We start from the raw sequence: 144,179 nt of genomic DNA, 5'->3' as shown, positions 1-144,179 counted from the left end.
ATCGTGGAGACTTCTGCTGTGGGTTCTTACACTGTTGTTTGGCGGGTAGAGCACCAGCTTCGAAGAACAGCTACAGCTTAATGGCACCCATTAGGAAATTGACCATCTTTCCTTCACTTATGTTAGGATTGGCACGTCGGAACAGGAGCTTCATTTTTCCGCATGTCGAGTCATTGTTTCGTCACTGTGGGGATTATGTTATTGTGACAGATGCCGTCCTGTTTCTTTAGGCACGACGCTTTTGAATGTATGCAGCTCTCCGCGCTTCAACCGATCGCACATGGCAAGGCACGTTTCGTTGTTTTAATAGCAAATTCGTGCCGTGCCTTCAGCGGCTAATAATACATGTCTGATTTTCAGCGCATCTTCACAGGTTTGACCGATGCTACGAGCTTATATTGGAGCAACCATTCAAAAGGATCACTGACTGGGCAGCCTTTGAAACCTGGCGGCACCAGGTGTTTCTGCAGAGTGATCGGGGTCGATGTAGATGGCTCATGGTAAGCGTTGAAACTTCTTACCGTCGGGTGCGCTTCAGTAGCGTGACGAGCTAAGGTAGCAGCGTTTGCAGACGCCGCCGGTCTGGATTGTCTGGTGACCAACCCTCCTGGGAGAAACTGCCTGCACGGTTTTCAGGTGGTGTCATTAATATCAACTGTCACTCAGTGCTTCCAACAGATCTAACAAGGGATTGAGAACTTCGCTGTCAATAGACGAACAACACACTGACGTAGAATAAAAGGTTGTTTTACAGCGACAGCTGGTAAAGTCGCGTCTGTGGGTTTTGCGTCGTATTAGTATGCCTTTGTCTGTCGTAGCCGTTGCCGTAACAGATGAGTGTTTTGCCTAGGAACACTTGGAGTGGGGTTACCGCGCTGAGCTGCTACGTGAGCGGAGAAATGCGTAACTGGTGGGTGTTCACCAGAGAAATCATTCAAAGGATGCTTACCATGGAACCAGGAGGGCTGGACGAGAGTAACAATGCGCCACCGGTAGACGGTAGCCGCTGAAACCATGAGGAGGGTAGTTACCGTATAAGGACGAGGAGGGTTGCCATGGAAGGAGCCTATGGCAAAAGCGTTGGCAGGCGTAATCAGTGAAGGGTTACATCGGTAACCGTCTGGAAAATGGTCGCCGTGCAAGGAGGAGAATGTGACAAGACAGGAGAAATCTGCCGCCGGAGGATGATTAGTGTGGAAGACGGAGGCTTTGACGAGGGTGTAAGAAGGCGCTCTTAGTGCATGGTGGCCATTGAAACTAACAGGACATTAGTTGCCCTAAACAGAGAGGGGGCTTCATTGAAAGAGAGCAGGGCGAGAGAGGGAGATTATGGCGAGTGTAGGAAGTCGTAGCACTGTAACCATCGGGAACGTGGCAGCTGCCAAAGGAGAAGGGGAGATATGACGAGCCGGTAGGAATGTAGCACGGACCATCTGCGAGAGCTGCTGCGAAACGCGCCACGTCAGGATGGGATCATTGAGGGCGCTGCGCTTCTAGAATGTCGAACTGGAGAGCCAACATCGAAGAAAAAAAATATGTGTGAAAAAGTAAAAATTGCGGCCCAAATAGTCGCGAGGTCGTTCTCATATTCTCCTTAAGCAACATATCATGATGTAGAAATACCTTAACAGCCGTCCTTAAATCTCGCGTTAACCAGTGGTAACCGTCCATTCAATTTTTGCACTGATTTCTCTGTAGGCCTCAGCCTTTGAAGTAGGGCGAAGTGTCCGTTGCCCTTTAAGAAATAGTACTGTGCCGCCCGTTCTGTTTTAATAGTTCACTATCTTTGTTCTTGTTAATATACTGTAATTACCTTTATTATTATAGGTGAACTGCAGGAATCAATGAATTTTAATAAATAATGGAACTCTAAAGATATCACGTACTCTTCTCTAGAACTTTTGCAAAATATTAATCCTTTAGCTTGTCGAACCAGCAATTCACGCTAGTTTCTAGTGTGGAAAGGAAAGAGAAAACCGGTGGCGTGATACCGGACAATCTCGCTTGAAAAAATTCAGTAAACGGGCAGAGTTGATTTGAGATACTGCTGTGCTGGCAGCAATTTAGGTTTTATCACATGTCCAGGATCTAACCACGGCACCATAGCTATATTAGAAAAGGGAGATGACAATGCTGTCGTTCAAAAAAATTGCAGCTTTGGTCTGGTGAACTGCATAGCAAATAGGAACAAATGTGTTTAAAGAAACAGATGCATGCAGTTAAACGAGGTGTCCAAAAGGCATGAAAAGCGACTGAGAGATGACAGCAAGCAATAGAGCCAAGTTTATTTCACTCTATTGAGAATAGGTATGCTATGACGCATTCGTAACGTTAAAGAGCATATCAATGAATATTAAAAAAAGTGCGGCAACCCTCATTGTAGACAGAGTTCTACAAAAAAGAGGGAGAATTTCGGTAAGCTCCTTGGAAACAGGAGTTGCTTCTGTCACTGACACAGCTGTTAATCCCAAGTACACCCATTATTGTAACCAAAAGGCCAGGAGTTTGCCTTAATGTTTTTGAACTGCTTCATATTCTAAAAAAATTTTTTCATCATTTGACAAATCGTTTGACCAAAACTGCAGAAAAATAGCGGTTTTGCGAATGAATAGAATAATTATTGAACAGCTGAAGATTATTTCTCATGCGTTCTCATTTATTGACATGCATTGGAAACATGGGTGTTCAAGATCATTCAGATTACGCAAGCATACATTCTGGGTGTCTTTCAACGCTGAGTACTATTTCAACTTACACGCATGATCACTTGCATAAGGTACTTAGCCCGCATTTGCTCCCTGCGGAATTTCCAAGGACAATACTTGAGAAAGCGGTTCTAATATTTGATAATCTGCTATCGTTTGCTTGCAGTAAATGGCGCATCAAATAATTCTTTTTTTGGCTCGTGAAAAACAACTCAACAAATTCACACCAGGCTGTGGCCTTCAACAGCTTGCCTGCTGTAGCGTCCGGCATGCAATTTGCAAAACTTCCCTCGACCACCTGACGTGCAACTGACGTCTCACAGCCACCACCATATCATTCGTTGGCTATACCAATCCATTTATTATAATACAATCCATGCTTGCTTTTGGGCATTGGATAAATAGGTTTTCCAACAAACCAGAACAGCATAAGTAGCTATAACATTCAGCTGCTGAGCTCTTAGCCGTGGGTAAAATCTCTGCGGCGACGGAAGGATTTTAATGAATCTGACATGCGAACTTGCAGGTGTGCAGCTCGACGTGAAGGTTCTGTGAAGAATCTTGTGCCTTCAAAGGGAACTGAGAGAATTCACCTATAGTGCCTCCACTGCTGGAATTCAGCATTAGGACATTAATCCTAACCCATTAACTACGACACTCTCGCTATCAAGTGAAATTGCATGCACTTAACTATGTAAATGCCAACAAAGAAAAGAAGAAAGTGAAGATTATGTGGCATGAAACCTTCAGAATGGAACACGAATGGAGCATCTTTGTGAAGAAGTGCACGTAGACTGAATCCAAGGCCATGCAAAACGATAAAGTGAAAGCAAAGTAAAGGAAAATAACAAGAATGTTTTCCATGAAATCCCAACTTCAGAGGGAAAACTGAAAGTACGAAATAATGAGGACAGGTGGCGGTATGGACGTGACCAAAACACATTAGTTCTGATTTGGACATAATTATGCCGAAAGTCATTTCATCAGCGTATGACCGAAGAGTGGGTGCGGGGTGAAAGCATTTATGTCACCGCATGAAAGCTGGGAACGAACTGCAATATGCAGTTTGCTGCAGAGGGTTGGCGAGGGGCACTAGAAGAGCTAGAAATTGACCTAAGTTTCCCCCATTAAACATGCTTTATTCATGTTTAGTCATTCAACATGCTTGATACTGCCTTTGCACTAAAAATAGGTAGTGATGGAAAACGTAAATGTCACGCTGTTCGAAACTGAATATATAGTTGGGTAAACTGAATGAGACTGGGATCAAAACATGTTAAATGTGATCTGAGCAGGTGAGAGACCGATCATAAAACCCTGGCAGAAACGCATACTTTCGAGAAGGAAACATTATACGGAAGGATAAGCACAGCACGGAAGACTTTATAACTTCTAAATTTGCTAATTTGTGTCTCTCCTCTGCATTTCTTCCCGGTAATCAAAAACAAATGATGCTTCGTTGTTGTGATATTCATTCAACACATGATTTCCGCCAATTGGTTCTTTCCCAATGATAGAAGAAATACTGAAAATGGAGTCCAAGGCCTTTTACATGTACTCGGCGTATTGTGTGGTGTATCGCTGCGAAGTATGTGCTTTTTTTTGTCTGGGTAATATATCCCAGTTATCCAAATAACGCATTTATTGTGTACCATGCCAGCAGATCACACGAGTGTCTCTGACACGTTTTGCTACCTGCTTATTTTCTCTTGTTAGAAAGTGCACCTCTTTAACGTGATTAATCTCTTTCTTTGCGTTTTAGAGCTTGTTTTGGAGAAACGGTTCCGAACGGATGTAGCTGCAGTGGTATTTTAATGTCTGGTTTCATTTCAACTTACATGAGCCCGTCTAGATAAGATGTTGTTTTTTGTTGCAAAATATCATTGTTATTGCTCCAGAATATTTACGGAGCACCAATCTGTTATAATTCAACGAAGCTTTAAAAGAGTTGCTGGAGCACTAGCGTGAAATTGCAGTGTTTTGCAACTTCGCACTCAGAGGGTTAGTACTGAAACTGTTACAAACTTCCCTTCCCGGGCCTTGTTAAGGTTCTGAAGGTTTAACTTAACCTATCAACATTTTCAAAGCAGAAACGATTTAACACAGAGGAACGGCAGTGACTGGCCGCAAGTAAAAAGCTTGTCCAGAGCGGTATCGCCCCTTATCGCAAGAATTTATTCGGTCCGAATAGCGCGTCCTTTGCCAAAAATGCGCTTGTCTAACACTGAAATATTGGCCTCCGGTTTGCTCAGTGAAAAATATGAAATATTTCACTGGTTAGCTTTTAAGGTTTTTAATAAACACTGTGCGCTGCGTTTTTAAACACTCTGAAACAGTCGGCCAATGACTCTTAGGGAAAAAATGAAGCGTTGCACATTTGGACCATCGATCATCGCAATGACGTCAATGGTCCTGTCAACAACAATTTTCTACAGACTCAAGTAACAATTTCTAATCTTTTTTCATGACTTCACGCTAGGAAATATGCGTCCACGAACATACACGCGATGATAGAATGTGGCTGGAAGTGCGCGAAAATTCTTGCACCTACAAAACAGCTGCTCTTCTTTGTGCAGAGCTACTCACCGGACAAACGTCGCTCCCGACTCGAACGGACCTTTTCATCGTGCGCTGTCTTAATATTTAAATGCACAAATGCTTATCTCTATGTACATTGATGCGAAAAAAAGGAAACGTTAGAATTAATAATCTTCGACTTTTGCTCATGTTTACAGCGACCAATGAACTGACTCATTTTTCAACCCGTTTATACTGCACCTCTTTTCATTTGGATCTTCATGGCTTCACGAGCATTAAAAATCTACTTTTAATGCCACACTGTTGCAGTTGTCACATCTAAATCCCGCCAATGTTCGGTGCCATGAAAAATCGCTGTTTGCAGAAAGAGAGGTCACATAACCTTGTGACGTCATCACGAATGTCCGTGATTGGTCGAGAAGGGTCGCATGACCTCATCGCAAATTGCCCACCGGTGTTGCGAGCGTCTGGTTTTGAGACAGCAACTTAGATATAGATTCTAAATAAAAATAAGAAAAAAGTTGAAAATGCAAATGCACGACAGCGTAGCGGTTACCTGCTGCTACAGCTAGCAGTCCGAATATGGCGCTGACGAGCCGACAATTGGAAAACAACGGACGAAAGCGTGCACAGAAGTTTGAGCACGAGATGCGACATATGTAAAATCTAATGCTGTCATAATAAACAAAGCTTAATTAGGCATCTCTGTAGTGTGAACCCTTTGTTCTAAAAAGCGCATAAATGATACGTATAGTCAATTATCTGTCGTGCGCTACAACCTTGGGAATGAGCCTTCTAGAACAGCGAAGTCTCCACCCTCGAGTCTGAGTGTATAGTGTGAGCCACGTTAAAGTGGAAAGACGGGTTAGTTGGTCTTAATACGAAGAATGCATTTTTCCCGTGACATACACAGGACAAAGAAAGGAGATGCACGCAGGACGAGCCACGTGCGCGTGTCTTTATTTCTCTTAGAACGCACATGGCGCTCTTCCACGTATGGCCAGCAGTCCTCCGCTTCTCTAGGTTGAGGGTTCAAGAAAATTAAGGCGGTTATAGACTTTAGTTTATAGATGTTCTATTCACCGTATATAGAGAAAGGAAAATTATTGATGTTATAGATTTTAACATATATATTGTTATGAGCGATTCGAAGGAGAATCTCCGGAGAAGAGACGCAAGACTGCGGCGGTCTCCAAGTGGTCCGAGCGCGCGAACGAGAGAGAACCATCTTCTTTCTCTACGAATGCAGGTGCTCCTACTTCTTCTACAGTGGCACGTATCACTATAATCTATGGACCGATAGATAGATAGATAGATAGATAGATAGATAGATAGATAGATAGATAGATAGATAGATAGATAGATAGATAGATAGATAGATAGACAGACAGACAGACAGACAGACAGACAGATAGATAGATAGATAGATAGATAGATAGATAGATAGATAGATAGATAGATAGATAGATAGATAGATAGATAGATAGATAGATAGATAGATAGATAGATAGATAGATAGATAGATAGATAGATAGATAGATAGATAGATAGATAGATAGATAGATAGATAGATAGATAGATAGATAGATAGATAGATAGATAGATAGATAGATAGATAGATAGATAGATAGATAGATAGATAGATAGATAGATAGATAGATAGATAGATAGATAGATAGATAGATAGATAGATAGATAGATAGATAGATAGATAGATAGGTAGATAGATAGATAGATAGATAGATAGATAGATAGATAGATAGATAGATAGATAGATAGATAGATAGATAGATAGATAGATAGATAGATAGATAGATAGATAGATAGATAGATAGATAGATAGATAGATAGATAGATAGATAGATAGATAGATAGATAGATAGATAGATAGATAGATAGATAGATAGATAGATAGATAGATAGATAGATAGATAGATAGATAGATAGATAGATAGATAGATAGATAGATAGATAGATAGATAGATAGATAGATAGATAGATAGATAGATAGATAAAGAGGAGGAGGGAAAGGCAGGGATGGTAACCAGAGAGGGGTTCCGGTTGGTTACCCTGCACTGGGGAAGAGGGATTAGGGGGCTAAAAGGAGGAAGAGAGAAGGGAAAAAAGGCATAACACACACAGACACGCACAACGCTGTCACAATTTGTCATTCAATCCAGTCGCTCTCAAGTAGGCAAAGAGTGCCTTGTATGCCTTGAGGGCAGTCGACTGCTGTGGCCACGGACCGAGGATCTTTTGGTCTGTTAATGGGCGAGGATCGAGGCGGTCCAGGGCACAACACAGTGCATGTCTTGCACTCGCAAAAGCAGGGCACTCACAGAGAAGATGAGCGATGGCCGCCTCACAACCGCAGCTTTCACAGGCAGGACTGTCGGCCATCCCCATCCGGGAAGCATAGTGGTTGGTAAAAGCAACGCCGATCCATAAACGGCATGACAATGTTGCGTCGCGACGTGCTAAGTTACGTGGAAGACGAAGGCGCAGCCCAGAGTCCAGTGCCTTGAGGCGGAGGTTGTAAAACTCTCCCGTGTTCCACGCTAAAAGTGTGAGCTCCAGCGCCAAAGGGCGAAGCCCACTCGCTGCGTCAGGTCTTGATATTGGGATCCTCACTGGAAGTCCGTCGTTGTGAGCCGAACGCGCAGCCGCATCGGCCTGGTGATTACCGTTAATACTACAGTATCCTGGCAGCCATTGAAAAATGATGTCATGACCTTTGGAAACGGTGCAGTGGTGCAGTAGACGGATCTCAGCAACAAGTTGTTCCTGCGACCCGCGGCGTAGCGCAGCTTGCAGGGCTTGAAGGGCTGATTTAGAGTAGGTGAAAACCGTCCAGTCATGTGGAGGTACCTGACTGATGAACTCTACCGCAGCCCGTAATGCTGCGAGTTCCGCACCAGTTGAAGATGTTGGATAGGTCGTCTTCACTTTCATGAAGATGGATCTGGCCGGTATCACCACCGACCCCGCAGAACTGGTCGAGTGAACTGATCCATCTGTGTAAACATGTATGCGGTGACTGTGGTAAGAATGCAGGTGATTCAATGTCAGTTGTTTGAGAGCGGGTAGTGATACACCAGCTTTCTTCGTAATTCCAGGAATATAGAGGTGAACCCGAGGTTCATGAAGACTCCTTAAGGGTGAGCACGGTCTTGACGCAGGGGTGAACTCCGATGGAAGATATGCGCGATGAGCTTCAATGACTTTGGCGAATGCAGTACGCGGCCTAATTATTGGTAGTGTTGCGAGGTGATGACAGGGAACCCGTGTGAGGTGCCGTATATGTGTTCTCATGGTGTCAACAGCAATGTATGTAGTAACAGAATGTTCCCAGACAACAAGAACAGTTGCTGCTGTTGATGCACATTTAGGCAGTACAAGGCAGATACGGAGAGCTTGCGCTTGCACACTTTGATGAGTCTTGATATTTGTCTTTCTGATGGAACTGAATATTGGAAGACTGTACCGCATGTAGCCCAGAAATAGGGAACGGTACAGTTGCAGCATAGAGCGCACTGATGCGCCCCAGGACTTTCCCCCGAGGAAGGAGAGGACGTGGACAATCGCAATTAGTCTCTTTCTCATGTCGTAGACATGTGGACTCCACGAGAGGTTCCTGTCAATGACAACACCAAGGAATCTGTGGATTCTCTCATAGGGAATGGCTTCACCATTAATGCGAATGGTGTAGTGTGACATTATTTTGCGTGTGAACGCCACAACTGAAAACTTTTCGGTCGAAATGTTCAGGCCCTGCAATCGAAGATAAGATGTCAATATCGAAGCCGCCTTTTGAAGTCTTGCACGAACTTGAGGACGGGTCACCCCTGATGCCCAAATACTGATGTCGTCTGCATATACCGAGATCTGAGCAGATTGTGGCAATACGTCGACCAGGCCGATGAGAGCAAGGTTGAAGAGAACTGGGCTCATTACTACACCCTGAGGGACTCCGCGCGAATTTCGGTGTAAGGACGTTGGTCCGTCCGCAGTCAGGACAAAAAACGACCTCTCTGATAAATAGCTGCGTATCCAACTGAACGTGCGGCCTCCGATCTCAGCAGCTTCCATTGCGTCCAAAATGGTCTGATGCGTTACGTTGTCGTACGCGCCCTTGATATCCAAAAACAATGCCACGGTCAATCTTTTCAAACTTTCGCTGTGGTGCACCGACGTTACAAGGTCAACAACGTTGTCGATAGAAGAGCGGCCCCGCCGGAACCCAGACATGAAGGTTGGATAAATCTGATATCGCTCCAAGTACCATTCCACGCGTGTGAGCAGCATTTTTTCCATGACTGCCGACGCAGCTGGCGAGTGCAATTGGTTGGTATGATGAAAGGTCGAGCGTTGATTTCCACGGCTTAAGAAGTGGAACCAGACGACTGGTCTTCCAATCATTAGGAACTATGCCAGCAGTCCATGACTTGTTATAAGTGTCCAAAAGAGCCCGTCGAGCTTCTTTGCCAAGGTTGGAAAGTGCGGTGTACGTCACGCCATCAGGCCCTGGTGATGATGACCTTCTACAACAAGCCAGCGCAGCATCAAGTTCTTCCATGGAGAATAGTTCATCCATCCGAGAATCCCGTGAGGGTGGAACATTGTTGCAGTGCAGCGTTGCGCCAGGATTCGGAGGGCCTGTTATTTTTGCGCAGAAATCTTCAGCTACCTCAACCACACTGCGCCTTTGGTGGAGCGCTACGGATTTGAGCGGGTAGCGCTGTTGAGGGTACGTGCGAAGACCCCGAATTACACTCCAAACGCGTGACAAAGGCTTCCGTGGATCAAGTGTTTGGCAAAATGTCCTCCACCGTTGTGTTTGCATGAGAGTTGCATTATTTGCCGCTTGGGAGATGTTTAAGCAAGAAATTCTTCGTTTAGTATTAGAGATCGGCTCCATAAGGGCATATGTTTAAGCACTGGGAAGGAGAAATGGTTGCTTAAGAAACTTTATAATTTTCACAAATTTTAATGCGAGGCTCCAGGCTTGTAAACTGAGAAGATTGCATCTGTTAAGTGTCACCTTCAAAATTTCGATGCGGAATGCTTTCGGCCGGCTTGTGTACGATGCCGCAGCAATCGTGCTTTGCACTCTGAGCAGCAAACAAGACAGGCTTTGCTTGATGAGCATCGAAACGTGGCTGCCAAAGGAGTCTCTGAGCTCTACTGCGGTGTTGTTCTGGTCACAAGTACAGATACTATAGTTAATGAGTTTGCAAATCACTACGCTTGTCTTTCTGCTGCCACTTCAATTAAGGTTGATGATGATCATGTTGCGCGCTGGCGGTATATGATGTTTCGTTTTTTGAAGATGAGTGCGCGGCAATGAGTAATCCTTTAACCTTTGATGAATTAGAAGATGGAATTGATCGAGTGCGTCTTTCGAAAACACCGGGACCTGACGGCCTCTGTGGGGAATTTCACAAGAAGTTTAATCTGTTTTATCTCCTGTCCTCTTCCAATTTTTTGCGAAAAGTATTGATGTGGGGTTTTTGCCGCCGTCATTTACCAAAAGCCATAATGTCTTATTACACAAAACTGATGATAAAGAAAAACTACGGTTTGTAGATGGCTGCAGACCAATAACATTTTCTAATGATGATTATAATATTTTTGCTAAAGTAATCTCGAATTGGATACAACTTGCAACGTCAATACAACCTTGTGACGGTCGATACAATCTAATCTACATGTTTCGCGCATGGTGTTGCAGCATTACAGTGATACTCATGAACAACTAGCACTGCTGCAGATTGACCTCGCAAAGGCGTTCGATCGGACAATGCTATCACCGCAACCGATCTCGCCTCGTAAGGCTTAACACCTTATGAACATGTTTTGCACAAGTGGCTTTCTCCGAACAGAGAGAAATTTCTGCACACATACAGGAAGTGATGGGTAGAGTTTCATAGTGCACACCTAACTAAAGCGTTCTAAATTTTTTAAAAAAATAAATAGGATTTCTAGCTGTCCAAGAAACATCCGGTGACTTAAGAAAGGCGATGCAACTTTGATATTTGTTGAATTTTGATGCTATTGAATTAGTCGTTTATTTGTATAGAATATCTTTGTGGTTTCGATGGTACACTTTTTATTATTAATCATTAGACGCCCCACACGCCTTCCGGTTGCAAGTTCATACCTTTTGACATACTTGAAAACAGAGTTGGGGCGCACTCAGCATAACTCTATACTATTTTGCTCATAGCAAAAACTGATTCTCTGGCTTTTTCTGGCTACCATCAGAAAAAGAATTGAAATATTGCAGAGGGAAATGCATTCGAAAACTTTTCCGCCACTAGATTCAAACATCTTTTAGACTATACAAAAGGTGCTCCTGGGTTGAGGTTCCTTACTAAAAAATTATATCGAAACAACGTAGGTAAAGGACCATGAAATGATTTCGATGGGCACATTCTAGTGAAACAGGTCAGTAGAGGTGGTATTTTTGAGTATTCCAGTCAAACTTTAATGCTCTTCATGCTTCGTATAATTTAAAAATAATTTTTAAATATCGCCGCTCGCCGCAGCTTGCAACCGATTGAAGCCACACACCTCGCCGGGCGTCCCCGTCCCCGATGACGTCAATGGGCAGACAAGGCAAGCTTGAAGGGTGCTCTCCTGCCCACTGACGACACCGTGGAAGGGGACGCGTAGTGAGGTGTCTCGCCCGAATCGGTTGCGAGCTACTGCGGTGAGCGTTTTTTTAAATGTATTTCTAAATTGTAGGGTGCACACAGAGCTTTCAAATTTTATTTGGATAGCAACAAAGACCACCCCTACAGATCTCTTGTACTATAATATGCTCATCGAAATCATTTCAGGGTCTCTTTAACATGCGACATTGAAGGCTGAAGGCAACGGCTATATTCCATTTTTTTTTACCGTATAGAGCCGAATACAGCACCGCTTTCAGAAAAATGGCGTATTTTTCTTCATGATACATTAACAAAGCTGTTAATGCTAACTTCACTTTACCTTCAGTATCCCAAGAAGAAATAATATTTTACCCTGGTTTCTTAGCTGCGGTGAGAATTTAGCACGTACATTCCTAGTTTCTTTCCTGGATCTGTGCCGTGGTATATTCGAAATGATGTGAATCACTGATAAATAACTACTCAGTTTAAATCGTTTTAAATAACTTTTACTGTGCTCAGATTCATCGGTTGGTTTAGATTATTTAAGAAAATCAGCGTAGCGACTCATATCCTAATTTAAAACTTGAATACTACAGCAGAGCAGCCTGTAGTGCGCCCGTGGTGTCGTCTTCTTTCTGTGTGTGGTGTGTGTTAGGCGCAAAATCTTTCTTTCAGTATGCAACACCAACTAGCCCAGCAGTTAACTCTCCTAAAGCCTGTAGTCCGGTGCTCAAAAAAACCTCTTTTCTGAGGCCTTTCCACAAAGGTCTCACATGTCCATCAATGAGTCGGAGTTTTCAAATATTGCTCACCATAGACGCAAATAATTTATGTACTGGTGCGATAAAACGCACATGGAAGCTTACTGTGTCGAAAAGAATTAATTTTTTGAATTCAATGAATAATGCACAAGACTTGTTGGTGCACTATGTAGTTCGCAGATTTGTCATTATTTTGCAAAACAGCTTTGAAGAATTTGCGAAACGATTGCTATGAAATTATTTTGGTAATATTTTCTTCAATTTACTTTGAGAGCAACTGTACATAGGCACAGATTTATTTTTGTTCAAGAAGGCATGGTGCATTGTGCACTTCGTATGAAGATAGTTGTTATTCACAAACAATGCTTGGGGATTTTATGGCGGTGTAATGCCGAAGTAAAATTCTCTGGCCACCTACTACAACCTATCCCACAAATAAATCTATGCATACTTTTGACGCCAAAGTGGCGCCGAATATCTAGTCAGAGAGATTGTAAGCCCAAATATCTGCGCGACATAATGAGAGGTCAAGAGTCAAAAACTGTTGAAAATGTAGATCGAAACCCAAATACCAAACAATCCTTAGGTTATATTTTCGTACGGGTACAGTGTCGTAAGGCTGCAGAAATCGCCCGAGTGGGGTGTTGTGGTCGGGGACAGTTTTGTCTTATAGGCTTCACCCTAGAGGACCGTTACGAAGAAAACGGCACGAACATTCCTGGCTTTTTCATGCGCCGTATATTGGGAGCCCGCACAAAGCTTATACCGTGAAGTCGCAAAGAGTAGGACACCTTTTCGGCATATCTTTGGTGGCTAATAATGTTCAGAATGTGCGCCCTGAGGCAAAGGGCCATTCGTCACAATAAGTAGAGATCTGGAACCGAAAAGGCGCTAAAATGGATACTCGATGCATGAATTAAGACAAAACTTTTTTTAACGCATGTGCTTGTACGGCTCACTTCAAACTTCAAATTTCGGGAAGCTATTAGGGTAGGGGAATTATGAAGTTATAGCGAACATGACAATTTACTACTTTCGATGCATTCGAAATTTTTGCATACAAACGGCACATGGAGAGAACAAACTAAACTTAGTGGTGCCAAAAATTGTGGCAGGGGCAATAACGCGTTAACGTAATGGGATAATTCCCATATATGCAGCAAGTCATTCTATACTTTACATTCATAGATCCGTAGGAAACCACGTACCTCTCCTGGCGCAGTGGTGCAGCGGGTATGCAATGCATGCTGTCCTGTAATGGAAAACGCTCCCAGTGGTGGGCCTTGTGGGGCCTAGGTTGCTCTTCCCGAGCGAGCAATCATTAATTTAAACTGCCACCTGCCACAGTGAGCAGCTTGTCCACTATCCGGTGGGCAGGTTGTGATGGCGCCGCAAGGTCACCTGACCTGGATGGCCCACCTGCCTTCTAGGTTGACATTCCCTGCGGAAAACCTGCCAGATCCATGCTGATGATACTCCGCTAAGAAACGGATTGTCAAGTGAACGTGCCTTTTAGCGCGTTTCTTTAAGTTCCTGCATAAAGTACTATTAGTAATCGTATGCTGTTCTTTGAGCGTGTAGTACTTTTTGGAGCTTAGTTCAAAAATGAATGTGAAGCACAGATCATAAACCATGGAAAAATTATAAAACTAAGGTTTCGAGCAGTTTCAGTTTTTTCGTACTGCTAGGTAGTATGTTGAGTTTTGAAGTTCCTGGGAAATCTTTTCGGTTTCCTGCCTGATTGTTTGGCATTTATTTAAAGATATTGGTGTTGTCTGCGAAGGGCAGCTGGTAACATTTGGGCTCCAGAGATATATTTGTAGAGATAGTGTTTTAACATAATATGTGTACGGATGTCTGCTCTAAGTGGAAAAAGTATCAAAACGAAATGCAAAAGGTGCAAACAAATTTATGCAGTTTGTAGGTCTGAGCAGCAAATCCCTTATTTTTTTTTGTCCACTCCAACAGTTGTCGGTGTAGTTTGCTAACCTGGAGCCTGTTTCTGAGCTGATTTTCTCATTTAGGTTCAAGATATATGTGTTAAAAATGGTAAACAGTATTTGGGTGAAATAAAAAGTGTTTCGAATTTTTTGGCACTTTCAGCCGCCACGGTGGCTCAGTGGTTATGATGCTCGGCTGCCGACCCCAAAAACTCGGGTTCGATCCCGGCCGCTGCGGTGGAATTTCGATGGAGACCAAATGCTAGATGATGGTGTGCTGTGCGATGTCAGTGCCCATTAAAAAACCCCGCTGATTGAAATCATCCGCACCCTCTACTGCGGCGTCCCTCAAAGTCCAGCTTCTCAGGGACGAAAAATCTCATATACTATAAACTGTTTTTGCCACTTTGATGAAGTGATTGTTTTAAAAAGGTGAAAATCGTAAAACTGATCAAAAAGAACATTTCTTGTTTAGATCTAACGTTGGTGTAGGTAATATTTGCTATGCAACATGTCTTCTTAAGTATTTTGGAATAAAATCGGTAATATTGTTCAGCTAAGCTTTCGGTCATTCTGCATTTGTGAAATGGAAGTGGAAGTGAGCATGCTTTAAAAATGTATTAAGGGGGCACCGGCAGCTCCCGGAATGATTACTTGTCATTTTTTTCTAAATAGGGTTCATTTAGAGCTAGTGAAGAGAAGCATTGACGGGGAACACTTTTTATCTGTGAATTCGCTTTCTTTAGCGATTGGTACTCGAACATTACGTATAATAATAAGTATTAAATCTCAGGTGGGCGTTTCTTCCGATTACATGATGCAGAAAGTCACTGCAGCTGGAAATGCAGCTAGAGAAGTGCTTTTCCAGCCATAATAGGCATCCATGACAAAAGTCTGCCACGCTTCTATTTGCGTGGGGGAGGCTAAGTGCTCCGCGCCCTGGCTGCGAAAAACCAAATGCAAAAACGGTGCAAGTTTTGAAGCTACGTTTGTATTTCTCATTCCCAAGCGCTAAGTCCTCTTGTTTTCGGCGCGGCAGTGCCATCAGCTGACAGCGCGACCGCCCAAAGCCCTCGCTAATTGTTTGAATGCGGTTTGAGAGTGCAGTATCAGGTCTATATCGTCCTTAGAAAAATGATGAAAATCTAACAGAAGAAGACAGAGTGTGTGGTCATTCCGGCATTTTTTGGCTAATAAGCTCTTGTTTGTCTAGGTCCAGGTGGCGCATGTTCGTAACAAATGCACAGCGTTAAAGTCGCCATGTAATATTGAATCTCTAGAACTGCGCAGGGCAAATATCCAGTTATTTAGTTGAAGCATCAACAATGATTTCCTGTCAGTCGGCTATCAATTCAGTTGAAATCACGACCACCATTTACTAGCACAGCCAAAGAAATCAATGTTTTCAGTAAACTACCTTGGTACTGTGACGACCCCCCATAATGCGCAGCTCCACACGGGACAGAGAGGCAAAGAGACACCGTATGGCCCAGTTTAAACAAACAAATATATTCAATAATTATACATGATTACGATTCAGAGGTTGGGGTGTCCGAGCTTACGTGCCGACGAATTCATGGGGACGATGGAGGGGCTCCGGAGTTGAGCTCGAACGGTTGCTGGCAGAAGCTGCACGCCGTCGGCCTTCGCCGCTGAAGGCCCCCTTGGCTAACGATGTCGTCCTGAGCGTTGCCTCTTCCGTACTCCTTGTCGATTTTTATATCCTCTTATCCCCACACTCCCTAGGGTGAGGACGCCCACGCCGGAGTGGGAAGGGCCTAGGGCTTTCACTTGGGCGCACAAACACACCACCGCACTTATGGTCTCGCCCCACTCACGTGTTGAGTCCGAGGGAAAGAAGGTTGTCGTCGAGGTAGCGTCGGCTGTGGTAGACGGTCTATGGCCCGCTGACGGTTCCCGCGGGTCACCGACCTCCGTTCTCCATCAAATGACACTCGCCACTCAAGGCCGGAACGCGAGGTCACCAAAAGGCCGGGAAAGTGGTCCCTTGTCCTGGGATGTGCTCGGGAGGGTTGATTGATGATGCCCGCCGTCTTGCCACGGGGCCAGGCCCGCCGAAACGAGGCCCTTTGTTCCTGGCACGGCCACGGCAATTGGGGAAGATAATGCCCGTCTCCCCGCGGCGGCGGCGGCGGCGTTCGACACGTGCCGACACTATGGAAAGGGGGTCCGGTTGTGCTTAAACCCCTTCGTTTTGGTCGTTCACTCTCAACGAGTATGGCTCGGTAATTGATGATGCCCGCCGTCTTGTCACGGGGCCAGGCCCGCCGAAACGAGGCCCTTCGTAGCACACACAAGGAACGTCACACTCGCTCACCCTCCAGAAGAATGTTCTCCGAACATTTGAGTCCATGCAGCCCCCCTTCGCTTTCTGAATCGCCTCGCACAGTGCGTCCGACAAAACACTTTTCGCTGCACTCAACACCACTGCACAACACCATATGCCTCAGCTGTCATAATTGGCGTCTCCAGGGGCAGCACTGATCTTCTTTTACAGATAAACATGAAACTCAGCACCCAAGCCTCTCCTTTCTAGTCCAAACTGGACGAAATAAATTTACCACAGTTACAAAGGAGCTCCCACTTCAAGCACGATCACGGCACAGACAAAATTATAGATAACGAAAGGAAGTAGGGCAGGTTCTGCATGCGCTCCGCATGCTCTCCTGTGAAGGTGTTACTTAATGACAGAAAGGTTTAACTACCAACTCCGCTCTGTTTACGCCATTAGTCCGACTTAGCTTTCCGATTTTGCAGCGGATATCGGCCTTCATGAGTCATACCAAGTAAGTCTGTGACCCTTTGTCTGCTTTGAGACTTGCGAGGGCTCGTGGCAGGAGCCTCTCCTGGCGTTATCTGCGCGGCAACCTCGCGCGCTTCTTCTTCTTCTAGCAATGCATGAAGTAAATCCGGTGGCATTTCGGCCATCACCTCTGGCGCCTGCCGAACAAATGCAGGAGAGGGCGTTTCTTGCGAACTATCTGCGCGCTCTGCTTCACTTCTGTCCCCATCAAAATCCGCGCTTTCCCTTTCCTCATTTCGTGAATACTGAACCGGTGCCGACTTGAGGCGATTTGTGTGTATCTTTATCAAGCGCCGGTTCACGTCTCGGACTCTGAAGTTTACCGGAGAAAGCTTCTCGACAACCTCGCACGGTCCTCTCCACTTCTTCTGGAACTTACGAGCTAGCCCAATCTGCCTTTGGCAGTTTTCAATGTACACGCTGGCTGTCCCCCACATCAAACGGCGCGTCTCTAGCACTGCGATCGTTAACCTCCTTCCTGCGCTTCGCCGCTTTATTTAGGGCCTCCTTTGCGATGTCCCTCGCCACTTGCAAGCGCGATTCTAGCTCAACCTTATAGTCGTCCAGTGAAGCGTATAGGACACGACGGGGGCCCTCTGGCACTTCACTAGGCTGGTCCGGGTCTCGGCCATAGAGAAGAAAGAATGGCGATTCGCCCGTGCTCTCGTGTGCTGCGGAATTGTAGGCAAACATTGCATACGGGAGCCACAAGTCCCAGTCCCGCTGGTCGCGCGAAACAAAATGCGACAGGAACCCGGCCACGGTTTGGTTCAGTCGCTCCACTGCGCCGTTGCAAGCCGGATAGTACGGTGTTGTCTGCTTCTTAGCGATCTTAAGCAGCTCGCAAACTCTCCTCATTAGCTGCGACACGAAGTTCGTTCCCCGATCTGTCAAGAGTTGCCCCGGGGGTACATGTCGGAGCACGATCTGTTCGACAAATGCTCTTGCAACCGTGTCTGCTTTCTGACCTGGGAGTGCTACCGTTTCCGTGTATTTTGAAAGGTGATCGACAAATACTAAAATGTACCTGTTTCCGGAAGGGGTCGTGGGCAATGGGCCCATTATGTCCATACCTGTCCGCTCGAAGGGAGCCGAAACCTCAGGGAACGGCTGGATTGGAGCTGGTCTTCGTCCCTTGGGTGTTTTTCTTTCGAGACAGGAATGACACTTCGCACAGTAGTCTCTAACATCCTGTCGCATGCCACTCCAAACGTACAAACGCTCCACACACCTGCGTGTCCTCGCTACGCCAAAATAACCGGCGCATGGCGCATCGTGAAACGCGCGAAGAACCCTTTCTGTCCACGACCGAGGTATGACGACTCTCTCCCAGGCGGTTTTCTCTGGTCTCCCTTTCCTGATTGGCCTCGTGCGCCGACACAGGGTGCCGTCTTTGCCAATGAAATAACCTAGCTGTTCGGGGTGAGACGGTGCGCCCTCTAAGCTTTCGATTATTCGCTTCAGGTCAGGATCTTTGCACTGCTCTGTGCGTAATTCGGCGGGGTCGACTACGGGGACAAACTCATCTATAGCTGCCACGGCAGCTGTGCGGCTGAGTGCATCAGCATTCAGAGGTGTCTTTCCTGACTTGTGCTCCACTTCAAAGCAGTATTCCTGCAGGTGTAGATTCCATCTAGCGAGTCGCGAGCTAGGGTCCCTGACACTCATCACCCATTTCAGAGGATGGCAGTCTGTGACTAGCTTGAATTTGCGGCCGTAAAGGTAGCATCAGAAGTGCTTTACTGCCCAGACAACGGCGAGGCACTCCCTTTCCATAGCTCCGTACTTTTGCTCTGTGGGGCTCAGCTGTCGGCTAGCAAAAGCAATGGGATGTTCTTTGCCCTCGATAACCTGAGATAGCACGGCACCAACTGCGAACTTTGACGCATCTGTGGCCATAACGAAGGGCAAATTAAAATCCGGGTGGCGCAACAGCGGTGCACTCATTAGCTTCCTTTTCAGGGCCCCAAAAGCATCCTCCGCGTTTTCGTACCAGCGAAAGGCGACATTTTTGGCTGTTAAGGCGGTGAGCGGCTTAGCGAGCTTGGCGAACTCCTCTATGTGCCTTCGGTAGTAACCGATCAGGCCGAGAAACTGCCGGACCTGGCAGACGCGAGTCGGGGAGGGAAAATCCGAGACACACCTAGTTTCTCAGGGTCCGGTCGCACGCCGTCAGCTGAAACAACGTGCCCGAGGTATTTCACCTCGTTTTTGAGGAATTGCCACTTAGAGGGCTTCAGCTTGAGACCCGCTCCTCTTAGTCGCACCAAAACCTGCTCAATATCGCGCAAATGGTTCTCAAAACTGTCACTGTATATGATTATGTCATCCATATACACGAAGTACAGCCTCCCCAGAAGACCTGCCAGGATAACATCAGCGGTTCTCTGCCAGACAGCAGGCCTGTTGGCCAGACCCATCGGCATTCGTTTCCATTCATAGTGCGCTGAAGGCGTGTTGAATGCCGTTTTCTCGGCATCTGCCGGATCCATTGCTATCTGCCAGAATCCCGTCGCCATGTCCACTACCGTGAAGTACCTTGCAGAGCTCAGCTGAGAAAGCGTCTCCTGTATAATGGGGATGGGGTATGGATCGATGCGAGTTACGGCATTTAGTTTGCGGTACTCCACTACCAATCGATACGAGCCATCTGGCTTTTCCACCAATAGTGCTGGTGCTCCCCAGGGTGACTTTGAGTGTTCGACAATGCCGCGATCAATCAGGTCCTGCACCTGCCGCTCCATCTCCTCACGTTGGGAATAAGGCATGCTGTACGCACGCTGGTAAACGGGCGATGAAGTGCCGGTTTCTATCCTGTGCTTTATAACGCCACAGCAGCCCAAATCCAGGTTGGACGCGGCGAATACCTCCGAGTAGTCGTTCAGCAAACCAGCCAGAGCCTCCCTCTCCCTGGTTTTTACGTGAGAAAGATCGAACGACGCCTTTGGAGCAGCCGAAGGACTAGCATGCTCTACAGTTGCGAGTACCGTATCGGTGGGCTAACGTTTCTCTATCGCAGAGGTGAAGAAAGCCAATGTTTTGTTCTTGGGAAGGATCAGTGGCTGCTGGCTACAGTTAACCACCCGTAGGGGCACTCTGTGGGCGTCATTAACTGTCACGAGGCACGCGGCTGCCTTCAGGCCATTGCTGAGAGAGTCGACCGGCTCATGCACTCCCACGGCGCCGCTCTCTACATCTGAAGGCACACACGCGTACAAATTGTGCTCCGACCAAGGAAGGACGACCACCTAACCGACCAGCCTGACGGCAACCCGCGAATATACCTTCTGCAATGATCCCACTGTTTGACGGGTGTCAATATCGGTAATGCGAATCTCAGCCCCTCTCCTGTTCAAAAACGGAACTTTTGAGCCGCCAGCATTAACCTCTTGCTCAGAGAATGAGACTACTACCTTCCCTTTTCTCAAAAAGTCTTGCCCTAATATACCTGACACTCCGTTTGGCAGAGACACCGTGTCCGGGCATACGTAGCAGGGTGCTCCAATGCAATTCCGCCGAGAGACAAGTGTAACCGGTAGAGTCCACTTATGCCAAGAGGATCCCCCGTTATGCCTACAAATTTGGTTGCCATACCACCAGACGCTTCCAACACCTCGCGGTCCCCCTTCCTTCGAAGCGTGTTAAAACTGCTCTCCTTAAGCAATGTCACCTTTGACCCCGTGTCTATCAACAATTCCATGCAGCAACCATTTAACTTTCAACGCACAACAGAGCATGCCTCGTCGGCCACACAGACCACCACCACCTCATCATCCACTGCTCCCTCCCCACGCTCCTCAGGATGGGGAGGACTATCTAGTTTTTTGTCTCGGTATCTGGAGCCCCGCTGTAGGCTTGCTTGGGGCGTGCCTCGCCTACTGCTCTCTGTGGCTCCCCACGGCGCACGCTTTGGCAGAACCTGGCGATGTGTCCGCGACCCTGGCAAGCGAAGCATACGATTTCTTCAAAATCTCGCATACCGCGCCTGTAACTTTGTGGCGGTCTCCGGTTTCCAGCGAATGGGCGCTGTTGAGCGCGCGCTTCAACCTGGCGTTCCACCTGCTGAGATAGCAGCTGTTCTAAGCGATCTAACCGCTCTGTCAAGAGAGCAACCTCAGGGTTGAGCACCGCTCTCTCTATGACGCGTACTCTCGCTGCGGCTGTCGTTAACGCCTCATTTCGTTCCTCAACCAATGCGGCCGCCACGGCTTGGTCGAAATTGCTCGGCTTGCGCGAGAGCACGAACCGGCACACGGGGTCTTGCAGACCAGCCAAGAACAAAGCGGTCATTTCCTCTTTAAGTAGATCCTCCGCGTATTTCTTCTTTAGCTGGTCTCCTTCCTCCTCCCTGCTTAACGTATCGCGTGCTAGGCGCTGAAGCCGCGACGCAAACGTTTGCACGTCCTCCCCTACCATCTGTCCGGCGTCACGGAACCTCTGTCACGGCGTCACGGAACCCGCACGTGACGTGGTTCGGTGTCGAAATGCTCAAACGCGAGCTTCTTAAATTCCGTAATTGATTTTGTGGATTTTACTTTTTCGTCTCGCCATGCAAAATCATGAGCAGCTCCTGCCATCTTACACCTCGCCATTCCCAGCATTTGAGCATCGGACCATCCCCCCATTTTCCCAATCTCTTCTAGCATGGGAAAGAAATCGCAGATTGGAACCCCTGTCTTATCTCCCGTAAACGTCGGAATGACGCTTCCTAATGCCAGCATGCTTGCTCCGAGCGACGGCTGTGGAGTGGGACCTCCCTCAGATACAGACATTTTTTTTTTCGCTCTAGCCCTCCGGTGCCTCAAGCCTCTCAAATGGGGATAAAAGTCCCACAATCAGTCGCGTGATTCCCTTTTGATTACAATTTTGAAGTCATGAATGTCGCAGCATTCAGAGGACATTTGCTTTTGAGACCCCACCTCTGACACCAGTGTGACGACCCCTCATAATGCGCAGGTCCACACGGTACGGAGAGGCAAAGAGACACCGTATGGCCTAGTTTAAACAAACAAATATATTCATTAATTATACATGATTATGATTCAGAAGCTGGGGCGTCCGAGCTTACGTGCCGACGACTTCATGGGGACGATGGAGGGGCTACGGAGTTGAGCTCGAACGGTTGCTGGCAGAAGCTGCACGCCGTCGGGCTTCGGCGCTGAAGGCCCCCTTGGCGAACGATGTCGTCCTGAGCATTGCCTCTTCCGTACTCCTTGTCGATTTTTATATCCTCTTATCCCCACACTCCCTAGGGTGAGGCGCCCACGCCGGAGTGGGAGGGGCCTAGGGCTTTCACTTGGGGCACAAACACACCACCGCACTTATGGTCTCGCCCCCGTCACGTGTTGAGTCCGAGGGAAAGAAGGTTGTCGTCGAGGTAGCGTCGGCTGTGGTAGACGGTCTCTGGCCCGCTGACGGTTCCCGCGGGTCACCGACCTCCGTTCTTCATCTAATGACACTCGCCACTCAAGGCCGGACGCGAGGTCACCAAAAGGCCGGGAAAGTGGTCCCTTGTCCTGGGATGTGCTCGGGAGAGTTGATTGATGATGTCCGCCGTCTTGCCATGGGGCCAGGCCCGCCGAAACGAGGCCCTTTGTCCCTGGCACGGCCACGGCAATTGGGGAAGATAACGCCCGTCTTCCCGCGGCGGCGGCGGCGGCGTTCGACACGTGCCGACACAATGGAAAGGGGGTCCGCTTGTGCTTAAACCCCTTCGTTTTGGTCGTTCACTCTCAACGAGTATGGCTCGGTAATTGATGATGCCCGCCGTCTTGTCACGGGGCCAGGCACGCCGAAACGAGGCCCTTCGTAGCACACACAAGGAACGTCACAGTACAATAGACAAGACCACAAACACCATGCCGATTTTTATACTTTTTGGCAGCCACCACAGGCACGAAGACTTGAACCATGTACACAGAAATTCGCAAAGCGCGTGACACTATAAGTGGCCAGCATAGTATGTATTATGACCTGTGTTGTTTAGTATCATGATCAAATGTGTTGAGCCTAGTGCGGCCACGATTGAAACCTTGGCCATCACGTTTTGTACTATCGCCACCAATTTTTTCGCGCTTATTTTATGGTGCAATTTATGATATGATTAAAAGTTCGCACAAAGAAAAAGATTCACAGTCGTCCTCGTTTAATACTGAATTTGGAGTATGCCATTCTGTTGCGGTCGAACATGTTAATGAGTCGTTCTTATATGCTGCGGTCCCACATTAAAAAGAGTTCTGTACCAGAATCGCCATCTCCATTCCAGAAGGAGCTGGCAAACTACATTCCTTACTGGTGTCACATTATCAGCTTGTCCTTCTGCCTTCTAACAAAGAAGACGCAGCTGTGACACCTTCTGGGAAACATTGTTCTTTAGTCCGTCGTTGCCGTGCTCAAAGCGGGATTTCGGATAATTTTCGGCCTTTAACCCTTTGCGGCCTATATTAAAATCGCTTATTACAAAATATTGATATCCATAGGCTATAAAGTGTCGAGCGAGAATAATTAAAATGATCACAAAATCAAAGTTACTTTTCTTCCTTAGTACTTTGTTTTCATGACTCCAAATAGAATCAATGAGACTGAGCAAGTGCAAAATATTTTGTCGGGTGATTTTTTGTCAAATATACTCTCAGCTAATTAAAAACCACGCTTGCCTTCGCTAAATTTCAGGTCTGTGCTGCTGTTCTCATCAAGAATTAGAGATAAGGAAGTGAACATAGCTTGCCTTTTTTCTGAGTGAGTACAGGCCAGTACTCAGATTCTTGAGTTGACTGAAAACAGACATTGTTTATTTTGAGAGTGTTGTATAAAAAGCAGGCCAACCACGCTCCCGGTATGCAGATTTACAGCCTCTAGCTCTGGTCAACTAGCATTGTGCACTGAATAAGAAATTGTACATCGATGTTTTTGAAAATTGGAGGAGGGGAGGTTGTTGGATTGCTGCAAAAACTTTTGAAGAATTCGTACGGCGATGGTGCATCTCACAGTGAGGATTCGTATTTTTGAATTCTGCCTTTTTGAGCAGTAACGTGCTGCGCCTACAAATGAATTTTAATGTTATAACTTTCTTGGATGCACAGCAGGGACTTTTGGGCGAGTTGGTTCAATTTTTGTAGGTTGAAAGCGGATAGCTTTCATCTTTCGGTCTAGTAGTGCTAGGACTCGGTTCTACAACGTCCTGCAGATTAAATTATTTCCTGGTACAGGAGAAATTTCATAAAGGTATAATTACCTTCGTGTTACACATTGTATTCCTGCGATGAATGTTACTTTTTCTTCGTCAAGTGGATTGCCACCTGAAGAAGTGCGGTGGGCTGCTCTCGACACTTCTTCCTTTTAACATGGAAATGGCTCTCAGTGAATGTACACATCTTCGTCCGAGGGACAAATGTTTATTGTTATATACAGAGCGCAGAAGAAGCTAAGCAGATACAGGTAACTGAGATGCGAGCGCACTGCTTAATTTACATTAGGGCGTCCAGGTCCCAGTAATTCTATTTAAAATCATTCATATTTGCTAAACATTTTATCGCTTGTATGTTGGTTTTTGAAACAATTAACTTTGAGTGATTAACGTGAAGCCTACTTGTATCCTTTTACGGGGAGAGAAGAAAAAGAAAAGGTTTTATTTTTCACGGTGCAAGGAAGGAAGTGGTGTCACCCTATGGCGACAGCAAAGCGTGCGCCGTTTATTTCTTCTTCCTACCTACAGGCATACATCGGGCAGGTGAACGTTTGCTAACATATGTTCGCGAAATCGTAACTGTCGTAACTACTGCAAAAACAGTGGGGTTTTCTTAATGAATTGAAAACTGGTGGCATTTCATTTCAGCAATTCCAATTAGAATCACTGTTCCAGAACAGGTTAAAGCCAGTGTGCGTTGCCAAATTATAGTATGACAAAGAACTGATCACAAATGCCAGATTCATGCGAAATTTCAATCAGAAAATTCCCTGGGTTTAGCCAATGGAAGTATTCTATACAATTTCTTCAAACGGTCTTAACGCGTGCAGACAGAAATCCAGAAACCGACTGCTGCTCTGATCCGCACCGCACCTCAATAATATGGTAAGGGTTTATATAAACGCAGGGGCCTCCAGTTTGAAGGATACCTAATTACGTGAAAAATTTCAAATGCTCACCAAAGCACCAACACCACCCAACAGAATGAACCCCGGAAAAACACTCTTATAGACACATGTCACTGCGCACATGTGACAAACAATAATGAAAATATGAGAATCCGAAAGGTATTTAGAGGTATAATATTTATATTCCGTCATGAAATTAAGCACAAAATTTAACCATGAGTTTTACACAGCAATGCTTTTTATCGGCGCATGTATAAGTCGTCGAGGAAACAATACCAAGAGCGGGTGCTTTTAAGAGTACTTCCTATCACACACCCAACGTACTATCGGAAGACCAAGTGGAATTGGGAAAGAGTGGACAATCGGCGAAATCTGGCCGTAGGAAATATGTCACTTGGCGCAGGGAGCTACGGAACCCTTCAATCAACAGACTGCCCCATCCGCACACGCATATCCGAGCAGACCGTGGCGACCTGCGGCCGTCACAGTCAGCACATATGAGCGCTCGCCATTCTCCGTTTTCCGCATGCAGTGCGCTAAAGTATGTATGTGTTTTAGCAAGCCTTCTGCAGTTCGAAGCTATTGTCATGACAAGATGAGAAACGCTTTTTTTAAGTAGGCTGCATTGCAAGCAATTTAGCTTAGGACATCGGCCGAGACGCCCGGTGTCACAAACTGCGCGGTGAGCGAAGGCGCGCCGGCTGCGTGTTCTTTCCCATATAATCTTATTCAGGGCCGTGACGTTTTTTATAGTTTCTGACATTTCATTGTTAGAAAACTGGAGGGGACACCTAATCACTTCTCCAGGGGGAGCTTAATGCCTTAATATCTATCTCTCTATATATATATATATATATATATATATATATATGTGTGTGTTACGAACGTAGGTTGCATTGAAGTGGGCACTTCTACAATGAAACTTTTATTTATCAACGTTTCGACCGCGGTGCGGTCTTCTTCAGGACTGTAGTGGTCTCGCGTCAGATGGACGTTTTAAGTTTGTGAGCTCAAGAGGAGGGAGAAAGGAGTGTAACACGCAAATAGGAACAACAGTTCAAAAAATTGAAAAAAAATTAAGATGGGGGTGCGGGGAGCAGGCAGGGACAATTTTGGGGGAGGAAGGAAAAAAATAAAAATAAAAGAAAGAAAGGGGGAAAACTAGTATAGTAAGGAAGGGTGGGGTACAAAAGGAGATGGCGAAACGAGAGAAAGGGAGATGAAGACGGTGCGGAGGACATGGGCAGCACGGCAACCACAGGCTTACGAAAGCAAAACGTGCAAACAAAACACACAAACAAAATGCTCAGACACAAAGGGCGCCGCTGCAGATGCGTGGCCAAAGAGGAGCCGCTGCGCAAATTACACTGGCAGTGACGAACAGGCCAAACCAGGCGCCTTTTGGGGGTCTCACTAATTTCCGGTGAGCCGAGGGCTAGAACGTTACGGATTGATTTGGGCTACTTTAACGAGCACATGTGTAAGAACTTACTCACGGGGTCTGGGTTTCACTGAACGGTGCACCGCTCTCCCTGGGCGGGTCGTTGAACCGGCCTCGCCGGGAATACTTGTTTGTATGGGAGGAGGGCTGGGCTAGCTGTGTGCAAAGATTTCAAATTGTCGGAAAATGTAAGGAAAGAACGTCAAAAGCTTATCAATACTGCACGAGGCAGGACAGTGTAAGTAAGGAGTAATATGATTGCCTGGGATATACACTAGGAGTTATAAAATGTATATCTGAGTCAGCCTATTAACGAGAAGTGTAGTATTATTTTGTTTGGAGGTCGTGAATAAAAGAAAGGGTGCCAGGCTTTTCGTTAAGACCTTTTTGAATAGTATTAAACTTGCGGATAAAATAGGATTCACGCTGTTCACGTTCTCGCCTGTTTTTGAAGCCCCCTTGAATAATTGTTACTTTTAGTTGGTCAAATGGGTGTCCTTCTGCGTTTACATGCTTGGATAGGGAAGGTTCGGGAGAGACATGGCTTGTGCGCGGTGATTGTTAAATCGAATGCGGAATGCAGTATTTGTCTGTCCTATGTATTGCTGGTTTCACACAGTGCATTCAAGAAGGTAAATAATGTTTGATGAGTCGCAGTCAAAGTTATCGTTAATTGAATGCTGGAAAACTGACCTCGTACTAGTTGCGGAACACGTAGTCTGCATGTGCTTGCAAACTTTGCGGCGACCCTTACCACAGGGCTGGAATTCCGTATTTTTTGGTATTGTGTTCCTTGGAGTGGACTAGATGGTTCTGAATGTTTTTGGCACGCCTGTAAATCACGCGGGGTGCGCTTGTAAATATTTTCGATAGTCGTTGACTTTGCTGGAGAATGTTAAAGTGCTTATTGAGAATTCTGTTTATGTTCGGTGCGTTACTGTTAAATGTGAGGGTAAGGTTTGTAGTGTAATCATTTCGGTTATCTATTTGGTGCCCCTGGAATATTTGACTACGGTTAAGATTTGAAGCTCTGCTTATGGCGTCATCAATAAGGGAACGTGGATAGCGCTGTGTTAAGAGCACGTTGCGCATCTGTTCGGAGTTTTCATGAAAGTCTAGGTCGTTAGAGCAGATTCTTCGAAAACGATGGGCCTGCGAATAAGGGATGCTGGTTTTGCAGTGACGGGGATGGGCGCTTTAAAAATGTAGATATTTTTGTGAGTCGGCTGGTTTTCTATAAACGGTTGTACGAACTGACCCCTTGTCCACCAGAATGTCAACATCAAGAAAATTGATTTGACTGGCTGAGTAGGTGTGCGTAAACTTTATGTTTGGGTGCACGGAGTCGAAACTGTCAATGAAATGGATAATTTGTTGTTCTGTGTTTGTCCATATTATAAAAATATCATCCAAATAGCGCTTGTAAAAGTACGGCTGAATTGGACAAGAAGAAAGAAACTTTGACTCTATATGATGCAATGAAGATATTGGCATAATTTGGGGCCATTCTTCTTCCCATAGCGGTGCCACTTACTTGCAGATAATATTGAAGATCAAATTCGAAGCTATTATATTCTAACACAATTTTGGCTAGTGTTCCTAACAGGTTTGGGCTTGGAGATTCATGAGGTCTCTGCTGTTCATAAGATTCTAAAAGGGCTGCAATGCCATCGGCATGGGGAATGTTTGTGTATAAGGATGTTACATCCATGGTCACAAGAAAGGCTCCTTCTGGTAATGTTATATTGTCTATTTGGCGGAGAAAGTGATTTGTATCTTTGATGTAGGATAGATGTGTGGCTGGAATGTGGCTAATTAGAGTGTCAATGTACTTTGATATTGGTTCTGTGAGAGTGCCGATTCCTGAAATTATTGGCCGTCCAGGAATACCGGCTTTATGTAATTTAGGGAGCATGTAGAAACGCCTAGGAGAAGGATGGGTAGCCGTGAGTGCCTTGCATAGTTTCGGGGAGATTTCATTGTGTTTTGTGAGGTCGAGGAGAATGTCAGATACAGCTTTTGAGTGCTCGTCGGTGAGGTCGCCATGCAGTTGTTTATAAAAATGGTTGTCAGAAAGCTGTCAGATGCCTTCTGCTATATAGTCATCCCTGTTCAAGATGACAATGCCTCCGCCCTTATCAGCTGGCTTTATGACGATGTCGGTACGGTTGCTGAGCGCCTCAAGAGCAGTACGTTCTCTTTTAGGAAGATTGTCTGGTCCTAACCTGCGGTTCTTAAAATTTTCAATAATGTCATTTTAACTGCCTTAATATAGATATTCAAGTGTTTTTCCCGCCCGATGTTGGGAGTCCAATTTTAGTTTGCTGGGTGGAAGTCCCAGTTTTGGTGGGGGTTTTCGGGCTTATCAAAGAAGTATTCTCTCAGGCGAAGTTTTCTGGCGAAGTCGTCAAGATCTTTCAGGAGTTGGAATTCATTGTATTTGCCTGTGCGGGGGCAAAAAGTCAGCCCTCTAGATAGGACGGCTCGCTCATACTCTGTGAGCGGTGTTAGAGATAGATTGGTGATGTCTACACTGTGATGGCCCTGTTTTGAGAGTGTTTGCCCTTGGCTGACCTTTGACTGAGCTATATCGGGGTTGGGAGAATTTCATCCAACCGACTTAGTACTTCTTTCATCCATTCGTCATGGGGAACTTTGTCCCGTGTAAATTGTCTAATTTTGATTATGCCAAATTCTGTTCTTTTTTGTTTTGAAACGTTCTAGTTCCTCGGCCTCCAGCGCGGAAACAAGAAGATTATTCCGAGCCCGACGCTTTTCTGTTCCCAGTATCACCGAAGCTTTCTCAGAGTGCCGAATTATGATTTTGAGTAACTCTAGGGAAGCTGATTTTAATATGTCGTTCCATTTCTTTTTGTCTCCTTCTGATAGAATATTCATTGCTGGTATCAGCTTCACTTGTAGACCTTTCGGTACGATATTAGCCCGATGGTACGTTTTTAAGGTTTTAACATGAAGGTCATGTCTAAGCCGCTTATCAATTATTTTTCGTAATTTAAGAAAAGCTGAAGATTTGAAACAGGGCTGCCGGTGATATGAGAACAAGGGAGGCGGAGTACTCACGCGGCCTGTGTATCAGTCCCGGCGCACTCGCTGGGCGGAACCACAACGCTTCCGGAGGTCATATGATAAAACAGGGGTGCTTGGGATCAGTCCACAGTTATATGACGGGCTGCTGGTGATGGGTTGCTGTTCTGGTGCAGAATCCACGGCAGGTTTCCGCCTCGGTTGCATACTTCTCTTCGGGCTTGCCTCTCGACACGATGGCTTGTTTGATGTGCTCGCCTGGGCTGAGGTGCTTGCTATATGGGAATGTGCTGCTGCTGTGCCACTGGTGGTCTGGGGTGGCCGTTTTAGTGCCGCGTTGCAGCGTCCCCTCGATGTCTGGGAGGTGAGTGGTGGCTTGGTGGTGATGTCTGGACGACTGGCTGCTGCTTGTCTGGTAGACAAAGCATTTTGGCCTACGACTTGTGCAAATGTTCGAGGCTCTGGAGTACTCATCGAATTTTGTTGCTGCTGAGGCTGTGGATGTTGTGGCGCGTAGTCTCTCTATTGCCCCAATGTGAGGTGGCGAATTCGGAGGAGTAAGTTATATATATTCCAAGACAGCAGCGAGACTCCACCGAAGCTGGGGTGCACGCCATCTGCAGACAGAACTGTGCTAGGGTGGAATATTTCCATTTGGTGGTCTACGAAGAAGGTGTTCTGCTGTCGTCGGCAGATGTCGACAAGAAGGGCATTAAATGTCTGGGCCTTCTGGTTGATCTCAGACATCACCACCAAGCCACCACTCACCTCCCGGACATCGAGGGGACACTGCAACGCAGCACTAAAACAGCCACCCCAGACCACCAGTGGCACAGCAGCAGCACATTCCCCTACAGAAAGCACCTCAGCCCAAACGAGCACATCAAACAAGCCATCGTGTCGAGAGGCAAGCCCGAAGAGAAGTATGCAACCGAGGCGGAAACCTGCCGTGGATTCAGCACCAGAACAGCAACCCATCACCAGCAGCCCGTCATATAACTGTGGACTGATCCCCAGCACCCCTGTTTTATCATATGACCTCCGGAAGCGTTGTGGTTCCGCCCAGCGAGTGCGCCGGGACTGATAAAAAGGCCGCGTGAGTACTCCGCCTCCCTTGTTCTCATATCACCGGCAACCCTGTTTCAAATCTTCAGCTTTTCTTAAATTACGAAAAATAATTGATAAGCGGTCTAGACATGACTTTCATGTTAAAACCTTAAAAACGTACCTTCGGGCTAATATAGTACCGAAGGGTCTACAAGTGAAGCTGATACCAGCAATGAATAATCTATCAGAAGGAGACAAAAAGAAATGGAACGACATATTAAAATCAGCTTCCCTAGAGTTACTCAAAATCACAATTCGGCACTCTGAGAAAGCTTCGGTGATACTGGGAACAGAGGAGCGTCGGGCTCGGAATAATCTTCTTGTTTCCGCGCTGGAGGCCGAGGAACTAGAACGTTTCAAAACAAAAAAAACTTCAGAAATTGGCACAATCAAAATAAGAAAATTTACACGGGACAAAGTTCCCCATGACGAATGGATGAAAGAAGTACTAAGTGCGGTTGGATCAAATTCTCCCAACCCCGATATCGCTCAGTAAAAGGTCAGCCAAGGGCAAACACTCTCAAAACAGGGCCATCACAGTGTAGACAACATCACCAATCTATCTATAACACCGCTCACAGAGTATGAGCGAGCCGTCCTATCTAGAGGGCTGACTTTTTGCCCCCGCACAGGCAAATACAATGAATTGCAACTCCTGAAAGATCTTGACGACTTCACCAGAACACTTCGCCTGAGAGAATAGTTCTTTGATAAGCCCGAAAACCCCCACCAAAACTCGGACTTCCACCCAGCAAACCAAAATTGGACTCCCAACATCGGGCGGGAAAAACACTTGGATATCTATATTAAGGCAGTTCAAAATGACATTATTGAAAATTTTAAGAACGGCAGGTTAGGACCAGACAATCTTCCTAAAAGTGAACGTACTGCTATTGAGGCGCTCAGCAACCGTACCGACATCGTCATAAAGCCAGCTGATAAGGGCGGAGGCATTGTTATCTTGAACAGGGATTACTATATAGCAGAAGGCATCCGAGAGCTTTCTGACAACCATTTTTATAAACAACTGCATGGCGACCCCACCGACGAGCACTCAATAGCTATATCTGATATTCTCCTCGACCTCACAAAACACAATGAAATCTCCCCGAAACTATCCAAGGCACTCACGGCTACCCATACTTCTCCTGGTCGTTTCTACATGCTCCCTAAATTACATAAAGCCGGTATTGCTGGACGGCCAGTAATTTCAGGAATCGGCACTCTCACAGAACCAATATCAAAGTACATTGACACTCCAATTAGCCACATTCCAGCCACACATCCATCCTACATCAAAGATACAAACCACTTTCGCCGCCAGAGAGACAAAATAACAATTCCAGAAGGAGCCTTTCTTGTGACCATTGATGTTACATCCTTATACACAAACATTCCGCATGCCGACGGCATTGCAGCCCTTTTAGAATCTTATGCACAGCAGAGACCTCATGAATCTCCAAGCCCAAACGTGTTAGGAAGACTAGCCAAAATTGTGTTAGAATATAATAGCTTCGAATTTGATCTTCAATATTATCTGCAAGTAAGTGGCACCGCTATGGGAACAAGATTGGCCCCAAATTATGCCAATATCTTCATGCATCATATAGAGTCAAAGTTTTTCTTCTTGTCCAATTCAGCCGTATTTTACAAGCGCTATTTGGATGATCTTTTTATAATATGGACAAACACATAACAACAACGTATTCATTTCATTGACAGTTTCAACTCCGTGCAACCAAACATAATGTTTACGCACACCTACTCAGCCATTCAAACCAATTTTCTTGATGTTGACATTCTGGTGGACAAGGGGTCAGTTCGTACAACCGTTTATAAAAAACCAACCGACTCACAAAAATATCTACATTTTCAAAGCGCCCATCCCCGTCACTGCAAAACCAGCATCCCTTATTCGCAGGCCCATCGTTTTCGAAGAATCTGCTCTAACGACCTAGACTTTCATGAAAACTCCGAACACATGCGCAACGTGCTCTTAACACAGCGCTATCCACGTTCCCTTATTGATGACGCCATAAGCAGAGCTTCAAATCTTAACCGTAGTCAAATACTCCAGGGGCACCGAATAGATAACCGAAATGATTACACTACAAACCTTATCCTCACATTTAACAGTAACGCACCGAACATAAACAGAATTCTCAATAAGCACTTTAACATTCTCCAGCAAAGTCAACGACTATCGAAAATATTTACATGCGCACCCCGCGTAATTTACAGGCGTACCAAAAACATTCACAACCATCTAGTCCACTCCAAGGAACACAAAACCCCAAAATATGGATGCCAGCCCTGTGGTAAGGGTCGCTGCAAAGTTTGCAAGCACATGCAGACTACGTGTTCCGCAACTAGTACGAGGTCAGTTTTCCAGCATTCAATCATCGGTAACTTTGACTGCGACTCATCAAACATTATTTACCTTCTTGAATGCACTGTGTGTAACCAGCAATGCATAGGACAGACAAGCACTGCATTCCGCATTCGATTTAACAATCACCGCGCACACGCCAAGTCTCTCCCAAACTCCTAGTGTATATCCCAGGCAATCATATTGCTTCTTACTTACACTGTCCTGCCTCATGCAGTATTGATAAGCTTTTGACGTTCTTTCCTTACATTTTCCGACAATTTGAAATCTTTGCACACAGCTAGCCCTGCCCTCCTCCCCTTTAAACAAGTATTCCCGGCGAGGTCGGTTCAACGACCCGCCCAGGGAGAGCGGTGCACCGTTCAGTGAAACCCAGACCCCGTGAGTAAGTTCTTACACATGTGCTCGGTAAAGTAGCCCACTCCTTCCTTAACGTTCTAGCCCTCGGCTCACCGGAAATTAGTGAGACCCCCAAAAGGCGACTGGTTTGGCCTGTTCGTCGCTGCCAGTGTCATTTGCGCAGCGGCTCCTCTTTGGCCACGCATCTGCAGCGGCGCCCTTTGTGTCTGAGCATTTTGTTTGTGTGTTTTGTTTGCACGTTTTGCTTTCGTACGCCTGTGGTTGCCGTGCTGCCAATGTCCCCCGCACCGTCTTCCTCTCCCTTTCTCTCGTTTCGCCATCTCCTTTTGTACCCCACCCTTCCTTACTATACTAGTTTTTCCCCTTTTTTTCTTTTATTTATATTTTTTGCTTCCTCCCCCAATATTGTCCCTGTCTGCTCCCCGCACACCCATCTTTTTTCTTCAATTTTTTGAACTGTTGTTGCTATTTACGTGTTACACTCCTTTCTCCCTCCTCTAGAGCTCACAAACATAAAACGTCCATCTGACGCGAGACCACTACAGTCCTGAAGAATACCGCACCGCGGTCGAAACGTTGATAAATAAAAGCGTCTTTGTAGAAGTGCCCACTTCTCTTTTATATATATATATATATATATATATATATATATATATATATATATATATATATATATATATATATATATATATATATTTGCCATTGGTAATTCTAAACTGTTAACTCATAGATCCCTGGAAGCCCTCATTCCACTCCTGTCGCAGCAGTGGTGCAGCGGTTAAGCGATGCGCCACCGCCCTGCGATGGGCGGTGCTGTCGATGGCGGAGCTTCTGCGATCCAGAGTGCCTTTCCAGGGGGAAGAATCATTAATTAACCTGCCGGTTGCAAATGTGGTCACAGTACTGACACTCCGCTGGGCAGGCTGGGATGGAGACACAAAGTTACATGAGCTAGGTGGGTTCATCTTTAGGCCAGCATGAACTTTGGGACGCACAGCGTAGACAGACACATAGAACACGAAACACGCAGCTGATTAACAACTTTAATGAAAAAGCGCGAAGCACACAGAAATATACACAGTGGGTATAGGCGGAGAGAAGGATGGAGAGAGCACAGAGCGCATGGCAAAAAGGGCCTAACAAAATCACATACAACAAAACCTTAATAAAAATGACGGAACAGCCGTCAACTGTAACGCGAAACCAGTGAACCCCGACAATCTGAGGCCATGTAGCAAATCTGTACACACGTGTGCTGGGGAACAACATATAACTGAAAATCAATCCTTTAGAGCAGTCGCAACATAACATCTAGGCCACAAACAAGAAAATGAAAGGAAAGAAGCCGCGTCATACAAAGAAGATAATAAAAATTGAATGAATAAATAAATAAATAAAAAATGCTGTGGCAAACTAAACTCGCCGAAACACAGCTACAATTTTTAAAGATGAAGATGGACATGAGGCTGCGAAAATTATAAAAGCCTTCCTTGCCTCCAGGTGAGACTAGAATCGAGTTAAAAACAATAAATAATAACGGTAACACTGCTAAACATGGCTATAAAGGCTAAAAAGATGACGTGAGAGATAAAAACATAAAAACGATGGCGAACAGGACGAGGCGAATAAATTGACCGGTTCATGGGGCAGAGCGCACATCACGAAGGTACGCTTTTTCTTTCGTTGACAGTGCAATTGAAGGGCTGCTTACGCAGTCTTTTTTTTTCTTATAATTGGCAACAGCTTTGATGATCTCCCTGGCCAGCCTATCTTTGTTTCTTCCGAGGATCGAGATGTTGTCCAAGTTGGCCGTGCATGAGTGTTTAGGCTGGCGGCAATGAAGAGCCAGCAAACCAGGTGAACAACCAGTAAACATTCTTTAAAACATGGTAAAAATTTTAGTGAGCAGTAAGAATAATGAGTGGCGGTCAGCAAAAACAGAGCAATAAATTAATTTCTGAAGAAAATGCGGATGTATTTCGGTAATCAGTGTAGTCAGAACTTTTTCTTTACCATTCCATTAAATCACTGATGCTTCCTAATGATGTGGGCAGCAAATTCTATTCATCAGGTTACAGAAAATTATCATCGCGCACATGTGACTGTGTCGCAAAGGGGCAATGTGACCTTGTATTGGCGTTTACGGCTACAAGAAATAGAGTGTACTAATTCGATCTATCGGGAACGAGAGCTGAGAATTATAAAAAGAAAATTTGATGCAAAAGGTCAAGGCGGGTATTCTTTCGGCGTGTAGCTAGGGGCATGATATTTAAAAATATTTTAATGTTGGTTTTCATCTGTCATGTCGGTGCCTACAACACACAAACAATCTGAATTGCAGCCAGCGCTTGCGACAAAACAGAAATGTGCGTTGGCTAGATACCACTAGCATAAGGAAGAAAAAATCTTTATTGGAAACTAAGGCTGGAGGGAAGAACCACAAGTGTGGGCTCATGTTAGAAGACAGATTTATAGCAGCTATTCGCATGGCTCAGCAGATTAGGTCATGCCGGTCGTACAAAGCAGCGGTAAGCCTGGCGGCGCGGTGGATTGGTGTGTTCAGCAACTATTGAGGTATTCTCGTAAGGATTGCCAGCGGCTTGGATATATTCCATGAAAATCACAATTTGTGGTCTTGGGGTGCGATAAAAGGTCTGCGCGAGAACATGATTGGGAAAAAGTCTGCAGTTTGAGCCAGGAGACTACCTCCTGTGAGGTGCTATATTCGGTATATGATATGCGGTTTATGCAGTAAATTACAAGGCATCTGCCTCCTCTGGGTTGAGATGACGCTTCAAAGAAGCGCCGAGCATATGCCGTTCAGCGTCAAGAAGAGACACATACCCAGGGGTCCAGTCGATGAGGGCTTGCCGGATGGGTTGCATGCGATGAAGAATGGGACGCGCAATACGTGTGACGCGTCCCTATGGGTACTTAGGACGGGTATTGTGCAAGTGATGACAATAACCAGTTGAAGCTGGTTGTTTGGACCTCTTGTTCTCAGAAAAGAGGCACAAAGTCCGAACTTTCCTTTGCAAATCAAACACGCTGAAAACAGCCCCTAGCAAGCGCAAGGAACGAAATATCGACGAAATCACCCAAAAACTGGCGCCCGTCTCTGTCCTTGTATATTTTTGTCATCGTGGCTTTACGCCGCTCATTCAACATGAATGATGACCAACTAGCATGAATGGCAACACCCGGAGAAAGGACCTAGGGAGGCTCTTTCATAGTAACTATTTTGCACTACCTGGGTTTTTCCTCTCTTCGCGGCGCCGTTTGACCGTTCACACCTAAGTATCATATTTAATGCTGAGTCAACGCATTCCTTAAAAGGGTTTTGCACGTTTTATTTCACCGCAATAAGATTTCAGCTGAGTGAAAGCCTACTCACTGTATTTACAATGCATTTTCTTACTGTCAGCTTGTCTACCTTTCTTCCGTAAATTCCATATATCGCGAAGTTTTGATGCCAACGATTGAATAGACGTCGACTGTGGTAGTGGTAGGTGTGTAAGAGGCACAATGAAGGGTTTACTGTAATAACCGCGGCGTTAGTTGTCACGAGCACAGTAACCAACTGGAACTTCACGCCTTTTAGTTCAGTGCGTCATGAGGTGACATTTCTCATGTCGCGAATGGCTATATCAAGACTATAAGAGCTTTAGCAGATTCATGCGCTAGCCCGGTAAGTTTAGCTGTATAATTTATATTTTATTTTCGTCCATGGCAGTGAAGTGTTCAAAATAAATACAGTAGCTAAAAACTTTACCATTAGATAGTAAATGTCCTGAAGTCTGTTGACACGATTTTTATACTTTCTTCCCTCTGAAAACAGTAATCTTACAATGGCGCCGAAGCCCTCTTTGCATCTGGAAAATCTTACCGTTCTCGAGCTTTTCTGTACAAGCCTGCATATTTAAAAGAGGGTCAAAATTATTGCCGTTAGATTGCCTAGACGCCGTAATCAAACGGGGGGGGGGGGGGGGGGGGAGAGGGAGTGGGGCATTGGCAAAGAACTGCCCAATGGGTCCATTTCATGCAACGCTTTTTATGCATTTCATGAGAGTCTGGCTGCGTCTTTAAGCCTGTGGAGAAGTTGCAACACCACTTGTGATCAGTCATGAAAAAAATTCTGAGAGTATTTTGCTGCAGTAGAATCACAATTAAGCAGTGTATGTCAGAGAAGAACTTTTCTCAGAAGGCCCTCAGAGGCAAAATTGCCCTTGCGCTCTTGTAATAAGAGCCGTTGCCAACGTTTTACACATCTTCGAAGTGATGTTTACCGGTGTACTACAACTGCATCTGTTAGATAACTATGGAATTATCATGTTGGCGTTTGGTTGTAATGAGAAAATTGCAGGAGGTCGTCAATGCATCCGATATGCATAATAAGATCTAGAAAAATACAACTACCTGCGCCGTTGCACCTCTCGGAACTGCATCTCTCAGTCCCTGTATAAAGGGTGCCCGGTGACCGTAAGCGCCGCTGAACCACTCTCACGGGCTGACGTCACTCAAAGCTCTATGTATTAAGCGCATCTCCCGCTTTTCTCCGGCTAGGCAACTAAAACGTCACGTCATGGCCGCTGTAAGATGAAAACAGCTCGCCGGCTGAAATGTGATTTGTCCTCAGGAGCGCCGAATGCGCCTGTGACCCGCGAATGCATCTCCCGGAGTGGAAGCGTTTTGCGTGTGGTGCAGTCATATGAAGGTTTTTTTTTTTCCTGCAGCTTGCAACTACTCTTCTTCTTTCTCACGAACCCGCATTTCGCACATGATAAGGTGCCTTACCTAACACAACAAAACGTTTTTGTTTATTTCATTAAAGGGGTCAGTGTGCTTATCGCATTCAATGAGCTGATGCCCATGGTAGTGTTGATGCCAAAGTGCCCCACCTGTAGCTACAATAAACAATGGTTTTGGAATACTTATTCTGGAAAGCTTTTGATTGCTTACATATTGCAGAGTTTCGACAACGATTTCGCACAACGTAAGCAAATGGATCTCCGTAGTCTCAGCTAAAGCACTACTTTTTTTTGAAGATGAGAGGCTCACAGTACATGACAGAAATGGTGGCATGCCAATATATACCTGCTGATTTATATGGCTTAAACGCGAAAGCGACACATAATACCGGGCCTGACTTAGTGATGGGCTTGGGCGTATATCGATGACCTAAGGTTCATTAACGTGCACTGATATCGCACAGCATGTGGACCTCCAGCATTTGGCCTCCACTGAAATGCGACCCGCCGCGGCGGGTGTCAAACTCGCGTCTTTCTGGTCAGAAGCCTAGCACTCTTACCACCCAGTTGCCGCTGCGGTTACAAGCATATCTGCGCATCATTTTTCACTGCAAAAACAGAACGCGAAATCATGTCCTCTGGGACGTTGGCCAGTGCTGCAGCAAACTTATTCGTCAGATACAGCAGGCTTATCGGTGCTGTGTGACTCTGTGAGGAGCACAAAAGATCCTCGGAGGATTTTTGAACGCGGTGCGTCGACAGTGATGTGTCTGGGAGCGGAGCGCTGCGCGTGCCAGCCCAGCGTTGCGCTTGTGCGCTTGCGAAGGGTGTGTGCGAGGCGACGGCTTCGAAGAGCGCGGCGAGCACGAGGAGCGGAGAGCTGACGTGTCAAAAAACGGAGGTGTGAAGGGAGGCAGTGCAGTGGAGGGCGTGTCTTTCAAGCGTAGAGGTGGCAGCCGTCGGACGTTGGGTCCGGGCTGTCGTGACCTCCCTTGGATCACCGACTTAAGCCTCTGTGTCCCTTACAAGCTTGGAGGTGGCAGCCGATAGTTTGAGGGTCCGTAATGCCTAAAGGCACCCTTGGATGGCCTGTTTTAGGCCTCTGGCGTTTTGGCTGCCGTCGACGGGAGCAGGCAACGATTCTCCTGCCCCTGCCAAGTTCTTCGGGCTCTTGACGGGAGACCACCGGCGTCTCCGCGTGTTCTTTTCCGCTCATACCAGCACCTGGCTCCCTTAAACGGCTTCCTTCGACGCATCGCCAGCGACGCGTCACAACACATCGACCCGCGTCCTCCCTGTTTGCAACGCATCCCCGCTTCACCTGGGACGCTTAGTACCTGGTGAACTGTTTTCTTTTATTCTGTAGTGTTGTACGCGTGTTGAGTGTGTATTTCTCTCGTTGTCGTTTCCGTTTCATATTCGCCCTTTTTCTTTAGATTTTACATTAGGCTTTGTTTTGTTTTGTTCTCTTGTTCGAGCCTGCGTGCGATAGGGTTCCGCTCTGACGCGCTTTCAATCGGCGACAGTTGGCGTCTGCGCGACAGGACGAAACCTTGGTTTTTTTCCCCGTTTCGTTATTATGTAAAAATAAACTATGAGCACGCTAAAGGAGTTAATTGAATTAGGCAATGAGTTAGGGTTGAAAGACGCTGAACTGCGCATGTGGGCGGCTGCTGAGCAAGCGAAAGAATGTGCAGCACGTGCAGCTGAACTCGAGCATGCCAAGGCCCAAGCAGAAGCTGAACTCAAGCATGCAAAGTCGCTAGCAGAGGCCGGACGCGAGCATGCAAAATCGCTAGCAGGGGCTGAAGAGCGTAGATTGCAGCTCCAATTAAGGCTCGCCGAAGCTGGTGGGGGTAATCGAGAACCTGCACGGGGTTCTCAATAGCAGTTAGCTCGCACAAGTTGACTCCACCTTTCGATGACCGCAGGGATCACTTGGATGCTCACCTCAAACGTTTTGAGAGTAACGCGGAAGAGCACAGCTGGCCCAACGAAAAATGGGCTACAGCACTCGGTATGTCTTTGAATCGGGAGGCTCTCTGAGTATTCGGTCGATTGTCTCCCACATATTCAATTGATTATGATATGGCAAAACTAGCAGTGTTAAACATTTTCGGTCCACAGCGAGGGTTATAGCGAAAGGTTTCGTGAAAGTAAGCAGCTAGATAAAGAAACAGGGAAGCAAACCGCGACATGCTTGCTCTGTCTTTTCGATCGATGGTTCGAGATGTCGAGAACGGCCCCAGCGTAAAACGATTATGAGATTTGGTGGCGGCCGAACAGTTTATGAAGAACTGTTATCGTCGTCTGGCGGCTTTCTTTCGAGAAAGAGAGTGCAAGACGCTGGAGAAAATGGTTGAGGCAGCCGACAAATTTCTAGAGGCCCAGCCGCAAAGAAATTGATATTCGTTCAAAGAATCGTTCGAGGCGGGCGTCCCGAGAAAAAAGGATGTTCCATAAATAGACATTCAGGAAGGTGCCTCATTTGTAACCCACCAGGACACAAGGCTGCCTGCTGTCGCTGTAAGCCAAAACAGCTTTATTGCGTTTGCTGTCGGAAAACAGAGCATGATGTAAGTTCCTGTACAAGGAAGCACGAAGACCAAAAGCAATCGTCTTATTGTGTCCTACCAGAGAGTTTTGCGTCTGAAACTGCGTTCGCAACAGCAGATAGGCTGGAACCAGCTGACCATAAGGTGTTGGTCGGACTTGTCCGGGAAAAGCCGGCAGACGCACAACACATGCCCGTCCTAGAGGGAGAGCTCCGAGATCTGCCCGTACGTGTTTTACGGGACACGGGGAGCAATGTAGTGGTTGCGCGGAGGGCTCTAGTTCCTGACTAAACTCTCACTGGCTCGACATCAACGGTGTTCCGTGTAAATGGCAGTAGTCTGGAAGTTCCCAAGACAGAAGTCTGTATCGCTTCCCCTTATTTCACTGGCAAGGCCCTGGTAAAGTGCATGAATACACCAGTGTACGATGTCATAATTGGAAATATACGAGAGGCCCGCGAGCCTTGAAATCCAGATATTAATTGGAAGAAATAGGAGAGCGCTGCTAAATTATGCCCTGATAAAATCAATGACGGCGTCGCCAGTGAAAATGGCGAGGGCGAGGGACCAAAAGTTGTGTTAGTACTGCTTCAAGTTTTGTTCCCATAAGGTTCACCAAGCAAATGCTAGAAGCAGAGAAAGAGACAATGAGTCGTTCAAGGCGTGTTGGGTAAAAGTAGGGAAGGTGTTCCATGGCAAGCACGGCACTCCGCACTCGTATTCTGTTGAAATGGGTTCGCTGTACCACCTCTATCGTCTCGACTCTGGCAGTGAGGTTCGACATGTAGGACTTCCCAAGCCTTGCCGATCACAGGTGTTAAGGCTTGCCCACTGTAGCCCGTTGGCTAGGCATCATGGCATTAAGAAGACCCCAGATGAAGTTCTGGAAGAATTCTATTCGCCGGGAGTGCAGGAGGAGATTAAGAGGTACGACAGGTCGTGCGACACCTGCCTAAGGACATGCCCGAAAGGCTAAGTGGGGAAAGCTCCGTTGATACGCACGCCTCTTATCGACACTCCATTTGATCGGGTCGCTGTCGATATGGTCGGTCCGCTATCGTCCACATCGGTTAAAGGGAATAGACTTATTCTCACTCTCATCGATTTTGCCACGCGGTATCCGGGCGCTGTGGCTCTGCCAAAGATAGGTCAGAAACCGCGGCTGAAGGTTTGGTGGAGATGTTCTCCTGTATAGGTTTTCCGAGAGAGATCCTTTGTGACCACGGCTCCTGTTTCACTTCCGAAATGATGAGAGAGCTCAACGAATTCTTGGCGGTGAAACATCTCATCACGACCCCTTACCAACCAATGTGCAATGGGATGGTGGAGAAATTTAACGGCACACTCAAGCAGATGCGGCGAAAGCTCAGTCAGGAGCAGCCCAAAACATGGGATTAATATATCGCTCCGCTCCTGCTCGCATACAGGGAGGTGCCGCAGGCGAGTCTGGGGTTTTCTCCCTTTGAGTTGATATTTGGCCGACATGTGCTAGGACCACTCGCAGTCCTCAGAGAGTTCTGGACCAGGGAAGAGCTGGGAGAAGACACGAAGACGACACATGGTTCCGTTATCGATCTAAGAAAACGTCTCCAGCAAACTGTGACAGCGGCACATCAAAATCTGTTGCGTGCCTAACAGTCTCAGAAGAGATATTATGACTGGAACCGCAAGAAGCGGCATTTAAGGGTCAGCCATCATGCCCTCATTCTTTTGCCGAGTAGCCACAACAAACTCCTGGTGCAATGTAAATGTCCATTCGTGGTTGTTGGCAAAAAGAACGACGGAGGTTATTGGATCGACCTGGGCCACACTAGGAGGCTCTTCCGCATCAATATGCTTAAGCGGTACGAAGAGCGTGCGTCCGAAGAGACCATGCAGGCGCCTTCTTTTGTCGTAATGCGGTGATTGCAAGAGCGGTTTATAAATTGCCTCAGCGCACTGCGCAGAGTACAGCGCTACTATCCGGAGTGTTTCAATGGCTACCTGTGCAAATGTAGATTAGGAATGTGTACGAGTTATTTCTCTTCCAGAAGTGTTGCTTGTTGGGCGAGTTGGTGATTCATGAAAATAGAGCAGCGCGTAACAAAACAGGACACAAAGGAGAGACACAGAACGAAACGAGCGCTACTCTTCGTTTTCCGGTTATGTGTAGTTCAGTGTGAAAATTGTCACCTTTATGATGCAGACGGGTTTAAAGTTTGTGTCTAATGTTTCGTATGGTTTTAATTTTCTTTTTTTTTAGCTGCATAATATTCAACCCATGTTTCCTCTGTGCGCGTTTCCATGTGCCTCTATATGTCACTGTTCCTTCAGTGACTTCGGCAGCGTTTCACTTGTCTGTGGACCACATGGACGTAAGTGTTGTGTGCACCAACGGCAGTTTTGTTTATGTGAAAAAACGTTTTCGAAGAGAGGGAATATGTGAAGTGCAAAAAAGACCTTCGGAGGATTTGTGAACGCGGTGCGTCGACAGTCGTGCGTCGGACCGTGGAGCGCTGCGCGTGCCAGCCCAGCGTTGCACGTGTGCGCGTGCAAAGGTTGTGTGTGAGGCGACGGCTTCGAAGAGCGTGGCGAGCACGAGGAGCGGAGAGCTGACTTGTCAGAAAGCCGAGGTGTGAAGGGAGACAGTGCAGCGGAGGGGGTGTCATTCAAGCGCAGAGGTAGCAGGCGTCGGACGTTGGGTCCGGGCTGTCGTGACCTCCCTTGGATCTCCGACTTAAGCCTCTGCGTCCCTTACAAGCTTGGAGGTGGCAGCCGATGGTTTGAGGGTCCGTACTGCCTAAAGGCACCCTTGTATGGCATGTTATAGGCCTCTGGCGTTTCGGGCTGCCTTCGACGGGATCTGGCTACGATTCTCCTGCCGCTGCCAAGTTCTTCGGGCTCCTGACGGGAGACCACCGGCGTCTCGCTTTGTTCTTCTCCTCTCATACCACCACCTGGCTCCCTTCCGCCGCTTCCTTCGAAGCTTCGCCAGCGACGCGTCGCAATACATCGACCCGCGTGCGCCCTGTTTGCAAGGCATCCCCGGTTCACCTCGGAAGCTCAGTACCTGGAGTGCTCTTTCCTTTTATTCTACAGCGGTGTACGGGTGTTGAGCGTGTGTTTTTCTCGTTTTCGTTTCCGTTTCTTATTGACCCTTTTTGTTTAAATTGTAAATGCGGCTTCGTTTTGATTAAGTCTGGTTATCCTCTAGTTCGAACCTGAACACGATAGCGTTTACCTCCGGAAAGTCGGGGACGCGCTTCCGATCTGCGACAGATACCTCATCTTTCGCAGCCCTCTAAAGAAAAAAAACTATGGAGGTCAAAACTGAGGACTTGGGAGGCCATGGATCTGGTCAGTGGCGCCCATTCCACTGCTAAAGGAAGTTTGCCTCAAGAAAACGGTCAGCACGAAAACACAAATGTGGTGGCAGTGCGTTTTATCCGTAGCCCATCGAACGCACAATACTGACAGGAAGCTCTGATGCGAATTCCGCTAGCACACATTTTACACACAGCCTGCGTTGGGCTTACATGCCAGGTTTCCTCGAAAAATGTGTGGTCCAACGATACGGCCGCGAAAAAGTTGGAATCCACAAAACCTAGTGTTTTTTGCTCTCGCAGCCAGTGCAGGTTGCGGCCTGACCAGTAATCTGCTTTGTGCAAATTCACTCTGGCATCTCTGCCGAACTGCACTTCGTCGGACGAAAGTACGTTATTTAGGAAATCGTACCGGTCACACTACATGAGACACCATTTGCAGTAGTTTATAGCCACTGCAGTTATTCGCTGCCGGTGAGTCCCTGATGCATAGATTAGAGCTTGGGCAGGGCTCCCGAAACTAAAACCTTCGGGCAAGTTGAACAGCTTTACTACCGAAAAAAAGAGATTTTGAGAGGTTGTGTGTTAACTATTGTCTGTTCTCGTGTTTTGCTGCGTTGCACTGCAGTTCTTCATAGTAGAGCAAAGAACCAGCTCAATCTCTTCATTTTATAAAATTGCTTTAGTTTCCTGAAACACTCTGCAGGTATATAATGCCACTTTATAGAAAGAGGATTTCAGCAGTTATCTTCAAGCTCACTTCGCGTAGACACGTGTAGATCAATGCGATAAATTAAAAGTGGTTAGTTCAACAGACAGCCCTTTCTACGCTTCCACCTGAGGAATTAAATGGAGCGGATTTTTTCCCTGCCCTTGTCAGGAATTCGGGAGAGCTACAGGCCACTGCCTCTAACCATAGCGACCTATCATGTTATGTTCGGCCGGCAATCTGTCATCTTTCCTTCATACCTAGCAGATGATGAGAAAGCGCAATTATTAGGTATCAAGAGCCATCTGCCACGTGGGGGCAAAATAAGGAAACTGAAGCGCTTGTCCTGAGTACCTGATCATTCTCGAACTCCGCGCTTTCATCATGTATTTGCTGCCGCTCACGGTAGAATGTGTCCAGGACTTCCGTGGATTTCTGTGAAACCCCGTGAAACCAGATAAGCTTTTTCTTACAGAAAAACGATTCTACTCGCGTTTGCGCTTTAGCACAATTGAATTCCATTGTAGATGAGCTGTCACACTGTCACGCGCTGCTAAGTGTCAGAGTATTGAGATTGGAATGGCGCCGGCTGGCGTCAACGCTCCTACGCAGCTGTGCAATGGTAGTCGGGGTGAATGGCTGTTTGAACATTTTCAATAAATACTCTATCTTAAAACGAATTCGTGTTGCATAGGAGCATTAATTAAAACACCATATAATAATTTTAAATGACTGCAAGCGAACATCGAATACACATCGTTTGGTAAATTTGCCAGCACCAAGTTGTTCTTCTGAGATACTTCGATAACAATAGACTTCTTTGAGGAAAAGCGCTGGAAGCGAGATTCACGCTTTGTAGTGCGGTTGCGGACAAGAAGCGACATTCTACGAAGCGACAGAGCAAAGGCGGCGGCAAAGTGTTCGGGAGTGTATAAACTGCTTCGAAAGGCAGACACGTTTGATTTGTCACCATGATTTGGTTACTAACCTCATTTTTGGTTTCTGTCGAATTGAGCCTCTCAGCATACGCCCAAAAAGCTTCTGTTTCCATTTTATCCGAAATTGAGGAAGTGTACAAGCACGAGGATCCAAGTGAGGTGGGTACCTCTCTCGTTGCGTTTTGCTCTATGCATGTATAAGTGCTGCGCATCTATCCCGTTAGTGTAGACTGTGAGATCACAAATAATGTAAGAAGAAGCTCCTCTTCATCAATAGAGCATGTCCAGCATTCAGGAGTCTACCATGGGATAGGAATTTTGCTACGATTCAGTTTTTATGTGGCAAACAAAGGCGCTGCATACTTATCAAAAACTTGCTGTCTAATTTTGGCAGCGCTGTTTTATGACTTTTGATAGCTTAGTTTTGTTGGGTTGAAAGCCTCCGCAAGCCTTCAGAGAGACTTCTGGTTAAGGATACGAATGAGTGGTTTGTGATGAATTTCTATATGCAGCAGATCTGGATGTAATGTCCCTGACGGGACCCTTAAGGGTTAATAAATGATAAATGATGATGATGATAATGTGTGAATTAAATCGCAGACAGAAAGCAATAAAATGATTTCCTGGTTCATGTTTTGTTCTGTAGAAGAGTTCAGCTTCGTAATAGCAGCTGGTTACATCGTCCTAATTGCCTGCTTGTGCACTGCCTCTTGCGAGCTAGGTTAGCTAACTGCAATTTTTATAGGGAAGGATCAAAAGTGTCAGGCAGCACTCCATATGCTCTACAGGGCCTTTCATTCTGTCACCAGGGAAAACGCAAGGATAAGGTTGTATTTTCGGTGTCAAGATATATTGCAATTTCCTGTTTGTTGAAGACATCCCATGATACTATGCTAGCACAGGCAGAAATTTGTGCAGGGCTCGTTGGATTGTGCATGTAAAAAAAGTAAAAGTAGAACCCTGACACCAAAACATTCAGTATTACTGCATGCTGCGAAGCATCGCGCACTATGCAGTTAATAGCTATATTGCATTTTTTAGCGTATAGTGCCGAATACAGCACCGCTTTTATCGAAATTAGCGTATTTTCCTTCATGATACATTAACAAAGTTGTTAAAGCGAACTTCACTCTTCCGTCAGTATCCCAAGAAGAAATAATATTTTACCCTGGTTTCTTAGCAGCGATGAGATTTTAGCACGTATTTTCCTAGCTGCTTTCCTGGATCCGTGCCGTCGTATATTCGAAATGATGTGAATCACTGATAAATACCTCATCGGTTTAAATCGCTTTAAATCGCTTATACTGTACTCAGATTCATCGGTTTGTTTAGATTGCTCAAGGAAATCAGCGTAGCGACTCATATCATAGTTTAAAACTTGAATGCTACAGTAGAGGAAGCCTGTAGTCAGGTGCTCAAAAATAACTAATTTCTGAGGCCGTTCTACAAAGGTCTCACAAGTCCAGCAATGAGTCGGAGTTTTCAAATATTGCTCAACATACACGCAAATATTTTAAGTACAGGTGCGATAAAAAGCACCTGGAAGGCTACCGTGTCGAAAAAACGTTTTTTGGATTCAAAGACTAATGCACAAGATTTATTTGTGCACTGTGTAGTACGCAGATTGATCATTACTCTGCAAAACACCTTTGAAGAATTTGCGAAACGAGGGCTATGAGATTATTTTTGGTAATATTGTCTTCAATTTAATTTGAGAGCAACTGTACATATTAACAGAGTTATTTTTGTTCAAGCAGGCATGCTGCATTGTGCACTTCGTATGAAGATAGTTGTTATTCACAAACAATGCTTGGCGATTTTATGGCGGTGTGGTTCCGAAGTAAACTTCTCTAGCCACCTACTACAACCTATCACACAAATAAATCTATGCATGCTTTTGACGCCAAAGTGGCGCCGAATATCTAGTCAGAGAGATTGTAAGCCCAAATATCTGCGCCACACAATGAGAGGTCAAGAGTCAAAAACTGCTGAAAATGTTTATCGACCCAATTACTAAACTATCCATAGGTTGCATTTTCGTATGGGTAAAGTGTCGTAAAGCTGCTAAAAGCGCCCGAATGGTGTGCTGTGGTCAGGGACAATTTCGTCTCATAGGCTTCACCCTAGACGACCGTTGCGAAGAAAACGGTACGAACATTCCTAGATTTTTCAAGCGCTGTATATTGGGAGCCCGCACAAAGCTTATACCGTGAAGTCGCAATGACTAGGACACCTTTTTAGCATATCTCTCTTGACTAATATTGTTCAGAATGTGCGCCCTGAGGCAAAGGGTCATTTTTCACAATAAGTAGAGATTTGGAACCGAGAAGGCGCTAAAATAGATCCCCCAGCGCATGAATTAAGAAAACACGTTTTTTTTCAACACACGTGTTGGTGTGGCTCACTTCAATCCTCAAATTTCGGGAAGATATGAAAGGTAGGGGAATTATGAAGTTATAGAGAACATGACAATTTAATACATTCGATGCATTCTAAATTTTTCCATAAATATGGCACAGGGAGAGGACAAACTAAACTCAGTGGTGCTAAAAATTGTGGCAGGGGCAATAACGCGTTAACGTAATGGGCTAATTCCCATATATGCAGCAAGTCATTCTATACTTTACATTCATAGATCCGTAGGAAACCACGTACCTCTCCTGGCGCAGTGGTGCAGCTGGTATGCAATGCATGCTGCCCTGTAATGGAAAACGCTCCCAGTGGTGGGCCTTGTGGGGCCTAGGTTGCTCTTCCCGAGCGAGAAATCATTAATTTAAACTGCCACCTGCCACAGTGAGCAGCTTGTCCACTATCCGGTGGGCAGGTTGTGATGGCGCCGCAAGGTCACCTGACCTGGATGGCCCACCTGCCTTCTAGGTTGCCGTCCCCTGCGAACAACCTGCCAGATCCATGCTGATGATACTCCGCTAAGAAGCGGATTGTCAAGTGAACGTGTATTTTAACGATATCGCGTTAGCACAACACTCAGTAGTAGATGTTGACTGGCAGTGTAGTAGAGTTGCTTTTCTCCAGCTCTTTGCATTCCCTTTAGAAGCTGTCTTTCAGCGCGTTTCTTTATGTTCCTGCATAAAGTACTATTAGTAATCGTATGCTGTTCTTTGAGCGTGGAGTACTCTTGTGGAGCTTAGTTCTTAAAGAAATGTGTATGCACAGATCAGAAACTGTGGAAAAATTATAACACTAAGGTTTCGAGCAGTTTCAGTTTTTCCGCACTGCTAGGTAGCGTGTTGAGTTTTTAAAGTTCCTGGGACATCTTTTTGGTTTCCTGCCGGACTATTGGCATTTATTGAAAGATATTGGTATTGTATGCGAACGGCAGCTGGTAACATTTGGGCTCCAGAGAAATATTTGGAGAGATAGTGTTTTAAAATAATATGTGTACGGATGTCTGATCTAAGTGGAAAAAGTATCAAAACGAAATGCAAAAGGTGCAAACAAATTTATGCAATTTGTAGGTCTTAGCAGCAATTTGTTAATTTTTGTCCACTCCAACAGTTGTCGGTGTAGTTTGGTAACCTGGAGCCTGTTTCTAAGCTGTTTTTCTCATTTAGGTTCAAGATATATGTGTTAAAAATGGTAAACAGTATGTGGGTGAAATCAAAAGTGTTCCGACTTTATTGTCACTTTCAGCCGCCACGGTGGCTCGTTGGTTATGATGCTCGGCTGTCGACCCCAAAGACTCGGGTTCGATCCCGGCCTCTGCGGTGGAATTTCTATGGAGACCAAATGCTAGATGATGGTGTGCTGTGCGATGTCAGTTCCCATTAAAAAAAATGGCAGAGGCTTAACTTGGTTAAGCCCGGCAGATGTGAAGAATATAAGCGGTTAATCTTTGTTTCTCTTGACTGTTCTCGGTCGAGCTTCCCGCTCCTTTTCAAGGAAACCGTTGCTCTCGCTGTTCGGGAGTTTCTTGGGCACGCTTCAGTCGCCCAGAGGCATTTCAACGCTCCAAACGAGTAGAAGTACCACTAGACTCTGTCCGTACTAGTAGATGCATTGCTCACGTCGTCCTCTTCAGTGGTAGACCGTTGTCGCCGAGCCGCAGCCCGAACTCGCTCCTTAGCCAGACGTTCTTCCCGCTCTTCAGGGCTCTCCGTGGCACGCCGCAGCTTTCGCTTCTCATTCCACCGTGCGGCCGCGCCTCCACGAGCCATCGCAACGAGTGTGTATCGGAGTAGTAGTAGTAAGTGGATGAAAGGGGAAGAGGAAAGGAAAATGCACGGGCCTGTGACTGGTGTTAAAACACCACCACCACTGCCGGCGTGCAGATAGAGAGAAGGATAGGTAGGGTTTCAGAGGAAGAAGAACGCGCGCGCAGGGGCGCGCGGCGTTCTATCGGAGGCAGTAGTAGTAAGTGGATGAAAGGGGAAGAGGAAAGGAAAATGCACGGGCCTGTGACTGGTGTTAAAACACCACAACCACTGCCGGCGTGCAGATAGAGAGAAGGATAGGTAGGGTTTCAGAAGAAGAAGGAAGAACGCGCGCGCAGGGGCGCGCGCCTCCCAAGCGCAGCCTCCCTTATATACCGTCGCCGTAGCGTCACGTGGTACCACGTGGTCACCCGGCGCGCAACCGTCGCGACGGCGCAAGATGCGGCTCTGCCTCTCCTCGGTCGTGACGTCATGGTGTCACGTGGTCGCCCGGCGCGCAACCGTCGCGACGGCGCAAGATGCGGCCTGCCTCTCCTCGGTCGTGACGTCATGGTGTCACGTGGTATAGCTCAAGGTCGAAGCCGGCGTGTAACCGTCGCGAGCGCCGAAGTGAAACGCTGATAATATGCTTCGCATAAAAACCCTTTCTGATTTAAATAATACGCAGCTTTCTACTACGGCGTCCCTCAGAGTCCAGCTTCTTAGGGACGAAAAATCCCGTAACCTATAAACTGTTTTTCTACTTTGATGAAGTGATAGTTTTAAAAACGTGAAAATCGTACAACTGAAAAAAAAAATGAACTTTTATTGTTTAGGTTTCATGTTAGTGTAGGTAATATTTACTATGCAATATGTCTTCTTAAGTATTTTGGAACAAAATCGGTAACTGGGTTCAGCAATACTTTCGGTCATTATGCCTTTCATTCATTCATTCATTCATTCATTCATTTTTATTTGTTCTTCACAACATGACGTACACATTGTGAAAGGGGCCAAGAAGAAAAGCCGTTCCTTTACGGCTTGAAAAAAAAATCTTGGTCCCCCCTGGCATTGACGGCAACGAAGCAACACAATCCAGAAACAAATGTACAGAAAAAAATATACAGAAATATACAGAGACAAACAAAATTATAACTTGGCATTTTTATGAAAGGTATGGCGACAAACTCATGGAACGGTCGGGAAATAAAGACATGCAGTCATAATGAAACAGTGGCTAAATATCTGTACAAGGTGTTTTGTTTATGAAATGTGTGGTGTGTATTAGGGACATGCAAATTAATAAAACAACGCCTTCAGGTTCCGGAAATTTAGTCCTAAAATATCTGTTCCCGCTTTAATATGTTCATTTAGTAATCGAGGCAGGTTATTCCTAAGACTCTGAAACCCATAGTTCGTACGGCATTTTGGCACTTTCCAACGGTCTGTTGTCCTCGTATTGTAGGCCGCGTTGCCTATTAATTCTAAGTTCGATATGTACAAAAACAGCCTTTGATTTTCCTTGATGCTGAGTTTATATTCACGTAGGAGTTTATAATGATACATTTTAGTTATTGGAATGACCTTAAGATTTCTGAAGATAAATTTACTTGAGTAAAACTTAGGCAAATTATTAATGATCCGTAAAACCTTTTTTTGCATCCTTAAAAGACTACTAAGGTTTTTGTCGGTCGTTGTGCCCCAGACTAAATGAGAATAGTTCGTGTAAGAAGAAAATAAGGCATAATAAATGGCTAGTTTTGCGACATTGGAAAGACATAACGATTTCGACTGAGTATACCTGTTATGGAACATAATTTCTGCAAAATATGGTTTACGTGGTCATCCCATTGCAACTTCTTGGAAAAGAAAACGCCCAATACCTTTATTATTTCGACGACCTCAATCCTTGTACCTCTAAACAGAAGATCGTAATCGGTAGATAGCTGCTTACCCTTAGGGTGAAAAATTACTGCTTTTGTTTTTTTTGTATTAATATTCAGTTGATTACTGTCTGTCCAAGCTTCCAACTTTTTTAAGGCTATGTTTCCTTTAACGAACGCGTCAGCACAATAGGATGAAGGCACAAATATACTAGTGTCGTCTGCATATATAACAAACTTCAGGTCAGATGATATACATACTATATCATTTATGTATAAATTAAAGAGTAAGCGACCAAGAATACTTCCTTGAGGTACGCCTGCGACTATTGCTTTCTGATTAGATATTAAATGGCTTACTTGAACAAATTGTTTTCTGTGAGAGAGATAACTAATTAACATATTAAGTGCATGTCCTCTGATACTGTAGTGATGTAATTTATCAAAAAGAATAGAGTGATTAATGTTGTCAAAAGCCTGCGTAAAGTCAACAAAAATCCCCAGAACGTAGTTTTTATCCTCGAAGTTTTGCAAAATGTATTCTTTTTGATCAAGAAGTGCCAGTTCTGTGGACCGATGTTTTTGGAAGCCATACTGCGATTTTGTGATTATATCATATTTGTGGCAGAAACGTGAAAGTTGTTTGAATAGGATTTTTTCCAGACCTTTAGAAAACACAGGCAATATTGATATGGGGCGGTAGTTCGAAACATCTCGGTTATCACCCTTTTTTTTTTGTATAGCGGAATCACTCGAGCCACTTGCATTTTTGTTGGATAAACTGCAGTTGAAAGGAAAAGATTATATATGTAGGTTAGTATGGGAATTATAACGTCAAGGACATATTTCACTGGACTAATTTGCACATTGTCAGCGTCGCAGCTACGCGAATTTTTCAAATTTGCAAACACAGAGCAAACTTCTTGAATGTCGGTTGGTTCTAAGAAAAAAGTATTGGTGTTAGCTGTACTTTGCATTGTGTTGTTTCCTGAAGGGCGTGCAGTCACATTCCTGTTAACAAAGAACTCGTTAATAGCATTAACCATTGCGTCCCCTCTCAGCGTTTTTCCGTCATGTATAATCTCTACTACGGAATCTTTTTCCTGCCCACGTCCCATAAGAACATTCATTTTACTCCATAATTTACTCATTCGACCTGAGCACATAGAAAAGTAACGAAAGTAGTAGGCGTCCCTGCACTTTTTCAGTTCTTTATTTAAAACATTACGGAAACGTTTAAAAGCTAGAAGGTTCGCCTCATTACGGGAATTCATAAATTTTTTGAAAAGTTGATCTTTTTATGGATTTTTTTATGAAGTTCACGGGTCATCCAAGGTTTTTTATAATTTTTGTTTTTTACACGTTCCTTACGAATGAAATGCTTTTTATAGATACATAAGAAACGACCCATAAACGCTTCATATGCAGCATTTGCATCAGCAATGTTCCGGATGTAGTCCCAGCTTGTAGTTTCTAACTCTGTACGGAAAGAGTCTAGTGTTTTCTGTGAAATCAACTGAGAAAACATCGCAGGGCTCTCTGTTGTATTAAACGGATTAGTGTCAACCTTACAACATATTGCCATATGGTCACTAATGGAACAGGGAAGAATAGCTGTAGTGATGGACCCTATATCATAATTAGCTAGGAACAAATCTATAGTAGTTTCTGAAGTAGGTGTCAACCGAGTAGCCATATTTATAAGGTTAGAGCAGGCATTGCTACCTAGCAAATTTTCAAATTCAACTTTTCTGGAGGTATTACATGACATGTCAATATTAAAGTCACCGCCAATAATGACATTATAATGATTTTCATTTACAAATGTTAACATATTGTCTAGGAACTCAAAAAAATCACACACATTGCCATCTGGAGGACGGTAGCATGCTGCAATAACGATATCTTTTGCCTGCACACACACAATTTCATAACTATCTGTAACAGCAGAGAAGTCTGCCAATGAACGGGCTTGTAAGGAGTTTTCTACAAGAAGAGATACGCCCCCACCACGGCGCTTGGTTCTATGAACATAAAATGTTTTCATGGTAGGAAGGTAAAACGCATCCGTTTCATGAGCTTGCCAGGTCTCGGTAAACATAAGTACATTGAAGCAATTCTGTATTATATTATATAAGCACTCAAGTTCAGCAGTTTTGTTTTGTAGAGACTGAACGTTTAAATGGAAACAACGCAGGAGAGTGTCTCTATTTCCATATTCTTTGGTTAGCTCATCCAAAGATATGTATCCCAAGTGCGCCATTGAACTTGGAATTTAGACAGAACAAAGGCAACACAGCACAGACACAAGACTCAGGTGACCAGGTTTGAGAGATCACTTGCACATTTGATGACTACGGCGGAGTCCCCAAGCCTTCTGCGCACCAGGACCTTTCCGTTTGAGTGCCAGGCAAAGTCATAGTCATGCGATTTAGCCCATGCCTTGACAGCTACCAGGAGCGCTTTTGAACGCTTTGTCATGTTTTCTGTGATATACCTCTTTCCTTCGGAATCCCTCAGAGCTTTTCTTTTTTCCAACCATGCATCTCTTAGGTCCTGGCGCGCAAACCTCACGATCACGGCTTTTGTGTACCCGGGCTTCGCGGGCAGCCTATGAACAGCCAGAACGTCCTCCTTTACGAGTTGATGCATGTTCAACTCGTCCGCAAGTTCATTGACTTTAGCAAGGAGGTCTTCATCTTGAGATTCCGCTAGACCATGTATTTCAATGTTTAATCGCCTACTCCGCCACTCAAGCTCGTCAACATCCATTTGCAGTCGCGCCAGGCCCCCAATGTCATCCTCTCTCTCAATTCGGTCAATTCGTGCCTTAATGTCTTTTATTTACTTTCCCTGTTGCTTTAACTTTTCTTGCACTGCATCGAACTGGTTCGATAACATCTGGATCGATTGTTCAATGCCATCTACTTTGTCTGTTAGTGGGAGAAGGGATGACAATTTCCGGTTGATCTCTAATACGAGGGACTTTAGTTCAGCGTCCTCCTTTCCAAAAGCCACGGGACCGTCGTTCCGAGCGCCACTTGGCCTGCACATTGCACATTTCCAGGACGTTTTGCTTTTTTTAGAGTTGAACACTTCTTCAGTCATACCAGAACACTCAACAGCATGAAAATGAAATTTGCAGTCACAGCAAACTATTGAAGGCTCGTCATCACGAAGCGCCACGCGACAAGTACAGCACCGAGGCATGGCTCGCAGTTAAAGCACTGAACACTGTAGCAAGTTGGCAGCAACGGCAGCAAAAGCGCGTGATAACCGCGTGGTAAATATAAGTGACGGTCACCAACCTGCATGTGCAGAAGAGCGGCGTTACGGACGTGTTGCTCGAGCTGCCGTCGCTGCCAAAATGCGTGACGAAACACGCCCCCCTGTAGCAGTCCGGAACACAGATGTCTCTGCTGGTGGCGAAATGGTTGCCAGGAGCGGTCGCAGACGCGCCGCCGAATGGTCCGAAATGGTCCGGAACGTTGAGAACGGTGGCTGGCAAACAAAATCACTGTCCAGTCTTCGGCAGAAAAGGCTTGCAAAAGCACGAAGGTGGGTAGGCAGCCGCAAGAATTTCCGGCTGGCACCGATCAACCTGCATGTGCAGAAGAGCGGCGTTACGGACGTGTTGCTCGAGCTGCCGTCGCTGCCAAAATGCGTGACGAAACACGCCCCCCTGTAGCAGTCCGGAACACAGATGTCTCTGCTGGTGGCGAAATGGTTGCCAGGAGCGGTCGCAGACAAGCGCCGCCGAATGGTCCGGAATGGTCCGGAACGTTGAGAACGGTGGCTGGCAAACAAAATCACTGTCCAGTCTTCGGCAGAAAAAGCTTGCAAAAGCACGAAGGTGGGTAGGCAGCCGCAAGAATTTCCGGCTGGCACCGATCAACCTGCATGTGCAGAAGAGCGGCGTTACGGACGTGTTGCTCGAGCTGCCGTCGCTGCCAAAATGCGTGACGAAACACGCCCCACTGTAGCAGTCCGGAACAGAGATGTCTCTGCTGGTGGCGAAATGGTTGCCAGGAGCGGTCGCAGACAAGCGCCGCCGAATGGTCCGGAATGGTCCGGAACGTTGAGAACGGTGGCTGGCAAACAAAATCACTGTCCAGTCTTCGGCAGAAAAAGCTTGCAAAAGCACGAAGGTGGGTAGGCAGCCGCATGAATTTCCGGCTGGCACCGATCAACCTGCATGTGCAGAAGAGCGGCGTTACGGACGTGTTGCTCGAGCTGCCGTCGCTGCCAAAATGCGTGACGAAACACGCCCCACTGTAGCAGTCCGGAACACAGATGTCTCTGCTGGTGGCGAAATGGTTGCCAGGAGCGGTCGCAGACAAGCGCCGCCGAATGGTCCGGAATGGTCCGGAACGTTGAGAACGGTGGCTGGCAAACAAAATCACTGTCCAGTCTTCGGCAGAAAAAGCTTGCAAAAGCACGAAGGTGGGTAGGCAGCCGCAAGAATTTCCGGCTGGCACCGATCAACCTGCATGTGCAGAAGAGCGGCGTTACGGACGTGTTGCTCGAGCTGCCGTCGCTGCCAAAATGCGTGACGAAACACGCCCCACTGTAGCAGTCCGGAACACAGATGTCTCTGCTGGTGGCGAAATGGTTGCCAGGAGCGGTCGCAGACAAGCGCCGCCGAATGGTCCGGAATGGTCCGGAACGTTGAGAACGGTGGCTGGCAAACAAAATCACTGTCCAGTCTTCGGCAGAAAAAGCTTGCAAAAGCACGAAGGTGGGTAGGCAGCCGCAAGAATTTCCGGCTGGCACCGATCAACCTGCATGTGCAGAAGAGCGGCGTTACGGACGTGTTGCTCGAGCTGCCGTCGCTGCCAAAATGAAATGAAAGTGTGAAAGGAAAGTGGATGTCAGCATGCTTGATAAATGTATTAAGGAGGCACAGGCAGCTCCCGCAATGATTGCTTGTCATTTTTATCCAAATAGGGTTCATTTAAAGCTAGTGAAGAGAAGCATTGCGGGGAACACTTTTCTGTGAATTCGCTTTCTTTAGCGATTGGGGCTTAAACATTACGTATAATAATAAGTATTATATCTCAGGCGGGAGTTTCTTCCGGTTCCATGATGCAGAAAGTCACTCCAGCTATAAATGCAGCTAGAGAAGTGCTTTTCCAGCCATAATAGGCATCCATGACAAAAGTCTGCCACGCTTCTATTTGCGTGAGGGAGGCTAAGTGCTCCGCGCCCTGGCTGCGAAAAAAAAAAAACAAATGCAACAACGGTGCAAGTTTTGAATCTAGGTTTGCATTTCTCATTCCCACACGCTCTAAGACCTCGTGTTTTCGGCGCGGCGGTGCCATCAGTTGACAGCACGACCTCCCAAGGCCCTCGCTAATTGCTTGAATGCGGTTTGAGAGCGCAGCATCACGTCAATACCGTCCTTAGAAAAATGATGAAAATCCAACAGAAGCGGAAAGAGTGTGTCGTTATTCCGGCATTTCATGGCTAATCGGCTCCTGTTTGTCTAGGTACAGGTGGCGCATGTTCGTAACAAATGCACAGCGCTAGTCGCCATGTAATATTGAATCTCTCGAACTGCGCAGGGCAAATCTCCAGTTATTTACTTGAAGCATCCACAATGATTTGCTGTCAGTCGGCTATCAATTCAGTCGAAATCATGACCACCATTTACTAGTACAGCCAAAGAAATCAATGTTCTCAGTAAACTACCTTGGTACAATAGACAAGACCACAAACACCATGCCGATTTTTATACCTTGTTGGCAGCCACCACAGGGACGAAGACATGAACCATGTACACAGAAATTCGCAAAGCGCGTGACACTATAATTTAAGTGGCCAGCATAGTATGTATTATGACCTGTGTTGTTTAGTATCATGATCAAATGTGTTGAGCCTAGTGCGGCCACCTTTGACACCTTGACCATCACGTTTTGTACTATCGCCACCAATTTTGCCGCCTTAATTTATGGTGCAATTTATGATAGGATTAAATGTTCGCACAAAGAGAAATATTCACAGTTATCCTCGTTTAATACTGGATTTGGGGTATGCCATTCTGATGCGGAACACACTAATGAGTCGTTATTATATGCTGCGGTCCCACCTTAAAAACAGTTCTGTACCAGAATTGCCATCTCCATTCCTGAAGGAGCTGGGAAACTACATTCCTTACTCGTGTCACATTATAAGCTTGTCCTTCTCCCTTCTAACAATGAAGATGCAGCTGTGACACATTCTGGGAAACATTGCTCTTTACTCCGTCGTCGCCGTGCTCAAAGCTGGCTTTCGGATAATTTTCGGCGTTTAACCCTTTTCGGCCTATATTAAAATCGCTTAATACAAAATATTGATATTCATAGTCTAGAAAGTATCGAGCGAGAATAATTAAAAAGATCACCAAATCAAAGTTCACTCTGTTTTTATTACTTTGTATTCATGACTCCAAATAGAAATAATGAGACTGAGCAGGTGCAAAATGCTTTGCCGGGTGATTTTTTAAATAAATTTACTCTCAGCTAATCTGAAACAACGCTTGCTTTCGCTAAATTTGAGGTCTGTGCTGCTGTTCTTACCAAGAATTAGAGATAAGGATGCAAACATAGCTTGCCTGTTTTTTTCTGAGTGAGGACAGGCCAGTACTCAGATTCTTGAGTTGACAGAAGAGAGACATTGTTTATTTTGAGAGTGTTGTATAAAAAGCAGGCCAACCACGCTCCCGGTATGCAGATTTACAGCCTCTAGCTCTGATCAACTAGCATTGTGCACTGAATAAGAAATTGTACGTCGATGTTATTAAAAATTGGAGGAGGGGAGGCGGTTGGATCACTGCAAAAACTTTTGAAGAATTCGTACGGCGATGGTGCATCTCACAGTGAGGATTCGTATTTTTGAATTCTGCCTTTTTCAGCGCTAACGTGCTGCGCCTACAAATGAATTTTAATGTTATAACTTTTTTTAGATGCACAGCAGGGACTTTTGGGCGAGTTGGTTCAATTTTCGTAGGTTGAAAGCGGATAGCTTTCATCTTTCGGTCTAGTAGTGCTAGGACTCGGTTCTACAACGTCCTGTAGATTAAAGTATTTGCTGGTACAGGAGAAATTTCATAGATGTATAATTACCTTCGTGTTACACATTGCATTCCTGCGATGAATGTTACTTTTTCTTCGTCAAGGATTGCCACCTCAAGAAGTGCGGTGGGCTGCTCTCGACACTTCTTCCTTTTAACATGAAAATGGCTTTCACTGAATGTACACATCGTCGGAGGGACAAATCTTTATTGTTATATACAGAGCACAGAAGAAGCTAAGCAGATACAGGTAACTGAGATACGAGCGCACTGCTTATTTTACATTAGGGCCTCCAGGTCCCAGTGATTAATCTATTTAAAATCATTCATATTTGCTAAACATTTTATCGCTTGTATGTTCGTTTTTATGAAACAATTTACTTTGAGTGATTAACGTGAAGCCTACTTGTATCAGAAGGGTAGCGCATCGGGCTAGTTGGTGGCGCGTCGGGCTGAATTCAAGACTGGTGGCATTTAATTTCAGCAATTCCAATTAGAATCACTGTTCCAGAAGAGGTTAAAGCCAGTGTGCGTTGACAAATCATAGTATGACAAAGAACTGCTCACAAATGCCGGATTCATGCGAAATTTCAATCAGAAAATTCCCTGGGTTTAGCCAATGGAAGTATTCTATACAGTTTCTTCAAATGGCCTTACCGCGTGCAGATAGAAATCCAGATAACGACTGCTGCTCTGATCCGCACCGCTCCTCAATAATATGGTAAGGGTTTATATAAACGCAGGGGCCTCCAGTTTGAAGGATAACTAAATACGCGAAAAAATTCAAATGTTGACCAAAGCACCAACTCCACCCAACAGAATGAGCCCCGAAAAAACACTGTTATGGACACATGTCACTGCGCACATGTGACAAACAATAATGAAAACATGAAAATCCAAAACGTATTTAGAGGTACAATATTTAAATAGAACTGTCCGTCATGAAATTAAGCACAATATTTAACCATGAGTTTTACACAGCAATGCTTTATATCGGCGCATGTATAGGGCGTCGAGGAAACAACACCAAGCGCGGGTGCTTTTAAGAGTACTTCCTATCACACACCCCACGTACTATCGGCAGACGAAGTGGAATTGGGAAAGAGTGGACAGTCGGCGAAATCTGGCCGCAGGAAATATGTCACTCGGCGCAGGGAGCTACGGAACCCTTCAATCAACAAACTGCCCCATCCACACACGCATATCCGAGCAGACCGTGGCGACCTGAGGCCGTCACAGTCAGCACATATGAGCGCTCGCCATTCTCCGTTTTCCGCATGCAGTGTGCTAAAGTATGTATGTGTTTTAGCAAGCCTTCTGCAGTTCGAAGCTATAGTCATGTGGTCGTCGACACTGACAAGATGAGAAACGCTTTTTTTTTTAAGTAGGCTGCGTTGCAAGCAATTTAGCATAGCACATCGGTCGAGACGGCCGGTGTCACCAACTGCGCGGTGAGCGAAGGCGCGCCGGCCGCGTGTTCTTTCGCATATAATCTTACTCAGGGCCGTGACGTTTTTTATATTTTCTGACATTTCATTGTTAGAAAACTGGAGGGGACACCTAATCACTTCTTTAGGGGGAGCTTAATGCTTTAATGTGTGTGTGTATATATATATATATATATATATATATATATATATATATATATATATATATATATATATATATATATATATTTGGCATTGGTAATTCTCAAATGTACACTCATAAATCTCTGGAAGCCCTCATTCCACTCCTGTCGCAGTGGTGCAGCGGTTAAGCGATGCGCCACCGCCCTGCGATGGGAGGTGCTGTCGACGGTGGAGCTTGTGCGACCTAGGGTGCCCTTCCAGAGGGACGAATCATTATTTACCTGCCGGCTGCTAATATGGTCACAGTACTGACACTCCGCTGGGCAGGCTGGGATGGAGACACAAAGTTACATGAGCTAGGTGGGTTCATCTTTGGGCTAGCATGAACTTTGGGACGCACAGCGTAGACATACACATAGAACACGGAACACACAGCTGATTAACAACTTTAATGAAAAAGCGCGAAGCACGCGGAAATATACACAGTGGGTATAGGCGGAGAGAAGGATGGAGAGAGCACAAAGCGCATGGCAAAAAGGGCCTAACAAAATCACATACAACAAAACCTCGGTAAAAATGACGGAACAGACGTCAACTGTAACGCGAAACCAGTGAATCTGAGGCCGCGTTGCAAATCTTTGCACACGTGTGCTGGGGAACAACATATAACTGAAAATCACTCCTTTAGAGCAGTCGCAACATAACATCTAGGCCACAAACCAGAATATGAAAGAAAAGAAGCCGCGTCATACAAAGAACATACTAAAAAAACTGAATAAATATATAAATAAATAAAAATACAGAGGCAAACTAAACTCCCCGAAACAGCTACAATTTTTAAAGATGAAGATGGACATGAGGCTGCGAAAAGTATAAAAGCCTTCTTAGCCTCCAGGTGAGACGAGAGTCGAGTTAAAAACAATAAATGCCAACGTTAACACAGCTAAACAGGGCTATAAAGGCTAAAAAGGTGATGTGGGAGATAAAAACATAAAAACGATGGCGAGAAGAACGGGGCGAATAAATTGACCGGTTCATGGGGCAGACCGCACATACCGGAGGTACGCTTTTTCTTTCGTTGACAGTGCAATTGAAGGGCTGCTTACGCCGTCTTTTCCTTTCTTATAGATGGCAACAGCTTTGATGATCTCCCTGGCCAGCCTATCTTTGTTTCTTCCGAGGATCGAGATGTTGTCCAAGTTGGCCGTGCATGAGTGCTTAGGCTGGCGGCAATGAAGAGCCAGCAAACCAGGTGAACAGCCAGGAAACAATCTTTAAAACATGCTAAAAATTTTATTGAGCAGTAAGAATAATGAGTGGCGGTCAGCCAATACAAAGCAATAAATTAATTTCTGAAGAAAATGCAGATGTATATCGGTAATCAGTGTAGTCAGAACTTTTTCTTTACCATTCAATTAAATCACTGATGCTTCCTGATGATGTGGGCAGCATATTCTGCTCATTACAGGTTACAGAAAATTATAATCGCGCACATGTGACTGTGTCGCAAAGGGGCAATGTCACCTTGTATTAGCGTTTACGGCGACAAGAAATGGAGTGTGCTAGTTCAGTCTATCGGGAACGAGCGCTGAGAATTATAAAAAGAAAATTTGATGCAAAAGGTCAAGGCGGGTATCCTTTCGGTGTGTAGCTAGTGGCATGATATTTAAAAATATTTTCATGTTGGTTTTCATCTGTCATGTCGGTGCCTACAACACACAAACAATCTGAATTGTAGCCAGCGCTTGCGACAAAACAGAAATGTGCGTTGGCTAGATACCACTAGCATAAGGAAGAAAAAATCTTTATTAGAAACTAAGGCTGGAGGGAAGAACCACAAGTGTGGGCTCATGTTAGAAGACAGATTTTAGCAGCTATTCGCATGGCTCAGCAGATTAGGCCATGCCGGTCGTACAAAGTAGCGGTAATCCTGGCGGCTCGGTGATTGGTGCGTTCAGCAACTATTGAGGTGTCCTCGTAAGGATTGCCAGCGGCTTGGATGTATTCCATGACAATCACAATTTTCGGATTTAGGGTGCGATAAAAGGTCTGCGCAAGAACGTGATTGGGGAAAGAGTTAGTCTGGATTTGGAGCTAGGAGACCATCTCCTGTGAGGTGCTATATTCGGTATATGATATGCGGTTTATGCAGTAAATTAGAAGGCATCTGCCTCCTCTGGGTTGAGATGACGCTTCAAAGAAGCGCCGAGCATATGCCGATCAGAGTCAAGAAGAGACACATAACCAGGTGTCCAGTCGATGAGGGCTTGCCGGATGTGTTGCGTGCGATGAAGAATGCGACGCGCAATTCGTGTGACGCGTCCCTATGGGTACTTAGGACGGGTATTGTGCAAGTGATGACAATAACCACTTGAAGCTGGTTGTTTGGAGCTCTTGTTCACAGAAAAGAGGCACAAAGTCCGAACTTTCTTTTGCAAATCAAACACGCTGAAAACTGGAAGGAACGAAATATCGACGAAATCACCTAAAAACTGGCGCCCGTCTCTCTCCTTGTATATTCTTGTCCTCGTGGCTTTACGCCGCTCATTCAACTTGAATGATAACCAACTAGCCCGAATGACAACATCCGGTGCAATTATCTAGGGAGGCTCTTTCATAGTGACTTTTTTGCACTACCTGGGTTTTTCCTCTCTTCGCGGCGCCGTTAGAGCGTTCACACCTAAGTAACATATTTACTGCGGAGTCAACGCTTTCCTTAAAGGGTTTTTACACGTTTTATTTCACCGCAATAAGTTTTCAGCTGAGTGAAAGCCTGCTCACTGTTTTTACGATGCATCTTCCTGTTGTCAGCTTGTCTACCTTTCTTACGTAAATTCCATATATCGCCAAGTTTTGAGGCCAACCATTGAATTGACGTCGACAGTGGTAGTGGTAGGTATGTACGAGGCACAGTGAAGGGGTTTAGAGCAATAACCGCGGCGTTAATTGTCACGAGCACAGTAACCAACTGGAACTTTACGCCTTTCAGTTCAGTGCGTCTTGAGGTGACATTTCTCATGTCGCGAAGTGGCTGTATCAAGGCTATAAGAGCTTTAGCAGATTCATGCGCTAGCCTGGTAAGCTTAGCTGTATAATTTATTTTTTATTTTCGTCTATGGCAGTGAAGTGTTCAAAATAAATACAGTAGCTAAAAACTGTACCATTAGATAGTAGATGTCCTGAAGTCTGTTGACACGATTTTTATACTTTCTTCCCTCTGAAAACAGTAATCTTACAATGGCGCCGAAGCCCTTTTTGCATCTGGAAAAACTTACCTTTCGCAAGCTTTTCTGTACAAGCCTGCATATTTCAAAGAGGGTCAAAATGATTGCCGTTAGAATGCGGAGACGCCGAAATCAAACGGAGGGGAGGGGGGAGGGAGGCATTGGCGAAGAACTGCCCAATGGGTCAATTTCATGCAACGCTTCTTATGAATTTCATGAGAGTCTGGCTGCGTCTTTAAGCCTGTGGAGAAGTTGCAACACCATTTGTGACCAGTTATGAAAAAAAATTCTGAGACTATTTTGCTGCAGTAGAATGACAATTATTACAGTGTATGTCAGAGAATAACTTTTCTCAGAAGGCCCTCAGATGTAAACTTGTCCTTGCGCTCTACTAATAAGAGCCGTTGCCGACGTTATTACACATCTTCGAAGTGATGTTTACCGGGGTACTACAACAGCATCTGTTAGATAACTATGGAATTATCATGTTGGCGTTTGGTTGTAATGAGAAAATGGCAGGGGGTCGTCAATGCATCCGATATGCATAATAAGATCTAGAAAACTACAACTACCTGCGCCGTTTCACCGCTCAGAACTGCGTCTTTAAGGCCCTGTATACCGGGTGCCCAGCGACCGTAAGGCGCCGCTGGACCACTCCCACGGGCTGACATCACTCAAAGCTCTATGTCTCAAGCGCATCTCTCGCTTTTCTACGGCTAGAGCACTAAAACGGCACGTCATGGCCGCTGTAAGATGACAACTGCTCGCCGGCTGAAATGTGATTTGGCCTCAGGAGCGCCGAATGCGGCTGTGACCGGCGAATGCATCGCCCGGAGTGGAAGCGTTTTGCGTGTGGTGCAGTCATATGAAGGTTTTTTTTTTCCTGCAGCTCACGAACCCGCATTTCGCACATGATAAGGTGCCTTAGCTAACACAACAAAACGTTTTTGTTTATTTCTTTATATTTCTTTAAAAGGGTCACTGTGCTTATCGCATTCAATGAGCTGATGCCCGTAGTAGTGTTGATGCCAAACTGCCCCCACCTCTAGCTACATTAAACAATGGTTTTGGAACATATTGCAGTTTCGACAACGATTTCGCACAACGTAAGCAAATGGAACTTCGTAGTCTCAGCTAAAGCACTACTTTATTTTTGGAAGATGAGAGGCTCACAGTACATGATAGAAATGATGGCATGCCAATATATACCTGCTGGTTTATATGGCTTAAAAGCGAAAGCGACACATAATACCGGGCCTGACATAGCCATGGTCTTGGGGGTATATCAATGATGTAAGGTTCATTAACATGCACTGATATCGCACAGCATATGGACCTCCAGCATTTGGCCTCCACTGAAATGCGACCCGCCGTGGCTGGTGTCAAACTCGCGTCTTTCGGGGGTCAGAAGCCTAGCACTCTTACCACTCAGTCGCCACGGCGGTTACAAGCATATCTGGGCATCATTTTTCACTGCAAAAACAGAACTCGAAATCATGTCCTCTGGGACGTTGGCCAGTGCTGTAGCAATCTTATCCCTCAGATACAGCAGGCTTATCAGTGCTGTGTGACTCTGTGAGGTGCACAAAAGATCCTCGGTGGATTTTTGAACGCGGGGCATCGACAGTGGTGCGTCTGGGAGCGGAGCGCTGCGCGTGCCAGCTCAGCGTTGCGCTCGTGCGCGTGCGAAGGGTGTGTACGAGGCGACGGCTTCGAATAGTGTGGCGAGCACGAGGAGCGGAGAGCTGACGTGTCAGAAAACCGAGTTGTGAAGGGAGACAGCGCCGCGGAGGTCGTGTCATTCAAGCTTGGAGGTGGCAGCCGTCGGACGTTGGGTCCGAACTGCCGTGACCTCCCCTGGATCACCGACTTAAGCCTCTGCGTCCCTTACAGGGTTGGAGGTGGCAGCCGATGGTTTGAGGGTCCGTACTGCCTAAAGGTACCCTTGGATGGCCTGTTTTAGGCCTCTGGCGTTTCGGGCTGCCGTCGACGGGATCTGGCTACGATTCTTTTGCCGCTGTCAAGCTCTTTCGGGCTGTTGACGGGAGACCACCGGCGTCTCCCCGTGTTCTTCTCCTCTCATACCACCACCTGGCTCCCTTCCGCTGCTTCCTTAGAAGCATCGCCAGCGACGCGTCGCAATACATCGACCCGCGTGCGCCCTGTTTTCAAGGCATCCCCGCTTCACCTGGGACGCTCAGTACCTGGTGACCTCTTTCCTTTTGGTCTGTAGTGTTGTACGCGTGTTGAGTGTGTGTTTTTCTTGTTTTCTTTTCCGTTTCTTATTGACCCTTTTTCTTTAACTTATAAATGCGGCTTCGTTTTAATTTATTAAATGTGGTTATTCTCTAGTTTGAACCTGAACACGATAGCGTTTACCTCCGGAAAGTCGGGGACGCGCTTCCGATCTGCGACAGTTACCTCATCTTTTGCATCCCTCTAAAGAAAAAAAAAACGATGGAGGTCAAATCTGAGAACTTGGGAGGCCATGGATTTGGTCAGTGGCGCCCTATCCACTGCTAAAGGAAGTTTGCCTCAAGAAAACGCTCACCACCAAAACACGAATGTGGTGGCGGTGCGTTTTATCCGTAGCCCATCGAGCGCACAATACTGACAGGAAGCTCTGATGCGATGTCCGCTAGCACATATTTTACACACAGCCTGTGTAGGGCTTACTTGCCAGGTTTCCTCGAAAAATGTGTGGTCCAACGATACGGCCGCGATAAAGTTGGAATCCACAAAAGCTAGTGTTTTTGCTCTCGCAGCCAGTGCAGGTTGCGACCTGACCAGTAATCTGCTTTGTGCAAATTCACTCTGGCATCTCTGCCGAACTGCACCTCGTCGGACGAAAGTACGTTATTTAGGAAATCGTACCTGTCACACTATATGAGACACCATTTGCAGAAGTTTTTAGCCACTGCAGTTATTCGATGCCGGTAAGTCCCTGATCCATAGATTAGAGCTTCGGCAGGGCTCCCGAAACTAAAACCTTCGGGCAAGTTGAAAAGCTTTACTACCGAAAAAAAGATTTTGAAAGGTTGTGTGTTAACTATTGTCTGTTCTCGTGTTTTGCTGCGTTGCGCTGCAGTTCTTCATAGCAGGGCAAAGAACCAGCTCAATATCTTTATTTTTAAAAAATTGCTTTTGTTTCCTGAAACACTCTGCAGGTATATAATGCCACTTTATAGAAAGAGGATTTCAGCAGTTATCTTCAAGCTCACTTCGCGTAGACACGTGTAGATCAATGCGATAAATTAAAAGTGGTTAGTTCAACAGACAGCCCTTTCTACGCTTCCACCTGAGGAATTAAATGGAGCGGATTTTTTCCCTGCCCTTGTCAGGAATTCGGGAGAGCTACAGGCCACTGCCTCTAACCATAGCGACCTATCATGTTATGTTCGGCCGGTACTCTGTCATCATTCCTTCTTACCTAGCAGATGATGAGAAAGCGCAATTATTACGTATCAAAAGCCATCTGCCACGTGGTGGCAAAATAAGGAAACTGAAGCGTTTGTCCTCAATACCTGATGATGCTCGAAGTCCGCGCTTTCACATGTATTTGCTGCCGCTCACGGTAGAATGTGTCCAGGACTTCCGTGGCTTTCTGTCAAACCCCGTGAAACCAGAGAAACTTTTTCTTACAGAAAAACGATTCTACTAGCGTTTGCGCTTTAGCACAATTGAATTCCATTGTAGATGAGCTGTCACACCGTCACGCGCTGCTAAATGTCAGAGTATTGTGATTGGAATGGCGCCGGCTGGCGTCAACGCTCCTACGCAGCTGTGCAGTGGTAGTCGGGGTGAATGGCTGTTTGAACATTTTCAAAAAATACTTTATCTTAAAACGAACTCGTGTTGCATAGGAGCATAAATTAAAACACCATATGGTAATTTTAAATGACTGCAAGCGAACATCGAATACATATCTTTTGGTAAATTTGCCAGCACCAAGTTGTTCTTCTGAGATACTTCGATAACAATAGACTTCTTTGAGGAAAAGCGCTGGAAGCGAGATTCACGCTTTGTAGTGCGGTTACGGACGGGAAGCGACATTCCGCGAAGCTACAGTGTAAAGGCGGCGTCAAAGCGCTCGGTAGTGTATAAACTGCTTCGAAAGGCAGACCCGTTTGATTTGTCACCATGATTTGGTTACTAACCTCATTTTTGGTTTCTGTCGAATTGAGCCTCTCAACATACGCCCAGAAAGCTTCTGTTTCCATTTTATCCGAAACTGAGGAAGTGTACAAGCACGAGGATCCAAGTGGGGTGGGTACCTCTCTCGTTGCGTTTTGCTCTATGCATGTATAAGTGCTGCGCATCAATCCCGTTAATGTAGACTGTGAGATCACAAATAATGTAGGAAGAAGCTCCTCTTCATCAATAGAGCATGTCCAGTATTCAGGAGTCTACCATGGGATAGGAATTTTGCTACGATTCAGTTTTTATGTGGCAAACAAAGGCGCTGCATACTTATCAAAAACTTGCTGTCTAATTTTGGCAGCGCAATTTCATGACTTTTGTTAGCTGAGTTTTGTTGGGTTGAAAGCCTCCGCAAGCCTTCACAGAGACTTCTGGTTAGGGATAAGAATGAGTGGTTTGTGAGGAATTTCTAAATGCAGCAGATCTGGTAAAGTTCACATGATATTGTGTAAATTAAATCGCAGACAGAAAGCAGTGAAATGATTTCCTGGTTCATGTTTTGTTCTGTAGAAGAGTTAAGCTTCGTAATAGCAGCTGGTTACATCGTCCTAATTGCCTGCTTGTGCACTGCCTCTTGCGAGCTAGGTTAGCTAACTGCACTCTTAATAGGGAAGGATCAAAAGTGTCAGGCAGCACTCCATATGCTCTACAGGGCCTTTCATTATGTCACCAGAGAAAACGCAAGGATAAGGTTGTATTTTCGGTGTCAAGATATATTGCAATTTCCTGTTTGTTGAATACATCCCATGATACTATGCTAGCACAGGCAGTAATTTGTGCAGGGTTCGTTGGATTGTGCATGTAAAAAAGTAAAAGTAGAACCCTGACACCAAAACATTCAGTATTACTGCATGTTGCGCAGCATCGCGCACTATGCAGTTAATAGCAACGAAACTTTATCCAAAATCTTCTTGTTTTATTATTAATTTTTACGTTTTTCTCCTTTAAAAGCTGCTGCACATGCCATTAAATTACATATTAAAGCTTCCTGTTCTCAATAATTTTTTAATGAGAAAGCTTTAGGGTTGTATTACAGTGGAGAAACCGGCGGCGCATGCACCGTGTCGAGAAAATGTAGAATGGTTGAAGAGCTATTGTCGTCACACGCTGAGCAATGTGGACCTTATATGTGGAACTTTATATAGACCTTATATTCACATAAAATGTCAATAGAAGGCCTCAATATGCCTCAAATGTCGATGATACTTGGAAGAGTGTAAAGTAATTTTATTGCACTGAAAAAGAAATTGGGATGAGATGAATCGTAAACCCCCACCTCTTGTGTTCCGAGTCAAAAAGATACCTTTTGGCCTTGAATGCCCGTTTGTTTGACTTTGCTAAAGGGAACTCTTCTTTGGCTCGTCCGACAGTATCTGATATAAAAGAAATATGATATGCAAAGAGAACACCAGGCGGCTGAAGGCAGCCATTAACGCAATCGCGTCATACTCTTAAGGCTCAACTTATCGCCCGAGTTTGTTTTTTTCTACCTGCATTGACTAATCAAGCGCAAAACGCTCTTTTCAAATGCGCTGGCCAGCAGGACATAGACCCTGAACAGACAAACAAGGTGCTTCTTCATGTATGTCTTGCTCTCTGCAGAGATGCAAAAAGTTTGATATGGATTAAAAACTCGCGCAATCTACCGTTTTTCTGAAGCACAAGAGTTCTATTTGCACACACGTTCCCAATGGCAACTATTAATACTATTCTGTAGTTACAGTGGAATGGAGATTGCATATGTGCTCTAGTGTCCGACTCAGTAGAGTGATAGGATAAAAGTTTCAATTCCCTTGAAATAACATTCAAACTGTCTCAAATCACGTTTGCAGCCGTGGATCGAGAGTGATTGGTGTTGAGTTCAATGCGAGATTCCTGTAGTAGAAGGTGATGTTTAATGAAGACCCGATCTCATAGGGTGAAGCAGAAGGTGTTGGTAGGAACGCTAGACGTAGACAACAGCTGGTAGTTCCTCATACAAAACTTAGAATAAATCCGGCTAGTGCTCTAGATTATCTATCGCTAAATATAAAATATGAATACTATCTATGTTTCTTGCCTTCCGCGGCATGGCCTTTTCTAGCCTTTCGGCATAATTGTTGTCATTTAGCATTCCAGCCTTCGTTTTCCGTCCTTTCTGTTGCTGTCACTCACGTGCCCACCATTCGAGTTCCTTTTTTCTTGTAGTTCCTGTTGAATCTTCATCACAGAGATGAACAAGAAAATATTATTTACGTGATAGCCTCCGATGGATGCACTTGTTCAATCAGTGCTGTTCGAAAAGAAAGTTTTAGAGGAATGGAAGATGGCAGAAGTTTTGTATACTCCAAACCCAAGTGGTCAGTGTAGAGAATTTGAGACCAATATCACTGAGGTCGTATGCCAGCAAGTTTACGGAAAAAGTAAGATTTTCATATGTGAAATATGGGAGCACAACCAGCTGGCTCAGCAGTAGTTAACGCTCACGTCCCTCAGTGCGTCGTCCTCAACTCGCAACGAGGGAGCAACGTCGATGCGACCGACACTCTTTGTACAATGCATGGGGAAATTTTCCCGTCCTCAGGAAAAGAATCATCCCGATTCTAAACAGACGCAACATAAAATAAGGCATGAAGGAAGAACACAGATCAGAAACAGGAGAAAGGCAGCAATGTGTCGAACGAATAAACATTTCACTTAACATGAATAGTAAGGTTTAACTAATGAAATGCACAATGTCAGACTGAGCATTACGGCGCGAAAAGTGGACAGTGCCTTAAGGAACCATTTAGAAAATGCACTTTTCGGATCGGCCTCGCTTGTGGTTTTGATTCCACACCCAGAAATGTCTTCTCGATGATATTCGATGTCCCTTTGACGGATGTTGTAGCACTGGGCGTCTCGGCGTTTATGCTGACGAATGCGAAGCCTCGCCTGCCGGCGAGCTTTTTGCGACAAGCTGGGCAAATTCTTCGGCATTCCAGAAGAAAGTGTGTGGCCTATCCGGTAGGAGCATCGCACCTAACATGGGCTTCACTTCACAGTGGTGAAGAAGGTAGAAATGCGTATGGCCGATTGTTTCCTGTCCTGTGGCATTATACGCAAACGTGACGAAGGTCAGGACATCATTCCAGATCTTGTGGTCGAAGTCTACGTACATAGAGAGCATATAGGTCAGTAATTTGTAATGACACGTGGTCTGATGCGGTGAGTTGCGCAAGTGAGCCGCGCTACTTACTGCACTAGATGCGCATTAGGGGCGATTCCACGTTTCGTTACAACACCAGCTGGAGCGCCGTGGTGAAGCACGATGTTGTGGAGAAAAAACAGCTATTTCAGCAGCAGTGGATTGCTGAAGGTCCTGTGTTTCGCAATAACGCGATAAATATTCAGTGGCGAGAACAGTACACCTGTGTCCCCGATATAACATAGGAAATCGCCCTAAAATATCCAACCTACTTGTTTAGATGGAACTGTAAGCAGATCCGTAGGTTGGAGGAAGCCGGCAGTCTTCAGAGGAGGTGTCTTCTGAGCAGGCAGTCAGAGCAGGTTTTCCCATACCGTAGCACTGTGGTCTCAAGCTTGGGTTAGTATTACTTCTGGCGAAACAGGGCTAATGTGCGAGTGAAGCCAAGATGCACATAAGATGGTTCATCATGACAGGCGCGCAGTTAGTCGGTACGAAGAGCGACAGCTACGACTCGGTGCTACATTCGCTGACAGGCTGCGAAGATAGGTTTGTGCAAGACCCTGTTGCGGATAGAAAATTAGGTAAGCGGCACGCGAGAAACGATGAAGTGGGCATGACATACTGCCTTCGCAATATTCAATGACAGGGCAAAGCTGTGGGTTGCCTTGTAGTAGTTGTTTAAGGGTTGACGTTGTCACAGCTCCAAGGAATGAGTCGTCGTCTGCTTCAGAGTCCACCAGGCCGGATGGTGCTGGAGCAAGCGAAAGACAATCGGCGTCGATCTGCTTTTGGCCGGATTTGCAGACGATAGCAACGTCGAATTCTTGGAGCCTCAACCTCACCGGACAAATCGCCCGGAAGAGTTTTTAAGATTTGTCAACCAACAAAGGGAATGACAGTCTTTCACCACCCTGAACAATATGTCGAAAAGATGCGGTCGAAGTTTGGCGGGTGCCCACAGCACCGCGAGGCATTCCTATTCTCTGGGGAAATAGTTATTTTCGGAAGGCGACTGGGTATGTCTTGCTTTTCGCAACGACTCTCTCATCGCCGTCCTGCCACTGCACTAGGAAAACGCCAACTCCTACTTTGGTCGCAGAAATGTTAACTTCTGTGGTGTCGGCGTCGTCAAAGTGACCTAATATCGGCGACGATTCCAGACGCCTTTGAAGCTCCGCAAGCACATCTTTTTGATCTTACCCCCACGTAAAGGGCACTTCTTACTCGGTGCCACGAGTTAAGTGCTCCGCGATCTTGAAAAAATTAACTGCAAAGCGCCGATAGTAAGCGCAATGGCCCAAACATCGGCACATGGAGCGCTTGTGTGCCGGTGTCAGAAACTTTGCAACAGCAGTAGCCTTCTCAGTGTCAGGGTGCGTGCCATCGGAGCAGTCAAGGTGGCCTAGAAATTTCAGCTCGCGAAAGTCAAAGTGGTATTTCTCCGGCTTAAGCGACGAGCCATCATACTGGATGGCTTGAAGGACTGCATGAAGGTGGTTGAGATGCTCTTGAAATGTCTGAAAAGAAAAACAACTACATCATCTGAATAGACGAGGATATACAGTCAATTGAGGTCGAAGAGTGCAGTATACATCATTCTTTGGAATGCAGCTCATGAAAAAGAGTGTGAATGGGAGCGCCTTAAATTCATATACGCCATCTGGAAATATAAAAGCGGCCTTTTCACGGTCGCATTCTTCAACTTCGGTTTGCAAAAACCGCTTCGCAAATCCATGGCAGAAAAGTACCGTGCGTGGCGAAGACGATTAAATGGTCTGGACCGCTGGATGCAAGGTTTTCGCGCGAAAAGACGAGGGCTGCTCCGTCGTTAGGATCACTTGCAGGAATGATCTCGAGAAGATGACAGGTGACGTAAAGTAGACAAACTGTCCGATATTTCTGCAGGGCGCGCAGCCATGATGGACACAGATATAAACTGCGAATACCATAATCTTGACTCTTTTAATTCATTCCTAGACAGCCTGCAAAATCGCCGGACAGTATTGTATATAAATGATCGCAGTTTTCGCAATAAGCAAATAAACTGCTTGATCTGTTGTCATCCTTCTCACTTTCAGTTGGTGTTCTACTTTTCTCTGAAACCTTGCTTTCATTATGAGTCTCCACCGCAATTTGAACAATAGAGGTATAATGGCTTAGTCCGTTCGGAAAATAAGGGAGGTCGTGTGGCCGTGTACGTGCTGCAGTCACAAAAACATGAGGTCGTATCGCAGTTTTCAATGGTCACAAACGATGTTGAATGCCTGACGGCGCGGTTAGATGCAGCTGTTATTGTAGTAGTCTATAGGCCACCAGCAGGAAACAAGTAACACTTTTTAGAACACATTGAAGCTCTTCATTACCTCAGTAGCTCAGGGTTTCCCTCTGCAATCATGGGTGACTTGAATATGGACATGCTTTCTGACAACCCGCCGGAAAGGCAACTGAACGAACTGATAAATTATTCTGCATGTGTAAACCTTATTACAAAAGCGACCCGACTCACGGCAGAATGTGCCACGCTACTAGATATCTTTATCAGTAAAATGCATCCACCCGGCAGTATTTCTGGATTATTATCAGTACATATAAGCGATCATCTACCAATGTTTTGTTCCATTCCACTTGCGCACTTAAAAAATAAAGTGAAATTAAAGAGTCACGTATTATAAATGAACACGCTCTAGAAATATTTCGCTCTCTCATCAGTACCACTGACTGGCAACGTATTCTAAGTGAAAAAGACCCAAACAAAGGGTATGATGTGTTTTTTTATAAGCTTAAGTAATGCTATGGTCACTCTTTTCCAGTGAAGACGCAGAAGGGGCTCAGTAAAGAGTAAGAAAACCATAGATCAGCAAATCTATAATGGAGAGAATAAATAGAAAGAGCAAGGCGTACCATGCCTTTCCTTAAGGTCGTGACCCGACAGAGTTTACTGACTACAAGATAGATAGAAATATAGGTAACTTGCTGGTAAAGCAAAGCGAAAACTAATTGTTATTTTAAAAAATAAGAAGCAATCCCAGGAAAAAATATGGAAAGAAGTTAGAAACCATGTGTAGACTTGCATAATACAACGCCGAGTGGGGTCTTGTCTGGCTGTGCAGCTACAATCGCCATGAATAACTACTTTGTTTCTTTCTCTTAACACAAAACAAAAAATAACCCTGCTACAAGTTGCGCTGACCTTGCAAATTCGATCATGCTAACTCCCATGACACCTTCCGAAGTGAAACGAATAGTTAATACCTTAAAAAACAATACAGCTGCTGACTTTGTTGACATTTCATGTGAACCGATAAAATATGTCGCTGATTTTGTATCTATTCTCCTGGAGCATATCATGAATAGCATGTTCGAGATCAGTGTGTTTCCAGACTACTTAAACATGCACGCGCACATCGGATTTTAGGGGTCGAAACAGCTACGCTTTGACTAACTACTGACCAATTTCACTCCTGCCGATCCTGTCCAAGCTTTTTGAAAATGCCATCAACGTCAGGATACAAAACGTTTTCGATAAATATCACGTGATCAGTAATATGCAGTACGAATTAAAAAACAAATCTACATAATCAGCCCTCGATCGTTAACATAAAAAATGAGATAACAAATTTTGAACAAAGACAATATACGCTTGGACTATTTCTAGATCTGTGCAAAGCACTTGATTCTGTGTGTCACGGTGTCCTCCTAGTTAAACTGAATAGGTATGGGATCCGCGGAATATCACTACAAATAATAAAATGCTATCTGTCAATCTGCTGTCAATGTCAGTTTTAATAAATTACATCTCCAGTTCTGCCAGTTAAAAAAGCCGTTCCACAGGGATCTATTCTCGGCCCTTGCTATTCAAAACATACATAAATGATTTATGCTCTATTCCTAATAGCCCAAAACAAATCATCTATGCAGATGATACAAACGTATTTTTCTGTAGCCATTCACTCCCGGATATTGAACATGGTGTCAATAACTATTTGCTCCACCTGTCTACTTGGTGAAACAAATAAATTAGACTAGCACATTGAGAAAACGAAATACATTTTGTTTGCTTCGCTAAACAAGCCTTGAAAATCTCCCATAGAAATCTTGTTTGATGACAAAGAAATAGCTCAAGCCAACGCCCAAAAGCTTTTAGGCGTGTGGTTTGAAGAAAGCTTATCGTGGAATTCTCATGTAAACAGCCTCATAGCTGACCTTAGAAAAACAATTCGCTGCCTCTTTAAGATCTGTCCACTCATCCCTCACTGGTTACGAACCGTTCTTCATTACTCACTCTTTTATTACTAGCCTTCCCACTGTACCTTAGTCTTGGGCACCTCTACAAGTCACAGCTACAAAAGACTAATTAGCCTGCAAACAAGTGTTAAAAATATTATTTGAGCAATATCACGGCCCACCGGAATTACTATTGACAAGACCGCTTTTTGTGAAATACAAAATGTTGAAGGCCAATCAAATTTATTATTTCAGATTGCTGCAGTACATAAAAAAAGCGAAGCTTTACAGTGTACAAAAATCCAATGCAGCTCAAGCATACGCACTCTGTAAAGAAATTTTATGGCCGCCTAAAAAAAGGAGGAATTATGCACAACATATTGAATATCAAACAGATAACCTTCTAAACAAAATACAAGAATTAACAGATCTGAGTGATAATGTCTCCAAAAACACGCTTAGAGCTCTGCTGCTGGAAAATAACTTAGAACTCACATAATCTGCCGTGTTTCTGTCCCTAATTGTTATATTTTAGGAGTGCATTATCGTCTTGAGTCTTGCTATTGTGTTTTGCTATTATGATGTTGGTATTTTGTTTTTGCTAAGCATGCAACAACCATGTTCAGAATTTTCTTATATTTGCATCTATGACAACCATGTTCCAAATTTTCTTATATTTGCTTCTCTGTACTCGGTGTTTTGGGTTGGCATGTGCGAATTATTTGTTGCATACTGTTGGTTTCTCGTTACATCATTTGTTTACCTTTTTCCCCCCAGTTCTGTGTGACATTTTCTTAATTCATCCAGAAGATTTTAGTGTTAAACATTTTCAAAGCTATGTTAAATAACGGTTTGTGCCAAACTGTATGCGGGGCAATAGCCATCGTTAGGCGTTCCTCTTGTTGCTCTTTCTCCTCTTTCTGTATCAGAAATTAAACATAAATCAAATCATATAAAATAAATGCGGGGAAGAGAAAAGCTTTTTTGTTCAATTTCAGTTTTCAGTAGTCAAAAAAGAAACAAAAAGTTCCACTTTTTTTTCTTTAGTAGCATGACAACACACACCCAAGGACTTATTAAGGGCTGTATTCTTCCATCGCCAAGCACATGCTGGACCTGATGGCGAATGGCACCTCATTCGAATTACGACATTGGGCAGGGGTGCTGTCGCTAATGTCTTTCCGTGTAGGTGGCGATAATGCGATGCTTGGTGACTGCCGTCTGACTTTTTTGGAACGATAGAGCGAAACACTCGCCGAAACAATGAAGGAGGGCCAGAAGGCGCGACTTTTGTGTCATTGACAACTTTTCATTCACGTTGAGCTGGTAAGAAAGAGGGGGCACCGAATGCGGGGCTTCGACAGACAGGCCAGAGGTGATTGGGTACCCGCTGGGGGCACTATTATCTTTCGAAATGAGCAATCCTACATGCTGACGTGGCTTGTGGCGCTCCGAACTCAAATTGGTTACGAGAAGGTGATTAGTGTCTTTAAGCGCAGCAAAACCTCGGGCTAGACGAATATGCCACCAAAGGATCAATGATACGTTCCCTTCAGTGATGCCCTGTGCGGTACGGCCGTCGTGACAAAGAAGTGTAAATAACTTGCTGGCGCGGTGATGTATGCGAAGATCAGCATTGTAGATAAGTAACGCCATGACCGATCGTTCATCTTGGTCGGCTGTGGGCAGTGTAGCAATAGCAAAGCTGGCTACGAGCTCCTGGAGGTCAATAGCTGCTTCATATTCGGGAAGGAGGTTTATCCCGAGGACTAGGTTCCGAGATCACTCACCCAAACCAACCAAGCACGCCGGAGAAGCAGCGGCACGTATTTCAGCTCGTACAGTGCATATTCATATCCATGTGACTAATAAGTGGACCGTGCTATGGCGTCATCTCTTTTTAAAGTTTGGCGCCAGCCCCAACTCATGACACAGTAATCGGTTGAATCGATTCCGGTATCGTCGAAGGACGTTGTCGTTGTTGCAGGTGTAGCACGGGGCGTCAGTGGAACATGTTCGAAAATGCGTCAGCGGCCGCATCTCCGAGGTTGGCTGTCCTATTTCCTCGACGCGGACTGGGGAACCTGGGTGGCTGTGATGACATGAGCCGTTACGCGAAAAACGTCGAGGAAAAGACGACCGGGACTGCCGTTTGGAAGAAGGATAACCGCCGGTGGGATATTCCTGATTTTGCTCCGGACTTTCGCCACAATGAGGACCAGGTACATCACGCGTGAATCCCTGCACGCCTATCTGGTTGTAAGAACAGTTTGCGATGCTGATGTCCCGGCTCTCCGCACTGATAACAGAGGTGGCGGCGGTATTCAGAGGTCTGCAAGATGGCTGCCTTCGCCGAGTGGGCTGCCAAGGCTGGTCGCAGGAGGTAGAGGGCGGGTTACAGAAGTGGTGCTCGATGGCTCGGTCTCATGAGAAAAGCGACTATTGTGAAGAGAGCGCAGGAGAGCGCAGTGCTTCATCATAAGAGAGGACAAAAATTATTGTGGGACCATAAAAAAAACGACAAATAAAGTGCACCTGCCCGGGCCGCTAATATAAGACAAGACAGGAGGATCTAGATGTGGTGGTACTTGTGGCTGCATCACCTGCCGTATCACGGCGCATCTAATTATGAATAACGTTGGAGAACGTGGAGAGAGGTGCTTGTAGGAGCACAGTCTGAAGGTGTAATGCTTCCGGCACAATACGGCGCGCAAGCTCCCTGAGGCCATCATCGCTGTTCCCACGTGGCAGGTCATGACAGTCAACGGGTTATAGTTTTAGTGTGCGGTCATAGTGGATGGTAGCGTCCGTTTCGTTGTGGTAGCTTCGCAGAACTTTAAGTAATGTCGTGGGTGTACTGCGAACAAGACCCGCAAATACCTGTTCTTAAACTCCGTGCATTAGCTAACGCACCTTTCGGGTTCAATCATGGTCGGGTCAACGCGCCCAAAAAGCGGGGTGATGTCTTCAACGAACATCTTGGCGAGCTTTCGGCCTCTGGATCCGATTCAGAAGAGCCTACTCCGCTTTCTCTTTTCGCTCGTGGCTGTCATGATCACGCTTAAGCTGACATCAAAATTCTTGCCAAGATGTAAGGGCCGACTCATGTTTTTCAATCAAAGTGTTTGCGGAGTCCTCAAGAGCAAAGTACACGCTCCACAACATATGGCGGTCGTTTCATTCATTGTAGGCGGCGACACGGTCATAGTGATCCAGCCAACCTTCGACGTCCTGAAAGAGGCCGCGAGTGAACGACCAACGGGGCAGCAGCAATTTCCGGAAGGTCACAAGTTTAGGTGGCCATAGTTACGAACATTCTGTCATTCAAGCTCAATCGCGGGGTGAACTCGGGTGGAAGACATCGCAGTCAGGGGCTGGCCCTAGGGTCAGAACGCTCGACTGCGTCCTCCGAGCGCTACTTTATTTTTTCGGTGGCAAAGTGCATTGATCTACCCGCCACTTGCATAAATTTTTCACGCGTGAACTATGAGAGTACAACCAGCCTGCTTGGCAGAAGGTAGTACGCATCTGCACACAATTCGTCGCCTTCAGCTTGCAAGGAGAAAGCAGTGCCGGTGCCACCGACACTGTTCGCACAATGCATGTTGCAATATTAAAGACCTTACCGATATTTAGATGAGGATGCTATCTTTCTAAACACAACGTTCAGGTTCAGAACAAACCTATTGAATAAAGAGGTGCTTTTACATTTAAAAAATTTGATCGACAAACCTAGAGGATATTAAACTATGGCAATTCTGGCAGTACACCTTAATGTGCGTTAAGTGACGTCAAACATAATATCTTACACGAAATTTTACAGGAAAGTAATTGTGCTGTAAGGGCATGTTATTGCATATGAGAGTTTCCAGCGAATGGTAGAGTTATGCTCAATGTCCGAGAAGTCCAGGCAAACTTAACGAGACTGGGAAATACGGGCACACCACAGAGGTCACTGTTGTCCTCTTTGGTCTTCATCATTGCCCTAATAGGACTGCCGAGTATGCTCAATACATTACGTTTTGGACTCTCGGAGTGCCACCTAGTACTACGCATGACAAACTACAATGGGCGGCGGATACTGTGCAAGCACATGCTAATACTCGTGGGCACCAATGCGTACCCAACTAAATAGAGTTATTAGTCTTTAGGAAGTAAGCAGACTCTAGCCTTACTATTGTATATGTAGGTGGAGCGGAAATGTCAAGAGACAACACGTGTGAAAATACTGTCTTTTAATAGAAGGCAAGGGCAACAACGGGCAAGTCACCGGGAGATTGAAGACAACAACTGGACAAGTGGGGAGAAGGATTAGTAGGGTATCAAGCCACTACCATGGGCTTGTAGAAAAATGGCTCCATCAAAATAATGCAGGCTTCTATTGCGATAAAGATTTCAGGTACAGCACCATATATGAAATGGAAGAAAGTTGAGAGGAACCAACTGGACGTTCAAAAAATGCAAAGGAAATAAAAACCTCTTTTATGACTGTCAATGATGGAACAGAAAGACTTCAACACATGGGAATTTGTAACACTCTAGATGAATACATTGAATGCCTTCCGATTTCGCACATGATGCGGCTATCAAGAAGCAGGACAGGAGCGGACGTGCTCGTGAGACTTGCGCTGCCGCACAATAATGCTGGGAGGAGTGAGAGAACCTGGCAGACCAACATAAAATCAATATTGAGGTGCGGCCCATTTCGACAAGCACGCAGCCAGAATTTCGTAAGGAAAGAAAAAATGATAGGACGAAGGCCATGTTGAGGACAAAGGGTGGATTGGAAGAGGCAATATACGTTGAAGTCGCGGGACCGCTCAATGGGGTAAAAAGCATATTGCATGGACGGATGTGGTTAGGAAATTGGTTCATGGGGCATCAACTGAATGTTGGGGAATCGCTCATGTGGAAGAGGCGACAGTTGCTTTAGCGATGGTTTCCCGAAAGATTCCGTGCAAAATTATGGACTGCGAGACTTTATGTAGAAATCTTTGCACAGGAAGAATTGGTAAACAAGCAAGAATACTTTAAAGTAAGGAAAACAAGGACTAGAAGTCCACAGTAATATGAATCCCGGGACCTATCGCGTACGTTGGAAACAAATCCGTTCATGCCACTTGTCCAGGCTGCACCAACATTCGGAGGAGCATAATTACTCAGAGCGGTTAAAAATGCGAGAGCATTCTTAGGCTATGTCAACAAGGTCGTGCCCGAAAAACCTGTCAGAAGTAGTGAGGCACATAGAAGAGGGAGCGCCAAACAAACGGTTCTAATTACAAGATGATGTCAGGTTGATGTCGAAAAGAAGAAATTTGCCGATAAGTTGATAGGTAATTGATAAGAGCTATAAATGTTCAATAAGTGGATGGAGCCAGGGCAACGTGTGGCTTTGAATTTGAATAACCATAATTTGAATAACCGGAAGCGTGGGCGGATCCAACGCGTGGCGCCAAATTTGAAAACGTAGCGTGGCACCAAGTTTGAAAACTCAAAATTGGCTGTTCATGGAACTTGGTTAGGTAAGACAATTAATTGCGGTAGTTTGAAAATTAAATGAACTTGCCTCATCGCTTAATGGAGTAAATGCGAGAAGGGATATATGAAGCAAAGAGAGGCAAAGAGACGCAAAAAGAGAAAAAAAGGGCCAAAGGGAAACGAGGAGGAGGCAATTCATTCGCATTCCTCCAATGGGGGTTAACGCAGTGACCTCTAACGTTTTTATCCTCAATATCCTGCGGTCTTTCACCGCAGCGGGGTAGAGGTGATCTGGTGGGAATCCTCTCGAAGCCATCCTCCGCTACTGGCAGCTCCGAAGAATATGGCCCGGTTCCGCAGAGCTGGATGTTATTGTACGTGCGTCACCTGTGCTGTTGGCTGATTGCAGAGTGCAGGTACTGCGGCTGCTCGAAGGTACGCAGGTAACGGTATTGTGGTCCGGCAAAGAAGCGGAACGCTTGTGGCGCGGTGCCGGTCGGCGTATGGCATCTCTATAAGACACGACGTACGGTTTCGGTAGTGGTGCTGTGGTGGCTGCACCGATCACCGCACTTCTTCAAGGAGGCCATCCCCTGTAGAAGCTATGTTTGCCGACGGAGCATCCAAGCTGAGGTGTAGCAGTTCTTGGCGGACAATGGTCCGCACAAGTTCTCGAAGCGCCCCAGAGCTTTGTGGCTGGCATGGACGCGCAGTTATGAGTGGACGCTACATTTGTCGGACGGCAGTAGTGGGAACTCAGTTCCTGCAATGAACGTTCCATGGTAGTGGCGTCCTTGACGAAGGCAGCGACAGTTCTCAGGGGGTCCCGAACGAGTCCAGCAAACATCTCCTCCTTCGCACCACGCATAGGGTGGAGTACCTTCGTTGCCTCTGGAAGGGCAGGGTCGGCCTGATTGAAGAGGCGTGTCATCTCTTCGATAAACGTGGCCACGTCTCGTTGAACTGCAGTAATCTGGAGCGAAGGGCAATTCCGGCCTTTTCTTTTCGCTCTCTCGAACTGAATGTGGCAAGCAACTAATGGCGGAAAGCTGCCGATTTGGTGAACGGCGCCTTGTGATACTGGAACCACGTCTTCACCGAGTCTAGCAGTGCGAAATAGAAGTTCATCAGCTCCAGTCATCATCCTAGTGGCTGAATGTGACTTCGCGCTCAAAATTGACCAAGTGCCACCTGTTCACGCACTTGTGAGTGCACTCCCAGTAACCCTTAGAGTGTGGCGGGGGGTAGCGGTCTCGGTCTTAAAGGAGATGATGTAGTGATCGTTTGGTGCCCAGCATTCCCCGACCGGGGAATGCTGGGATTGATTCGGAGCCAAAGGTTCGCAAGCATAACAATATTTGTAAAGCAAAGAGACGAAACTCAGGATTGGACAATCTCTCGTATGAGCACACACAAATTGCTTTACAACGCTATGCAACTCGTGCAAACTAACACTGGAGAGAGATAAAAATACAGCAAAAGCTTTGCGCCTTAAGTGCTTTAACTCCGGATTGAGACGAACAAACAAAACAAAATTTGTTCACGGGGCACTGCGACCGTCCGATGACCTGAGGAACACGAAAGAGCCATCCCGCAGGTTGACGCACGCTGCCTCGCTGGTCCGTGGATGGGCTAGTGGTGTTGTCCCGGGAGCCGAGCTGAAAGGCTTCTGTGAAGCTTGAACAGCAGCTCGGGCTAACAGACAGTCGTCAACGCCGTTCATTGATAGGCGCACTCCGCGTCTGTTCGTTCTTCGCGCCAAAGCGCACATACACATGCACATACACACGGTATCAACGGTACAATTTCCTTCTCCTTTTCGCGCCGGGCGCGGTACTCCATTCATAAAGGAAGAAAACCGGATTCGAGAACTTCCCAGATCCTTCTCGCGTTTAACTGTCGTCGACGCGAGATTAAAGGGAAGAGGGCATAACATAGCGCGGGCAAGGCTACGCCCTCTCCGTCGACAATGGGTAGAATGTAGTCCAACCTTCTGGAAAAATGGACGGCGCGCGCGGCCACGTTCTCTTCAGCGCCGAGATGGCGAACAAAGCACCGCATTTTGTGACACTGCCCCTTCCATTAAGAATATTGTTCAACAACAATCACAAAACACGAAATTCGAGCATGCATGCTCGCGCTCACAAACTAAATGGCGAATGCTAAGATACACACATCGATACAATGACGTCTACACGTCATAAAACTTGATAATTCTCAAAATTCACTTTAATACCCGTCACAAGCCGGCAGTACATGAACGCAACATTCCGAAGAGGGAGCATGCAAATTCAGGGCAAGTTTGCGCCTATATTTCCAGATTCGGTCTACACAGCGGGCAAAGAACAGGACCGGTTCCCTCAAGTTTTTGGTCGCATTATTTTTTCGCCTTCGCACGCGACTCTGGCCTTTCATCCTGTCGCGATCTCTGCTCTTTTTCCGGAATCTATTGAGGCTTCTATTCTGTACGTGGCTGTGGCTCCGCTTCGTACTCGTACTCTTAACTGGTTTTGCGCCCAGACTTCGAGCTCTTTCTTTCCTGCGGCTAGTGTGTCTGTTGCGAACAAATTTGACGTCAGTTCACTCATGACGGCTCCGCTTCTCGTGCCTTTCTTCTCGACGTGTGCTCTTCTCTCTGCATTTGCGCCTCCATACTGAGTACGCAGTGAAGGCTGGGCTAGTGCGTCTGAGCTTCGATCATTTTCACTTCGCTGCGATGCTCATGGAGCTCGCATGCCCCCAACTCAGGTGTCTGTAGCTTGGTTCTCCTTCGTTGTGGTTTTTTCCTGGCCTTTCTCCGAGGTCTTCCCTGCTCGACTTCATATGTACAGGTAGAGTTCGACTCATTTCCCTTTCTTTTGACTTTTTCCAAACTTTTCTACGGCGCACGTCCTGTTGATTTTCACTTGCATCATCAAAGGTTGGTTCTCGCGACAGAGCCAGTAGTTGAGTCCCTCTCTGCTCTTCCTGGGCTAAATTTCCTCTTCCTGCGGATATTTTCTTCGTTTTGTTCTTTCTGACCCTTGCTTGCGAGCAGTGCTCTGAGCACGGCTCATTAGTCACAGAAGACACATTCTCCTCACTGCTCAATTTCCACCGTCAGCTGCACTGCAACATTCAGACCTGTTGCCTTCCTATTGCCATTCAAGGACGACCGATTTAGAGTATTATTTTGTTCTATTTGAAGCGTCATTATATGTTCCTATTGTCTTCTGCAAATTTCAGGTTCTGGGAGCTAACGAGACAGTGCACCTATTACAGACATCATATTACTGGAACCTCTATGCAACCAGATGCATGAAGTCAAGGTTTGGTAAAGTTCTCGGAAAGTCTTTTGTGAGGTCCGTAGAATACTGGGGATTGGACACGAGCAGGTAAGGATGAGTTGTGCATCTTGTAAAGGCTGTTTACTTCGAGCTCTACAGTTTTTCGTTCGATTGCGTTGATGATCCGTTGATTTCGTTACCGCAGCACACTGTCCCTGAAGGATGAACAAATACTAGAACTGTTAAATGGTCTCATGCATACTCTCTATATTAACAGTTTTTCAGCTGTTCATAGACCACGCTTTTCATTCCAATGCGATCATTTAGCTGAAACCGGAAATTGCTGGTAAAAGTTATCTGGCAACGTCACCTTTGAGCGTTAACGATTTTTAAACTACTTGGGAGCACAAATGCCAACCACTGAAAAACAATCCAGTCAATTGAATCTGCGCTTCGTCACCTTGTTGCCGTTTCTGCTTTGAAACACTGTTTGAGACCTCCTCTCTTCAGCCGGGAAGGCATTTTGAGTTTTGCTTTCAAGACGTCAATACATAAATATTGTTGGTATTCCGCAGTTGCTTAGATATGCGAGGTAAACCAACCATACTGATCAGGAACATTTGTAACCTTCTTATCCTCGCGGGAAGTTGGAAAAACCGGCTGCGTCGAAATTTTTATTATGGGCATTCAGTCCATTGTGCATAAAAAATGGAAAGTTTTTCTCTAAAAAGAATTTGGAACCAGGGGCTCGCGACTAGGCAGAGGCAGGAACCGCATTTGTGGCCACTTGAAGTATATATTTGTTTGCAAAGCAATATATTTCAATGCGCTGTTTCGCCATATCTTCGGTCGTCTAGTCCTCTTGAGGCGTTTATTTCTAATCTTAAACAGAAACACTGCTGTCAAGTTTTATATCTCGTGTCCCAGTGCTCGTTGGTGCTCGCGCGATGCTAACAATCAGTTTCTTTCTGAAGCCTGCATTCAGCCCCGCCCCCATCGTTGCTGCGTTTAAGACAGCTAATGTGACACTGTTCACAGGTGAAATATCGAAAATGCAACACATGAGCTCGTATCAGTGCCGCTGGAATACATCGGGCAGAACAAACGCAGGTGTGCTCGCTCAGATCAAGTTTGTATATGTTTAGTTAAGGGTAATGATGCTCGGCACATGTCTTCTCAACACACCGTGAATAACTACTGAATTCATCCTCTATAAGCGCTAATAGACCTCGCTTCTAAATGTAACAATTTGACTGCAGGTCATCCGTTCGAGTTAGGGTACCTTTAATGGCACTGCAGGTGCAAGAAATTTACTATCATAAGTTTTTTACTCTATTCATCACATAGCAACGGCCCACTGTGCAAAAGAGTGATTACCTAATCATTGCACACGAGGCCTACATACGTGTTCTCTTTCGTTTTGATGGAGCTCTCTCACAGTACTAACATAAATAGAAGAGCACCTTAATTTATTGTTAGTTTCCTTGGGCAAATGTATTTTTGGCTTTCACTCAATAAGTGATCGTTTAAAGTTTCTGGCCTCTAATTTCGAATTGTTTACAGAGTCATATATATATGTATAGAAAAATGTTGAAAATAGTAAACATGTTTTGTGCCACGCACGTTGCGTTTTCTTAAAAGGCAGCATTAAGGTTATGTGCCAGGAAACAGATGATTTTCTTGTTATGTTGTTACACGCGCATTATGTGCAAGAGGTAACTTAAGCTTGAACTCACCTATGTGCTTTCTTTGTGAAATATGAAGGCAGTACTACATGCAGTACATATGCTGGCGTTGGAAAAAAATCTGGACATAACACTATGTCGAAAGCGATCAAAATAATTTTAAAAGCTACATCTCCGCACGACCGCACTTCCTTACCTATTCGCCTGTTAGAATCTACTTTGGTCCTCTTCATAGAACTTCTTCTGCAGCCATGTAGGGCACAGAAGCGAGTACAGTCTTTTCAGTACGATATTTTTAATATAAAAGGTAAATTTAACATTTATTTTTTTTTCTCATAATAGCAGCAGGAAACAGAAATTTGAAAATGCACGGCCTAGAAAAGCCTGGCAGTGAAGTGCAATGAAAAATATAGTAGCATAGTTTGGCATGAACTACAGTTCGCTCGCCTTCTAAAAACAGGCCTTGCAGTGCCCGCTGTTCGATGCAGCCTTGCAAGATTGCAGAGGGTTCACCGAGTGCAATAAAAGCTGACGTCATACATCACCTTTTGTTAGTAAGGGCTTCGCCAGCTAGAAAAAAATCTTTTTTTTTTTCGCTGGGCAATTGCCTGAAAAATTTCTCGGCAATGACTTGGACAAGTTCGCACACCTAAAAGATCTACTCGACAGCACTAAAGGCGGGGTAGAAATAAGTAATGACGTAGGACACTCTCTGTGTTTAGCTGATTCCCATCAAAGTGCGAAATCGCTCAACGGCAATTAACAGCTCTCAAAATGTGCATGACTGCTTATACAAGCGGTTGACTGCTAAAACTGCTCTCAGTATGCCGAAATCACTGAAGACCTCCAATAATTTTTATCGTTATAACATGAGCACCACTCTCACTTAAAGCTCAGTGTAAGTTCCCTAGTTTGTCTGTGTCATGCTGGGCAAATCCTGTCCTTCACTCTTTCGTGTTTAGTAAATAACGTATTTGAAATAAAATTTTCTAAGGGACCTTCAACGCTGCTCTATGAATTTGTACGGTTTTTTCTTTTACCTGTTCTGCTCACATGCCATTTTTTTCTTTAGCTATGTATCAAAATGGTACTGTTTTAAATCTACGTTACTTGTTGTGTGATATTCTATAAAGATCTCCAGGCATTGTAGAGTGCGTGAACTCTTGTCAAACCTACCAGGCTTTTTGTCGGTGACGAAACAACGTCACGAGGTCTTATCAAAACTTCCATTGTTACTTTAGAGAAGACTAAGCTGCTTGACCATGCCGGCTTCTACTGTTGCAAGATGTTGCAGCCTTTGTCGCGTGTGAAATGCAAGTGTAAATTGATCACAGGTTCAAGGATGGAAAATGAGAGCAGCAACTCTGTTCACTTTTTTGTTTTTCCTGATACCGGTATTCGAAGAAGAGTGCGGAAAGTGTTAGTGAGCCAGAGCTTATCTCGCTAAATTGATGTAGTCATGAGCAATAGCAGGATAAAACGGTGCCTCAGTCAAAATCCTTCGATTGCAGGCTACAACGTCATGTTAAAATTTATTGGCGAAGTTTGTGTGTGCGAGCTGACAATTATATTGTTTTTCCAGGCTGGTGCCAAGGCATTCAGTACATAAACGAATGACATCGTGAATATGGAAGTGTTCTTAGTCCCGGGACGTGTATTATTTCTCAGGGGTGTTAGCAGCTAAATGGCGTCGTGCAAGTGACTGAAGAATGCTGACACTACTCAGGAGTTTTGTGCAAACTTAATGGCATCGCGTGGAGACTTAGCCAACCAACACAACTGAACCATACATTTCATGATTAGAAAGCGCAACACTATTCACAAAGGAGAAAAATAGACAATAAATAATAACCAATTATTATGCATTCTAATGTGGTGTTTTTCCAAGAGTGCAAAGTTCAAGAAAATGGAACATAACTTTTGCGTAAACTGTATGAGAAGATATCTCTCATTTTCTAGACATTCTAGCGTATCTAACCTACTTCACAAAGCAGATCTTCACACCTTAGCACAGCGCAGAATAACATCAAGGCTTAAATTTCTGTACTTACTTTATTACGGTCATTTGAACATCTCAAGAGAAACATACCTCCAGGAACCATTCCGTCACTCTTCAAGAAATAACCATGAAAAAGCACTTCATCAACCCACAAGCCACATTAATGCTCATAAATATTCTTTATTCCCATCGGCTATTTTTTGCTGGAATAAACTACCACCGGCTGCTGTAAACTGCAACTCAATCGAATCATTCATAGAGCATGTTAACAGAGTTGAATCACTGTCAGTACCACCGTGATGAACCTATGTCGCCCAATTTCCATTTGTATTTTCTTTGCAATTACATGTGTTTCCTTTTCAACCCGCTAGTTTCTTCTCCTGGCTTTGACGTCATTAGTACCCTGTGCCACTATAGCGATGAAGTGTTATTTTTGTACCCTTGTACTTTACGTATTCCCTTTGTTTTATATTCCCTCCTTGTAACCACTCCTGCATGGGCCCGAGAAGGGCCTGCAGTATCTGTAAATAAATAAATATTGCTTTTTCTCGTTAACTTCTATTGGAAGCCCATCTATTTCAGCGCGTATTCACAAGTATTGTGGACACGCAGTGTCGTAGATATGTGTGGAGCTTCAACGAGAACTTTCCGGCTGCTATGGTTATTTTTTAAAGTCTCACTTTTTGTTCTCTTACAGCCATGCGCCGAAGTTCCGAAAGTTGTAAGTTAATTTCCAAATCAATATATATGGCAATATTAAAATTCCTTGCCAATAATGTAACAAATTTACAGTCTACTTGGTTTTTGTTCACTCAATGTGTCGCAGTGTTCTGGTAATGTTCTTTATTTATAGTAGCCCAATGTCTGAAAACAGCAGCATAGTGACACAGTACATTCCGTATGCTCGCTTAGCGCTGACCTTAAGCACGCGCTGAATCAAAAAGAGGAATGGAAGTGACAGCGATCTGGAGCTGTGGTCAAGACGTTCATCGAAGCCCACCGCTGTCTCTTGTGATCAGTGATCTCCCGCATTCACGAGTGACATCTTGGTGGTGGTGCTAGGTTCAGGGTGCGCTACCAAGCAAACCTCACCCGTCTCAGGTCCCCCCTCGTAAGAGTGACGTCTGGCGTACTGCCGATCATCGCACTCTGTGCTATCATTGCGGCGGGCGCGGTCACGCCTACCGCAACGGTCGTTACCAACGTATGGGTCTAAAGGGATATAGTGCTGATGCGCCCCGACCGCAGAGAGGTCAATGGCCCTGAGAAATAGGCGATTACATGGCCGCGGCACCCGAAGCACCACACAACTAGGCCCGGTTGCCGTCTCCACGCCGCTTCTCGTCTCCGCGACGTTCTTCCGGCGACATTTCGCGCGAATGGTCTCCTAGTCCCGTCGGGAAAACTAGAAGCGGCAACCTTTGGGGGCAAGGTTGCCAACCGGCGACACGTCCAAGATCTTCCACCGCTGCGCAGACATGACCGACCGCTTCTTCGACGCACCGACGATCACCAGCCCGATAACACACCTCGCCACGTCTCTCCGCAGGAAAGAAACCGCCTGGCACTGCACCGCAGCCGTGAGCGGAATCCGCGACGTTCCCGTACACCTACGGCTAAAACTGCTGATCTGAACATTTCAGTCAACGGTACCGACGTCACCGCACTTGTGGACACCGGCGCCGACAACTCGGTAATCAGTGAACCTTTTGCCGAGATTCTGAAAAAGGTGACCAAACCTCGGACAGGCCCACTGCTTCGTACTGCTGGGGGTCATTTGATCACCCCAGCTCGCAAGTGCACGTCACGAGCGACCATCGAAGAGGACACGTACCTGGCCACTTTCGTCGTACTCGACCAGTGTGCCCGGGACGTAATCCTCGGAATAGATTTTTTGACAGAAAGTGGAGCGGTCATTGACCTTAAACCAAAGTCAGTGACGTTCTCCGCCGAGAACGCAATCCACAGTGCTTCTGAGCGTTCCGCCGCTCTTTACATCCTTGATGACGTCACCATTCCACCCCGTTCGAGCGTTCTGGTACTGTCGGCGCGAAGACGCTGCTGAAGTTTGAAGCCGCCGTCGAAAGCAAACAAATTATGATTTTCTACCGCTGTCTTGCTGTCGCCAGAGGGGTCGTTTGCCTCGAAAACTGAGAGACCGAAGTACTGCATACGAATTTTGGAGGCGAAAACCAACATCTCAGCCTTGGGAACACTGTGGCCCACATTCATGGTATCGCCGACATTCGACGAGCGCCCAGCCTTGCGATGGTGTCGTCAAGAGAAGTTAAATCCGGTGTTCCCGGCTTCCAGTACGACATTAACCCAGCGGTTTCACCGCAGCAGTGAGGCCAAGTAGAAAACCTCCAGCGCTACTGCGATACCTTCTCGACTTCTTCCCGCGTCGGCAGAACACACTTGTCCAAGCATCGGATAATTACAGATGACGCCGTGCACCCTCTCAGACAGTCACCTTACCGTGTGTCTTCCACCCATAGTCCCTGGGCGGCACCTGTCGTCCTCGTGTAGAAAAAAAGTGGTACACTGCGGTTTTGTGTTGACTACCGTCGCCTAAACAAAGTAACTAAAAAAGATGGTTATCCCCTTCCTCGAATCGACGATGCTCTCGATCGCCTCTGCTTTGCAAAATATTTCTCATTCATGGACCTCAAATCAGAATATTGGCAAATCGAGGTAGATGAATGGGACCGAGAAAAAACCGCATTTATTACTCCGAACGGGCTCTATAAGTTTAAGGCAATGACATTTGCTTTGTTCTCTGCACCCGCAACGTTCAACGGCTGATGGAAACAGTTCTGGCAGACCTGGAGTGGCAGATATGCCTCGTCTACCTTGATGACGTTGTTGTGTTCGCCCCAACACTCGCGGAGCACCTTTCGTCTCGAAGTTGTGTTGCAAGCCATAAAGTCTTCTGCTATAACGTTAAAAAATGAGAAATGCCACTTTGTTGCACTCAGTTCTTGAGTCACGTCGTCAGTTACGAGGGAGTTCGGCCGGACCCAGAAAAAAACAAAGCTATTGCCAATTTTCCTCCACCGCAGCACGAAAAGGCAGTCCACCGATTTCTAGGATCATGTACCGTCGCTTTTAGAACGATTTCGCTCGAATCGCCGAGCCCCTGACGCGTTTGACGAGGACAGACGCGCCTCTCACGTGGGACGCCCTTCAAGCACAAGCATTTGAACCTCTTCAACGCCACCTGCAAGCATCTCCACTTCTGGCTCACTTCGGCGAAAACGCAGATACGGAGCTTCATACTGACTCAAGCAACATAGGCCTTGGGGCCGTTTTGGTTCAAATCGACAGCAGTCGAGAACGAGTCATCACTTACGCCAGCCGCTCTTTGTCTCACGCTGAACCTAACTACTCATCAACTGAGAAAGAGTGTCTAGCGATAGTGTTGGCGACGTCAAGTTTCCACCCTTCCTTTATAGAAAACGTTTTACTGTAGTCGCAAACCATCAAGCCTTGTGTTGTCTCTCGACCCTCAAAGATCCGCCAGCCCGCCTTGCCAGATGGAGTCTGCGCGTCCAAGAATACGACATGACAGTGGTGTATAAGTCCGGCCGGAAACACTCGGACGCCGATTGCCTTTCGTGCGCCCCGGTCGAATCCCCAACGAGGACGGAAACTACAACAATGACATCACCTCAAATGCGATCAGTGGAACGAGCCTCGCTGAAGAACAATGCGCCGACCCCGAACTTCGCACCTCATGGAGTTTCTTAAGGGTACCCGCCCGGCTGTCCCCAAGGCTTTCAAGCGCTCGGTAGCGTCACTCTGCGTTCGCCATGATGTCCTCTTGAAGAAAAATTTCGCCGCAAACAATCAGCAAAACCTTATTGTCATACCAACCGGCCTGCGTGACGAAATCCTTAAAGCTTCACACGATGAACCGACTTCTGGACATTTGGGCGCAGCCCGCATGCTTTCAAGGATCAAAGAGATCTGTTACTGGCCCCGCCTTCTGTCGCACGTTGCACACTACGTCAGAACGTGCCGAAGCTGTCAGCGTCTCAAAGTGCCTTCAACAAAACCAGCTGGATTCTTGAAGCCTATAGCACCACCATCGCGGCCTTCCCAGCACATCGGGATGGACATGCTGGGCCCATTCTCTCTTTCTCATTCGGGAAACAAGTGGGTCATCGGGGCAACTACCTGACAAGATACGCAGAAACGTCAGCTCTGCCAAGCGCCACAGCCCTTGACGTGGAAACATTTTTCATCCATCAGATTATTTTGCCTCATGGTGCACCGGAGATCCTAATCACCGACAGAGGTACAGCATTCATGGCTGACCTCCTACAGCAGATTTTACGCCATAGTCATACAGACCACCGAAAGACGACATCCTACCACCCTCAGACGAACAGTTTAACGGAACGATTCAACGAAACGCTAGGTGACATGCTGTCAATGTATGTCGACGTTCAGCACGGAACTTGGAACGAAGTGCTCCCATACGTCACCTTCGCATACATTACAACCTTACACGAAACGACAAAGATGCCACCGTTCCGTGTCATTTACGACCGCGACGTGACCGCGATGCCGGACGCTATGTTACCGCACGTGGACGACATCGACCCGAATGTGGGTCATCACACCTTCCTGCGCCTGGCTGAAGAGGCTCGTCAGCTGGCCAGAGTGCGGATTTTCGACCAACAATGCCGAGATGCCCAACAATATAACTTCCGGCGCCGTTATGCTCGGTACACATCAGGAGACCGTGTGTGGGTCTGGTTTCCCATTTGCCGGCGCGGACTTAGCGAAAAGCTCCTCTGCCGGTATTCTGGACCCTACAAAGTGATCAGGCCAATTGGAGACCTCAACTATCAGGTCGTTCCTGACGGCTTTCAGAAGTCTCGGGAATCCCTGCGCCCTGAAGCGGTACACGTTGTCCGTCTCAAGCCTAACTACGGGCGGTAGCGGTAGAGCTGGAATTTCGCGCGCACATCATGCTTCCCCTAGTGAGTTTTTTAAACATACAGGCTACGCATCAGGACGATGGTCTTTCTTTCCAGGGGGGGGGGGGGGGGAGGCAGCGACGCGGTGCATTCCGCATGCTCGCTTAGCGCTGACCTGAAGCACGCGCCACCTCAAAAAGAGGAACTGGAAGTGACAGCGATCTGTAGCTGTGGTCAAGACGTTCGTCGAAGCCAGCCGCTGTCTCTTGTGATCAATGATCTCCCGCATTCCCGCGTGACAATAGTTTACGAAGCCCGGAATATTCCGTTTTATTATATTTTTAAATAAATTTTTTATAATTTTTCCCCTCTCCTTAGCGCATAGCCAAAATACACTGACACTATAAAAGAAATCGCTTCCAGAATCTCTTGGCTTGGAATGCGGTCCACATATAGCAGGGGTGCAGCATCCTTTATTCGAGCCAGATGCTGCCTCTCTATATCATCGCTGCTTAAAAGGATGTAGGGATTAAAGCTAAAGGTTGAGCAGCATGTAACAAAAAAATCCCCTTGAAGACAATATTGATTTCTTCTATTTTCTGGAATCCTTGGTGCGAGCGCAAAAGAATCTGAAAGCCAGGTTTTCTACGCGTTGGTGAATTTTAAACCGTATACTAAACTTGTATCGCAATTTTTGTCCCGAACGCATCCCAGTGCTGTTATATAGCTGTCTTAGGTACTCTGTGAGAGCGTAGGAGAAACTTTACAGGCAACTACCTGTTACGCTTCAGTGGTTTAGACCATTCCTAGCAGTACGCTCATAACATTGTCCGAAAATGTTCCGCAGTTAAGTTACATTGAAACGTTCTGCCCAAGAAAATGAACTTGACCTTTCCTCTTTGTTTCCCCATCACTATTAAGGCGTTCAACTCCAAAATTGACAATTTTTGCACCCAATTTTTCGGAATAAAAAAGAAAACAAAAAGCGCCTTAAATGTTTCATGCGCGACCGGGTGTCGTAAGTTAAAAAAATTTCTGCAGATAATTGCTTTTTCTGAGTACGGGCATTTATTTCAAAAACTTGGCGTTTTATGGCGCGAGATGTGAATTATAAAGAAGAATCATGTTTCCTTATTTCTGCGTTTGAGTTGTTATAAAAGTACATGGCACAAGTAAATTTTATGGCTCAGACGCATTGCTGTACGGTGCGCCCGTTGTCACTGGGTCCTTACGTCTCAAATCTTAAGTATTATTATGGCCGGGAAATCGCAATCACACTTTGTCATGTTATCAGTTGAATGAAAAGAAGATAAATATTTCAATTATTTATTGTCATACAAACAAAAATATTCCTCCCCCTCCTTTATATTAATCAACTATTTGTGAAAACATGGCATTATTGCGTTGAAAATCTTCGACAATGCTTTTTTTCAGCGTTATGATTCTAAAACTTACGATACACAACAATGGAAGACATCAGCCTTTTCTTCATGTTGAGAGGCTGGACAAACGTGGTAAAACAATTTATCTCTACTAGCATCGATGATATTTGTTAACATAGACTCCTTCGGATGGGGAACAAAAAAAACAGTAACAGTCAGTTTAATCACCACGAGCTTAGGCATAGCTGATGCTGTAGTAAATATATCGCTGTGTATTGATACATATGAAAGTAAAGATACTTCAAAATTAAGAGATTTTTCTGTATCTTTAATCTGGCTTGTTTAGAGGCGGATAGATATAAGGAGATCATTTTGTACAATGAAAAACCACAGCAGCTGCACGCGGGGACTATTTTCAATATCTAACGCCAAGCCTAATTTCAGACAGCGGATCGCCGCTTACTTCGTAGGTTAGCGCGGACATGACGCTCGGCAACGCCTATCGATGCCCCACGCGGAAAGGTCTCTAATGAGTCCAACTCTTTTAGAAGTGCCTACAAAGCGTGTACATCTTATATGTACTGCCCTTCGTGTCCGACTGAAATGCAATTATGCCCAAATCATGCAACTCGAACAGCTATTCCAAAGCGTAGTTTTACCAGATTTCTTCCCAAATATGTGCTGTTTAGGATTCAATAAAGGCCGAGTTTTGGCGAGTTGGTTTTCCATGCTGAACGTAAAAGCGCAAGAAACAAGGACGTAGAATAGTAGACACGTGTTGTGTGTCTTATTCTACGTCCTTGTTTTTTTTGCGTTTTTACATTCAGCTGTTTAGGAAACGGAAGCTTTCTAGTGCTTAAAGTTGAGAAGAACATAAAAAAAATTGCAAATATATTGAGCTTAATCTAGAGGGGCGATCCTGATGGTCTGTTGATTGTAAAAGTATCTTATTTTGCTTTTATTAACTCAGCTTAATTTAGGATAAGTTCAAAACGGCCTGTTTAGAAGCGAGGGGCTAGAGCAGGGTTGCTTACAGCGTTATTGGTATCATTGTATGAAGCGCTATACAGCTAACGCATTCGCATTGCTGCACTCTCAATTTTAAAAGCACCGCTGTAATGTGAAGTGGTCGTTTTTGCTGTGTACAGATGCGGGTAAATCTTTAATGTGTAAATGTGTCGTAGCAGACATAAAATTAATCAACTAAATAGTTCCAATAGATAAAAGTCTTTCTACGTCTAGGACTCTTAGAGATCAATTTTAATTGTTAGGCAATTTCGCGATATTATAAGGCGCTAGTAAGGAAATATGGAAGCCACTGGCTCATTTTTATTATGCATAGAAAAATCTTTCGTCGCTCGCATCGAGAGGTTGACCGCGATGAAAAGCCAACGGTGAATGCTTTTGACAACAGCGAAAACGTAATTAGCAAGTTAATGCTGGTCTGTAGAATGGTTAAGTTGAAAGTTCAGTTAAATCTTATGATATCAGAAAGAACTGCGCGCATAAACAATTTAACCATGAAAATGTGCTTGTACAGAATTAGAGGCCATGTGTGGCAGCTATATTTAAGGCAACATGGCTTTTTATTATATTTTATAATATATTGAACTAAAAAGCGAGAACGGTTTTCTAATGCCCAAAAGCTAGCGTTTATAAAAAATATGCATGTTTAAAAAATGAAAAATATCTTTGAATAGAACGATCTCTACGCTGCTAAAAAAAATGCCCGATTTTTTACCCCTCTGATTCTGGAAACAAAATAAAACCCAAGAATTTAGGGTATACGTATACACTTCAATGCGGAATTCTGTTCACCGCAACATTTAAACGGTTAAACGGACAAGTGAGCCACTACGAGTGCTGGAAGGATTCTGGTTGCTGCATCCTCATGTTGACTTTCCTGTTAGCACAGGACTCACAGCCAGTCACAAAATATGTTTACCAGTCCCAACATTTCAGATCGAATGATGCGGTTTATTTACTGGACGAGGCGACAGGATGGACTGACAGCTCCAAAAAGTGCAGTAACTTCGACAGCCACATATTCCCTTTTCAGGCAAAACGTGGTCAGTCGCACCCGCCACGAAGCGACTGCGGTCTCGTTGAAGACATGTCAGTATTGAAGGATCGAAAAAGAGCTACACGGAGTAGGGCTCACTGCAGAAAGAAGGTTGCGCAGCAACGTTTCAGATGACAGAATAAATGGTACATGATAGCCTCTGTCCTCTCCGCCGTATTTACCGCCTTAAAAACATGAACCAACGAGTCCCCAAGAAAACGCTGCCGGGTGTCGAGCGCGAGGCTGTTATTTTTCAAGTCCGCTTCAGCTCTTATGATGAGTGTATAGCGCAGGGACAACATGAAAACACAAGAGACCACATCAGACAAGGTACCAGTAATAACCGAATTTTTATTTAGTATTTTTGTCTGCTTTATTTCTATCGAAAAATCTCGTGTATACGTTTTTTATTTGTATTTTTATTTCAAATGCCCTCAGGGCCATACGGCATTATAGAGTGGTTTGGTTATACAATGTAACAAAACGTAGAAATATGAGCACAATATTACAGAAGGTTGCTAGTTATACAGTGTTAGCTAAGGCATCTTGAAATAAACGGCGATCATCGATTAGTGCCAGTGGTGCGGGAAGGTGATTCCACTCGTCGGGTGTCCGGGGTAAAAAGGAATGAAAGTAGGTTTTCGTTCTGCAGAGTGGTATTCCAACCTTGTGGGCGTGATCCATGCATGTTGACACGTACTGTGGGGGTGAATTAAGTTCTTCGCGTTGGTAAGAATGGTGAAAAAGTTTATGAAAAAGGCGAAGACGAAGTGCTCGACGACGGGACGCAAGGGATGGCAGACCGAAACTAGATTTCATGCTGGTTATGCTTGCAGTTCTGTTGTAGTTAGAGAGAAGGAATCGAGCAGCTGTATTTTGGACCACCTCAAGTGAGTGCATTAATTTCTGGTGATAAGGTTCTCATATCGATGCTGCGTATTCGAGTTTATGTAAAACTAGTGTTTTGTACAGTAAAAACTTCAGCGATGATGGTGCTTTAGCAAAGTTAGGACGAAAGTATCTAAGTGTTTTGTTGGCGTTGTTAACGACATGTGTGACATGCGCAGTCTAGGTAAGGTCATGAGTACTGTGAACACCGAGGTATTTATAAGAGTATAGAGAGTCTAGAGACAAACCGTTAAGGTGATAAGAGGGCAAGTTATTAGTCGCTCAAGACACACGCATTAATTTGCACTTGTTAACATTAGGGTCCATTAGCCAAGATTTACAGCAGGTTGAGATGGAGTAGAGGTCGAATTGTAGCATTAGTATGTCGCTATCGCATGTTATTTCCCTGAATATTACGCAGTCGTCGGCGGATAGTTGAATGTGAGATGAAATGCAGGATGGAAGGTTGGTAATGTAAATAAGGAAAAAAAGCGGACCTAGCACAGGGCCTTGCGGAACACATTGCTCGCCATGAGCTTCACAAAAGACTTACGAATTTATACGCGAAACCCTACAGCCAGATTTGGTTCATTCATACAGGAAAAATGCGTGGCAGATGCTAATTTGTGCAGTACGGCACATGAATGCTACTACGTGTAGTACTACATAATTTCTGGCACGAATAATTTTGTACGGTACCACAACGTTTAACGTATGAACGAATTCATCAAATGAAAAAGCGTACAAGACGAAAAGTGGCACCTTTGATTATTTTATAGCAGGAATGATTTAAAACCGGACAAACAACAATTCATATCAGGTTGTTCGATATAGAAAGTGTGCTGTTTGAGCTGCACTTTTATATGAGCGTAATCGTCGTTCATGCACTGACTGGTTGATCACATCAATACAAGTGTTTGTGAAATATGAAAACCATTTAGTCGAGAGTGTCGCAACCGCCCCTCATCGTTGTTGTTTCTTACTGTTAGCACAGCAAAATTGACAAAAACACTCACTGAATGGCCCAGGAGCTGGTATAGCTCGGCTTCAGCGCTCCTCGCCACAAAGCTGCCTTCTGTTAGTCTCCTTTTTTTATATTTGAGAACGCAGTGGTACCACTACCTTCGTTCCAGGCGGACTGATAACTGTAGTTCAAAAACATGGTAAGGCATTCTGCAGCAAGAATAATATTGGTCAAATGTGTAGGGTCTGTTCTCAATTCGCTCTCGCTCTGCCGTCTGCTAGACGTCTATGTTAGCTCAGTTGGCTCAGTTGGCTAGCTCAGTTGGTAGAGCGACTTCGGTGATGCGGTGGTGCCGGATTCAGACCCCGGACCAGAACAAATTTTTCTCTTGCAGAAGCCTGACTGCGCTTTCATGGTTGCCAGTTCGTAAATACTCCTTTACTAAAAGAATGTTAGTGCCGGCGATAAGTAGACTTCCCAAACTTACGAATAACCTTGTACACGATCTGAAATCCTGGTTTACCATACAGCAGAAAAAGCAAAAGCAAGGCTCTGCACCATAAAGCCTTACTTTCGATTTGGCCTTTGGATATCCTGTTCAGCGGCAGCTGTAATTGCAGTTGCGCAATGGTCTAAAATGCAACGTGGGCTGTTCGCAAAAGCCAGAAAACCAGTGCGCTATTCCTTAACTCAGCAGTCCATGGCCATATAAGAACGCGGCTACTCTGCAACGCTGCCTACCTGGATTTCCGAAAAGATAGCACAGTGTAGTAATTGCCCTCGGTAACGGCGTCACCGCTGACGGTTTACGTGACAGTCCTTAGCGCATGATCACAAGTGCGTTGGTCCACCAAGTTGCGTTTGCAGTTTATAGTGTTTATTTTTTTACGAATACCTTACAGGCCTCCTAGGAGGCACTGAGTTTGCGGGAAATACAAAAATTTATAGGTAACAGTTCTTAGAAAAACAATAACAAAATCTATTACTACGAACACTGCTAAGGCAAGATAATGACTGCACTTATCACGACGAACAGAAAGCATTCTCAAGAAACAATATATAATTAATGAAAATAAGTAAAAATATAAGCATACAAAAAATAACCGGCCAACTAAACACGAAAATATCTAAGAAAATCGCAACAAAAGATGGTAGCCATACCAGACATTTAAAAAGTCATCACTCATAGGCGCAGAAATAAACGTGCTAGGTGTTATCGATAACATGTAATACTAGATGATCGTGATATGAATCGTGGTTGCGCTGCGAGGCAATGCAGTTTTAAACGTGATTCCACAGCCCAATGACACTTGGGAGCGGCGAAAAGTTAAAGGTATCAGTGCGGCCATAAATGTGTGTGTAGCTAAATCTACTGAATAATCTGGCTGATGAATATAGGGGCTCTGTAGGTGCGAAAATGCGCAACAAGTGTCGTGGAATAATTTGTGAAACAGAGATAAAAGGGCAATGTGTCCACGAACTCCTAACAGAGGAAGCCAACAGTCCAGTTTTATTTGGGGTACACTTGATTACTTTTATTATGCCGATGACTGAAAGACTGGCCCTATTTTGGATTCCTTGTAAGATGTCGATTAAGTAATTTTCATGAGAAGACCAAATGAATAAAAGGAACGCACGTAACCTGTAGTAATTATTTAGCTGCGGCGCGGGAAACCTAATGATTTTCAAGAATTCGCAGAAATTGTTATGTGATCAAACAATGAAATATTTCGTGTAAGGTGAACGCGTAAGTATATTGTATACTGAGTAGCCCAAGCTAATATATTGCTATTACCGTGGTAAGGGGAAGAACTACTTTGTTGATTTCCGAGTGAAAGATTATATTACAGTTGGAAAATTTTAGGTCAATAAATAGGTTTTACACCAACCATGAATAATTTCCACATCACTCTGGGGTAGATTGTGGTCGTGTAATCTTTATTGACATGTAGATAATGGAATAATTTGCATATATACGTGTATTTGATGTATTTTATATGCTTGTTAGTGTTTTTACAGTTTTGTTTTTTATTAACTTTCAACGTTTGCTGTCTGTACAAGATGTATAGTATATGCTTGCAAGTTTTGTTTGAAATTACACCTTGATACTGCTCGATAGTCCAGGAGCCCCAGTCAGGGTACGTCTTTAACTCCGGCTTTATTGCCGGTTTGTTACCTGTTTAACAATGAATAAACTTCAAACTTCGAGCTCCAAAAAAAAATCAGCATGGAGGACGAAATCCCTTAGCGAACACTAATACGTTTGGAATATACTTCCGGATGTTAGAATGTATTTGAAACATAATTTGTATTCATGAATTCACTAAAAATATCTCAGAAATTGGTTCCTAAAATTTTCATCTTGGTACTCGAAGCATAGTCTTCAAATTTTCCAGAAATACATCACTTAAAGCATGCTACGAGCACGTTTAAAATACGTTAAAAAATATGAATGCGCTTTTAGCATGTTGTTATTATAAAAAATGTTACTTTCGTAAAAATGAAAAAATTCATTTGAAGCTTACGTCAATTAAAGCACGTTCCTAACACTGTTTAAACACGTGAGAAAATATGAATGCGGTTTTAGCATATAGACAACATAATAAACGTGCACTTTCGTACATATGAAATTAATGCGTCTGAAATAAACGTCACTTAAAGCATGTTTCGAGCACGTTTCAAACACATAAAAATATGTATGCGCTCTTAGCATCTTTTGAATGCATTAAAAGTTACTTTCTTAATTATGAAATTAATTCATTCGAAGGATACGTCATTTAAAACAGATTTAGAGCACGTTTCAAATACGCCAACATATCAATGCGGCTATAGCATCTATTGGGAATTTAAAAAGTGTTGTTTTGTAAATACGAAATTAAATCGCCTGAAGTATACTCTAATTTTAACAAACGGGCAGTCCTTTTGTTCATATTTTAGGCACACTTTATGCTGCCGTAGAATAATCTAGTACGCGAAATCGCGTTTCGGGAATGACATTCGCATGTTCGCTATGTATTAAAAGTGTGCTTTTGTAAATACGACATTAATCTGTCCAAAGCATATTTCAAATTCTAACGAATGGGCTGTCCGCGTAAATGTATTTTCAGACAGTTCAAGCTGCCGTTGAACAGGCAGTGCTCGAAATCTCGGTTCGGGAAATAACATGCTGGTAATGCATTTAAAGTGTACTTTCGTAAATGCGAAATTAATTTGAGCATACTATACTTCAATTTTATCAAATGGGTACTCCAAATCAGCATATTTGCAGCACACTTCAAGCTGCCATAGAACATACTATTGCTCGTAATAACGTTTCCGGGAAGTGTCAAAACTTCCCTTTTTCTGTCGACCATTCGTTTATGTTAACTTCTAGCAGAAAGGCAATCATAACTTATTTAAATTACGTGTGGACAGCGTGATAGCATATTACCGGCAATGACGCTATGCGCGCCTCCATGCTCGAGCATGCCAGCCAAAGGAACCTGGTTGGCAAAGCCGATAGGCTCCCTTAGACGTCCACATATATTTGGTGGTCGACAGTTCGACTTCTGACCGATGTATGACGGAAGTTAAGAATAACAATTCGGTTCTAGGTAGACCGCAGATTCGAACGAGACACTCCGACGCTTATGCAACAATTTGGGGGCCCACAGTCTTTGCGCAAAAAGCGCCTCCTAGGGCAAGATAATGTGTCTCCTCTAGGGGGGTATACATATAAGCCAAGCCAAGTATCGCACTTGTCGGAGCAGTTCCTGTTCGATGATGCCATTTTCCTTGTGTGGTGACGTCATTTCTTTTCAGGCCCCGTTAAGTGATCTTTCATTGTCATAGAGTTTCTTGATGAAAACGAGTGTGCTCTGGGATTGTCTGTCTCCTGATGCTTATAGCCAGTTCAGTCATTACCTCTGACGGGTACTCTGGTGGGCACTCTAGCAGATAGAAGACGTCTATTTGCATCAGTACTGATAAGCCAGGAGCTGCTTCGTGCCCAAATGCGGTTCGTGGCTCGTGTACCTCACCATCCACTCGCAGCGCACTGCATAGAGGAACTTTTTGACATACTCCGATTACAATACCAGCGCCTTGTCACGACCTCCTTCCCACCTTGGAGGTACACAGCATGGCAAATCAATACAGCGGTTCCTGACATCAAAAGAAAAACAACCACCCCCGGTCGTGAACTTAAATATTTTGCCCTTGAACACATTTAGGGATGCTACAGTGCGCACCGTCACATCTACACTGATGGCTCTGTCACATCCGTCTCATCAGCGATTGGCGCCTGGGTTCCGTCAACGCGCACCACAATTTCGGCGTTACTCAGTCATCGCACCTCGACTACGGCTACCGAGCTGGCTGCTCAGCTGAGCAGCATTAACTTACATTCTTCAAAAAACCCCAAAAGCGTGGGTTATTTTCAGTGACTCTCGGGCTGCACTAAAATCGATAACGTTACCAGGAAGCCTTCAAGAGCTCATCATCGATGACTTAAACAGATTCCACTCCGAGGAATGTGAGCTTGGACATCGTGTTGTGTTGCAGTGGTTACCCGCTCACTGTGGCCTTGCAGGCAACGATAACGCTGACGGTGCAGCAAGATCGGTGCATGGCAGCACCACCTTGCTCCTACCTATACCCTTTTCTCGCACACGCAACGCTCTTTGTGGTGCGATCCGGAACATCAATACAGACCCCTTCCTCGTATTGACCTCACTTATGACTTCCACATGCCACGGAATATAACTAGACGTGATCAAAATTGCCTCTACCGAATTCGCCTAAACGTTGCCTTCCTTAAATTCTATTTACATAAACTTGGTGCAGTAAGTAGCCCTCTGTGCCCCACATGTGGTGTTCCTGAGGATCTGCCAAATTTGATCTCTCGCTGCAAATAATTTTACAATCATCGCAAGACACTTTTAAGTGTTTTAGGATTTCGACAGGATGGCCCCGTTCTCATCGAGCATGTTCTTGGACCCTGGAGGAACGCGGCTCGGGTGTGCTCGGGACAAAAGTATTTTAGTGTTTTTAAGAGACACAGGTTTGGTGGACATTCTTTGATAATTTTGTGTGTGCGTGTGTGTTTGTGAGTGCGTAAGTGTGCTTGATTTCACCATTCACCCGTTCTTTTTCTCTATTCCTTTTCCTTTCACCATCCTCTGTACCCTTCTCTTCTTCCAGCCTCATCTGGAGTAGCATGCCAGGCCGACAACCAGGCAGACATCCCCTATTCCATTAAAGTTATTTTCCTTCCTTCCTCTGATGTTGGCAACATTAATCGGTATTATCGATGAATTTGGGTAGTACGCCTTCTTTAAGCCGAGCTGAAGTTAATATTTTTAATATATTACTTGTATATTTTAGTGCATGTTTAATGTAATTATTTTATGAACAAATTTAGTATATCGTAAAAGTGTTTAGTGTATAATGTAGAATTGATTTTTAATGTATTATTTGTATATGCTGACTATATTTTAATGTATAATAAAGATAATAAGCAGACAGAAAATTATTTTTGATGCATTTTTATGAATGTTCGAAATAGTGCACCTAACCTACATAGAAAGCATTCGTATTGCAATTTAAGCATAGGGACGAAAATGCAAAACAACTACAAAATTAATAAATGTGTTGGAAATGCATTTCTAGTGCAGCATCTTTTCGCAAGGGATGTTATTTGGAAAGTCAATAATAATAATTTAAAAGAATAACGGACCAAGGACGCTTCCTTGCAGAACACGTGACGTAACGTCAGAGAGTGAAGATGAGTGATTTTTAACAAATGTGACCTGCTTCTCTTCGGAAGGAAAATTTTGGAGCCATGATAACCTTCGAGTCTAATTTGGGCGCAAAACGCTTTGCTCTTAGGGGCAATGTGCTACGCGATGGAATGATTTTGTGAAGTCAAGAAAGGCGAAGTCAGTTTGTAAGTTGCAGTTCATGTTGGAATGAATGTCAGTGGTAAATTTTAAGAAGTGTTACTCACAAAAAATGCCTTTTCTAAAGCTATGCTTCTTGGGTAAAAAGAAATGATTAGTTTCCAGGTGACTGTAAGTATGAGACGCAAAGGCGTTAAAGTTAGCTAGCGCCCGGAGAATAAATGCCCTTTATTAAATGCCCCGAAAAATTGGATAATGACGAAAGAGAAGCTGACGGGAAAATGTGCACATCGTTAATAAATTTTCTCAGCAAACGTTGACAGTAAGAGCGGCCAGATTGAATCTGCGCGAACTTTCTCGGAAATGATGCGTCTTAAAATTACTGGTTGCTGAAAGAAAGGACAACTCGAAATTTCTGCCCCTAAGTAGTGCATCGGGAATAATAGAAAGCACATCTGCGAATGTCTTAATTATATTAATTGCTCAGTATAAAAAAACTGCTCCCAGTTAAAATATTTTCGATACGTGAGTCTCCTGGTTGATTGTGCAAAGCTGAGGTAAATTTAAAAGAAACAGTTCGGTATCTTCCAAACATGGCGTGCTGACATGTCCGGGCATTGCAGGTATATCACAGAGGGGAAGATATAGGTCATCGAGGCATGGCAATATAGAAATTTCTTCATGGGATTACCCTATATTATTTGCTGACACTGTTTGTGTCCTCACGGGAGCCTATGAAGACGGCGGAACAGGTAACAACGTAACCACATTGTTTTTTACACCAACAATTAAGATCAGATGCCCTCATGGGCTTTACGATGAGGTATTTAAGATCACCATGATCAACATCCAACAAAAAAAAACATTAACAAAATAAACTCCAGTAAGGTACGACGAGTGCAAAACCATAGACCTTAGGGAAGTTATTTAAAATTGTTTTGAGTGCACTCAAGAAACATATCTAGAGGTTACTATGAACTACCTTAAAGAAAATAATGAAACTCACCTATTTTTAAAACTGCTGAAATATTTTACACATCATCATAGGTACCAATGGCTGCCTTGTATACTTACGGATATATTCTTATCCCGTTTGTAAAGCATCGCTCATTTTCTTTGAAATAGCTCATCTTCACCGAGATCACAACCTTTCATATTTTTTCCAGGAAGCAGGGCGTGCACTCTGTGGGTAAAAGAATCTTCACTGGCCAGCCCTCCAACGCACTGCAAATTTTTATTAATGGCTATGTGTAGTACTTCTGCTTACAATGCATACAACAGTGAGAAACCATACTGCGATGTTTACGGATTGCGTCGGCCTGTAAAACCTCGTTGATTCTAGTTTGTTTATAACCCTCAACTGAAGTTCAATAAAAGCTAAAAATGCGCGCCGAAGAAACACACATTCATCAACTCCACTCACTTTCAATAAAGATTTTATAAACAAATATTCAGCTGCAACCTATACATGAGAGTAATTCTTACTTATATCTAAGCAGCAAAAACGTAGGAAATTAATATGGCTTTCAAATCCCCCCTGGGTAGAACACTAAATTGTTGAGAAACAAGTTTTAAGTAATCATGTGCAGCAAAATTCACAGAAGCATTTCGGAATTAAATAGGAAGCAGGCAAGCTGCTGCATCGAGAACGCCCTTCACTTTCGCAGTGGGTGAAGTGGAATACCACTCTGGAGTTTTTCATGGAGATCCTTGAAAAAGAGGCAAAATTCTGCGTAGGAAATGTGCTGATTTGAATCGGGTAGTCTGACAGCCTGAGGCAGTCTCTTGGTGTAACTAAATGTTGCTTGCTTATATACACGACTTCAGAGGAGGTGCACGTGGTATGCGGCGAAAGAGCGATGGTATAACTTGTGAATTTTTCGATCTCATAAGACGCAGCAGCCATTAAAATTATAGCAGCGAGCTTTGAAGGCGTCATTTTTAATCTCAGGGTTAGCATTGTTTCATCCAGTGAGCCTGTCATCATCCATTTTTTTTATTAGAAAGCAGTCATGCGCTACTACAATATGAGCGGCAATGTTGTGCTGCTAGGGTGCTTGTACATACCATCACCGAGATTTTTCTCTACCTTAATACGCGAGTTCGCCGAAATAAATAGCTTTTGGGCGCACTAGAAAACTGACCTGTCTTTCGCACCTTGGCGTCGCAATTGCGAGATGTCTGGTGGAGGTGTTGCGCAGGATCGGTAGGTTCACAGTCATCGTCATCATCCATCAGCCTGACTACACCCACTGCATGTCAAAAGGCCTCTCGCATGTCTCTCAAATTAACCCTGTCCTTTACCAGTTTCGCCCACCCTCTTGACTGCAAACTTCCTAATCTCATCCGCCCACCTTAACTTTCTGCCGGCCCCTGCCTACGCTTTCCTTCTCTTGGAATCCACTCCGTTACCCTTAAGGACCAGCGATTATCTTGCGTACGCATCGCATGCCCTGCCCAAGCCCGTTTCTTCCTCTTGATTTCGACTAGGATGTCATTAAGCTGCGTTTGTTCTCTCAACCACACTGCCCAATTCCCGTCTCTTAACGTTACACATGTCATTTTTCTTTCCATGGCTCGCTGCATTATCCTTCACTTAAGCAGAACCCTTTTTGTTAGTTTCCACGTTTCCGCCCCGTAGGTGAGTACCGGTAAGGTATAGCTGTTGTACACTTTTCTCTTCGGATATTGGTAAACTGTTTTTCATAATCTGAGGGAACCTGCCATATGCACTCCACCCCATTCTTATCCTTCTAGTTATTCCCCTCTCATGATGCGGATCAGCGGTCCTACATGCCCTAAGTAGACGTATTTCTTTACCACTTCCAGTCCCTCACTTCCAATTGTGAACTGCTGTTTCGTTGCTAGGCTGTTGAAAATTACTTTGGTTTTCAGTATGTTTATTTTTCGATCCACTGTGCTGCTCTGCCTGTCTAAGTGACTGATGATGCTTTGCAGTTCACCTCCTCAGTGAGTCAGCAAGGCAATTTCAGCTGCCCATCGCAGATTATTTAGGTATTCTCCATTTACTCTTACCCCCTAACTGTTCCGAATTCAGGCCTGGAAATACCTCCTGTAAACAGGCGCTAAATAGCATTGGCGAGATCGTGTCTCCTTGCCTGACGGCCTTCCTTATTCGGATTATATTGCTGACTTTATGGAGGACTGTTATAGCTGTAGATTTCCTGTAATACAACCTTTGTCCGTAAAGTTGAGAGACTGGTTTATTTTCTTCTCTAGAAATGATTCCCCAACAGAACTTTGGTGCGTATGTGTAGCGTCTTTTTTTGAGCTAACCTGAGCTATTTATGTTGATTGCTGTGGCAGCCGCCAGATGACAATACATGTAAAAAATTACTTTGTGAGTTGTCGTCTGCGCATTTTACTGTGAGTGAATGTGGAGAGATATACGTCCCCCTCGAATAGCGTGTAGACATAAAATTCAGTGCGAAGCTTGACAAGACAGCCACACAGACGCATGAGCGCCTTCGTGACGCTTACAGTAAGGAGACGTTATCGCGGGCGCGAGTTTTCGAGTGGCACAAGAGGTTCGATTCGGGGAGAACGTCGGTGGAATACTACACAACGCAGTGGCGCCCTTCACCCTCACGAAATGAAAACAACGTGGCTCGGATCAGGGAAATCGTACAGAGAGACAGCACCATTACAGTCCGCATGCTATCAGATGTTTTCGACATTATTAAGAGAACATGCCACAAAATTTTTCGTGAGAACTTGGAGAAACGAAAGCTGAATACAGACTTGTGCCGCACTCCCTCACACAGGACCAGAAGGACACGCGGGCATCAGTGAGCGCTGATATGCTCTCCGAAGCAGAGAAGGATGCTGCATTCGTCGAGAGCATCATTGCTTAAGACGAAACATGGTGTTTTCAATATGGTCCTCAAAGAGGAAGAGCGCCGAATGGTGGTCTACAAGCTCTCCGGCGTCAAGCAAGGCGCGGCGACAGAAGACTGAAACAAAGATGATGCCGATAGATTTTTGATGCCAGAGGTGTCATAGACCACGACTTTGTCCCACAAGGGCAGACGGTGAATCAGGAGTTTTATATCCACGCGCTCCAACCCATGCGTGACGCACTGCGACACCGTCGCCCTGACTTAAGGGCATCTGGACAATGGAGCCTTCTTCCCGATAGCGCAAGGCCGTACGCTGCTCTCAGCGTGACAAAATTTCTCGCCAAGCACAGCATTACTGTACTTCCCCATCCGCCATACTCGCCTGACCTCTCCTCAAGCGATTTTGTCCTGTCTCCTCGTGTGAAGAGATCGTTAAAAGGTTGCTGAATGGGGAGCGTGGAGGGCATTCAAGACGCCACGACAAATCAGCTTACAGCCCTGCTAAAAGAACCGTTTTCCAACTGTTTCCAAGGCCTCAAGAAGCGTTAGAAGCGGTGTATAGACTGCAAGGAAGACTATTTGGAAGGTGTGCTGCACAAATGATTTCAATGTTAAGCGCATTTTTTAATGGACTCACTCTCGGAACTTTACGGACAAAGTTTGGACCTTCCAGTATTTTGACATGTCTAATGTAGACCCTGATTCCACAATGCCTGTGTGACTGCTGAGTCAAATGCTTTTTCACTATCTATGAAGGCTTTATGTAGGGTGTTGGTTATATTGTGCGCATTTTCTATCATCTGATTGATAATTTGAATATGATCTATTTTTGAATATCCTTTACGAAAGCCTGCTTGATCATTTGGTTGATTAAAGTATAAGTTATCCCTGACTCTGTTAGCGTTTACCTTAGTAAATACCTTGTAGGCAACGCAGAGTAAGCTGAGCAGTCTGTAATGTTTCAAGTTCTTGGCGGCTCCTTTCTTATGAATTAAGATTATATTTGCATACTTCCAAGATTCTAGTACGGTCGAAGTTATAAGGCATTGAGCATACAGGATGGCTAGGTTTTCTAGCAGAATCTCCCCTCTGTCTTTCAAGAGATCAGCTGTTCCCTGATTCTCACCAGCTGCTATTCCCCTTTACCTTGCCCGTAAGGCTTTCTTTATTTTCTTTTTCGTTACTGGCGGGATGACGCATTGATGTGCGCTACTGTCTCTGTCATTAACGTTATGATTACATTGGCTACTAGATAGACTTGTGTAGAACTTTTCGGCTACTTTAACTATTCTATCCATATTGCTAATGACATTGCCCTCCTTGTCCCTTAGCGCATACATCTGGTTTTTACCTCTGCCTATTTTCCTTTTCACCGCTAATAGGCTACCTTCATTCTTTAGAGTATGCTCGATTATCTCCATATTAAACATCCTTATCTGCGATAACTTCCGCTTATTTTTTAACTTCAATAGCACTGCTAGTTCTACTCTATCAGTAGGGTTAGACGCCCTTATGCTTTGAGGATTCTTAATCAGATCTTTCGTCTCCTGAGATAACTTGCCGGTACCCTGTCGAACCGTCCCACCGCCTACTTCTACAGCGCACTCCGTAATGATACCTGTCTTATTATCGTTCATTGTATCAACATCAAGATCGTCTTCTTCAATTAAAGCTGAATATCTGTTCTGCTGCGCTATCCTGAATTCCTTTATTTTCTCTCACCGCTAGCTCGTTCATGGACTTCCTCTTAACTAGCTTCGTCCGTTTCCTCTCCAGGTCTAAGATAATTCGAGACCTTATCATTCTTTGGTCGCTACAACGCACTTTTCCGAGGACTTCAACATACTGCATGATACCAGGGTGAGCGCATTGTAGGAAGTCAATTTCACTTTTAGTCTCACCATTACGGATCTTCCTGGTCCACTTCCTGTTCTCTCGTTTGCAGAATAGGGAAATTATTTCTATCCGCGGACTCTACGAAAAGGTCTCCCCAGCTATTCCTTGGGCCCATCCCATTGCCGCCTACCGCATGGTTGCCAGCCTGCTCCTTACCCACTTTCACATTGAAGTCGCCCATCAATATAGTGTACTGTGCTTTTATTTTGCTCATTGCCGATTCCACTTCGTCATAGAATCTTTCAACAGACTAGTCATCATGGCTAGATGCAGGCGTAGTAGGCCTGCGCTACCTTCAGCTCGTACCTATTATTAGGCCTAATTACGATAGGTACCACCTTTTCATTAGTGTTATAGAGCTCATCTACGTTGCCAGCTATATCCTGATTAATAAGGAATCCCACACCTAGCTCTCGTCTATCCGCTAATGCGCGACAGCACCTTATGTGCCCATCCGTTAATAATCTATACGCTTCATCTGTCCTCCTAACATCACTAATACCTAGGACATCCCATTTAATGCCCGCTACTTCCTCGAACAGCACTGCTAGGCTAGCCTCAATAGATGAGGTTCTAGCGTTAAGTGATACCAGGTTCAGATTCCAATCGCGGCCTGTCCGGAGCCAGAGATTGTTAGCACCCTCCGCTGCGTCACAGGCCTGACCGCCGCCTTGGTCAGTTGCTTCGCAGCCGCTGGCGACTGAGGGCCGAGGGTTAATTGGCTTGATCATAGAAGGTTATGGCCAAGTACTGCACCAGGGTGGCCAAATCCTGTTCTGGTGAGGGAGTGCGTTGTCGGTTCTGGTAACCGAGATCAGGCCGCCCCCGGGCCTGCTTATGAAATTCCATCGACACGCGGAGTTTTTATTCAAATCCGGTGGAGAATATCACGGGACCGGGATTCGAACCCCGGTCCTCTTGCACGGGAGGCGGATGTTGTTTCTCTACGCCATCGCCGACATATGGTTCACAGTCGCGCCTGCTTTTACTGGGCTTGAGCTCGTTTCGCCAAAATAAGAATTCCTACTGAACACCTGCTTATATTGAACACGTTTAGCGGGTCCATACCACACGTATTTACGCCCGAAAAGTACCAATTTTCAGTAGGGGAGCTTCTTTTTTCAACCATGTAAATAGAGAAACCTAGTACCCCCGCATTATACATCCGATATATCACGCAATCTACGCAGTCTGAGACACGAACATACCGAATGAATCTGCAGCCTGTGCAGTCATTGAAGATGAGAAATGTATAAACCCTAAATTTTTGAATTCGATACCGTCATTAACGTTCAACGCTAACTTCAAGCCAAAGTACTCTTCACCTAAATTTATTGATGATGCGAATATTAGAATTGAATACGGAGATAACAACATGAGTCTAAATAGCAAACTGCTTAAAGGAATAACGAGCTTAAACGCAACAATGCATAGAATAAAATTGGCAAGAACGTCGTCGATGTTCAGTATTGTCCGTCCGATTATCTGAATACACACTTTAATGCCTTAATTTCAACGGCTTTCACGATAGAGATCATTTTTTTTAATAATAACATTAAGTCATAACAATTTGGCTTATGCTTTATTTTTCAATTTTGTTAGCTATAGACCGATGTCCATGGCAGAATAATTATTTAGGCCACTGTCCTTCCTTGCGTGAATAACCTGAGATTTGTCACACAATTTTTGAGAATAAATTAATTTTCAAGGTTACTGCTCATGATATGTGTTTCTTACAATAACTTTAGAGTCCAAAAAGAACTGCAGTCCAACTCAGCTGAGCCAACGTTTTTAGAGGAGGGCATTTGGAAAACAGCCGCGGCGTGCCTTCAATGTCGCTTTAATAGAGAGTTTTAGTTTCACGTACATAGAGCTCTTAAGGGTGACCAGTGCGCATGCGCAGAACGCAAAGGGTATACGCGAGTCTCATGTACGTACGTGAGATTGGGATTTTTACGTTGCGGTCTTTGCGTTGCTGGCTTACGTAGCGTTGACAAACATGGCGGCGCCCTGCCCGCCACTTCAAAGCGATAACAGCTTTGTCGCTAATCTCTCGGCGCGATATCGTGTTCTAAACTGTTGTATTCGCCTTCAATTTGCCCATTCTTACCCTCGCATAAACTTTCAAGCGGCAAAGGCAACACGGCACACAACGTGTGGGTGTCTAAGGGACTTGTTGGGTAAGACTTGACTGATGGAACAGGAGGTGGTGATGTCAAGAGGAATTTACCACGACACCACACAACCCCACACCATATGATCACAGCACTGCCGAGGTAGGTCTAGATGGTAGGTCTACCCACACATAGATGGTAGGTCTACCCACACAGCGACTGTCCTGTTATGGAATGGGAGAGGTCTGTTGACAGCACTTGAAGCACTGAGATGTCACTCTTAGGAAGACACAGGACACAGCAGTGAAAAGTCGGGAACGGTCCTTTGACCTCCCTAGGAGCACTGAGAGGTCACACTTGGGGGAATGACACAGCGCTATGGGAAGTGAGGGTAGGAAACAATGGGGTGAAGAGGGAGAAATATACAAATCCCAGTTGTTCACTTGGGGCTGAGATGGGTTGGCAGAGTTTAGGTAACAGACCAGCAGTAAAGTGTTGGTGTGGTATGAGAGAAGATAAAGTCAGTATGGATTAACAGGGAGAGGCACCCGGGCACAGTAAGGATAACAGGCATTGATGTTGAGAACAATTTGCTCTGAAAGGTAAAAAAAAGAAAAATGGGTTGTGCACTGGCTTGGGAGGAGGTACATTTGCACAGTAGATAACACAGAAAAATGTATTGCGAAAGGCTTGGGAGAAAGTCTATTTGCATTTGAAGGTAACACAGAAATATAACTGTGCAGTGTAGAAGTGGAGTAAATAGTTATTTGTATAAGGCCCACTAAGAGTGAAGAGAGGAAAAAAAGAAATTAAAAATGCGTGCAGGATGGGAGAAAATTGTGAAATCACAGGTAACGGAGGAACACGAGGAGTGAACCATTAGGTAGAGACAAGGGTATATGACGAGACGCAGTGTTAAGGTCATAGGACTGAGGAAAGGGTTGTGTTTGCTAGGATAGTGAGGACATGTTGACAAGCGATAGGGGAAAAGAAAGTGGTGTTCAGAATCTGCCGGCAGTCCGAGCTGTCGGTGATTGTGAAATACTGTGTTTCTCTCCGCGTCATATGCCAGGCAGACGAGAAGAATATGACCAATGGTCTGATCAACACCGCACTGAGGCCAGTTCTGGTATTTGGCTAGACCGTGGCTGAACTTGCGGGACCTGGTCCAGGTGCAGCCAATTTTCATACGGAGTAGAAGGGATCGTTCTCTTTTTTGAAGGTTTGCTGGAAGTTACTTGAAGGGGAGATGTGAGGAGAGTCGAAATCAGGGTGGTAAGAAAGTACATTGTTACGGAGATGCCTTTTGGGGTAATCTAGGAGTTTGACTGCTGATGATACGTCAGTGGAAGTAGAGTGAGCCAGTTTGGTTAAGGCGTCGACAGCTTCGTTAACAGGGATTCCGGAATGGGAAGGAATTCACCGCAGAGAAATGTCTATGCCTGCATTTTCTACAGCCGTGAGGGAAGCCTTGAGGAAAGCTGCGACAGAAGAGGTATGTTTTGGGTATTGTAGGCTCATGAGAGCAGTCTTAGAGTCTGTCAGGATGTAGATACCGTCTTGAGGGTGATGTTCAATAAGGTCTGCAGCTAGATGGAGAGCTGCTACTTCTGAGGCAGTTGAACAGGCTGGAAAGAGAAGCCTACAGGTTTTTTATATTTTGAGAGAGGGAATGAAGCAGGTGGTAGTGGCCTGACCAATTTGAGGTACGGCAGACCCATCTGTGCACATGAGGAGCCTGTTCTGATGCTCGTTATGTATTAGTGTGGCTGCAGTCTGTTGGAGATGAGCCGCTTGGGCGCGTTGTTTATGAACGCCTTCCAAAGTGGTTTGCACGTCAAGAAGACGGCGGGTGGGAGTAGTAGTAGGGACTGTAGTTTGAGGAGGCAGGTCTTCATAGAAAGATCATCAAATGCTGCGTAGAGGATACGTGCCTTGTATGAGGTGCGTGGAGAAAGTTTTGAGAGGAACTGAAATCCTTCAGAAAGATTGTAAATGGGATTGATGTGTGTAAATCCTCTTTGGAGAAGGAGGAGGGAGAGGGTGAGGACTCTAGCCTCGATCATGGTAGGGGCCACTAGGGAGCTGTCGGGTACACCCCAAAAACTTTTTGATGTACTAGCTGCGGCGAAGGACTTCGAGTTTACGAAGACGTGAGGGGCGGAGGGAGATGAATGTAAGGGAAAAAAGCAACAGGTAGTCGCTGCGGCTTCGAAGAGAGTTATGGTCCATTTGGTGCTATAGCCAAACCCACCGGCTAGTAGTCTGGTTATGGCCTTTCCAACTCTGTAGATACGAGGTGTGAGGGACTTTTCTGCATGTATCCAGGAGAATTTTGGTCAGAGAGTGGCGCCTACACAACGCCTTCACCGCCTATACGGTGGCGCTACGATCGCTTTTGAGTGGTCGCGTCGTCTGCTACTCTGAGGAGCATAGCCGACGGTGGCTCACGTAGGAATATAACCGTAGTTTCCACTTTGATCTCTTTTTTATTAATAAAACAAGATGGTTTAGTAGCACTTAAAACCATAACTTTAGCCAGGCACGCAAAAGGCGCGTTGGCAAACGGCTCCTTATTTCGTTGAGACTTCCTAGCTGTGCAAATTTTCAGGGAGCCATTTTTGTGCGGGAAGGCAAAGTTCTATCATTGAAGCTAAAAAGCTCCTTGTCCGGGATTTTTTAATCGTATCTGCATGAATACCGGGGAAATTGTTTTGTTTTGGCCAGTTTTGGCGGCTTCTAAACGTTAGACCTCGTATTTAATGATGTGACTGATGATGTAAATGGGAGTGGGCGCCCAGCCCAGGCCGAGGCTGCTAAATTTAGTAGGTTTCCTGTTACTTCAGAGAATGCCAGTCACTCATTCTTTATTCCTTAAGACACCTGTTAAAGGAAGGTAAGGAAAAATCTCCTAATAATGGCGCTGTTCTGCTGCAGTCGGTGCTGCAATGGAAAGAGATGCAGAAAGTGATGCAAGAGGGGAGACACCACAAAGCGCTGACTTCAACAACGTCGCTTTGTCGGCGTCGCTGTGTGGTGTCTCCCCTCTTGCCCGTGTTCGTCTTTGCGCAGTGTGAATGAAAGCATGAAATACCAACTTGCCCGGCAACTGATTTCTGCAATGTGAGCACTAAGGAACCCGAACTTTGCGCAATTTAGTGCTTTTACTGCGATTTCAGCCATGACTAAGCAGACCTGCAAACTAGTTTGCAACGCCGCATATTACCCAAAGCGAAGAATTTTATTAAGCCAAACTAGGAGGGGAAAGCGGAATGTCGTGTTTCCTCGATTTGGACATGTGGAACCACGAAAACAAGGGTTTTCAGTTTCGGCCGAGATCTACAACAAGGAGCTGAACCCCGAGCATCTTGCTCTCTCGTGACTAGAGCGCACGCGAACTTATCGATACGTAGACAAAATTCAAGCAGTTATCATCAATAGCGACGCAGGGGTAGAAGCTGCCGCACATGGCGCAGGCGATGCGCGGCGCGAGCCAGCGTAGACCAGTTTTAGGCCCCAAAACAACCACGCGACCAAGCGGAGCCAACAGGTCTGGTACAATGGACTAGGTACTGACACAACCCTATATATGGCGCTCGCGTCTGTTAGAGCGTAAAGCGGCGACGGCACTGTGGCCGCATCCCCGGAGCAAGTTTTTCAACTGTGCTTATCTTAAAACATTGGTTCACCCAGGATACACAGAGCAAAAGCTCTGTTACGCATGGTTAAACAATGTTTAGGTTCGGTTCCTCTCTATTGTTTCAAGACTTGAGCGAAAGAAAATTGTTTCATGGAGAGCAAATCACGAGATGCATCACGTGCCACAAGTGCAAAGCGAGCGTCCAGAGCAGCGGTCGGCGCAGCAGCGCAAGTGACTGCCAAGCGTAAGAGCTAATCGCGTGACACATCACATGCCAAAACTGGCGATGAGGAGCGGCTAAATAGCAGCCAGCGCAGCAGCGGACGCGACTGCCAAGCGCGCAGCTGTGGCGACGAAGGTGAAGATAAAGATCGAGGCACGTACCACGCACAATTTTGCACATGCGGCGCACCTCTCGTTAGAGGTCAAATCCAAGAACCAGATTACCTTTATGCTCAGCATTGGAGGAGTAGAGCTTTTCGCTCTAGAATGAGACCATTACAGTGACATTATCAAAACGTGCGAGGTTGATATCGTAGTGTTTATTTGAACAATGCTTTAAGATCGCCATTACAACAGCGTTCAGTTTTCAACTCCAAAGCCCTAGAGCGTATTTGAGTTTGACGGTGATGGAAGGCAGGTATTTAAGAGTTCGCTGTTTACACCAGCGTTCAGTTTTCAACTTCAAAATCCTACGACGTATTTGAGTTTGACGGTGATGCAAGGCAGGTGTTTAAGAGTGCGCTGTTTCCAAATTGATATCGCATCTGGTGTTTCTTCTAAGATGCTCCGAAATTTATAAAAATGGGGTTGTTGCGCCACAAGCAGGCGTTTTGTGCACACAGTTGCAAGCGCTCTAATGCATTAGAATACAGTTCAGACGGGCTGATTTGTAGCAAGGGTAATTGATATCAAATAATTAAATTTTGACTCCTATTTTTGGTCTCTTTTCTTAATTAAAGGCGTGTAGCCAGCCTCAAGTAATAGCTACACCTCTTATTAGATTTTCAAAAATTCAGGTCGCCCCGGCGCTATAACGCAGCAACTGTCGCCTGCATCGCGTCAAAAGGGACGCGCTTCCAAAAACTTGCATGTAAGCAAAGGAACCCCTCCACGGCAGTAGCCACCCTTCCTTGTGATGCTTGTTGTAGTGTTTCTTCTTAAGGTCCGCTACCTATGACCATTGCATTGATGTGTTGTTGCGCAGCAAGGATCGCGTACAAACGGAAATAGCCCCTACATTTTTCTATATACATTTTAAGCACCGGCCAACATACTCTTGATGCGCTGTACACCGGCACCTGCGATTTGATTCCACATGTGAGATGTGGGTGGCGTCGATCGCCGCTGCATTTCCTTTATAAGATACCTCATGCAGCACTGGGCCAAATGCTCTGCGTACTGTGCGCTGCCGGTGTGGTATGGTTGGTTGCTGGCAATTAGCATACATAAGAAATGACTTGAAACTCGGGTTCCTTGCAGCAATATCACGATAGAGCTCTTTTCATTTCATCCTGAGTTTTTCCGAATCAATATTTCTTTTTATAGCTTATGTGGCATTCTTTCATCTAACTAAGTTTTTGTTTTGTCAAGGATTTGATCGTTTTGTGTTGTTTTTGTAGCCACCTCTCGCAATGGTCTCGGATTTTAAGAAACCCTCCTTAGCTTCTTCACAGGTCGCCTTCCCGCGGAAAGCGCGTACCTATGCTGTTCACTGCGATCCGGCTTTTGTCATGCAGCCACCGTGCAGTTCATTGCCAACTTGGCCGTCTGTATTACACAGATTTTAATTTGTTATCAATCAGGTTGAAAAAAAAATGTTTAGCCTCTTGACATTTTATGGCTGCTTGGTAGCACAAGGTGATCGCTTGCTCTAATATCCCCGTCCGTAAGCATTAATAAAAAATGTTGGTAGTGGACGCTCGTCCCTCTCATTTCGTGTCTTTCGTCAACATCAACAGCCACTTGAAACAGCCGACCTTTCCCAGAACAGGTCATGTAGGCACGGTCCTGACAGCACAGCTCAGTTGCGTCTGAATTACCACTACTCCGCACTATTTCGCTAGTTCACTACTTCTGCACACTAATTGGGACCCTCGTTCTCTTTCTCTACCTTCTTCTTCCAGCGCCCTTTCGCCTCATGTGCACTTCATTTTCAGCCTGCAGATTTCATTGCGTGGCTTCATGAGGACGGCCTAGGAAGGAGAAGAAACCTCATTATAATAGTCTTCCCAATATACCAGGTGTTTCAGCGAACACTTTCAAACATTTTCAAACACAGTCTTTTTGGGGTAAAAGTATGGATTTTGAGGCATAGTATTACCTGTCTTGGCGGACACCAGAAAACCGATTCATCGTCTCAAGTAGTAAGCTGGGTAACTAATATTTAATAATTAACTTTTTAGCTATTATAGTTAGGCGACTGGTTGAAAAGAGTGATTAGTAGCAGGTGGATGGTAATAGCCATATCAGTTTTTAGCATTTAGAAAACGCGATTACTTTTGCCGCTGTGGCTCGACAAACTTTGGCTGCATCTTTCGAAAATACGTGGGTTTTCGAAAGCATGCAGGCAAAGCAAACCCTCCAGTACACGTAACCAGTCGAAAAAGCCAATTTTTGTCGAGTTATAGCGGCGAGTGTAATCGCGTTTTCGATAATCTAAGAACTCGTATGGCTATTACTAACGACCGGCTACAAATATTTCATTGCGACTAGGCGCCTAACTATAGTAGTTAAATAGATAATTATTAAAAATTAGTTAACTAGCTCACTACATAAGACGATTCATCGGTTTTCTGGTGTTTGCCAACACTGGTAATACCATGTCGCAAAAGACATAATTTTATCCTAAAAAGCCAATGTTTGATAATTTTTCAAAGTGTTCGCTGAAACACCTGGTGTACCTTGATGAAATCGCAGAAAAGAGTACTCTTTTAGTCCCAGCGTTAAACTTCCAATATATAGTACACAGAAAACTGGGGGGGGGGGGGGGGGACCTTTTGCTGGGCGCTAGAAAAGCCGAGAAGGCCGGATATTTTATATTCCCAGTAATTCTGCTTCCGTTAACCTCCACGAGCGTCCCCATTAATCCCCCTCGGTTGTGAACACGCAGCGTCCATGCGTTGGAGCAATTGGCCCGGAGCAGTCTGGATTGATATAATTCTTTTCCATGCGATCGTGCACACGGCGTGAAGACAATCCCCTGTTGTCCATGTTCGTCTTTGCTTTGTGTCAATGAAAGTGTGAACTACAAACTCGGTGCCTGGCAACTGATTTTTCCATGCGAGCCTTCTAGGCCACTTCGCTTTCATCGTTTCAGCATTTCCTGACAGGTCCAAAAAAAAAGCTCACAATTATGTCGTTCTCACTGTTACTCAAGGGACGAGCGCTTTAGCATGCATTAAATTGTAGCACTTTTTTAGAGCGCAGCTGTCAGGCACCCGTTCCGGCCTTCTGCGTTGTACTCGTCGGCGTTGTGAACGCAGTTGTCGGCTTTGGTGTAACACGCCACATGACAGGCGACGTGTGACTAGACAGTTTGAGTTGACCGTAGCGGCGTCCCGCTCCGCTCAGGCAGCCTAGCGGGAACATAACTGCGCATGCGCTGCCTGATTGGTCCTGAGCGGGCTACAGGAGCGCACCTACCGTTCCTCTCGCTGACGACCCTAGCGGAGCGAGTCTCGCGAGACGGCCCCCGGCAGCGGAGCAAAAAGCATCCCCCAGCGACTAACGTCGTCGTCGACTTTTTCCGCCAGTGGTGCTAATTCGACTTTGGTATCGTCTTTGTAGATGTAGCAAATGTAGAAGTGATACTTACATACGTAAAGTGGCTCGTGAAGTCAACATCAACGTCGGGAAAACTAGTACAACATTGGCTAGAGCTGCTCCCTAAATTATTTTAAAGTGTATATAAAATGGTACAATAAAGATATGTTTTACAGTATAAAAAGAAATAATGACCCTATACAGTTTATCAAATGTAGTGCTTCCAGTTTAGTTTCACAGAGGGCCCTACGAGAGTCCTCCTGCGAGAAAGGAAAGCAGCCGGGCTGATTTATCCAAAGCATTGCGGTTCAAGGGTAGTCAAGGAAAAGTGGATTTTAGGTGGGTAGAAGTAACCAAGCGGAGTATATCTGATTGGTAGTGTGGACTTGGTGGCACCGAAAGAGCAAGGATACTCATTCATTTCTTCTTGATTGCCCAGATGACCTTGTCGTCAGCCGGGTTCGTCGATGGAGTCTCTGCGCATGCTTGCCCAGATGCGAGCATTTTGGATCCTGTGAGCCGCTCAACTGATAGGCTTATCATCGACGGACCACAATCGCCACCGTTTAACTCTCTTCCACGCGTGCTACGCCCCTACCAGCTGACCGAGGCAGTGACGTCATCAGATGCACGTCATCACAGCTATATAACCAGGAGTACCAACAGCCATGCCTTCAGTGGACTTGGTGGCACCGAAAGAGCAAGGATGCTGATCCATTTCTTCTTGATTGCCCAGATGGCCCTGTCGTCAGCCGGGTTCGTCGATGGACACGCTGCGCATGCTTGCCAAGATGCGACATTTTGGATCCTGTGAACCGCTCAACTGATGGGATTATCATCGACGGACCACAATCGCCACCGTTCAATTTCTTTCCACGCGTGCTACGCCCCTACCAGCTGACCGAGGCAGTGACGTCATCAGATGCACGTCATCACAGCTATATAACTAAGAGCACCAACAGCCATGCCTTCATTGGACTTGCTGGCACAGAAAGAGCAAGGATGCTCATCCATTTCTTCTTGATTGCCCAGGTTGGTGATAAATACTCATTCTCTATTTGAGATGACTCTGTTGCTTTGATGGTGCTACCAAGTCCACAATTTCTTGTTTATGCATTGATTGACTGCATTGATGTAATTAGATTGCTCTTACTAACATCTGGTGATGTAGAACTGAACCCGGGACCGGGTACTGATTCAGATTCAGACTGTAGCTCTAATACTGAAATACGAAAAAAATTTCTCAAAGAGCAAGCGAAAACCAACAAAGATTTGAAACAACTAACAACAAACCTGAAACAGGTAGAATCAATTGTTTGTAGCATCCAAGACAGGATCACAGTAATTGAGACAGAAATGAGTCGACTTAAGGAATGTGAAGATAAAATTGCAGAATGCGACGCAACCTGTCAGAGTACTAATAAACAGATGCTAGAGTTAGTAGCCAAGGTGGACGATTTAGAGAATAGAAGTCGGCGCAACAACCTTGTCATATACGGTGTGAAAGAAGAGCCAGAGGAAGATTAAAAAACGCTAGAGTATAAAATCAAACAAGATATTTTCAAAGAGGCTCTTGGAGTTGACTTGGTGTAGATAGAAAGAGTACACAGAATCGGCAATCACCACAGCGACAGCTTCCGTCCAATAATGCTGAGACTGTTTTATTTTTCAGAAAAAAATTAGATTTTGTCTAACCGCTTCAAGCTGAAAGGATCAAATATTTCAATAGCTGAAGACTTTTCAAAAAGGATAAGAGGCATAGCTCAAACCTTTGGCGTTCCACAGCAGATGAAAGAGCTAATGGATCGAAAGCGACTCTTAAGTTTGACAAATTGAAAATAGACGGAACGTTTTACATCTGGAATTCGCAACGAAAATGCAGAATGGAGGCAACTCGTCCCAGTACTTCTACCCCTCGCAAATCAAGAGTGCGAGCTGAAAAATTACAAGACGACAATAAATTTCTGAGAGCTATATCGCTTAATGCGCGAAGTGTACTAAACAAATTCAGTCTTCTAGAACGCATAATGCTATCTTATCAGTCACACATATTAATTATTACCGAAACATGGTTGCATGCAGAGGCGCAGGACTCTGAAGTTGTCCCACCATCGTACATGCTTATCCCCAAAGACCGAGGTCCAAGAAGCGGAGGAGTAGCAATTGCAGTTAAACACAACATTACATTCTCCCGCATGGATAACATTGATGGACGCGAAAGTGTATGGTGTAATTTAGAATATGCGGGCAAACACAAACTGCTCGGAGGTGTACATCGACCACCGAAGGCTCCCGCCGAGTATCTCGAAGTAATGCACGACTATCTGACACAGCATACCAATTCAAGATCAAAAATAATCGTCACAGGAGACTTCAACTTACCTGGAATTCACTGGTCAGAAATGTCCCACGACCACAAAGAAGTGACAAGTGTTGAAATGCTGTTACTAAGTGCATTTAGTTTCCAGTGCAATCAATTAGTTACCTCTGATACTCGAACTGTCGGCACATGATCTCTGCTTGACCTCATGCTCGTTAGCAGCTCACTGAAAAACTGTTCTGTAAATATCGACGATGAAATTTCGGCCCAAAAAATGATAATCCTCTCATGTCCAATCCCTATTCCACACAGCCGTGTAAAACCATCCGTTGCCTTTGTCAAAGATTACAAGCGGCCTGATGATATTTGTTTTAGCTCATCTGGAAGCTTGTTTCCCAGAATATGAAACATTGAGTGACGTTTGCGCTTTATGGTCTTATATCAAAGAAGTTCACTTCTGCGAGCTGCATTATATTCCTTTGCGAAAAAAACGCAACAACATAAAATATCCGTGGATAACGCGAGATATTATTCACCTGAAAAGAAAGATTAAGCGGTGGCGCAAGCATCGCTCATCTGGCGACCTTGTACACCTTATCAGTACGCTGTACGATAAAATTCGAAATGCTAAAACACGTTATTCTCGGAGACGCTGCCGTCCTTTAGGAAGCATGACCCACACAAGTTTTGGCGCTATCTTGCAAGCGAGCAATCGACAGTTTCCGAAATAAAAACTCCAAACTCATTACTGACCCTGACACCAGTGCTACGAATTTCTACTCCTTCTTTCAGTCTATTTTCTCAAGTAAGGCTTCGGGAACTTGCCTACAAGCATACTCCACCACTCACCCTGTGCCTGAAATAGGCATAAGCGAGGACGGAATTCTCTGCTTACTGCGAAATCGAGACACAAAGAAATCTACGGGACTGGATAATATCTCAAATAGTTTTTCAAGTAGGTACGCATCATGGGCTTCAAAATATCTATTTAGAATATTCACTCTGTCAATGCAAACCATAACAATTCCGGATGACTGGCGCTGTGCTGAAATAGTTCCAATTCAAAAGGGTCGTCCCAACAACGAAATAAAAACCTACAGGCCGGTCTCGCTAACAAGCTATAGTTGTAACTGCTAGAACATATTATTTACAAAGCGATCATTAATCACCTAGAAATTAATCATCTACTCTACAGTCAACAACACGCGGCGGCGGAATTTCTATGAAGGCAAAATTCTAGAGGCCCGTGTACTGTGCGATGTCAGTGCACGTTAAAGAACCCCAGGTGGTCGAAATTTCCAGAGCCCTTCACTACGGCGTCCCTCATAGCCTGAGTCGCTTTGGGACGTTAAACCCCCATAAACCATACAGTCGGCAACATGGCTTTCGATCCCGATTATCAACAACCACACAGTTGGCAGAGATAACTTAGGATATCGCAAATTCCCTCAATGTAAGGAGTCAGTTAGATGCCATCTTCTTAGACTTTTCTAAGGAATTTGACTTAGTTCCTCATCATGACTTACTTACAAAACTCCAGGCTATAGGTATTGAAAATGACGTAATTTCATGGATTGACTGCTTCCTGAAAAACCGTAAACAATGTGTCAAACTGAAAAATTCCGTATCTGACAACATGGATGTTTATTCAGGAGTACCTCAGGGTTCAGTGCTTCCACCCTTCTTATTCTTAATATATATCAATGATATCCATTCATGCGTTGAGCCGGGGGTACAAATCCGACTCTTCGCGGATGACTACGTAGTGTATAAGGTAATAGATTCTACAGAAGATCAGATTAAACTAAAGGATTCTGTATCATCCATTCAGACTTGGTGCATTAATTGGGGAATGAAACTTAATCCCGTCAAAACAAATAGCATAGTTTTTAACAATAAAAAAACGCCACTAGATTTTTCATACACTTTAAATAATGTCCCAGTCGTAAAAACCAATTCTGTAAAGTACCTAGGGGTGACGCTATCAAGCAATCTGAGCTGGGAACAACATGTAAGCGTATGCAAGAAGGCCCAGGGAAAGTTGTATTTCCTCAGAAAAAGATTACGCAATGTTACTCCTGCTGTAAAACTTAATGCTTACAAAACCCTCGTGAGACCGTCCTTAGAGTATGCTGATATTATTTGGAGTCCCCACCAGAAATATTTAATAGGCAGATTAGAACGAATTCAGAACCTTGCAGTACGCTTTGTATACTCGAACTATTCCAGACCCTCCAGCATCTCTAACCTACTAAAGAAAGCAGATCTACACAGTCTAGGTCAGCGTAGAGTAGTATCAAGACTGAAGTTCTTGTACCTACTTTATCACGGACACTTCAACATAAAAAAAGAAACATACCATCAGGAACTATTCTATCACTCCTCAAGGACTAACAATACGAAAGTACTTCGTCAACCCGTAAGCCACATTAATGTTCACAAGTATTCCTTGTTCCCTTCAGCTATTCATTACTGGAATAAACTACCATCCACTGTTGTGAACTGCTGCACAGTCAAATCTTTCTTACAACATGTTAATCACCTTGATCCAACATTCTCACCGTGATGCTTTTGTAATGATGAAATTGTATTGTGTATTTACTTGTGCATATACCTGTCTCCCTTGTTCGATCCGCCATTGTAATTTTTTTTTGTGCCTTGTATCCACTTCTGCATGGGCCCGAGAAGGGCCTGCAGTATTCGCAAATAAATAAATAAATAAAATCGAGACAAGAGTAATATTTTTCAGAAGTCATCGTTAGGTGACTTGAACCTCCGCCCAATTCAAAGGGATCAGCCCCATCCATCCATCCGTCCGTCCGTCCATCCAGCCATCCGCTCATCCATCCATCCATCCATCCAGCCGTCCGCTCGTCCGTCCGTCCGTCCGTCCGTCCATCCATCCGTCCATCCATCCATCCATCCATCGATCCATCCGTCCGTCCGTCCGTCCGTCCGTCCGTCCGTCCGTCCATCCATCCGTCCGTCCGTCCGTCCGTCCGTCCATCCGTTTGTCCGTCCGTCCGTCCGTCCGTCCGTCCATCCATCCATCCATCCATCCATCCATCCATCCATCCATCCATCCATCCATCCATCCATCCATCCATCCATCCATCCATCCATCCGTCCGTCCGTCCGTCCGTCCGTCCGTCCGTCCGTCCGTCCAAAACATCGCTAAGGGAAATTTGTTTCAGGCGCAACAAAAATGAGTTCGGTGTGAGCGCTCCACTATCGCTTACCGTGCTACCGTGAGCGGAGCAGGACCGTCGCTCGGGTCAAATAAAACTGTACTACCGGCCACGCTGAAAGCGTAGAAACGGCAACGGGAAGGCGGCTGCCACGGTAAGATCCCGGAGGCAAACTAGCCCCGTCACACGCCACTACCCGGTAATAGGAAATTTGAGCGCAGCTCTTCGGACGGCACCTGCCAACGCTGGCAGTGGAGGGTGAAGAGCAGCGCTCAAATTTTCCGAAAGCAACTACGTTAATCTTAAGTAGATAGTGCTAAAAAACCTCATGTTCATTGACATCGATGTGTTTTTTTGTCGCTGCATGTTAAATAACCCTAGGTGGTCGAAATTTCCGGGGCCCTTCACTACGACGTCCCTCAAATCCTGAGTCGCTTTGGGACGTTAAACTTCAATAAACCAATAAACCAAACTTCTTGCCGCGTTTCTCTATTGTACCGATATTTTTTGAACCTGTCCTCAGTAACTGCTTCGTATTGTCACGTAGTAGTGACGGCAGTGCGGAGTGCAGGTAGAGAGCGAAAAGGGTTTCCAAAAGAAGATATTTATTTATTACGCTCCCTTGTGGCCGCAAATACGTGAATGACTCGGCGGAGCCGTACTTGTTCGAACAAGCGTGCTCGGCGGCCGTCGAGCTGAATGGTCGCCACTCTTGGCCGTGCTTAATTTACAGCTCAGAGCGAAATATCAAGATACGGCATGTAAAGCTACCACAAGGTTCTGGTACAATGTAGACTAAGCACTGCATAGATGCGATCAATCAGGGGCGCGATTACGGATCGGTCTCAATAGAAACTGTCTCAAAAAGTGTCTCATTTGCCTCTCTCCTATTGGTCGGCCGTGGGCGGCGGCCATTTTGATTTTTTTCGTCACTGACTGACGTCGTAGATGGCCCAGAAGTGTTGACGTTGGCCATCTAATTATGCGCGCAGATTGAGACGATTTTTTGAGACTGGAAAAGGTAGTATCAACACGTTTGAGACAGAAAATGGCGGCTGTTTACATCGTCGTATACGCGGGTGACCGCGCGAGCAACGGTGTCGGAGGGTGCATGAAGACGACTTAGACGCGCGGGAGAGTTATTTCGAGGAGACTGCGCAGTGTCTGTGCGACGAACTCGCCGTTGAACTGGGAGGTGCGCGGGTGAGTGCGCTGTCAGTGGAGCGGCAGGTGCTGTGCGCGCTGCGCTTCTTCGCCTCCGGTGGGTTTCAAGGCGCCGTTGGAAATGAAGAAAACGTCGGCGTAGCCCAACCGACTGTGAACAAGCCTTTGCGGCGGGCAGCGGAGACCAATGTCAACGTTGGGTCACAAAAGGGGGGTGTTCGCTTTCCGAGGAGACCCGAGGAAAACGCGGCGGCGAAGGAGGGCGTCCTTTGCCTAAACGTTCGCCGCGGCAGCATCTCCGGCGTCGTCGGGTGTGTCTATTGGGCACTCATCACTATCAAGGAGTCTGGGAGCAGTGCTGCGAACGAGCCGCAAGCGGTTCTACGCTGCGGACGTGATAGTGAGTATACCTCGGTCACTGTTTTTGACCGCATGAGTTCAAGTGCTACAAGTGCGGGCCTCGGCAGCAAAGGTGAGTACGGGCTGTGCTTGTTTTTTCTCAGATCTTTGGCGCGAAAATGTGCATCCTGGCCGTGGACTCGCGCTGACCCGGATCCTTCCGCGACGCGTTTGTCTGGCGGCATTCCGAGGCGGAGGAAGGCCTGCTGGACGACGGTGATTTTTTTTTTTTTCTGGGTAAGCAGTAAAATAGCCGTGTCACCCGTCGGGCGAACTCAGTCACATCTATTGAGCTCCAGCACTATGCATTTGCCCGGATCTGCTAAAGCTACGAGAATCAGTCTGGACAGTTACACAAATGCAGACACTTTACACTATGATACAGTGTATTGCCACCCTTTCCTTTTGTTAAATATAATTGCAGCAGAAACACAGGACACATATTACATTGTTAAAATGCATAGCCTTTCCTGTTGAAGAAACCGAAGCAAAATGCACCTGACAGCGCTTGTCTTTTGTAGGAAATCATAGCGCATCATTTATATGAATATGGTGGTAAAAGACTGACCTTACAGTATTGCTCACTTATACATCTAAATCCTGCATGTATGTATGCTCTTGAATGTCATATTCAGCAAAGCCTGGATGTGGGCTACTTGGCATGAGTCTTCTACTGTATAACAGAGTGTCCTGTAATGCTGTTGAGATCACTGAGAAGGGACATGCTTAGCTGCGTCATTTTTTTGTTATGCAGGAGACTATGTCTACCCACTGGAGCCATGGCTGCCTGCACCAGTTGCGTGGCATCACAGACCTGACTCAGCAGAAGGCCTGTACAACACGCCACATGCTTTCACACAATTTGTGGCTAAGCGCTGTATTGTTGTGCCGAAGAGCTGCTTCCGTTGCTTTCAAGGGCACCGAATGCACCACTGCCAGTGAAAGTGGACAGTGCGCATCATCACCGCACGTGCTGCACTTCACAGCCTCTGTTTGGATGTGCTCATATCAGCAGAGGGTGCAGGCGACACTGCCTCTGACCCAGATAACAACGGGCCACCTCTAAATGCTGGCTACCTCGTACAGACAGGATGCTGTACTTTTGGCCTCTGTAGGACGACCCGTCTCCAGAGGAAGGCGTACCGAGGGATGGTGCAGCGGTAGTTGCGATGGAAAATCTAGCGTCCAGAGACGACTCACCATGCTGGCGTAGAGAGTCATATCAGCCACTCTTCCCCTGTTGCCACTGTCATTTCCATGTGTCAGTGCACAACACACATCTGCAAGTGTGTGAGCAACTGTGTGATGTGGTTGTGCCCTTGGCCAACCTGTGTGCAGCCAGAAGCCAGCAGTGACAAACAAGTGCCCCCCACCGGCTGCCACTTCATTTTCAGTGTGTTTGCTAGTATATCTTCCAGTCCCTCAGCAGCATGTTGCAGTCTCTTCCTGAAGACGGAAAAGGTGTTGAAGCAGCTCGCCCGATTTCTGAAAAGCATAATTTTGAACTGTCTTGTGTCAATGCTTATGTCAGCCCACCTGCCCCTTCTCTGCTGTCTACTTCCAGCTTGGTGAAGTGCCTGTGGTCATTACCTGTGTGACGAACATGCATGAACCAAACGTGCAGTGCTGGAATAAGGCATGAAATATTTGTGATGCTTGTTGCAATAAAAAAGCTGTTTTTATTGCATCATACATTCAGTAAGCGCGTTTATTTTTTTAGGCCCAGCATTTGACACGAGTGTTTCTATTGCAGAAAAGGCAGTGTACATACAAGCATACTTTACCTTGATGTACAATTACCATATGACATTTCTGAGTGCAGTTAAGAAAAAAAATTCTAAAAACTTGAGTTCAAAGTGCATGTTTTTTTTTCATACAGAGGCTACCTGTACAATAAATATGGCATAGTACAGTGTACATAATGCATTTTCCGGACTACAGAACATTTTGGCACATATAAGTAGTGTAAATACCAAAGCTAAGCTTTACCTTAATGGTGTGTGGCTAGGGGTTTCACTGTGCTAAAAGGTGTACCTACTGCAAGGAGACCGCTGTACAGCAATGCATATTAAAGATTGTAAGGCGCAGTGGCTACAATGACTGCTGAATTACTAGAACATCTTCACTGATACACAAAGATGTGTAAACATCACAGACACATCATCAAGGAGATGGTGTGTGAGTAGAGGTTAGTTTACAATCACAAATCTGCAACACCGTTACTGGAAATGCTCTACAGCTCTAAGAATATACAGGCAGCTCCATTATGGGAAATTTTGAGCACTCGGTTATTGCCCCATAACTGACGCCTAGCTTGGCTTGCGTAACTCAGGTCTATGAAGTCTTGTCCGTGATGACTCGAGACGGTGACAATGCCGAATGGCCGGACAAGCTCCTTTTGCTTTCACATAACATGTGTGATAAGTGCAACTGCTTTCAAGCTACTTTTCGCCTAGGTATTTAATATCATAGTCATTTTCAACTGGCTGTTCTCTTTCAAACTGGAGTGGCCTGTAAACAGGGTGCCTCAGATATGATGGACCCTAATTTAAAAAAAAGTGGTCTTCCGACCAAGTGGTCTTCCGACCTGAAAGGAAGTGCATGTTAGAAGCTACGCAAAGTATTTAAAGCCCTTCAAACACTGCCCTCACCAAACCCAGTTATAGCAACATCACTCCGCCTGCTGAGCAAAATACAATAACATATTACACATCACTGCCCTGTCCTACCTACCTCACTGACCTGGATCATATGCAATTCAAGCGCTGTGTACCAGCAAACATGAACAAACTTGCTCAACTTTCTGCCCAGTTGCAATTAGCCTCTATACAAGCAAACTACTTCTTTCTGGTTGACCCTGGATCTACTACATGATTAGTAAATAACGCTAATGGAACAAGCTCGTTCTCTCCTCGGTGACAATAGCAAAGTTATCAAGTCAAGTGCTTCCTTTCTCTCTAAACAATGTGGAGCATAAACAGCACAATTTCTGCATCTTGCACAGGAAAAAAAAACTACGGCAACAACTGAACATAAACCGAACGGAGCTACAAAGATACAAACGAAACATCAAGTGCTTAGCCCGATGTGGGCGGAAACACTTGGTTACAAGGCAGAAGAGTGATAGCTGCCACAGAGGCAGGCCGTGTCGGCTCTCATTTCCCGCACCGAGATTGCAAGCTATCAGCAGCTGCACCTGTCTGCTCAAGTCTGTCGGCAGTTGCTTCTATGTGATGATTCATGGTTTTCTGGTACTTTCTAAATAAAATAAACAGAACCACACGTCACTCGGTGATCGATAGGCGCCGACCGAGAACACAGACTAAAGTTGTCTTCGTCGATTTTCGAGCCGAGCGCTGCTTGTAAGTTGATCTCGACAGGCCCGTAGCATTCACTGCCTTCAATGAGATTTTTCCGCGCACTTAAGACATCCGCAAAGTACCTTGATTTTAGACGACACGCGGAAAAACAGGAACTAGCCATGGATGCAGCTGTTTTCTTGCAGGCAGCCATGTTCACGTTATGCCACTGCCAGCGCGTCCTCATGGCAAGAGAAGTTAACCTGCAGCAAATTTAATTGAAAAACTGAGAATGCTTCTAATTTTTCCTCGTGTTGTTGAGATTGCAACACAGTTTACTACCAAAATAAAACATTACTTGTTTTCTTCATTGCGTTTTTGTTCATTTTCAGACTAACATGTTCACGCTATACCGCTGACAGCACACCTTCGCGGCAAAAAAAGTGACTGAACAGCAAACTTAATTGCAAAATTGGAAACACTGCTTCTTTTGCTTGGTGCTGTTGAGTTTAAAATACAGTTGCTTAGCAAAATAAAACATTACTCGTTTTTATTCACTGCGTCTTTACTGCAAAACATTAGTCTACGGTCCCTTGTCGTGCGAATAGTGGTTTCGGGGCGGAGCCCACCGCAACCTTGCTCCGCATTGCCCAATTCGGCAGTCGGCATTACTCGGTGTCGTCATTTTGACGTCACAATCTCAAAATTGAGACAGTTTTTTGAGACCGATCCGTAATCGCGCCCCAGATGAATCTGGTCGCCTTTTGCAAACAAAGCGATCGTGCCTGCAGGTTTATCGGCAGAGGTCGGGTAATGCCATGCCAGGAAATCGGTGTTTGTCGGACCTTTGGTGATGACGAGAAGCACTCGCAGTATTTTCAAACCAGATACCGGATGTGGTCTTGTTTGTTCCGGGGCACGGTTGGGTTTATGACGAAGACGTGCTTGTGATGTTCGTCAGTTGAGTCTTCTGGGGCTAGATCGGACGGAGAGAAAGCGTCTCAAACGTGGGATAGTTCGTCGAAAAAAGCGATCGTCATTGCTTTCTAACGTGTCGGTAGTTTTAATTGACGTGTGTCAGCAGCACTTCCGCTTGACCATTGCGGAAATGTGCAATGCCTCTTGCGATGCCGACTTCATGCTCTAGAAGCACAATTCGTGTTCCCCTCGATGAGAGCTCCAATGTTCGTGGCATCCGTGGCACCTAAGGTGACCATGACGCTTGTTCGGGGCGGGATGCTCGCTTGTTAATCGACAACACTCAGGACATGCTGCTTCATGGTTGTCATCAAAGGAATGGTTTTGTCCGCCGAAAGCCTGTTAAGTTGAACTGAAGTTCGATAATTGCCTGATGTTCATTTAGACAACCCACGCTCAACATTACGTCGCGGGAATAGTGCTGTAACACTACGAAGGTCGCAGGACAGGTTTGTTCCTTGACATTCAATCACGTGGTGCATCTTTCTGATGGCGCAATGACGTCCTCCTGCGATGTGAATTATGCGTCATCCCAAGCGGTCATGACTTTCCGCAAGCCCCAGCGAATGTTCAATTCATCACTGAATAATCGCCCCCTGTGTCGACTAATAATAATAATAATAATAATAATAATAATAATAATAATAATAATAATAATAATAATAATAATAATAATAATAATAATAATAATAATAATAATAATAATAATAATAATAATAATAATAAATAATAATAATAATAATAATAATAATAATAATAATAATAATAATAACTGCTTTTTGGGGAAGGAAATGGCGCAGTACCTGTCTCATATATTGGCGGACACCTGAACCGCGCCGTAAGGGAAGAGATAAATGACGGAGTGAAAGAAGAAAGGAAGAAAGAGGTCCGTAGTGGAGGGCTCAGGAATAATTTAGACCAGCTGGGGATCTTTAGCGTGCACTGACATCGCACAGTACACAGACGCCTTAGCGTTTTGCCGCCATAAAAACGCAGCAGCCGTGGTCGGGGTCGAAGCCGTGAACCCCGGATCAGTAGCCGAGGGTCCTAACCACTGTGTAGACTACAGCGGTCACTTTCAGGACGTCGATAGCCACCTCTAACTCAGATGCCCTTGTTCTTGCGTTGCATGTCGTCCTTGGCGTCGGGTCGCGGCTTCGTCGGGTACGTGCATCGTGGGTAGTGCCTGTCGACGGGGCTTTTCTGAGTGGGGGCGTCATTTCGAAATCCGGTCGCTCCGTTGTAGAGCTCGTGTGTGCGCGGCGTAGGCCTAGTGGATCCGGCGTCTGCATGCGGTGCGGTTTGTGGACGATCTCCGTCGTTCAGCTGGTGAGCAACCTCACCTCCAAAAGTCGCTTTTAGTTCCCCTGCGCGAGCAGAAGGGGATGAGTGAACCACCGCGTACCTTCGGCCTGGCGACACAGAACGTGGGGTGAATGGTGATGGTGAGCGGGAAATACAGCTAGATGACACGTACTCCTATCGACGCAGTTACTCGTCAATGTCTTGTGGTCTCTGGCCGAAAAGGGGTCGTGGGGCATCAAGTGAGAATCCACGCAAGCCCATTCCTTGTAAGGACAGTGCCGAAGAATGTGGCTGGGTTCGCTACAATGGATGTAGAGCGGGTGACACTGGTCAGCGGTCGTCCAGAGGTCGGCTTTTCTTCGGTGAGCTTGCAACTGAGTTGGGCGGGCTGGTGATCGGGATCTTTCGACCGGTGTATACGGCGTCTGGCGCTGAGTTGGATGACGCCTTTAGCTGCGCACCGCGGCGCCGTATGTCATGGCCTGGGGTTGGGTGGCCGCCGAAGTAGGGGTGCCAAGTGCCTCTTGCGCTTGTTTTGGCACCACATCCATGAATGTCGCTGCTTGGGGCTTTTGGCATTTAAGTTGACAGCAGTCGTCGTAGCTCCTCGCGGAAGATTTGGAAGATAAGTTCCCGCAAGTTGTCGCTGGTGGTGGTTGTCGTGTTCGGACGAATTGCAGAGACATTCGCAAGGCGGTTGTACTGCCGATTCCGGATGTCGAGGGTTTTCTGGATCGTGCCGGCGCCTTGCAAGAATTCCTCGATGTTTTTTGCCGGCTGGCGGATTAGGCTATCAGATATTTGTTCTATTATGCTGCGCATCAAAAACTGAACTTTTTCTTTTATGTAAAGCCGGAGGGACTTGCTCAGGAGCTGGGCATTCCGTTCTTAGAGTCGCTTGCCTCATTTTCCCCTCACGACACTGGTAAATTTGTTAAAAACTTCCCTCTTGAATAGCCCCCATGTGGATATAGACGACTCGCAGTTTTTATACCTTCTATCAGCTGAGCCTTGCACCGAGAAAAATACGTGTACCACGCTGGAGAACAGTACCGGAAACAGTGCTCCTTTGTTTCTCTGTCTACCGACCGCCGATAAGAAATAATGTGGCGTCAGTCAATATATGCCTTTAGTCGCAATGAAACATACGCCGCTGCATCGCAGTGATATGTACATGTACGATAGCTTGGCTTGTAAACGCTGCTTAGTTTTTATAATTTTTATCACAAGACATCAGTGTTTATTTTCATTGTGTTCTCTCAGTACCACGTACTTCTTTTCGCAAAAATCTCGTTTCTGCCATGCGTTTCTGATGCCGATCCAATTCGCATGCCCTCTGCCTACTGCATGAAACACGGGACAATTTATTCCTTCTGTGCGAAAGCACTGAGGTTCACATGTATTTGTTATAGCTTCGCTTCCCTTATTGACTTGTAGAAGCAGAGGAAGTAGCATAAATGCAATACATTGCTGAGCAGATATCACTATCTGGCCGCATTTTGAGCACGGGTCGCTACTTTCCTGGTAGCACTGACTTAGTGGAGACCTCGAAAGATTGTTAACGCCAGTTCAACAATGGCATACGTTTCTTGCAGGGTGGTGAGCCGAAATACTACTGGACAAAGTGCCATTACATGTTTTTATGAAGACATCGCGAGGTTTTTTGGCAACCTGACCGTCAATGATAGAAGCTTCATTGATGATAGGATGTGTGGCGATGGAGCCACTGTTGAAATGGTATGAGCATTTATATATATCAGAACACGGGGTTGCTCTAAACCCAGAGCAAGAAATAGTTTTTTCGTTGAGTATCACTTTTCAGGAAGGAGAAACACTGATTCTCTGTTGCAGGACACATGGGGAGCATCACTTTTTTTTACAGTATAATTTTATACTCCGCTTCTTGTGGCTATGCAAAAATGTACACAAGAATTCAATTTGTACGTGGTAAGAGAGTCTGAAAAACGTCACAGTTACTACAGAATGCTGGGGTAACTTTGAATATTCAATATGGGAATGAATATGCCTGCTCAGATTCTGAAAGCTGCGCGCAATATTCATGCACGTGAAGGCTGCATGCATTTCCTGATTCTGTAGCCACCAGAGGAGACCTTTCAGGCAGTCTCTTCACTAATATGTTCACAAGTGGTATATTGTTTATCTTTCCAGCTAATCAATAGCATGCAGTATGGTCCCAGATCATTGCCAGGTGATGAAAACTCTGGGACCGATTTCGCTGCCTTGAGCTCTGAGAACGTGTGAATAGCAATGTGAAGCTGCGGCAGTTTCATCGGCCTCATCACCACCAACATCCACCGCAGAGGACCGTAGGGCGCAACCACCACTAGCATTCTGCACAGAGGACCGTAGCGCGGAACCAGCCCCATTATCAGGTCGCGAGGCAGCCAAGTCAAGTCGGAACGCGACACAAAAGACAGCGCAGCTGGTCAGCACAAAACAGCACTTGTGCTCAGATATCAGGGAACACAGAAAGCAGGAAATAGAGGTTTGGAAAATGGAGCTTTCAATGAAAAACGCCTGGCTGAGGCGCTGCTCAAATAATTGCAGACATAAAGTGTGGATTCGAGCTCTCAGTTCATAGTGTGCCATGTTTCCTGGGCCCTTTTCCAGAAATAATCTGCAGGTACCACCCTTGTGTCCAGGCCCTCACCAGTGCAAGCATCACTGTCGTGGAATGACTGCTCATAAAGTTCAGACAAAGTGTACATGTCTGTCTCGGACCTACTATCCTCCACATTATTTCTCAAGGCTTCACAGATGTTGTGTAAAACACAGGATGCCTTAATGGCTTGCTTAGCAATCACCACTATTGACTCCATGCTCTTAATACTGAAGCCTACCTTCTTACGTCCAAATGTATTTCCAACTGTACTCCTCATTGAGTTGGAAGAGTTTTAGCTGAATAGGGCCTGCTTCAAACCGCTTGGGGCATTTGGATATGGCTTCAGTAAATGCGCTGCGAAAGGAAAGGCTTGGTCGCGTAGTATGATTGGCGCGATAGAAATCCCTTCAATGCTGGACATAGCTGAGTTGAAGCTCTCACTTTCCACAAGTTTCTCTAACTTTGATCGGCCGTAAACATGGGCGTCATGGTGTCTGGCCGGGCTTCCGACCTTCAGGTACAGGAAGCGGTAGTTGTTGTCAACAACTGCCAGCAGTATTACGCTATACCTGCATATAAGATGTATTTATCAGCATGGTGTAAAAACTGTCAGTAGTGAATTAAAAACTCTACGCATTCCATCAGCATGAGCATACTCACTGCATGTGCATATACAGAAAGATTTACAATGCTTTTCAGGTTGGCGCTGTATTTCTTCGCTGGAATTTCAAACAGAAGCACCTACCATTTCAATCCGAAGTTGGTAGGTTTGCTAAAAATGATTACTAAACTTGTCTGAACGAAGAAATATAACACAAATGTTAGCTCTTGCATGTCATTAACTATTAAAAAATAAAAAGTAAGAACCTGTGCGCTTGAATAACATTGTTTAACGCATGAACTAAATGTGTTGTGATGCGGGCTTCACTTCTTCGTTGCCTCGGTGCGGGCTGGGTAACACTATTTTTTTCTTTTTCTCTGCCTACACAAATATATATCTTAATCGTCTTCTGACGGGGGTGCGTTTTCTGACATCGGTCCAGTCCATTACAATGCCTCATCACCAAAAAAAAGGGGCCATCTTGGCGACTTGCGGGGCGGAGGCAACGAGCAGGTTATAGTACAGATTCAAGCGCTCAATGTGGACAATTTCGCGGCTGCGGCGACGATGGCCCGAAGAAAACGCGACGAGGTCGACAATATAGTTCACGGCGGAGGTTTGTTGAACAAAACGGTAAGGGCCTTGATTGCAGAAAAACGGCTTTGTTTAAAACCCAGGAGTGGTGGACGTGACTCAAAGCAGACCGACAGAGTCAGGTGGACATGATCGGGCAGGGTCGGTGGGCTTCCGGTTGTATGCATGGTGCCACGGCTTCTGAGTGGAGAATGAGCGCGCAAGCTGGCGGTACACTTCAGCTAACAGATGGGCTGCAGAAAGGGGAGTAGTTTCAGAGAAGTGAGGGCTGTTGTTGAGTATGGTGTCATAAGAGACGTGGGCTCGCGATCATAAATGAGGAAAAAAATAGAGAAGCCTGTCTTAGTCTTCCTAGCCGTATTACAGGCATAAGTGACAAAAGGAAGGGCTTGGTCATAGTTTGTGTGAGCAGAGTCAAAGTACTTCGTACCGTGGTAAGTACGTGTCGAGCATGTCGCTGAATAGTGCGATTGAAGTGCTAGGTAATGCCATTAGTTTGTGTGGTGAACTAATAGCGCATGCACCTGTTATAAAAACTGCATTTTTTATGTATCGCTTATTAGCCACGCAAGCAGCCGTCTGCAGATCACACGGTCCTCGGCCTATAAAAAAGGCACTGCATCAATAAACATTGTTCTGTTCGAGCCTATGATCCGACTGGTACAAAAGAGCTGGCGACAAGGCAGCGACACCGATGGCTGTCGGCAGTGGGCGATTATCGTCACGGCGAGAACTCATGATGGGACGAATGCGTTGAGAGCCTGGAAGTGTTCGCGAAGCGAACCAGATAGCGAAAGAAGAATTGGTGAGAGCAGCCCTGCTAAGCTGTTGCGGCGACAAAGTGTACGGGCTCATCGTAAATTTGGTGAAGCCAGAAAGACAGACAGCAGCAACCTACGAAGAAATCAAGGCTGCTGTTTGCAAGCACCTGCATCCAATGCCTTCGGAGCTGAAAGCAAGTTTTGAAGCGAAAAGCTTCACTACGCTAGTCAACACCGCGCTTCGCGCGAGCCGGCGTATGTCGGAGCACGAGTGACGTCACGCACGGCGCAGGAGGCTGCCACCGACTCCGTCGCCTGACCTTTCTTCGCTGCCACGCGTCACGTCACGCGCGGCGCAGGTGGCCCCTGCCGCGCGCTATGCGTCACTGACGTTCATCGCAAGCGAATGCTTATCGCGGAGGCCAACGATATAACCGCTTGCCAGAGAATAGGCGTACGCAATCAACATGGAAGGAGAAGAGAGTGATACTACCGATAAAGATGTGCTACCACGGGAGTTGGCTGAAAAGGAGCGAAGAAATGAAAGGCTGAAAGCTCAACAAGCGTCCGACACACCCGAACAACGAGAACTTCTCCCTAAGCGATGCAGCAAAGCCGAGTCTGAAACGCCAGAAGTACGACAGGCACGTCTCGCTAAACGGCGTAAAAAAGAAGCTGAACAGCATATCCATATATGAATAGCATATCCAGAGGCTAAATCATAAAGCATAACCATCAGTTAAACCGTAAGCATAACCATAGGCTGAATCATAAAGCATAACCATAAGCAAACATAAGCATCACCGAACCTTCTTGCTTCGAGATATCCAGGCTTAACCTTAGCTAAGCCTCAGCCAATTTTTCTTTGTTCTACAGGCGAAACCTGGCGGCCGAGGAATTGTTTGTGGACTACGTCATGGCGCTTAGAAATCTAGCCGAACACTGCGGTTTCGGCAACGCCCAGCTCCCGTTGAACATCATGATTCGGGATCGTTTTGTATGCGGACTCCGCAACGGAGGGGTTAATCAGCGACTGCTCGCAGGACGCAGCCTTACATTTAAGGTTATGTATGACTTCGCCACAACTGCAGAATCAACTGCCAAGGAACACCGAGAGATACACAATCATGGCCGATAAAAGACGGACTGCGAAGACATAACACAAGCAACCCGTACGAAGCAGGATACCCCAGCCGAGGGGTCCAGATGTTACCGCTTCAACGGCAAGCACGCTCCGCATTTATGCCGTTTTAGAAAGCCGACATGCTTCAACTGCAAAAGGTTTGGACATAAGCTAAGGTCTGTCGATCGAAAGACGATAGTAGAATGGCACGGAAGACAGCGTATGAGCAAAAGAAGACAGGAGGTAAGAGGAAGGGCGTGTACGAAATGAGTGGGCTATTTTGCTTGTGCGAAGTGAATGAGCAAGAACCCAAGTTTATGGTTCAAGTAATGGTTGAAGGGCAAGACGTTCCGATGGAGGTTGATTCTGGCGCGTCGTGCTCAATTGTGAGAGAAGAAACGTTCCGGGTTATTGAGGGGAATCACGGTAAAATACCAATACAAAATTCTGTAACAACTACAGTATCCTGGTCAAAGGCGGCGTTACCCATGCTGGCTCGAGCAACTGTTTTGGTGGAATTCAAAGGCCGGGGGGCAAAGTTGCCTTTGTTCGTAGTACAGAAGCAAGGCAACAGCCTGATTGGACGAAACTGGTTTAGCCCTTTAGGCATTGGCTTACGGAGAATACAGCAAGTAAACGTGAAGGACGTGCCTTCATGATTTTCTGAGGTGTTTCGCAGGCATACTCCTTGCTTCACTGGACCGCCATTTCACGTCGAACTGAAACATGATGCCCAACCAGTGCTCCTCAAGAGTCGACCAGTTCCGCTGGCCCTCGAAGACGACGTGGAAAAGGAAGTGGACTGCTTGGTGCCACAAGAGGTATGGCAGCCCGTCAACTACTCCAAATGGCAACACCACTGGTAGTGCTAAGAGAAAAAACGGAACTTTATGTCTTACTATCGCAGCACCGTAAACCGAGCTAATAAAAGCACTGGATACCCTCTGCCCACTACAGCTGAAATACTCACAGCTCAAGGTTCAAGGAAGATTTTTAACAAGTTGGATCTGGCCCAAGCTTATCAGCACTTTACGCTAGACGACGAGTCGGCTGAGGATGCATGCTTACAGTTAACACAATAAACGGACTGTACAAGGTTAAACGGCTGCCGTTTGGTATTTCGTTCGCACCTTGTGTGTTTCAACTAGCCATCGACACGCTATTAGCAGGCATTCCCGGAGTGAAAGCTCATCTTGATGGCATATTAATATCTGGATGTAACGCAGAAGAGCATGCCAAGAGATTAGAGACCGTGCTATCACGTCTACAGAAGGCGCAGGTACGAGTAATCAAGGACAAGTGCGAATTTAATCAGACGAGCATCGAACTCCTGAGCCACAGGATTCATGACGCAAGAATAGATCCCAGCCGAAGCAAGACGGATGCCATCCAGCAAGCTCCTGCAAGCAAAAAGAAGCCGGAAATATTTTTGGGGTTGCTGAATTTTCAGAGCAGTTTCCTCAAGGGCAAGACTGAAGCGGCAGAACCGTTTTATTGACTGCTCGGCTGTGACCACCAATGGAAGGGGACAGGTGAGCATCAGCGGGCTTTTGGGAGACTAAAAATTTACTTAGCTCAGACTCCATGCTTGTGCCCTACGATAGCAAGCGTCCTTTATTTTGTGCTGTCACGCATCTCCTGTTGAGTTGGGGGCATTGCTAGCCCATCGTGCGGATGACAGGAAGGAGCAGCCCATAGCTTATGCTTGCCGCACTCTCGGCGTCTGTGAACGTAACTGTTCTGAGATTGATAAAGAGGGTTCGCCTGTGGTCTTTGGCGTTTAAAGATTCTACGAGTACCTGGTTGGACGACAATTTAGTGATAACAGAGCATGAGCCATTACTGGACCTGTTTAACATGGACAAGCGAGTGTCTTAAGATGTGTGAACCTTATGCTTCTTTGGATTTTAGTGTTGCCTGCGTATAACTACCACTTTAAGTAATACGAGGCCAGGACAACTCCTACGCCGATGCACTCAGTCGTCTGCCAGCTCCTGGAGACCAGGACGAGCCATGACCACCTGGAGACGTGCTGTTGTTGGAAGCTGTTGACTGCGCACCGCTGGAAGCGGCGGATAATAATGCGCAGGTCAAAAAGGAGAAAATTCTATCTGCGGGAAAGGAATGGCTGCTCATAGGCTGGCCGTCAACAAAAGTGAACGGCAAGTTTGCGCCTTATGAGGCGAGAAAGTCGGAGTTGTCATTACATCGTGATTGCAAACTATGGGGGAATCGCGTGATAAATCCAACCGCAGCAAGAGAGAATGTGCTTCAACTCCTGCATCCAAATTACCCAGACATGAGTGCCATGAGAGCATCTGCTAGAGGGCTCATGTTGTGGCCGAAGATGGACCACGAAATTAAATATTTGTTCAGCACTGTCAACAATTGCAGAGTAACCGGCAAAGCGATCTTAAGGCTCCAGTGCATTTTTGGATCAAGCCAGATCAGCCTTGGAGTTGACTGCACATAAATTTCGCTGGCCCAGTAAAAGGAGTATTCTTAGTCGTGGTAGACGCGCACAGCAACTGGGCTGAAGTCGAAGTCATGTCATCTACGAAAGCTACGGCTGTTGTCAGCTGTTTAGGAAGATGTTTGCGCCGCATGGGGTACCAGACGTTATCGTTTCAGATGACGGCACAACTTTCGCTAGCACGGAGTCGCAAATGTTTGAAGTGCAATAGCGTGCGTGCTATTTTCACCTCATCATATCATCCAGCCAATAATGGTAGGGAGGAGAGGATTGTAAGAGAAGTTAAAGAAGCAGTGAAGAAACAGCAGCAAGGTTCGACGCAGTGCAAGATTTCCCATTCTCTGTTTAATGAACACAAGGCGCCACATTCGGTCACGGGAAAATTACTGGCACACTTAAAGTTCGGACGAAGACTGAGATCAGCTTTAGACAGACTTCATCTGGACTAGCAACGTGCGCCTGAGCTATAACGACCGGAGACTAAGAGGTTTCGTGTCGGTGACGCGGTCTACACTAAAAGCTTTTGTCCAGGTCCAAGGTGGAAGGCTGCCAGGGTTGTGGCAGTCAGAGGTCCGGTGTCGTATGTGGTACAGCTAAACAACGGTGAGCGTCATCACAGTTGTGGAGCAACTGGACGCAGCTCGAAGGCGGCCCATTCACAAATGAGGACTAGCACGTCAGGCTTTATCCTACAGCCAGGCAGAAACAGCCGCTGTCTACTAGCCCAGAAGGAAATCTAGGGGCGAGTCCGGGCCAAGCCACCCAAGTACCGATCGAGGCGCGAAGATCAACACGGTTTCGACGAACTGTTTTGCCTTATGTCATTAATGTCTAGCCACTCATTTTTGGATTGTGGAAATAATCTTAGCAGAAAGGAGCGTGGTGTACTGATAGCGCATGCCCATGTTTTAAACGCTGTAACTTTTCGTGTATCGCTTATCAGCCACGCTAGCAGCCGTTGGCGGATCACATAGTCATCGGGCTATAAAAAAGGCACTGCCTCAATAAACGTTGTTCTGTTACAGCCTGGCGTCCGACAAAAACACAGCAGTGTGAGTATGGTTCACTGTTGTGGATCGATAAAGGAAGTTGCATTTTTTAAGCAGGGCTGCAACAGCATTCGAAAGAGAACCACGCCCACGGTCACTCATTGCTTAATGGGTGCCACGGCGCAGAACCAGATGGTGAAGGATGACAGACGGAACATCGTCGGCTGAGGCAGACGGCAGTGATGACGCTTCCTTGTAACGCCGCAGATGACCACTGTCTCCTTTTGTTCTTCATGGACTTAACTTCCTCTTGCCGATTCCTTCTTTTTTCTCTTGTTGGCTTTTCCTCGTGCCAAGTGCTCGGAGCCTAAATACCTCTTTAACCATTGAAGACGCATTCCCCTTTGTTTTCAATTCAGATTCCGGTGATTTGTTCTTGAGTTCTACAAAGCCGTTTTCATCTTATTCCTCCAGGTGGTGACTCTATGAGGCCTGTACGTACGATACCTTAGGAATGGGCTTGCTTGAGTTCGGACAAACCGCGGCTCTGTGCCCCCTAACTTGTTGCATAGGTAGCACTTTGGTTGAGCCTTTGGGCTAAATCGGGCATCACGGCTGTCGGTTTTGCCCGCGCTCTCCGAATTCGTATTCTTAATCTTGGTCAGATTAGTTCCTCCTTGAGCTTCTAGAAATTGATCGGCAAGATCTAGCATTTCGGAAAGAGTCTTGGCTCTTCTTTCCTTCAGGTACAGCGACAAGCTCGGGTGACAGCTACTCAGTAATTGTTCCTTGAGGAGAAGCTCGCGAAGTTCGCACTATTCCTATGCAATTTCTGAAAGTTTCATTAACCGATCAAAGTAGTGGCTTAATCTTGCCGCATACTAGGTTGCCGTTTCGCCATCTGCGGGCTTCCCTGTTCTGAATTTATCTCGGAATCTCTCGGTGGTGAGTCGGAATCGCTTAAGCAAGGCGGCCTTTACCTTGCTGTAGCTTGTAGCATCGTCCGGAGAAAGTCGCCCGAATACGTTTAGAGCTTGCCCGCTGAGACACGTGCTAAGAACGGTGGCACATTCACGGACTGGCCACTTCTGACTTCCCGCGATCTTTTCGAATCGCCTGAGGAACGCGTCGAGATCGTCGCTTTTTTCGTCAAATCTGGAAAGTAATCTGCTGGCATCTATCCGCAAGCCGCTGCCTTCTTCTCTAGTGCTATGAACTTCCGTTGAGTGGTTCCCAGCACGTTGGAGCTCAAGCTTCATGGCAAGCAGTTGTTTTTCGCGCTCGAACTCTCTATCTCTTTCTTTATCAACACTCTCTCTTTCGTTTTCAGCTCCTTCTCAAGCCTTCTCTCTCTCCTTTTCAACCCTCTCTCTCTCGCCTTTTCGGCTTCTTCTCGAGCCTCTTTTTCTCTTTTTTTCAACCCACTCTCTCTCTACTTTTCAGCTTCTTCTCGAGCCTCTTTCTATCTCTGGTTCACCCATTTCCATAGTTCAGCCCCGGACATCCCCATCTGGATGCCTACCTGACCTATTTCCTTCAGGTTCATTTTCGGATACTGAACTTCTCAAGGCAAAGACTACCTATATACGGTGAACCTCAATAACCGCTTCAGCGCGGCACCTCACCTCGCTCTGCTGCCGAACAATCGTTTACGACATCTTCGAAAACTCCTTCCGACTTTTTCTCCGTTCTCTGCGCTTACAAAGCACTAAACATCCTGTCGTGGACGCTAGAATATGTCACCACTTCGCGCACTTTTGCGAGCGCTCCCAGACACCCTTAGAGCGTGTGGGAGTAGCGGTCTCGGTCATAAGGGAGGTGCCCTCGACTCAACGTGGCAAGCTCAGCTGGAGACCAGCTACCAAGTGACCAGGGGGTCGGTCGTTTGGTGCCCGGCTTTCGCCGGTCGCAAGCCAGAGAAAGGGTCGGAGCCAAAGTAACACAAAAAAACAAAGTATATACAGCGAAAAGACAATACAGAGGATTTCACGTGACTGGTACAAGCACATACAAAGGAATTTACGAATAGAATGGAACTAGTGCAAAGTAACACTTGAGAGAGTTTACAATACAACAAAATATTTGCACCTAAAGTGCACTGGACAGAGACAGACAAACAAAACACAATTTGTTCACCGGGAACTGCGGCAGTCCGACAACCTGAGGAACACGACAATGCCGATCCACAGGTTGGCGCACCTTGCCTCGGTGGTCCGTGGCTGGTCGAGTGGTGTTCTCCGAGGAGTCGAGCGGGCGCCCCTCACTTATAGGCGCAGACCACGTCTCTTCGTTCTTCACGCCAAGGCAGGTGCGCACATACACGCAGCTTGAACTGCACAAACTCCTTCTCGTTCTCGAGTCGGGCGCGCGACCCCATTGGTCGAGCGCGGAAACCGCCTTCCGGAAATTTCTGGTTTCATCTCGCATGCGAAGACGCCTGCGCGAAAGCGAAGGGGAGAGGGTATCACTTTAGCGCGGACAAGGTTACCCCCTTTCGGTCGACAACGAGCAGAAACTTCTCCGACATTCTAGAGAAATGGACGCCGCGCGCGGCCATTCCTCCCTCGGCGCCGCGCCGGCGAGCTGAGTGCAGCAGCACGCGCAAAGCTACGCACTCTCCGGGGGTTCTTCCCCGCTGTTTTTTGTTTGTTTTAATTTAACAGCGCACGTGCGCAATTGGTTACGCGCACCGCCATTTTTTTCGAAGATGCGTCTAATATTGTGACAACCAACGGCGACTATCCGAGAGCGATTGTTAGCTGCAGGGGGCCATAGAGATCAATTCCGACACGGTCGAAGGGTGGGCCAGAATAAGGCAACAGCTGCAGTGGGGTTATTGTGAGGCGTGCAGGGTAATTACGTCGTTGGCAGGCGGGACATCAGCGTATGAAGTGACCAATAAAGCGGTACATACAGCGCCACTATTACCGTAGGCTCAGGCCAGCATATGTCTTCAACAGGCCGGCGTGGG

At 45.6% G+C, this 144,179-nt stretch overlaps 1 protein-coding gene across 5 annotated transcripts; it reads left to right on the top strand.

The window, feature by feature from the left end:
- Positions 1-45,865: 45,865 nt before the first annotated feature.
- LOC144134768 (uncharacterized) lies at positions 45,866-105,578 on the top strand. Of its 5 annotated transcripts, none has more exons than XM_077667595.1 (6): positions 45,866-46,271; positions 84,289-84,437; positions 88,711-88,734; positions 94,376-94,455; positions 104,740-104,868; positions 105,283-105,578. In XM_077667595.1, exons 1-6 carry the CDS (start codon positions 46,146-46,148, stop codon positions 105,450-105,452), a joined length of 678 nt encoding a protein of 225 aa, XP_077523721.1. In that variant the 5' UTR covers positions 45,866-46,145; the 3' UTR covers positions 105,453-105,578. The 5 variants fall into 5 exon arrangements, with proteins under 5 accessions (XP_077523721.1, XP_077523723.1, XP_077523724.1 ...); XM_077667596.1 differs by lacking the exon at positions 45,866-46,271 and adding an exon at positions 67,933-68,258; XM_077667597.1 differs by lacking the exon at positions 104,740-104,868.
- The last annotated feature ends 38,601 nt before the right edge of the window (positions 105,579-144,179 follow it).

This window comes from Amblyomma americanum, chromosome 5 (assembly GCF_052857255.1).
Source record: "Amblyomma americanum isolate KBUSLIRL-KWMA chromosome 5, ASM5285725v1, whole genome shotgun sequence".
Classification (NCBI taxonomy): domain Eukaryota; kingdom Metazoa; phylum Arthropoda; class Arachnida; order Ixodida; family Ixodidae; genus Amblyomma; species Amblyomma americanum.
Note: the sequence above shows the minus strand (reverse complement) of the source record. Positions and strands in the feature narration are given on the sequence as shown.

What these genes read in the sequence shown, in the direction of transcription:
- LOC144134768 (XM_077667595.1), top strand. Translation starts at nt 46,146, where the DNA reads ATGATTTGGTTACTAACCTCATTTTTGGTTTCTGTCGAATTGAGCCTC. An exon ending in AGCACGAGGATCCAAGTGAG is followed by an intron (nt 46,272 to 84,288) that starts GTGGGTACCTCT and finishes TGCAAATTTCAG; the next exon opens with GTTCTGGGAGCTAACGAGAC. An exon ending in TGAGAGGCTGGACAAACGTG is followed by an intron (nt 94,456 to 104,739) that starts GTAAAACAATTT and finishes CGGGCATTGCAG; the next exon opens with GTATATCACAGAGGGGAAGA.